A 144,179-nucleotide genomic window follows, 5' to 3' on the forward strand; every position below is an offset into this window, starting at 1 on the left:
TATCAATGTCAATATCTGTACAATGTTACCACTGGGGAAAACCAGGTAAAGAGTACATGGGATTACCCTGTGTCATTTCTTACACGTGCAGGTGTATCGACAATTAGATAACAATTGAAAGTTCAATTAATAAAAGCAAGATGGTGACCCATTTGGTGGGAAATAGAAATAGAATGTGTGACAATGTGCTTACTTTATCAAGAGGAATAAAGAAGCACAGCCAGGCAAATTAAGAAGTCACACACACAAGCCTCCACCATCATTAGAATCTCTAAGCTCACAGAAGTAGAGGCGACAAAAGCCATAGCTGGTAGGAGGGGGATGCTTTCCATTTACTCCTTGATTTGCACTGAAACTAGCTGGACAAGACTAAAACTTGAGTGACCTTATTCACAGTATGAATAGTTCCGCACCCAAATGGTTTACTTAAGGGCATCTCAGTCCCTTCCCTTCCCTTGCCAAAAAAAAATTTCAACAATAACCATCCTGGAAGCTATTCTTTTTGTTAGCTGATGCCTCAATTTTTACAAGATTTACGTCTTAGGTTTGGCCTTATGATAATGTATATGAATTCACTTGATTTCATGGAAAATATTGTCTCTTATAGGACATTCAAAGAGTTAATATAATTTACATATAAAGATACCTTATAGACAAACAATTAAAAGATGAACACAGGTAAGTACTCATGGTGTGGAATGACAAGGTTTCAGCTTCTACTCAAAGTACTTCAAATATCTTTGAGTCTTGGAGAGAACAATTTTCCTAGGCAGTTTAAGGACCCAGGCCCTAATCAAAGTGTTCTCTGGCACAAAATAAGAATATTCACGTCTTCCTTTCTTGAAACTTATGCAAATGTATAATTGCATAAAGGAAGGAATGAGGTAAGAGCTACCAATCTTTGAAAACCTAGTAGACACCAGCTGCCTTAAACAGGGTCTTATATACTCCTTGCCTGAAGCCTGTAATGTAAGTATTACTTTCCCTGTGTAGCCTAAATAAACCCTTCCACCTACTGTAAGTGGGAAGCAGAGTTTATATTTCCTCTTTTCTTAGTTCCAGCTTACTGATGTATAAAGTCCCACTGGCTTTAGCATCTTTTTCAGATGCTGGTTTTATAAGCACTCCAACAAAAAGTGTCAGAGATTCCCAGGGAATGAGTAGTATTCCCAATCAAGTTTTCTGCATTTTTACTCATGTCACTTTCAGCCATCTTATCTTGATATGGAGCTGTTTACTTTGCTGGGTAGACATTGTGGACTTGACTGGTGAACCCTGGCGATGCTTCCAAATCAGAGGTTGTAAGCTGTGCATACTGGCTGCTCCAGAAATTGGCCCCAACCCTGCCCTGTTGGTGCTTTCACTCGATGAAAGGCTGAAATTTTGTTTTGCTGCCGACTTGTGGCTTTTGATGCCACAGTCAAGAAAAACTTGCCTGCACCATCAGAGGTTCCTCCTGCCTCATGTCCTGGTTCAACACCCCTCCCTAGCTGCCTGCATGAAGAGCAGGGTTCCCTTCTCTCTAGTCTTCCTGTTCACGTCCTGCCCTGGAAATGACCATGTCTCAGGATGACTATCAGGTTATCCATTACCTTTGTCAGCCAGGCGATGTTGACGTTAGGTGATGTTGACCATGGCCCTGTGGGATAATCCCCCAGATGTGCTACACCGCAAATATTTGGGATCGTCTATTTGGTTTGGGGTTACACGAGTTACTTACTTTTCAATTTAACTTGACATAGACTTGGCGAGGAGATGCCTGAAGCACAGATTCCTGAGTTGAGAAATATTTTACTTTGTTTTCCTGGTTTTAAAAATCACACCACTTCCCTCTGCTTTCATTTTCGTCTGAGCAACGATAACAGTTTAGTAAATCCACAAGCACGTTTAAGCAACACTGTTGTTATGTTGAAGCTGAAAATAAGATTGTTTTATTCAGGGTCAGATCCTGTTGAACACAAATCTCCTCATTAATTCTTTGCTTTGGAATCACAGGGAACCTTGTTATACAGCCCTGGACATATCTATATGGTTATTATTGAGTACTAACAATAAGTCCATACTTATTTATTTATTGAATAATAGTTTCTGTTTTCCCTGATCCAGTTCACCAATATTAAAAGATAATGGTGACATACTTATATTTCACTGGATTTGATTTGCTAGATTATTTGTCCCTCAGGAAATATTATAATTGTTAAAATGATTATTTTCCAAATAACCAAATGCAAACGTCTCAGGATTATTTAGTTGGAGGCATGGAACTGAGAGTGATTATTTGGAGAAAATCTACTTGTAATACAGCTTCCAAGTGCATTATGCCACTTGCTCTAAGTGAACATGGGTAAATTGATTTGCAAGTAAAATATTTAACAGAATTAATATTAGTGCCATTTTATGTTGACTTGTAAAATAAAATTCCAGTGTTGTTTCAGAGACCATTCTTTTTTTTTTTTTGCGGTACGTGGGCCTCTCACTGTTGTGGCCTCTCCCGTTGCGGAGCACAGGCTCCAGACGTGCAGGCTCAGCGGCCATGGCTCACAGGCCCAGCCGCTCTGCGGCATGTGGGATCTTCCCAGACCGGGGCACGAACCCGTGTCCCCTGCATGGGCAGGCGGACTCCCAACCACTGCGCCACCAGGGAAGCCCCAGAGACCATTCTGAATCCTAAAATTACTTATATATCTTGTCAGTTAATGATGAAGAAGAATTATGGCAATTGGCTAAAAAAATGTAAACTTGTTAATGGCAGTGTCCTATAATTTAATCTTAATTTCTAGAAAGAGCATGTATAACTTTTAGCAAGATCATTCTTGCATAAAGTAAAAATATTAGAATATATCTTCATTTTATGTACTTTATATATACTTGCCCATGTTTTGTTCATGTTTTTCTTTTTGACCCTTTTATGTTGGCATCTGAGAATAAATGTCTTGAATTTGCAAAAGTACAATTTTAACAGTTGTCCAGTTTACATGAGCCAGTTTCACACAGTAACACAGACTTCTTGATATTGGGATTAGAAGACTGAAACATACCTTGGAAAACTGCACATGTGCACGTTTATCTCTAGTTGCCTGGTTTGCTTCTCATGGGGATTTTTACAATTAGAATCCAGGATCTATTCTCATGTCATATAGAACTTTGTTTCAGTAAATGCTCCAAAAAGAATACAAAAACCCAAAGGTGGACCTCTGAGTAGATATTTCCATTTGTATTTAATTTGTGGAGGTGTGCTGAGATTAGTAAGTTATTTGGATTTCTAAGGAAAGACACAGACTCAAGTCAAGCCCTATAAGAAAATAAGCTTATTTTATGCCAGTTTTGTAATCTAAAAGCATATGACAGCATTATAAATTCGATACAATTGACTTTTAAAAACATGTATATTAAGACACCAAAAGAGGGCATAATAGATTATGCAGAGTTAAAAAAAAAACTTGTACTAAGGATCCAGCCTTAAAAACAAATTATTTTTAATACTTTACCTATTCCTTTTATGTGTCTGACTTTGCATTCCATCTAGATGTAACCATTTTCTTGAATTTCATGTTAATCATTCCTTTGTTTTCTTTATAGTACTATTCCCATCTCTATATATATTCCTAAATAATAAATTCCTTGAATGTTCCTGCTTTGAACTGCATGTAAATGGAATCTACTGCATGTATTCCTGTGTGACTTATTTTTCTCAACATTATGCTCTAGAGATTTCTCCACAGTGATACATGTAGCTCCAGTTAATTTATTAGTTAATTTATTTTTACTGCTTTGGAATATTCTACAACAAAAGATATTTTGCAATTGATTTGTCAGTTCTGCTACTGACAGGCATTCCAATTATTTACCTCCTTTTGTTATTATGAACTGTGAACGTTCTTACATACCTCTGGGTTCACGTGAGCAATATTTTCTCCAGTGGAATGTTTACTCATATGTTTGCTCACCTTTATAAGGTAATCCCATACTGTATTTCAAAGTGTTTATACCAATTTACATTCATACACATATGTGTTCTCATTCTTCTACATCTGCACCAACACTTGATATTATCAGACTTTAATTTTTGCCAATCTGGTAACAGTGAAAGAGATTTAAATTGTGGACTTCATTTCCATTTTCCTGATTCATGCTGTGGTTGAGTCTTATTTTATATATTGTGGGCCATTCAGCTTCCACTTCTGTAAGTACCTACTCATGTCCTTTTTTTTGACTAATTTTTCCATTATATCTTCTTTTTAACTATATAAATAACTCTTTGTTGCTGTAGAATAGAACAATTACACCTTTGTATATTGATTTTGTGTAAAGCAATTTTGCCAAGTTCTCTTATTAAATGTAATAATTTACCTGTAGATTTCTCGAGACTTGTGTAGATAATCATATTTTCTAAAAATAACAATTTGGTTTCTTTTATTCATTTTATCTTTAACTTGTATTTATCTATTTTGCTATATTTATTTATTTTTGTCTTCATCTTAAGTCAAATAGTTGTAACTTTTCATTCAGTCAACAAATATTCAGTCATAGCTTAGCACATGCCAGCAAACAAAACCACGAAAAGCCCAGAGTGTATGGAGCTATATTTAGCAAAGGCGAAGATAGAAAAGAGCTAATCAGCATAATAAATAACTAAGTTATGTAGTATTGTAATACTGTTAGGTGTCATGGGGGGAAATAGTACAAAGAAAGGTGGGTAAGGTCTGGAGAGGTGTTGCAACTTTCAATTAGGTGATCAATCAGGTAGATATCTGGAAGTCAAGGTGACATCTGGGGAAGAAGTTACAAGGAGGAGGCAACAGTATTTTCAGCTGGGAACATGATGTTCAGACACACCACAGAAGCAAGGCAGCTTGTGTGGAATGAGTGAGGCCAGGGCCATGAGAGAGGAGGTCGGGGGCTGATAGAGGCTGGATGATTCAAGGCCTGGGGTAATTCGGGGACTTGGGTTTCCAAAGAGTATAATGGGGCATGGTTAGAAAGTCTAACAGAGGAGTACCATGGCCTGTCTTAAGCTTTAAAAAGACCACAGGTATATTTGCTGCTACGTTTGGAAGAGACAGCATGGGTGGAACGAGGATGCAGGCAGGGCCAGAAACAACCACAACACTCCAGGTAAGAGATGGCCATGGCTCCAAAAAGATGGTAGTAAGTGGTCCAGCTCATGTTATTTTTTAGAGTCACACAGTTAATGAGCTTTCCTGATAGAATGTCAGATACAAGAGGCAGAGGAAGAGTTTACCAAACAACTGGAAGAATAAAGCTGCCAAATGGTGAAGATGGGAGCAAGTTTCAGGTTTGAAAGGAGCATCAGGGGTTTGGTTTCAGAGCATCACTTTTGAGATGCCTATTAGACATCATTTATGGTGCCTACTGAAGGTTCTCTAAGTTCTTCTCCTCCTCCTAATACACAGATAGGGCATTCCAGGTGCCACAGACTGTTAAACTCTTCAAGCGGTTCAGTCATTTACTACTCAGGACACCTCTCAGCAGATCAGCTGTCCTGTGGGGATGCTTTGAGTCCCGGTCAGCAAGTCCTCACATCCTGTCACGTGATCATTCACTAACACATCTCAGACTTTCCAACTGAAGTCGCTTTCCTTTTGCCTCATGTACAGAGGCAGAATGTCCTTTACTGAGAGTCTGCTGGTGACAAGCTCAATTTTGACCTGTCTGAATATATCTTTATTTTTCCCTACTTCTTGAAAGATACGGAAATTTAGATCGACAATTATGTTCTATCAGCACTTTGAAGGTATTAATCACTCTGCCTTATGGCTTCTGTTCTTATGTTGAGAAATCATTATCAGCCTGGATGCTAGTTCTTTGTCTTCCCTCCTTGGCTGTTTTGCAGTTTCACAACAATAAGTATGAATTTTATTTATGTTGATTGCAACTCATTAGGCTTCCTCCATGTAACACTTGCTACATCACAAAAATTCTGGAAAACTTTCAGCCATTGTCATTATCTTTTTTTTTTTTTTTTTGTGGTACGCGGGCCTCTCACTGTGGTGGCCTCTCCCGTCATGGAGCACAGGCTCCAGATGCGCAGGCTCAGCGGCCATGGCTGCTAAATCCCTTTTGTGTTCATGTTATTTCAACAATTATGCCAAACAGTAATTTATAAAAGGCTAACATCATTTGTAGTCTCCTAAGTGTGTCACGAAAGCGACATACTCTTGTCAAGAAATTTTTCCCCATGGCACACGCGGCACAGCCCAATTAGGCCTATTCCTTCACGGCTCCGAGCCCCTCGGGGTAGAGCGTTATAAGCTAGCACGGCTTTATTCATCACACTGCTCTGTGTACATTTATGGTGCCAACTAAACGTTAAATAATAATTATGGTGATTTTAATGTCTTCCTCAGAAGCATCCGCCATGGGTCACTGTGGCAGATGCTCTGGCGACCATTTCATTTTACCACAGTTTCGTGTACTTTGAGCAGCCTAGAAATTGTCTAGGCTGATAATAATCTACATGTGTTTTACTTAACGCTGGCATATATTTTTAAAATTGGTAGAGCGCCATTCATGAGACTTGATGGGCTCTTAGTAAGTTTTTTATGATGCTGCCAACACGGTCCACCCTCCTTTTGTGCTCCTTTGTGGTCCTTGAGTTGACACACACACTCATACACATGTGCACACACATACTTTATATCTGTGTTATGTAATTTAGTTATTTGATGAAATCTAAAACATAAAGACATTATGAACTTATTTCAGAATGCTACATGACCTTGAGCACCCAAATCACAAGTGCACAGGAGTAATAAACAGATAAGCAAGTAAGTAAAGAAACTAATAAGGAAGAAGGGCTAGGGCATCCTTACTGTAGAATTTCACGTGCCAACTGGTAAATGTGGAGACTACAGCAGAGCTGCAAAGTTAACATTTTTTCAAACATCAAAATAAAATTTGGATCAGACAAGAAGCATCAATGGATGGCAAATCTAGGGGGAAATGTTGTTGAGGAGCATCAGGTATCTCCCTGCAACATTCTTCTTTGTTTCACAACGAGGTAACGAGGCACTGGAGAAACTGGACACCACCTCGGTTGAGTGCTCACAGCTGTCAACACTGGTGAGGGACAGATAGAGGCCACATGCCTCCAGGGGTGACACTCTGAGAAGGACACCAGCACCTCTGTGGTGTTCTGGCTGAGAACCTGCATCCTGAATCCAGTCCTGAGGAAACGTCACACATGACAGGAAGAATGTTGTGTTTAAAAAGGGGGGAGGGGCACCGTATTAAAAAAGTTCAAGGTCATTAAAAAAATTGGCAGAGGAAATTCTTGGATGACAGAGGACTGAAGCCACCTAAATGCAGTACCTGACTTGTGATTGGATCCTGTCCTGGAGGGACAGCTTAAAGGACATTATTGGGTCAATTTCAAAAACCTGGAGTAGATTAGATAAAAGGGTTGTATCAGTGTTAGTCTCCTGGAATGGATAACTACTGTGGTGATGGAAGATTTCCCTCTTATTAAAACACATGTCAGGATTTAAGGGTAAAAATAATATTCTTTGCAAAATTCATTAATCCATTTTCTGTATCCTTTCATACATAAAAATTACTATATATAATTCATTTTCTTCACTATTAGACATTTTATGTCCAATTTACAAAACCCCAGTTGAGTAAATATTTGCCTCTTGAGAAATGGAGAAAATATTTCCATGTAAAGGCCTGTGGAAAAAAACATTTCCTCACTTCCTTTTCCTAAAAGTGCTGCTGCTAGGGCTGTAAAAATGCTTTAACATAAGCAGATTTTTACAATATATCTGTATTTTGCTCCTTTTCTCCATTTTATTTTTCTCACGTTGTGGTTTGGAGCAGAGGCTGTACCTGCCAACACCCCAGGGCACTGTGGGGACCTGGAATTTCTGATCATGAGGATGCTCAGGTCTCAGACCAATGGTGGGTCAGGAGAGCACAGTGTGTGAAGGGATGTTATGTGCACGTGCAGAACGCCAGAGCCCTGACAAAGCATGCAGATCCGCCTCTGCCTTCCTATTCAACTTTCCATCCCGCGCCCTTGCCAAGGGTTCCTGTCTCTGACCTCTGGCTTTCTCTGTTCCCCAGCATCCTGGTGACGTCATCCAGCGTGTGTAACACAGGCCAGGCCTTCAAGAGTCATGCAAACCCAATTAAATGATGTCATGCCCTGGCATCTCCCATCCAGTGCCCCGTGGTTTCCGGCTACGCAGCCGCCGTTTCACTGCACACGGATGGACCTGGGCCTCCGGTTTCTAAAGCGCCTTCTTCCTGAGTAGTTTAACTGAAAGACGGTGGATGCCGGTGCATCAGAAGCTCCTTTCCTCGTTGTTCATCCGCATGAAATCTCCCAGTCATCTGCAAAAGGAATGCTGAGGGGCTTTGTTGGGCTAAAACACTGGAGAGGGAAGAAGATGACAACTGGGTTTCAAAAGAGACAGATGAAACTTTCCTAAGATGAAAAACTTCTGAGAGTATCCACAGGTGGCTGGTGTGCCGAGGAGGTCCCAGCAGCTATAGCCACAGCGATTCGTGCACTAGTGCAGACAGAGCTCTTGATTTCATGCTTTAAAATAAAATGACCCAAGTGCAATTATTAAAGCTTATGAATTTATTTGTTCTGGGTCAGTAACCCTTTACTGGCTGCAGGGGCTTTTTACATAAGCACCATGAGGATTAGAGCTGTCTTTTTAAAACCCTTTGATTCTTTTCTGGGGGCAGGAAGAAAGCACCAGACAAACGGCTTCTTTTAATCATTGCATCCTGTTAAGAACCACTTGCTAGCTAATTTTTAAAGAATTAGCTTAATTTTGCAGAAGAAGTAGCACCAAAGCAATAGAGCACATATCCTCAGCACTTAACACCAGTGAGTTGATATTTTTTAAAGTGACATCCTGGAGGCTTATCTACTTGTGGTGGAAAGACAAGTGGTTTTGGGAAACTCTCATGGCTTTCTCCTCTGTTGGCTAAAGTACAAAAAACCAAGGTAGAAAGAAAGAAGGAAAAGTTTAAAAAATATATATCTAAAATTTTATTTGTGCACAGATGAAAAGTTGTCTTGATATATTTCTTCAGAAACTTTTATTACTTAAAAATATTTAGAAACTCAGGTGCTAAAAATAAGTTTTTTCCTAGAATAAATTTTTGATTTGAGAAGTTTGGTGAATTTATCAATTTAAAAGAGGTATTGAGGGAAAGTCTTTTCTTATGTGAGATCCTGAGAACCCATGTCTTAGGTTCAGAAGCATACCTCTTAGTTATTAATAGGCTTTAATTTCCCTTTCTTGCTGCCTTTTGTAAATGTAGGTGTACTCGTTAAAATGCACAACTGGAGAGTGTCTCTCAGCTAAATTTAGACTCTTCACTGTATGCAGGTGGGGCTGTACTTTGTCGAGTCTGTTGTCATTTTTCTCTTAAAATTTGTGTTGATACAATTTCAAATCAATTCTTGAGACCACATTTATTTAAGGGCTTGTCTAATCTTGCTTTACAATCAGATGTGAGAAACTAAATAATAAGCAATATTTAAGCATGCGAATATGACTGTTTTTATGCTCCTGTAAAACACAGAACAAAACCACAAATGAGAAATCTTTTGAGAATGAAATCTGAGTATCTTTTATGCAGAAGAATCTCAAGGAGCATTTCAGCTGAGGGTATGATCACAGGGACCTCCAGAGTCTCTCTCTGGGGTTATCCTTGGATACGCTTTTCCACACACACTCTTTCCCGTTCTCCATTGAAAAGCAATGTGGAGCATCTATCCTATGCTACCCGCCCTGCTAGTTACTGGGATAGAGACAGGAATGCCAACAGCCCCTGCCTTCAGGGGGCTCCCAAGCTGTGGGAGAGGCGAGATGGCCATCGGATGGCTAAACCTGTGCATAGAGGCTGGAGCCGCTGGGTAGGTCAGGACGTCAGGCTGTGCTGCGTTTGCTGGGAAAAAAAAAATATATATATATATATGTATATATATATATATCTCCCTTCCAGTCTCTGGGGACTTTACTCACATCCCGACCTCCTTAACCTTGTGCTTTATCAGTGAGTGGACCTGTTCCACAAGCTTCTAATCCTGATGAAACATAGAGTGTTAGTGCCTTGAATATTATAACCATTCCTTTGCATTACGGATTTTGGTAACTGAGAGGAAAAGTAGTTAAAATCCCATAGGCTGTTTCAAAAGACAGACTGTTTTTTTTTTTTTTCTTTTCTCTTTTTAGGTTCTTTTCCCATATAGGCCATTACAGAGTATTGAGTAGAGTTCTCTGTGCTCTACAGTAGGTTCTTATTAGTTATCTATTTTATATATAGTAGTGTGTATATGTCAATCCCAATCTCCCAATTTATCCCTCCCCCCCCTCACCCCCATAAATTTGTTTTCTACATCTGTGACTATTCTTCCATTTCATATAACTGATTCACTCTGCTGTACACCTGAAACTAACACAACATTGTAAATCACCTCTACTCCAATAAAAACTTTTTTAAAAAGCAAAAGACAGACTTTTCTCCTCAACTCCAGAATGCAGATATCCAAGAGGTGATTGGTAATTTCAGCCAGGAAGAGAACTCAAGAAAGTTTATTGAAACTTTTGACCATGTACCATAAAACACCGTAACAAGAAGCCTGTAAAATTGTGCTGTTTCTAAGGTTCTAATGGGGAAAATCTTGCAGTTAAATAAAAGGACTGCTTTTCTCTTTTCCTTGATCTGGGGTGTTAGACACACATGACCCTAATACTTCCTTTTCATTAGGATGAAGCTGACATACTTGTTTATGGGTAAAAATGACCCTGTGAAGAATTCTTATGTCATACCCCACAGATTCAGTGTCTTAGTCAGACTTGACAGTCTTACCAGAAAGTCCACAGTGAAGAACTAGGAGCCTAGAGCAATGCTTCCAGGATGTGCCTGGTCCTTGGAACCACCTAGAATGCTTGTTAGAAATACATGTAACTGGACCCCACTCTAGACCTATTACATCCAAATAGCCAAGGAAGGGGCCAGTGAAACGGTGTTTTTAAGACTTTTACTTTGGAGATAATTGTAGATTCACATGAAGTTCCAAGAAATAGTACAGAGTTATCCTGTATACCATTCACCCAGGTTCCCCCAGTGAAAACATCTTGTATAATTACGTACAGTATCACAACTGGGCTATATTCACAAATTGTGTGTGTGTGTGTGTATGTGTGTGCATGTGTACACGCATTTGATTCTATGCAGTTTCATCACATCACATGTGCAGATCTGTGTAACCACCAGTCAAGGTACAGAACTGTTCCATAACCACAAGGCTCTCTCCCGCTACCCTTTAATAGCTACATTCACCTCTCCCCACTCACCATGTCCCTAAACCCTGCAATCACTAACCTGCTCCCCACCTCTATAATTTTGTCATTTCAAGAATGTTCTATGGGACTTCCCTGGTGGCGCAGTGGTTGAGAGTCTGCCTGCCGATGCAGGGGACACGAGTTCGTGCCCCAGTCTGGTAAGATCCCACATGCCGCAGAGTGGCTGGGCCCATGAGCCATGGCCGCTGAGCCTGTGGGTCCGGAGCCTGTGCTCCACAATGGGAGAGGCCACAGCAGAGAGAGGCCCGCGTACCGCAAAAAAAAAAAACAAAAAAAAAAAACACAAGAATGTTCTATGAATGAAATCATACATTGTGTAATCTTTTGGGATTTCCTTTTTTCACTCAGCATAATTCTCTTGAACTTCATTTAAGTCATTGCATGCATGAATAGTATATTCCTTTTTATTGTTGAGTAGGATTCCATGGTGTGAATGGACCACTGTTTGTTTAACCATTCTCCTGTTGAAGGACATCTGTGTTGTTTCCAGTTTGCTATAAATAAAACTGCTATGAACCCTTTGTGTTTTTATGTATTATTATTATTATATTTCAGCCATTCTGATAAGTATGTAGTGATATCTCATTTTGGTTTTAACTTGAATTTCCTTAATGTCTAATGTTATACTGAACATCTTCTCATGTGCTTATTTGTCATCTGCATTCCTTCTTCTGTGAAATGTCTGTTCACGTTTTGTGCCCATGTTCTAAATTAGAGTGTTTGTTTACTGTTGAGTTTTGAGAGTTCTTTATATATTCTAGAGAGGGACCATTGTCCGATTTGTGGTTTGAAATATTTTTTTACTAGTCAGTCGTATGTCTTTTAATACTCTTAACAAGATTATTTGCAGAGCAAAAGTTTTAATTTTGATCAGGTACGACATTAATTTTTTTCTTTTACAGCATATGCTTTAGGTGTCAGGGCTAACAGCTCTTCGTGTAGCATTGGGTCCTAAAGATTTTTTTGCTCCTTTGAAAGTTTTATAGTTTTCCATTTTACATTTCAGTTCACGATCCATTTCAAATTCATTTTTGTATAAGATGTGAGGTTCAAGTTGAAGTTTATTATTATTTTTTCCTCTGGAGGTCCAATTGTTCCAGTACCAGTTATTGACAAGACTAACCTTCCTTTACTGCTTTTGTACTCTGGTAGAAAATCAGTTGGGCGTATTCGTCTGGATCTATTTCTGGTTTCTTTATTCTGTTTCATCGATCCCTGTGTCTACCTCCCATCTTGATTGCTGTAGCTGTTTACTAAGTCTTAAAATTGGGTAGATTGATTCCGCCCACATTTCTTTTGCAAAATTTGCCTTTCCATATATTTTATTTCTTTGTTAACTTTTTATTGAGGTATAGTTGATGTACGATATAAGTTTCAGGTATACAGCATAGTGATTCACAGTTTTTAAAGGTTATATTCCATTTATAGTTATTGTAAAATACTGGCTATATTCCCTGTGTTGTACTAACTGTCCTTGTAGCTTATTTATTTTATGCATAGTAGTGACCCCAAAGAGAAAACATGTGAAAATGTTTGTATATATATACATACACACAAAACAATTAAATTAAAAACAATAAGATCAAAGTGAATTAAGATTGTAAAGAGATGAAAGTTATGATGGGGAAAAAATAGAAAATAAAGGTAGATGTAGGTCTCATAAAACAAGGGCATTTAGTGAAATGAAGAATGTGTTTATAGTGTCCCTTTCTAAATCTATGAAAAGGAAAAACAAAACAAAACCCTTCACCATTCCTGGTTGTGAGTATTTGCTTAGAGTGGGTGGGTTGTGAGTATTTGCTTGAAGTGGGTGGGTTGAGAGAAGCTCTCGCTGGGAGCCAGCAGCTTCTGTGTAGCTGGTCGGGAAAGTTTGCCCAATATCTTTTGAGCACATCAACACACACAAGAAAACAAACAAGCAAATAAACAAACAAACATGAATAAATAAATAATCAAATAAATGTACATTTTAAAAAGGGACCCTCTTTAAATGCCACATTCTATTCTGACTGCACCATTTCCTTTAGAAAGACACTTTATTTAAATAAAGTCTAAAGTGTATAGGACTCTTGGTCGGCTTCCACTTCTTTTTCTAGTTTGACATGTCGATATCCTTCTACGTGAACACCCTTGTAACCGACAGGCTTCTTGTCCTAAAGTGTGCTTTCTCTTTTCTTGCCAGCATTAGTGAGAGTTCCCTCTGGATTCAGGAGTGCCCTTCATTCTTATTTTACTGTCAAATTCCTACTGTTTTTCAAGACCTAGATCAAAATCTTCTATTTGGCACACAGCTCTCTTCCTCTTTGGAATTCTGATTTTAGTTCTGTGGTATGTGCATTTGCAGTCTACTTGGATCTGCTGTGTCATATGCCCCAACCAGGGGGTAATCCCATGGAGGGCCTCACACATTTCCTGGAAGCCATGTATTTAGTGGAAAAGTGCTTAGTCAACATTTGTTCTTCATAACAGTGATAGTGATTATGATAATCAGCTCTTCTCTTCATTATCATTCATTGTTGTTTTCTGGCTCTACCAGTCCCCAAAAACGTTTTCATGGGGTTGCAAATGGTGCTTTTAGCATCATGGCTTCCAAGTTTTGAGTAAAGAGATAGCACATTCTTTTCTTAAGCACACAATAAACTTCCCTCTGGGAGGTTTAGAAGACTAGAGAGGGGAAAGCAGTGCTGCTTTACTATAATTTTTATCACACCATAACACGTCACCAGAAAACAGTAAACCAACCAGTAAGTTGGCTGTGGACAGTTCTTGTCAATTAAGCTGGCCTATGGCAGGAGATAAGGTGCTTGCTCTTACTTGACAATTTTAGATAATTTAAAAAAATGCAAACTTAGTGCCTTCAGTGTCTCTCTTTCTCTCTCTCTCCCTGTTTTTATTGGCTTTTACTTTCCTGAATTGATACACACTACACTAGGGTAATAAGAAATCCTAGAAGGCAGTGAGTGACCACAGTTCCCAAGGAATCTCTGATTTCAACCCCAGTTGGAAGCTGCCTAATTATATTTCGGAACCTGGTTAATAGAACTAATCAAGAGAACTCAGAAGGTGGGCACAGCTCATTAATCTGGTTGTGTTCACTTTTTAATGTTTTGAGCCCTGGAGTGTTAGCTATTTTTGTGTATTCTTGAGTAAGTAAATGAAGAGAGGTGAGAAGATCAGTTTTTCTGAAGCTTACAAGGAATTTGATTTACAATGAGATCTTTTAGTGAGTGACAGTATTATAGAAACTCTTCCTTGGATTAATTCAGGTCCTCTGAGAAGCAAATGTCAAGAGAGCATCACATCTGCAGGAGATTTATATGGGAGTGTCTGTGAAGGGCAGGGGGAAGGGGCCGGAGGAGGTGAGGAGAGCTTCAGATGATGATGCAGCTCTGACATCTCTCGGAGGGGAAGGAGGAAGAAAAGTGGGTAGAAGGGCTTCAGACACAGCACAGTTCATGAAAGGCTCAGTGGCCTCTGTGAATCCCTGAGCAGAGGTCAAGCACCAGAGGAGAGGGAGCCCATAGTGGCAGAAATGCCCTTGTGTTGGTGCCTGGCCCTGTTCATTGTCTGGGGGTGGCCTTGACACAGTCACCACGGCAAATATGAGGGTGCAACAGCTGGAGGTAACGGTCAACTGTGTTCCTAATCTTCCATCAACTTTCGCTCAGGGGGTGCCCCCTTCTTGTGCGCGGATTCACTTCTCATGCGTGTCTGGGGAGCATCTCTCACTGTCCCTGTGAGCTGTTCTTCCTGAAGGGACACTTAGAAGAGGGGGGCTCATGCGACAAACTGCCCCTTGTTTGGGGGTAGCTCCTTGTCCTCAGGCCCCCCCACTGTCCCTTCTCATGTCCCCCCACCCCACCAAGCTGGCGCTTCTGTGGTCTTGGAGGCTGTATTCGTTTCCTGTGACTGCTATAACAAAGCACCACAAACATCAGAAATTCCCTCGGGTTGTGGAGGCCAGAAATCCAAAATCAGCAGGTCTCCAAACCACCCGTTTCTTCAGACACTCCTGATACCATATGTGTCACTTCAGGTCCTTCAAGAAGCAGATTTCAGAACAGAACTAGACATGCGTAGTAGTTTCCTAGGGTTGCCATAACAGAGTACAAAAACCTTGTGGCTTAAACAACAGAAATGTATCATTTCGCAGCTCTGGAGGCCAAAAGTCCAAGATCAAGGTGTCAGCAGGTTAGTTCTTTCTGAGCATCTGTTCCAGTCCTATATCTTTGACTTTTAGATGACCATCTCTTCCCTGTGTCTCTTTATATTAACTTCCCTCTGTGCGTATTTATCTCCAAATTTCCTATTTTTATAGGGACACCAGTCATACTGAATTAGGGTCACCCTAAAGACCACATTTTAACTTGGTTACCTCTGTTGAGGTCCTGGGGGTTGAATGTCAACCCATAGATTGAAGGAAAGAATTCAGCCAATAACAATATGCAAGAAGGTATTGGGGAAATTCCTGTGAAGGACAGAGAGGGAGGGACAGTGAGAATAGCCAAGGGGTACCTTCAAAATGTGGTGAAGGTCTGGGACTCTCCAGGGACACAGGGGAAGACAGCGTTGGTAGGAAGAGCTTCAGACTGCCAGGCGGTTGACAGGAAGTCTTGGCCAGGCCTTGGGGTGGGTCCCTGAGCAGATGTCATGTCCTGTTATTAGCAGATGCCCCCAAATAATCCATCCCTCCTTGAGGACCCTGTCTTCCTTGACCAGCCTTTCAGGTTTTTAGGACTCTGGGTTCAATAGATTGTACCTTCCACATATGGAGAACATAATGTTTAAACCACAGCTGATTAAATATTTGGGAAGTTGGTAGAAGAGAGAATTAGAAGCAATGACCAAGGACCCCGGGTTTGGATGCAGACTCACACAGACTAGGTGACAGTTACCAAAGAGGAGCCCTGGGTGACAGAGGGGAGAGGTGAATGGTGCCTGCACAACAAAACAGCCCAGCCTGCTGGCCTGGTCTTCATGGGAGCAGGTGTTTGGGTTTTCCAGGACCTGCTTTTATCAGATGGCTTAATATGTGCTTTTTGATAGAATGGACACAAAGCATATCAGAGAAATGTATTTATTCCCTCGCAGGAGTTTAAGGTAACTCTTCTCTGGGAGAAGAAAGCACAGTAATGAAAGCCTCTTTCTCTTCACCATCGATCATTCTGAGATGAGTTGACATGGCAACACCTGAGAGTTTCTGTCTTCAGCCCTTGGACACCCAGGGACTCCAGAGCCTTGGGCATCCTCGAAAATGTGTCAGCTTGTTTTCTGCTCCCTCACCCCTGGGTCACACGTCGTCGTGCGAGACTTCTCCTCTCCTGTCTTTCTTTTTGAGAAGACGAGACAAAGTTTTGAAAGCTTCCTCTAAACCATATGATTGGGTATGTTTTCAAAAGCATGACCTTATTTATTACGGAAGCTCTGTTATTCTTCCTTTACATTTCTATACATTCCTCAGGAGCACGGGTCTTTTTTTTTTTTTTTTTTGAAATTTTGAATGCAAAGGATCACAGATTTGTTTCCCAAAGACCCCTTCACGGTTCCCTCTTATCTGCTCTGTCCTTTCCCAGCCGACACCACCCCCAAGGGGGGGAAAAACTGGCTTCCTTCTCCCTTTAATCCTTGCCCTCCCTTTCAAGCATTTGCTACTCTTTACGCCAAAACTGAAGTGTAGAAGCCCGGTGTTGTCATGGCAGTCTTGTTGTGGGCCTTTGCTGGGTTTGAGTTTTAAACTTTGAAAAAGATCGAATGGCCTCAAAGAAGCTGGAGGGAGACAGCAAGAAAGAGAAAGAGGAGGAAAATAAAACAGGGCATCAGCCTAAGAAGGGGAGAGAGCAGGGAAAAGCAGGGCAAAACCCTGAAAATGCATTCACGGTGACATCACTGCCTTTCCCACAGAGGCCATTGACTTGGGAGGCCCAGCGTCCATTCACCGTCCTAAAGCCGGCTCTCCAGGGCCGGGGAGGCATCTCACTCTTCCTGAATGCCTTTTTTGTTGGGAAACAGTGGACTGTTTCTGAAGGCCTGCATAAATGCCTGAGTAATTCACTGCAGTTGCCAGGAAGTCTGAGGCACTTGTGAGCTAACAATGGGGAACTTTATCTCCCGCCCCGTGCTGGAAGTTCCAGCTGTAGGTCCGAATTCTAATAAGGGCTTTGCTCCTGCCTCTGAGGTTATGGTAATATTTTATCCATCTTTTTTCATTAAGACACAGTCATGGCTGCTATTGAGCACTGGAGGCCAGTCCTGAGGAATGAGGTGTATTGGGGCGGGAGGAAGATGAATAAAAATAAGAGGAAGGAAGAAAGAAAATAGCTTCTCGATTAGCTTGATGGCTTTGCTACTTAATATGAAACTCTAAACTGACCTAGAGAAGATAAAAATTTCACTCTGACCCAGGAATCCCTGAACCAGGGAGATTACTTTGGGGGAATTTTTCATGTTTCAATTACTGTCTCTCTTGTCTCCTTCGTAGCAGAATCATCAGCAGCTGAGGCTGGGGATGTGCTCAGAATTTGCGTTAGGTTTCTCTTCACTTTCATATTTGCAGGCAAATGACTATTGCTTACCAATTTCGTATTCCATATATCCCAATACAACAGTGCCCCCTCATCTGTGCTTTCGCCTTCTAAGTTTTCAGGTACCTGCTGTTAACCACAGTCCAAAAATATTAAATAGAAAATTCCAGAAATAGACGGTTTTAAATTGCGTGCCACCTTTCTGAGTAGTGGGATGAAATCTCCCGCTGTCCCGCTTGGTCCGTCCGGGATGTGAATCATCCCTTTGTTCAGCATGTCCTGCCTGTTGGTCACTTAGTTAGTAGCTCGGTCATCAGATCAGCTCACAGTGCTGGTGTTCAAGCGACCCTAGTTTTACTGAATTATGGCCCCAAAGCACAATAAGAGTGATGTGGCAATTCGGGTCCACCAACGCCTTAACGCGTTTCCTTTCAGTGAAAATGTGAAAGTTCTCGAATTAATAAAGAAAGGAAAAAAATCATATGCTGAGGTTGCTAAGATCTACAGTAAGAATGAATCCTCTATCTGTGAAATTGTGAAGAAGGAAAAAGAAATTCATGCTAGTTGTGCTGTTACACCTCACACTGCAAAATATTAAGGCCACTGTGTGATAAGTGCTCAGTTAAGATGCAAAAGACATATTCTGAGACAGAGAGAGACCACATTTACATAACTTTTATTACAGTGTAGTGTTATAATCATTCTATTTTATTATTGTTATTGTCTTAATCTCTTAATGTGGCTAATTTATAAATGAAACTTTATCATGGATATGTACGTACAAGAAAAAAACTAGTACATGTAGGGTTTGGAATTGTCCGTGGTTTCAGACATCCACTGGGGGGCTTGGAACAGATCCCCTGTGGATAAAGGGGGATTACTGCACTTTCTTTAAAGAATGGTTCTTAGCTGGGTGAAAACTTCAAGTTATTATTAACTCCCTGCCTTGTAGATTCTGAAGACACACCCACAAAAGTGCCATTGAAGGAGGTCACGGTCATTCATCTGCTGGAAGACCCTAGAAGGACATTTTCTAGTGACTAGTTACAGTGAGGACAGATATTTTAAAGAACTTACTCTGTGCCAGGTGCTTTCATGCTTATTCCCTTGGTTAATCTCCATCACCACGCTGGGATAAGTAGAATTATACTATTTTGAATTCATACAAACTAACAGTTACAAATGCATGGCTACATTAGCAGAGCTCCATTTCTTCCATTACTAAAGTCGACATTCAGGTTTCTTATGTTTGTATATTCTTGTTGGGAGAAGCTGCCCCTTTCCACACCACCATGGCAACAACATCCACTGAGGAAAACGCACAAAGAAGTGCACTCTCAAATTTGAAATCCTTCCCATGAGACAAAGAAGAATGGAAAATCTGGACTGCACTGATACAAAATCATTGTAAGAAAATAGAAAATATGAATCAACACATGTAAGCAGAAGAAAATTCTCTAAAAAATTAACCATGAAGCAGGAGAACATAGCAACTGAAACTGAATTAAACGTACTCAAACAAGTGTTTGAAGGTATGAAGGAAGCGTCTTAGACCAAAAATTTAAAAATGAAAAATAGAACTAGGGAACATAACAAAAAAATATTAGAGATAATGGAACTCAGAGAAGGAATAGAAGAAAATAACACAATCACATAAAGAAATAGAGGCTAAATTATAAGGTGCTCAAAGATGAGTAGATTCAACTAAAAATTTAATAAAGATCAGTAAAAAAAAAAAATTAAGGGAGATAACCAAGAGAATAAAATTAAGATACAGAAGGAAATAAAAGGGTGAGAGAGAAAATGGCTGATAAGTTAAAGAAGATGCAAGCACGTGTGTTGTTCAGTTTAACTTTTAATTTGGCCAGCCTATGGTGCCTGGTTACTTAATCAAACACTAATCCAGGTGTTGCTGTGAAAATACTTTGTAGACGTGGTTAACATCTGCAGTCAATTAACTGTATTTAAATATTTTTTGTTGCCGTACAACATGAGGAATATAGCCAATATTTTGTAGTAACTGTAAATGGAAAGTAACCTTTAAAAATTGTATTGAAAATACAGTCCATTAACTTTAAGAAAGGAGATTATTCTGGATCCGGTGGGTGGGCCTCATTCCATCAGTGGAAGGCCTTCAGTGCAAAAACCGAGGTTTCCCAGAAAAGAAGAAATTCTGCCTCAAGACTGCAGCATCCACTTCTACCTGCGCTCCTACCCTGTTGATGGGCCCTACAAGTCTTAGACTCTCCAGTCCCACAATGGCATGAGCCATATTCTCAAAATAAATCTACGTGTGTGTATTATACTGATTCTGTTCCTCTGGAGGAGAATATAAATACATACATATGGGAGAAGCTGGTGCTGGCAATTTCGCTAAAGTTGACCCTCGTATAGATAGAAAGTTATCCAGTCAGTTTCCACAGAGTAAGTAGAAAAACAAGTGGGTACAGCAGAAAACAACATTTATAAAGTCAAAAGGCAAATAAACTGGGAAAAAATACAGATGAAGGATTATATACCTAATATGCAATATCCTATATATATTGGAAGAAAAAGTCAAAAAATCTTAAAGAAATGTGGATACAAGTCGTTCAAGAATAGAAAAATTGACAAAAGATATGAAAACAACATTTATTTATATGCAAAATGTATTCAATTTACTCATAATAAGAAAAACATAAATTAAAACTACACTGAGATATCATTTCTCACCCATCTATACGGACAAAATTTAAGAGTTTGACAATTTACTCTGTTGACAAGGTTGTCTGAAAACATTCATCACTGGTGGGAATTCAAATGGTTTCTATGGAGGGGAATTTGACAATATCTAACACAACTACATACGTATTTATTCTTCAACCTAGAAATCCCACTTCTAGAAATTTACCCTAAAGATATATATCTCCAATAATACATCACAAAATAAACCTTTCTGAGATTACCTTTGTGTAGTTTTGAGATCTGAAAGCATCTTAATATTCTAAATATCAAAAATAAAATTGATGCAAGAAAAGGGGGGAAATGGAACTGAAAGCAAACTGAAACAAATGAATACAACCGTATTTAAAATGAATAGCAAAACCACACTGAGAGGGAAGGAGGAAACTTTGAAGTAACTTATGAACAGTGTTGACTACACATCCTCAGCCTTGGGGCAGGGGGGGTGGGTGGGACGGGGAAATAACTGCTGACAAATCCTCAACTCAACTCTTGATTCAGTACCTGTATTTTGCATCTAGTTGTGGCATGGGTGAGTCGATGCTGAAACTGTATTAGATCTCTTATAGGACTGAGCAAATAAGTAAATGGAAAGATGTTGGAAACCAGGCTTCTTATTGTAAAAGAATGAAGATATATATATAATGTATAATGTGTATATATAGTATATATACACACTATATATTACACATTAATATTATAATTTATTATAATAATATTACATGTTGATATAAAACATTATATGAGGGCTTCCCTGGTGGCGCAGTGGTTGAGAGTCCGCCTGCCGATGCAGGGGACACGGGTTCGTGCCCCGGTCCAGGAAGATCCCACGTGCCGCGGAGCGGCTGGGCCCGTGAGCCATGGCCGCTGAGCCTACGCGTCCGGAGCCTGTGCTCCGCAACAGGAGAGGCCACAACAGTGAAAGGACTGCGTACCGCAAAAAAAAAAAAAAAAAAAACGAAAACATTATATGAGCCTGTGTATGTATTATATACACATAATACACGTGCGATGTATTACATATAATACTTGTATACACATATGAATTAATTTGGATTCAGTTGGAGTGAATTTGGTTGCAATTTGAAAAACTGGTATAAACTCAAGATTTCTAAGATAAGAATATGTAAATGCATGCATATGTGTTATACATGTATACGTACATATGTATGTGTATTGTGTGTGTTTTTATGTATCCCCCCCATACCTCTGTCTGCTGAAAGGGTGTAGAAGCATAGACACCCCAGAAGCAATGAGCACACTTGGAATGCAGATCTTGGTGTCTAGTTCCATTTTCCTTTGAAGGGAACCAAAGCTTCCCAGAGAAATGGCTGATTCCAATGCCAGGTCAAGGAAGGTACAAGATGAGCCTGGGATACTTTGTTAGCTCAGAAAGTAAAGATTCAAAAAGTGATGGACCACTTATGGAAAGGACACAGAAACCAGTATGCAAGAACTTTCTCTGCTCAAGCTGCACAGTTTGAGTGCCAGAATAATTGAGGAGGGCACTGAGTTATAAATCCTGAAAAAAAGAAAAAGAAATCCATGAGCCTAGGTTGATAATAGATAGAGAAATAAGTAAATGATCTCAAAGAATGTTTCTAGGGCTTCCAGAAGATGAAGACAATGCAACCAGGGACCGAGTTTGTTTGGGTATCTTGCTGCTATGGGAGGGGCAGAGGCACATACCTCCCTTGATTTACTGGTTCAGAAAACAGTAGTTTAAAAATACCTGAGAATTTCAGTTGAATACAAATCCCCAAAGTGTGTGTGAGGCATTTCACTGTGCACAGGGATTTTGTGTGTTACATCTTTTTGATCTTCCCAACCCGCACTAAAAGGTGGAGATTGTTACCTTCCCATTTCAGACCTGGGACTGGAGGCTTGGATGGAGGGGTTACACTGTTGCAAGACCACTCACCATCTAATTTGTAGGAGCCTGAAAGTGACTCCAAATCTATGAGAATGGTCAAAATGTTAATAATATAGAAGGGGAAATGTGTAAATATATTGCTTTTGTATTTTACCATGCAACTTTATCAGGTATTTGGAATGTCTCTTCATTTACTTCTTAGGACTTACTGATGGAAACACAAAGTTTTTTCTTTTTTCTTTTTGTTGTACGCAGGCCTCTCACAGCTGTGGCCTCTCCCGTTGTGGAGCACAGGCTCCGGATGCACAGGCTCAGCGGCCATGGCTCATGGGCCCAGCCACTCCGCGGCATGTGGGATCTTCCCGGACCGGGGCACGAACCCATGTCCCCTGCATCGGCAGGCGGACTCTCAACCACTGCACCACCAGGGAAGCCCAGAAACACAAAGTTTTAAATGTGGTCTCTCTTCCAAATTTACATCTGGCAATATGTGCTCACTGCACCCCTGCATCCTGGGAAGAGAAAGAGCAGGGATGGTGTGCCTTCCTGTGTGTGTGTGTGTGTATGTGTGTGTGTGTGTAGATGTATAATTGCCTTTTCACTCATACTAAGTGTTTGGGATGAGCTTGGACAGCTTGTTTCCTTTCCGTCCACAAACAGGAACAGAACACACCCCTCTCTGGACGCAGCCCTCTGGCATTGTGTAATGACCTTGCTGCTAGAGGAATCCAGCACAATTTAGAAATTCTCTGAAGGCTGAAAATGACCTGAAACTACTGAGTGAAGTTCATTTCCTGGGAACAGAGCAGCTCTGCCAGTCTCTCTACCTGCTACCTTAAGAAGGACACTGTTCCCATAACCGACTGATCCTGACTCACGTTTGAACTGAAAGCCTCGATGAGTTAATTTATGTTTTAGAATGTTGGGATTCTGGAGGTGAAATTTCTCATCCTCTATTTTCTAAAATATTGGAACAGATAATCTGTTCCAACAGAGCTTCTTGTCTCCACGTACCTGGAATGTCACTGGGGTACATGGAAAACGGTCTCTTTAGAGGATCCGCTATGATGCTGAAGAGTAGGGAGGTTCTAACAAAGACAGGTGCCTTCTTCCCTCTGGGTGCAGTTATATCTCTGTACAGCAGGAAAAAGCTCTTTCAAGATGATTGTAAACTGATCAAGAATTATCTTCTTTAATAGCTAAATCAACTTCAGAAATCCACGTAATTGAGGAACTACTCGCACCGCAGCTCTTCAAACTCCCTAAAGAATTTTAAAGAAGATTGTCACTGTTTGAAACTAAAGATGGGTTAAACTTCGACATCCCTTCAAAATGAAAAGAATTAACTGACTCATTTCTCTCATAAAAATAGAAAGGCAACGAATAATGACCAAACTAGAGGAAAATTTTTATTTTTCCCTCCATCAATTACCCTGTAATGCCCCCTCTACCTACCACGTGTTGAGCCTTTAACTGGTGAGTATATGAAAATGGCACATGGGTGTTCATGGCATGTGGTCAGGGATTCAGCCAAAGCATTGTCAGACCCAAGATCAATGAGTTTCTGTTCCTAAATTGGACACTTACCTAACAGAGCTAAATGATTTTTAATTTTGAAACCTCAGCTGTGTGTATAGAATGACATATGTGAAGTTTCACACATTTTGTGCCATGCATTCACACCAGTGTAAATCTCTTAATTCCCCAGTATTTCTGTTATTGTTAATTTTTGTTGTAAGTCTAATGAAGATTATCACAAATTCTTATCTTGGAGAATGCTCACACCAATGTGAACATATTTATGTTCATTAACTCTACAGCAAGGGGGAAAGGTCTTCAGAATAGAATGGAAAAAAAAAGTTTACAAACTCTGCCAAGAAACACAAATCTTGTGTTTCTTGTGGAAGGACATATTAAGGGAAAAAAACCCTAAAATTTAGTGGTTTGTGTCCAAAAGGTAATAACAGCTCTTGTTGCCTGGCTGCTTTGTCCATTTCTCCACCGCCCCACCCCGCCAATATCCTAAAGCCTTGCCTCCTGTTATCAATGTTCCTTTCTACTTCCTTTCTCCATCTGTTTTCAAGATTTCATAACTTTCTAGTTCTATTTTTTTAAATAGCTTAAATGATTTTTCTCTTTGTTGTTTATCTTTCTGCCTTTGAATCTAGTCATAGAAACTGAGTTCTTCATAATATTCCTGATAGTCGTAAACAGGTCCAGCATATTCAATTCCGTCTTCCGGAAAAAATCTTTTTCTATCTATCTATCTATCTATCTATCTATCTATCATCTATTTAGCTATCTATCTATCTACCTACCTACCTACCTTTCTATCTATCTGGCCTATTTCAGATGAAAATGGGTATTAGTAGTAAAATGGCCAATCGACTGTCCAGGAGACTGGGGTGTCATAAAGTGAAAATCTTGTCTGTGGGGGTTGATGGAGACAGCCTCTATAAGTGGGGTTACAGAATGGAGAAAGTATGAAATATAGAAATAGAGGGAAACCACACGTTATTCTGATTGGCATAAATTTACATGAATGCAGGCCCTAAACATTTGCTATTTTATGATCTTCCAGTAGTCAGAACCTCAGAGGAATTTTAGCACATTAGGAAACATATTTTTGTCAGTTCTGGAAGTGGCATTGTCAGGGCACAAAACCATGTGGGGCACAGAACTGAACCACTTGGCCATGGCCTCAGGGACCCCATGGTGCACTGAGCTGGAGTTTACAACATGTCATGATCTGATCTTAGTCACATGTCCATCTATTCACCAAATAAGATTTCTCAGCAGCAACTCCTGATAGAAGGCTTGGAAAAGGTGACAGATTTTTGAGATGTTTTGAAAAAAGAAAAGACAATGCTTGATAATTTATTGGATGTGGAAAAGAGGGAAGGGGGTGTTGAGGATGACTTATCACTTAGATAAATGGGCGTGATGAAGCCACACTGAGATGGACTATGGCAGGTCAGAGGATATAAAGAGTTTTGCTTTGAGTTTGACAAGTGTGAGATGTTGGCGGGATTTCTAGGCAGAGGATTCTAGAAGGCTTTTAGATATATAGAGCTGGAACTCTACACAAAAAAATAGCATTTGTGAGCAAATAAATAGTAATTGAAGTCAAAAGAGTGCATGCATCTCCAAAAGTGAGTAAAGAAAAAGCTCAGGGACTTCTCTGGTGGTCCAGTGGTGAAGAATCTACCTTCCAACGCACGGGATGCGGATTCTATCCTTGGTCGGGTAACTAAGAGCCCACACGCCATGGAGCAACTAATCCCATGTGCCGTAACTACTGAGCTCAAGCGCCTCAACTGGAGAGGCCACGTGCCACAAATTACAGAGCCCACACACTCTGGAGCCTGCGCATCACAACTAGAGAAGAGAAAACCCGCATGCCACAAATAGAAGCCCAGGCACCACAACGAAAGATCCCACATGCTGCAACAAATATCCCACGTGCTGCAACTAAGACCTGACACAGCCAATAAATAAATTAATTAATTACTTAAATATTTTTTTAAAAAAGGAAAAGCTCAGATGCAACCCTACCCCGCATCCCCAAGACTATGTAATAAATGGATGGTGAGAGAAAAGCCTGTAGATTAAGATGTAGCTATAAAAGTAGAGGAAAACAGGGTCTTCAGGAAGACCAGGGACATAACAATACAGGAATATCCTAAGAATACAGGAATGCCCAACAGTGCAAAATGTTTCAGAGGAAACAATTCTTCAAGGTCTGGAAAGGATCCATTTAAGAACTCAGGTGTCATTGGTGATCTTGTCATGGGCCCCTTCAGTGGGGGAAGAAACCCAAGGATCAGGGATCATGGGTGCCGACACTGGCTGATATTAAAACACACAGTTCTGTTCTGGACAAGGGAGCCCTGAGGGGCTGTTATTCTCCAATCTAGCATTTATTAGCCCGAAATTCCCCAGGCTGCTCTAAAAACAACTGAAGCTCATTGTTCACTCACTAAAACAAGTTCCTGCAGGTTGAATTTTAACTTCTCGTGTAGATCTTTTCCTCTCCCATATCCTTTATAAACTTTCCTTTCCACTTCATTTGCATATTGTTTTGTATCATTCTGCTCCATCTCACCTTCTTTTTCCAACCAAACTCAGCTTTACTAACCCAAACTGGCATCTGGTCCCTTGCTCTCGATGACTTCATTAAAAAAGAAAGAAACCTCTCAATGAATGCCACTCTGGAAGTCTAGGAACAGGGATGAGTATCTTTGACTCACTCTTGACCCCTTCTCCCCTACTCTTTCGATCCACCGTGAGCCAGCCTTTTGCTCTGTGATGGTATGGAGGGCTCTTCAGCATGTACAAGCATGGGTTTCTCTAAAATTCAGCCATTCAGTACTTGCCAAGAGTCTCTTTTGATATGACTATAGGAAAGGGAAACACAGAAGTTCAGGCATCCATTTCCTACCCACTTCTAAGCTCCAAGCTCCAGGCTCCATGCTGGGTCCCATGGTCCTACCCTTTCAACTCCAGAAATCTCTTGCTGGCAGGTTTCCTCATGACTCTCCAGCATTTCCTGTTTCCCTCAACAGGAAACACTGTGAAGGGGCTGTCCTCTGGTTCTTTCAGAGCTTCTGCTTCCCTCCAGAATAAGGAAATGCTATTATGCATATAGTTGGAAATTGAACAAAAGAAAAGGAGCCCAATCAAACAATAATTCCCCAGCATACATGCCTCCCCCCACCACACACAGCGTACTTTGGGGTTTCAAACACACTCAGACAGTCAGGACTACTTGGCCTAAAGTGGGTCTAATTTTCCAAAAGATAGAATGATGCAAGAATATAGGCCGTGTGGGAACCATGCTCTGTAACTGGGCTCAGTGATTTTGGGCAAGTCATTTAAACTCCCTGAAGGGCGGATACCTCCTACAGTAAATGGGGATAATATCTTACCAGCTGTTTCACGGATTAAGTGAGACAACTCATGATAAAAGTTTAGCACAGTGGCTGGCACACAGCAAAATACTCATCATCTGAAATGGTAATTATCCATTATCCTACTTTTCCTATTGAAAATAAGGATGCTTTAAGAGTATGAGAGGGTCCATCCTGAGTATAAAAGTGTCATTTGAAGCAGCTCTATAGAGAAAACTGTAGAGAACAGAGTCCTCCTTGAACTGTGGGTCTACAGGGTACCCAGGCACCGGCACACTGGGGAATGCAAAGGATCGTATCAATAGCAGTTTGATTCAAGTCAGTTTATTTTTAGTGCCTTCAATGTAGAGGGAGCTGCCACTCTGGTCAAATTGAGGTAAAGGTTTTTCCCTCTCTGCACTTATCCAAATATGAGAGACACTGGACTGTTTCTTTGCAGCACAGACACTGGGATTCTAAGTTGCATTTTCAACTTTCATTTGGAGGTTAGGGTTTGTGTAGGCAGAGCCTCAAAGCTCCTCAAATGAGTGAAAAAAACTAGGCAAACAGCTTAGAACGGGGAGAAGTGTATGTTCGTTCGTCTAGCATCTGTGACCATGACACGAATCCTAGGTCCAGACCCAAGGAACGTGCATCAGTCACTTCAGAGAGGCAGGTGCATGCCCTCATCCCGCATGAAGCCCCCCGCAGCCCCGAGACATTCCCCACGTGAGCCTAGTATCGCAGGGGCCGCTGCAGCCACGCACTGTATCTTCAGCTGCATTCACACCCTCCACATCCCGGGAGCAAGGACAGCTGATGTGAAGCAAGAACTCTGGTGTCTCTGTGGAGGATGAAGGGCAGTTGATACGTACAGAATAAAAACAGCCAGGCGCCGGCCCGTTTACTTAGGCAACTGGAAGCCCTTCCGACCTGGTTGACATTTCATGCTAATAATGATAAACAGGAATGGAAGTTGTGACAATTCCCCACCGTTTTCTGTTTTGCCCTCCCTCTTTGCCTCCACTTTTAAAGCTCTAAACAACAGTCAGACGTAATATGCAGACTTGGGGTTCACCGGGGTGATATGCACAAGGGACTTTATAGGTGAAGCTCGCGGACGCTGCAAAACACTCCGTCAAATGGACCCTGAACATGAAACCAAAGTGACCCGTGGGTGAGAGAAACACAAAACAGAATGAGAGAGTAATGTTTCTCAGCACCACTCCGAGGACTCTTCGGGAAGGCTGGGAAACATAGTGCAGGAAAGGGAAGCAGGAAGGTGTTTCCGGCGAGAGCAGGCACGGAGCTATAGAGTAAAGAAGGGAGGAATAGGACCTGGCGGCGGCGGCAGGCCAGGAGAAGGGGCGCATCCCGAGTGCTGGAACATCTGCTTCCCATGCTCAGAGCCCTGGGGGCCGCGGTGGGGGCACCGCTGGGCATCTGAGTTTTGAGTCTTTCATTCGTTTCCAGCTCATCTCTCAGGTCTTCTTCAGCCACAGAACTCGATGTTAAACCCATGTGCTTTATTGTCTCTCTGGGAAGGATAATTACTATCTACTAAGTTGCACTGTCACTTTAAAATAATGTGATGATTTCAAGTGAAGTCACCAACTTAGAAAATCAAATGCGACAATTTGATAACCTTATTTTAAGGAGTGTGGAGGTAATATGAACAAAGGGCCTTATTTTTTGTGAATTCAAGACTCCTTTTCCTTACATTCCTCTACCAGCTGTCCAGGCACGCTGCGTACAATATGTGTATGTGTTTCCAAGTGTGCATTAATTTTGCATATTTGATTCATCAATATATGTATATCATTTATTTTTATTTTATTTGTTTTTTTTGCGGTACGCGGGCCTCTCACTGCTGTGGCCTCTCCCGCCATGGAGCACAGGCTCCGGACGCGCAGGCTCAGTGGCCATGGCTCACGGGCCCAGCCACTCCGTGGCACGTGGGATCTTCCCGGGCCGGGGCACAAACCGGTGTCCCCTGCATCGGCAGGCGGACTCTCAACCACTGCGCCACCAGGGAAGCCCCATATGTATATCATTTATACATACATGCGTTCATAATCTGCAAATTCAGTTGGCTGTATGTAAAAAATATGTACAGTAAGCTCTAACTGGAAAATGAGATAGTAAATAGACAAACCCTATCTTCATCCAAATTCTTTCCATCTCACTGTTACGCCCCAGCACCATCCTCTCCCTTTGCACCACTGCAGGCGCCTCCTGACCACTTCCTCTCCTTCCATCCTGCCCTCCTCCTACCTGGTCTCCACGTGGAGCTAGAGAAGTCTTTTAAAAGGTGGCAGATCATGATACTCCCAGGCTTTAAATCCTCTCATGAAAGGAAACCTATGAGTTAAAAAAGATCTAAGTGAAACATCAACCAGTTAAAATATATGAACCTTATGTGAATCCTATTCAAACAAACTAAAATAAAAATTATATACACATCAACTTTTAAACAGGGACACACTAGTTGATAATATTTATTTGATGCTCTTAAGGAATTATTCTTCAATGTTCAGGTATGATACGTGCTGACGTATTTGTGGGAGAAATGCAATGATACCTGGAGGTTGCATTAAAATCTGGTCGGGATGGGAAGACTGGGCGGGGCTTGGAGATAAGGATGGTGTGAATTTTTCACTGTTGAAGGTGGTGATGCCCGTCCGAGATGCATGATGCTCTTCTCTACACTTTTGAATATGTTTAAAATTATGCTTAAAATCATCCATATTCTTCAAACAAAAAATAGGTAAATAAAGCCCTCCATGATTTACCACTGCACTTTGGATACAAATCCAAGTCAGTTGCTTGGCCTGACTTGGCTCTGCCCACTTCTCCATCCCTACCTGCAGGCTCTCCAGGACCCCATAGCCCACCATCTTGGCTTCTTCGGGCCTCTCCAACAGAAGACAGTGTATCTTTTCTTGGCCCAGGGCCTTTGTACTTGCCCTTCCCTCAGCCTGGAACATGGGCTCTCCAGCTCTCCACGTGGCTGGGTTCTTCATATCACTCTGGCCTCCAGTCAAATATCCCTGTCATTCCCCTGGCCACCCACTCAAACGTGCTCTTACAAGGTCTCTCATCGCCCTGCCTCATCTCCTTCCTATGCATCGCTTTTACTTATTTTCTTGTTTATTACAGTCTTCCTTCACCAGACTATAGCTTGTTGAAGGCTGAGACCTTCTTGTTCACTCTTCCTCCCCAGGCCTAGAATAGAGCCTGGTGCATGGCAGACATTCAGTAAACACTCACTGAATGAATAAATACATGTTATAATTTCCAGTGACAAAGCAAAATCTATTCCTGTGTGTGCTAGACCTTTCTTTTTTCTCTCTTTCCAATATTAGATTAATAGGGACAGAAAGAAATGCCAATTATTTCCGCATTCTCTTTCTCTCTCTCTCATTGAAAATTACAAGAGGAGGAATAGATAGGAGAGAACCGAATATGCACTGTTACCCTAAGGACAGGGTCCTGTTAGTGGCAATCCTGCTGAAAGGAGAGAAGTGGATAATAATGATCACAAAACCCAAAAGAGCCTCCACGTCTGTAGTTCTCAGGGGTTCTGGTCAGGGATGCCCGTATCCTGCTGTGGTCTGCAAGCCCTCCCGGCCAACCTGCCTCAGCTGCTTCCCTGCTTTCCTCCTTTCCTGAGCCTCTCTTCAAGGAGCTGGTATAACCATGATCCAAACCCTCCACTCCAGTTGCAGATAAACTAGTAACTTGTTAGGGGATTATCCCTTGAATAACGAAAATGGGCATTTTTCTTTTAAAGGCAAAAATATTTTACTGTTTTCTCTTATTTTCCATCACCCTCTACTGCAGCCCCTGCCCCCTGTGTCCCTTCCCCAGGTCCTCTTTGTATAAATACAGGGTCATATCAAAGACGTCATTTCGATGTTCTACCAAATACCTTTAAAAATAAACCATATGTGTTCCTTCAATTTTATAGCTTGTTAGTCCAAAGCATAGGGCACATTCTGCCTAAGGGGACAGGGTCATGGAAGTCATGGGGTTAAACTCATTTTTAATTTGTCCACAGATGGATGCTCCCAGTTGTTCCTTTATCTGGGAAGCGTACATCCATAGGACTGCAATAACAAATATTCAGGAAGCTGCATTCACTGTGAAATTTAACAAAGGGAATTAGCCACAGTGTGTGAACAGTAACTTTAAATAGCAGGGGCAACAAAGAACACTGTAGCTGATAAAAGAAAACTGGTAATTACAATATTAGTGCCCTTGCCACATTTTGCTATATTAAAAGGTTGCTTACAATTCCACCCTTTGTTTTGCCTATCAAAATAGAGCAAAATAAAATATAATTGAGACAAATTGATTTTCTGGATAATTTTTACAAAATGGCCCAGTCAGTGTAAAATACTCTCTCCCATAATACAAGTTTTAATTGTAAAAATTAATCTTAAAATATTTTTTAAATTTTTAAAAATATTTTGATAGAGACTCTTTCACCATGCCAGCCTCAAGGAGGAAGGGTAACAAATCTCATTTTTCTGAGTCTTCATCCAGGAAGAATGGACTATGGCTTTTCTCTTTAATATTTAATCTAAACTCTATTAATTTTTTTTAAAGAATAAAAGATTCTGTGTCTAATTGTGCTCACCTCCAGGACTGCTCTAAAGCGTGGCTTATGTGATATAAGGCCTGCATAAAAGGCTGTATTATCTTGAGCTTTCATTATTGTCATTTTAGTTCAGCCATATTTTTCTTTTTAAGCTTTAAAAAGCATTGATCTGAAACAAGCCCTCGCAGTGAAACTCTCTCACTGTGTAAGAATACGAGAGGGAACGCTTCGAAACAGCAGGGCTTCTGTTCCCCCGAGACTCATATCCAGGAGCCAGAGCTGCCATCATTCCTCCTTCAGCACCCAGCTGATGCGAAAGTAGGAAGAGTGGCCCAAGAATATTTTCCCATAGTTAACAGCTTTCAGAATAAGATGTGCCGAGTCTTTCTCACAGAGCCCCGTGATGCTCCCTTCTGCTCACCTGATGAACTGCTTTCAGTTCTGAGCTAAACGTTTTAAGAAGGCCAAGAAGAGCTGTGTGAACATTCCAAGAAGGGTGACCAGTATCTTAATGGAATGAAAATCAATAAGCTGTGAGTGCCTAGAAAATGAATCACTTCAGGGAGACATGGTGGATCTTCACTCTTTAGATGGCTGGTCAAGTGGAAGAAGAGGTAGACTGACGTTGTGAGATTCTAGAAGGGTAGAACTAAGGTCAGCGGCTGGAAATTGCATGACGAAATTTTGTAGCTCAATATAAGAACTTTCTTATCATTGGTTAGTTCTATCCAAAAACTTAAAGAGATTTTCTTGCCAAGCAGGGAGCTCTTGGTTCCTGGCAGGGCTCCCAAGACATGGATTGACGGCGTTGTCTTGTATGCTACTGCACCAGTCCTGGCGTGGGGTCAACCTCAACACTAGATGGCCATGTGGCAGAGGCTGCTACCCAGCCACCACAGTCCAGCCCCTGCCGTCCACAGTAAAAACTTATCACTGAGAAACAGCTGCCCAGCTGGGGACTACAATTCTCAGCCTCCTTTGTGTATAGTTGGGGTCTTGTGACTAGTTTTGACAGACCATTGGAATGTGAGCAGAAGTGATGTTTGTCATTTCTATGCCACAGTAGTTAGGAAGCCAGTAAGTCTTCTTCATCCTTTCTTTCTCCAGCTGCTGCTTGGAGGCTAAAGACTCCAAGGCCCTAGTGAAGGATTCAGGGTCAGGGAAGGAGCCTGGGACCTTGAAGCTGCCCACAGACCAACAACTCACCTGCTGAACTGATACATAGGCCAGTGTTAAGCCAGCGAAATTTGGGGGGATATTTATTTTTTACAACAGCTGGTCTGTCCCTACCTAATATATCCGCTAAGTTTTCTTCCGATGTAAAGAGTTGGTTGATTCTAAGTCAATGTGGGTTATTCTGGAATGTATAGACTATACAGGAATTCTAGAAATTTCTTTTTTCAGACAATCATTTCCCCTAAGACAAGTGGCTATGAATCTATTTCATTCCAACCCTAGTTAAGAACCCCTGCCCTGGGCAGTTTCAGCCAGACTCTCTCAAGCCGTCAGGGGGAAGATGTGACTCAGCAGGTGAGCCATTCCTTTCTACTTGCCTTTGGGTCATTTTTTAGGGTAGCATATAGTCCTTGGGCAATGCTGGAGACACTCAATCCCAAATTATTTCTGCTGGTGAAAGATGGAGGCCACAGCACCAAAAGTGACCCTAAATAGAACTAAGAAGGTAATTGCACTATTGGGCTAGAGCTAGGTACATTGGCCAGAAGCCAGAAGCCAGCTCATTTGAACAATGACTCAGAATATTTGCCTCTTCAGACTTGCCAAGGCCCCCAAAGGCCTGGTCTGTGACACTGGATTTCTTCTGTGCACACATCACTCTTTTACTTCCCCTTGAAAGTGTATGTAATTTCCATGTAACTGTGCAGGCTAGAAGCATGCTTAGGACTAAAATAGCACCGATTGTGAAAGAGCGTAAGCTTGGTGAAACACTCCCGTCATTATACTATGCTCTGTGGCCATTAAAGTATTGAAGTTGTTTGGGTTGAAAATAGGGGACATCTTTTGTAGGGCAAGGCCCTGAGACAACAAGAGGTTAATCCTTTGTCAGTGGCCATGTCAATCTATGGCAAAACCAGGTTCAGAAGCCGACGTGTTTATTTCCCTTGGCTGCACTCAGCTGGACACTGAGAATGTTATTACTAAAAGATCAAACCTTCATCTCAAGCCAAATTCCTACAGAGGGCGGGGAAGGGCGGACAACCAGCTTGTGTTTCTGTTGTGCGCTTGGGCTCATCCACACATACGTACAGATCCACGTTTACAACAGGCCTGTTAGATGTCTGCATTCAGAGTAGCATACGCACCTATATACCATTATGCAAACACCGGGAAGGGCAGGAGTGTTTTTTTCCCCCAAGGTATTATCGAGGGTTCTAGTTTTCCTTGGTGTCCTAAGTCTGCTAGGGAAGAATCTGCCTGCTCCAGAAATTGATGCTGTCTGTCAAGGACACAAAGAATTTGTGTCTTTCTCTTGGGGGTTTCTGTCACATTGGCAGGCAGTAATGGGTCAATACTGTCAATATGGTTTTGAGTTTACATTCTGCTTTTCTTTGACTAAAAAGATGGGTATAACGTATAACTAAGGCTTAGGAAGTGGCGTCAGAGCTTTTCCCCTTAGAGAAGGTGTGAGCCGAGGCCAGCAGCCGGAGGGGCTGAACCATGGACTGCTGAGGTCTTTTCACCTGCTAACATGCTGTGACGCTGTGCCTCCAAACCGGGCTTCCTCTGCTCTGACCATACGCTCTGAAATTTGGAATGAGTGCAGTTTAAAGACTCCCTGTGTTCAGTGCTGCCTGACTCTTGGGGGAACCCAGAGATTCAGAGCTCAGGGCCCAGGGTGACCCAGTTGTGGCTAAATTATTGAGTTCAAAGTCGTTCCCTGCTGTGTGAGCATCCCTTTGGTCTGTCACTTAGAAACATACCTCCACCTTCCCTGGGAGCCGCCCTGTGGAACTGGCAGACCATGTCCACTCCCTGGGTTCTTGGCCTCCTGGGGCCCTGTCTGGCTGCCCTGTGCGAGGCTCCTTGTTCAAGATGGAGCCTGGAACCTTCCCGGGTACATCGCTCTCCACTACACATAAAGATGATACGGAGTTGGCTTTGCTGTGTGTAAAGGTGCGACAACAGCTGTGGGGCAGTTAATTTCTCCGAGGTCTGGTGACCTTCAGAACGTGTGCACACCCATAACCCTGGCTCCCCCTAGTGGCCGGTGGCACCCCATCCAGAATTTTGCTTCCTAACTTCATGAAGGGTGCGTGAGAAGATCTCTAACCAACCTCTTTTCTCCAGAACCCCACAGTCCAGGGGCCCTGGGAATGCCTTACACACACTGGCATCCTATATCCCAACATCACAAAGCACCAGGGGCTTCCTGGGAGCTCTGGTGCCTTGGAGAAAATGCCTCTTACTTCTCTGCTTAGGTGAAATTTCCTGCCAGGGAACGCACCATGGTCTCTTGCTTTCTGGGCTATAGCTGGTGTTTCTTGGCTCGACGGGATGTCTGGACGCTGCAGGTAAAGAGCAGACACCTCACGTGCCAGGACCGGAACCAGCACCTAGACCTTCCCCAGCTCTGGTCTTTGACGTCTTGGTTTGAATCTTCCATCAATGTCAGGGAACACAGTTTAACCCCCATAGTTCTCCAACCATGCTAAGAAACACCGCCAGCAGAAGCAACGACAATAATCCCCAAACTGAACAAGGAATATCCTGGCACCTGAGCTACCTGACTTTTGCTGAGAATTAGAAATGACTTATTTTCACTTCTTCTCTTGAATTCCATTGCTCTTTTCAAAGACATGGAGATGTGCTCTCATTCATGAAGACACGAGGTACGGAACCTTCGCTAGGTTAGGGGGACTGAGAGGTAGGGGGAAGCACAGGGTGGATAATGTTTGCTCTCGTGCAGTCTGTCTGGGCTCAGCAAGTCACTGGAACGCCATCCCTCAGGGCCTTCATCTGCATGATGTGCCTATGGCTGAGAGCATCTCTGGGGATTCACTGAAGTAATACTTGGAAACTGCTTGGAACAGTCAGTGCCTGACACTCCATGAACGTTAGCTGTTATTATTAGGATTAGGGCAGCACCAAAAACGTACACTTCCCTGAGCTTTTGTTTGGGCAAATGTGTGCCTCAAGAGTGTGCCAAAGTCAAACTAATTTAGTTTTAGAAATATAGAAAAAGACATTGCTGTTTGCTGAGATCTTACTCCCCAAGTATCAGCTTGTGGTGTATGTTTACAGCTGATGCAACTGTTGGAAATAAGAGGCTTTGGAGAATTGGATGCCTTCAGAATGGAGTCATGGGATGTACTTTATTTGTAGGTGGATGGTTAAATTCTGACCCGAGTTATCTTGGGACGGCTTTTAAGTGGCTTGTGTGAGACTCATTTCGGGCTCAAGCCCAGTTCCTAGAGGACAGGTGTCCACCCGAGAATGTTGGCACTGGTCTCGGAAACTTCTGTGGGGAGACAAGCCCGCAGATAAGTCCAAGGGCCCTAAAGGTGTCTCAGCCCAGGGAAGAACCTCTGGGCAGTGGTCTCAGACATAAAAGCAAAGGAGACCAGCTATTAGTCGTTGGGTGGAAAAAACAGACATTGATGGTTTCGGAAACTTGCCAACCTCCGCCGTTTCATCAACATTAGATACATCAACAAGGGAATCTATGCTCTCAGTAGAAACTGTGACACTGCATTTGGTGCTGTGATGACATAATACTGAACATTCATCCATCTGAAACCAGGCTCTTGAATCGTGGGCTCCCACGTGGCCGGGTTGTGATGGTTCAGTAGCACGGGGTCATCGGCCTTCCTGAGTCACCCGCCCCAGGGCCAGTGAGGGGTGTGTCTCTTTCCTTTGCTGTGCCGACCTCCTCTTCTTTTCTCGCACCTGCTTCACTTCTGAATGCTGAGATTACATGTTTTTCCCACGGCATCCATATACCCACTTGCATTTTTCAAGGGGACTAATTGTAAAGAGAAGTCAGACTTGGAGGAAATTGTTACTAAATTTATCTGCAGGAAAAATGCATCTTGTCTATTTGATATGAGATGGAACCGTACTGTTTCCTAAGTGATCCACCTTTTGTAAAAGAAAGGAAATCACGAGGAAGAATGAGAACATTTCCAGTGACTTTTCCCTTTGCCCTGCTCCCATCCCTGACATTGACGTGAACTCTGATGCATTTAAGATAAAGCTAGTTTTGGGGGGAGGTGTGTTGGACTCCAGATTTCAGTGAGCAACCTCCACCCACAAGTGACTGGGTTCTGTGATGTAATAAGAGAAGGCTCTCGACAAAGACTTCAGAGTTGACCTCTCTCCCCACATGTAACTAATCCAGGTGAACTTGGCCTCTATACCCTCTGCCCCTCCCCTTGCCCTCGCGTCCCCTTCTATCCTGTCTTCATGCCGGCTGCACAGGGGAGGCCTTGAGGACACTTCCTCTCCTTTTGGGACGCTGCGACACTGGGTTCCTGTACGGCCGGGCGCGGGCTGACCGTCAATTGCGGCACTGCTCAGGCGCTTTTGTCTCCCAAATATGGCACTGTGGCAGCTGAAACACCTTATGAAAATAGCATTAAAATGTGTAATGTACCAGAAATAAACAGAGAGAGAGACAGCCAGGAAGCTGTGCTAATCACTGCTTTGATGTAGCATGAATTACTGTATTTTTAAGGGTCTCAGGTTTCGGACTGCTTGTTTTGACTCAGCTGCCACTGCTCCAGTGTAGGGCTGGACCCAGTTTTCCACCTCTTCTCCCTCCGTGATGACAGCTGTTGTCCCTTGACTCACACGAAAACGATTTCTCCACCCTTCCCCTGCCTCCCGGCCCTTTCCTGGCAGGACTCCCTGTAAAGTCTCCACCTCCCCTCCCTGGGGGTGGCAGAGGCCGAGCACGGCCGCCTGGCAGGGGTCCAGGCTCTCCCAAGGTCCTGTGTCATCTGCCAGCCGGTCGGGCACTCCGAGACAACGTCCTATTTTTAATCTCGGGTCCCCTGGTGCTCTCTTAGCTGGTCGGCCGAGTCGGGAAATGGAGTTTGGCTCGACTTGTGTCACTGGGAGCTGTGGAGGACTAAAGCCTTTGCTGAGTGGAGCTCTCAGGACGAAAGCATCGTATGGTCCAGTTTTGGGGGTCAGGACATTCCTGCTTTGCCTGCACGGGTGATGGTCCACTTAAAAAACGTCCCAATGCTGACTTGCCACGCCGGAGTCTAAGAGAACTTGGGTTTGATAAGGGCTCAGTGCCTTCCTTGGTCTCAGGATCATATGGACGCCACAGGGCACAGGTAAACACCAGAGGCTGTCCCCACTTTAGAGCTGTCCAGTGACCCCCTTTCAGACAGGACCTCTGGGCAGTCCTGCAAGTTACGTTAAGGATCTGGGCTCAGTCCCCGCTCTGCTCCTGGATCCAGGAGCGCCCTCTTGTGGTGGGAAGAGCTCTGGACAGAGTTTTTTCTTTTCCTAATTTTTTTTTTTGAAAGAACTCCATTATTAACATTTTCTCTGCCTTTTCCACTAATCCCTAGAGTGAAAAACGTTATCTGTTAGTTTGAAGATAAGCAGCGTAGAGAGAGAGAAGTTAGAGGTAGTTTTATCATGATTATCAACATCTTTGTGTAAAAACCCCAGTCAGGCCACATTCATCCTCTCAAACCTGGACTTTGAAAAACATTTTTTAATGGTGTCTTGGCCTTCAGGATTCTACCCCCTCATCCTTATTTACTTATCTGTCTTAAAATTAAACTAAATTTTCTTTAAAACATTTTGTTTCTTTTTTGATCCCTGCTTTGTTCAAAGAGTGTTCAGAGCTGCCCTCTGGATATAGTTGGAAGGCTGAGCCTTTCATGAGCTACCCGTTCCTGCCTCTCTTTGGGGACATCTTACTCTACTTTGCTAAGCCCTTTGGTGACGTGGCCCTCCCCTCCCCTCCGGCCACCAGCTGGTGTCTCCCCTTCTCCATCCCTCCAGCTCTGCTTCTGTGGGAGATGTCAGGATCCCCCTCTCTGATCCGGTCCTTCTCTCCCCTGCCCACCTCTGTCCATCTTCACCAGAAGGTCATCCTGCCTGAGCCCTTCCTCTCAGGAAGGGCACTTCCTCTTCTTCCATCCACTGGTGCTTGCAATTTGTGCTAATTTGCACTTTGTGTCTTTTTCTAAACAATTCCTATCCATTTCCCCAAGTATATTAGGGGACCAACCATGTGCCTTTTCCTCCCTGGAGGGATGGAGGGGTGGTGGGGTGGTGGGGTGGAGGGATGGAGGGGTGAGGGAGGCAGTGGTAACCATGGTCACCATGAATCGGTCTGGACCTCTCACTGCTCGCCAGGCTCTGGCCGTGCTCCTTAGAGGTACATCAGTTCACTGCATTCTCACAAGAACCTCCCGAGGTCAGTGTCATTACAATGGTCCCTATCACACAACAGGAGTCACAGATGCTCAGAGAGCCTGGGACCTTTGTCTTGGTCCCAAGCAAGGACAGGATGGAGCCAGGACTGTGATCCTAGACACAGATTGTCTTCTGACTACAGCCAGTCAGTGTCACTGCCTTGACAAAGACCCTGTGACAGAAGTTCCTTAATGGTCATATCTGCAAACCAATAAAAGGCTAAAGTCTCTGTTTTCAAACATGAATATAGTGAAGTATTCAGAAAAGTAAAGTTTATTTTATTTTAAATACTGCCTATTACTGAACGTAGGAGAAGATGTATGGGAAATGCAAGCTAACATCTATCTCGCTGATGTTCTTTTTCTGAGAAAGTGGTCATTGCAAATCAGTTAGGATGCGGTTGCCTGCAGGTTACAGAGAACCCAGCCAAACCGGTTCCAGCAGGAAGGGGGTGGTGTGACCCTCGGACTTGTCTTCCTTCTGTGGATGGTTTTATTCTTGGGCTGGTGGTGAGCTAAGATTTAGCAGTTCTGAGACCCATTTCGGGGCAGACAATGTTCAGAGGAGCAGAGAGTTGCTTGCAGAAGCTCTTCCGGAAGAAGAACTCTTCTGGGAAGAACATTCTCAGGGTTCCCCAGTTGCCTTTGTCTCAATATTCCACCTATGAACTCTGCCGTGGTCAGGCCAGCCTGGCCCACTGCTGGAGCGGGGCTGAGGTCACTTCCCGGAGGAACACAACACAGAATATCACTGGGATTCCATGAGGAAGGGGGAGAGGAAGGTGCAGTCCCAGGACGAGCCTCCTGGCAGGACATGCTAGGACCTTTAGGGATGAATTTACTCTTGGGTGACCTGTGCCCCTCTTATGAATCAGTACCTCACATCAGGGGGATGACTGGTGTTGGGGAAATGAGTCTGATATCACGGTAGAAAGCCCAGCTAACATCAACTCTTTTCTGTATTTTTTTGGACTCCTGGCTGTATTTTTAGCGTTCTGCCTGAGTCATTAATTCACCGTGCACTTGCTGAGACCCACCCTCCGTCTGGCCCTGTTCCAGGGGCCAGAGACATGGTGGTGAGCCAGCCTGGCATGGTTCGTCTTCGTGAGGGGAAAGTTCAGTAAACAGATTAACAAAAGGGATCACTTTGAATAATGGAAGTGCCACGTAGAAAACCAGATGGGATGTTGGAATCTGGAGCAAGGGAAGAACTGGCAACATAGTTTGCAGGGCCTGCTGTGTCCAAAAAAGCAAGGCAGGGCCCTTGTTCAGAAACTGGGATGGATTTCAAGATGACCAGGTAAAGCATTAAGCTGAGCACAGGACCCTCTGAGCCTGGGGCCCCTGCACCGGGGCTGGCCCCTCACCCATGACTCCAGCCCTGGGCAGGGAACTGCTTTGGGTAGGGTGATCAGGGAAGGCTTCACTGAGGAGGTGACATTGGGATTGGATTCCGGTGAGAGCTGGGGTAAAACATTCTGGCAATGGTCCTGCTGGGATTTGCAGCTTGGCTTTTCAAAGATGCAACAAGAAGAGGCCACCAGGGGAAAGCTGCACAAAGTGATGTCAAAGGGCAGGATGAAGGAGGTCAAAGGGCAGGATGAAGGAGGTCAAAGGGCAGGATGAGGATGTAGGTACTCAGATGGTGTAGGCTGGCGGGGACGCTGCTCCACTAACGACCTTCCAAGCTTCATGATCTCACACGTGTGGATTTTGGCCTCTGCCAATGAAGAAACTTTGTAAGACAAGACATGCCTGGTTGGAGTTTTGCTCCAAGAAGTTCACTCTGGTGTCCGGGTACGAAGAAAGAAGATCACAGTTAAGAGGTTCTTCCAGTTACCCAGGAAAAAGATAAGCCAGGATAAAACAAACCTAGGAAGAATCTTTATACAGACCGACAAATAAATGGTTATGTACATGGGACTATATTTATTATATTTATTCAAATATTATATCTTGGGATGTGCATGGACTTCGCATACCTGCACTCGTTATTACGCTAAGGTTATATACTTACAGGTATGTGAAGTACAATATTACACAGCTGTGTTTAGTTAAAAATCTGAAAATACCCTAATACCCTATTTCTACATCAGGAGAATTCAACTCTAATTATGTCCTCCTTACTCTTCCCAGCGTGATCCTGCGTTGCGTGGACATTGATACAACTTCAGTTCCAGCCTCTCCTACCCTCTCGCGCTGTGGTCCAAAACAGCAAACAGCTTGTGACTCATCACACAGTTCAGGACTTGCCCTCGCCCTGGCAAGGCTGCTTTGCTGGACCCTCTGCCTGGAAAGACCTCTCTGTGCCTTTCTGCAACCCATCACTAAGGCTTCCACCTGCAACCAGAGCTACGGTGTGTTTTTCTCCTAGAGAGACTGCGAGGTCCAGGTTGACAGGGACTGTCTGTGTGTGTGAGGGCATCTGCAAAAGGTGTCTGCCATTGCCTGGGCCCTCCACGCATTTTGTGGAATGAAGCAACAGGAGTGGCCGGAGGTAACAGGAAGGAGTGTGGGTTTTCACCCCCTTGTCCCAGGTTCAGCTCCCACCTCGGCAGTTTACTAGCTGTTTGATCGTAATCTCTCTGAGTCTCAGGCTTGCCACCTGTATGGGGAGATGACAGTAGTTCCTGCCTTGTGTTGGTTTGCCAGGGCTGCCGTAACAAAGTACCACGGACGGGGGCTTAAACGATGGGAATTTACTTTCAGAGTTTTGGAGCCTGGCCGTGGGAGATCGAGGTGTGGGCAAGATTGGTTCCCTCTGAGGCCTCTCTCCTTCGCTTGCATTTGATCATCCTCTCTCCCTGTGTCCGCAAATAGTCTTTCCTCTGCAAGAGTCTGTGTCGTACGTAATCTCCTTTTCTTTTAAGTGTGACAGTGAGATTGGATTAGGGTCCACTCAGTGATCTCACTTAACCTTAATGACCTCTGCAAAGACACGGTCTTCAAACACAGTCACACTGGGGGCTAAGGCTTCAACATGGATTTGAGGGACCACAGTTCAGCTCAGAACACTACCTTCTCGACTTATTACTCACCTTGCACGTGGCCATGAGTGACATGTCCTCAGTCCCATCTACACGCAAGGCGATGGATTTAAAAAGACATCTGATCGTGTGAGCTAAGAAGTGTTTCACTCTCTTATATGAGCAGAGTTTAAGCTGAGAGAGGAATAAACACGGAGGGTCTGCAGTGGCTCCTGATTGAAACATTGAGGTTGGCGGAGCTCAGGCAAACCTCCACCATCTACACCACGTTTCCTCACAGCCTTTCATCCCATGCCAACGCGTTTGTTAACCATTCCATGCGGATATGTCTTGTCCTCTCAGATGACGTGCTCGTGGTGGCCTGCGGCAACACTTATCCTTGCGTGTGTCCCTCTGGCTGGCATTATGTTGAAGAGACTTTTACTGATCAAGTTCAGTAGTCAGCACTCATGACTTCCCTCTGTGCTGGGTTGCGGGGGGAGGGGAGGAAGGGGAGGGGGAAGTGAGTGTCCAGAGCAGATTCCCTTTGCCGCCTTCAAATGCAGCAGGGGAGCCACTGCAGCTTCCTGACCAGATGGAGCTAACTCAGGCCACCCCACCCTAGGGGAGCCCATGGGGGTTCTCCCCTGTAGGAATAACTCTCCCTACCTCTTTCCTAGTGCTCAGTGACAGTTTCAGAGACAGTTGCACATGTCACCCGGCACAGTGTTTGTCTCACAGCAGATGTGACATGATAAACGACAGTTGGGGGTGTAAATGATCATTTGGGGTGTTTTCCTCTTACACCTATTCCGCCCACAGAAGAGCCTCTTGTTAGTTTCTATCTTACTGCCTAGTCCTGTGTTTGGCGTCTACCATCACTTAATACACTTCGTGCGTTAAATACATCACTTAACCCATGTCCACTATTGTTTTGTCTTTAGATTCAGTACCAGTAGAAAATCTGCACCTTTTGTGAGTTTTAAGTGTTCTCTTACAGGCAGAGAAACACGTATAAGGCCCCCTCCTCCTGGGTGGCCTCACTTCTTCCTGGCAGGTGGCCTGGGTTTCTCCCCTCTCATCCTCCAGCCGGGCACACTTGTGCAGTAGAAGATGTGCAAACACCCAGTGTCCCTAGTGCTTTCCACCTGAGGCTGGGACGAGAAACTGGAAGGGTCCTTTGGGCGTGGGGAGAAAAAGCCTTTCTTTGTTTTCTTCCCGATATCATCTCTCCCTCCCACAGTGAGGATGAGTTGAAATGATTTCAGTTACAAAAGAACTTCATGGAAGAATTTAAATATTGGTTACGCCTGTAAGTTGAATTCAATTTACTCTTCTATAAAGAGTATTTGAAATTGATCACCTTCTTGAGAAATGAAGAGGGATTCTTCAGTCAACAAAGATTTATTGAGCTCTGATGTGCCAGACACTGGGGAACCCAAAACACAACAGAAAAAGGAAATCCCTGCCTTCATGGAGCTTAGACTAGGGGAGAGAGACAACAAACAAATAAAACACCTAGTACACCCGATGGTGGTTAAGTGTTGGGCGGGGATGAGGTGGTGGGATGGGGTGCAGGTAGTCGATATAATTAATAGCCTGGTTCCTGGGGGCCTCCCCGAGGTGTCCCTTGAGCAGAGAGGGAGGTCGTGGAAGGATCCAGCTTCCAGAATATTTCTGGGGAGAGACCCCAAGGCAGCAGGAGATAGAGGTGAGAGCAAGCACGGCTGTTGACACAGGGTCAGGAGACCCTGGTGGCTGCAGCTTCCAGAAGCATGTGCAGTGGAGGCTTGGAGGGACCAAGTGCAGAGAGTTCTGGTGGCCACCTGAGTGAACGCGGAAGGGCCTGGAATGAGTGGAGCAGAAGAGGTGGGAGGCTGACCAGTCCCTGGAGTGATCACTGACTTCTCTGTGGGAGGACACGTTGCAGGAGGGAGGTGAAGGCAGCACAGGAAGCAAGCTGTGGACTCGGTCCACGTTCATGGGAAAGAAAGCCTGTCGGAACCAGCTTTGCTTCTGCTTAGAGAGCGGGGTGGCGTGTCAGAGACCCCGTCAGTATGAGGCTTTCACTCTGGAATCTGAATGCAGCTGCTCCTCCAGGGGAGCGAGGACTCCCAGCCTAGTTTCTCCTGGAAAGGAATCTCATTGACAAAAAGCATGAAATCTAAAACAGTCAGTGTGGGTACGTGGGTTTGCCATAGCTGTCTTCTCATCAAAACACTCCAGAATGTTACTCTCAATTACATTTGCCAACTCTGTGGACGGGGAGCTCACTCACACTTGTAAATTGCTTCACCTTCTGGATTAGACCACATGGGTTTGTCTACATCTGGAGAGAATTACATGAAATGTGTTTCTTTTTCTTTTTTAAAAATTTTAATAACATTTTCTTTTCTTTTTCTTTTATACTTTGTGATTTTGGGTTTCTTTTCTTTTTACTTTTTATTTTATATTGGAGTATGGTTGATTAACAATGTTGTGTTAGTTTCAGGTGTACAGCAAAGTGATTCACTTATACATGTATCTATATTTTTCAAATTCTTTTCCCATGTAGGTTGTTACAGAATATTGAGCAGCATTCCCTGTGCTATACAGTAGGTCCTTGTTGGTTATCCATTTTATATACAGCAGTGTGTACATGTCAATCCCAAACTCCCTAACTATCACCGTCCCTTCCCCTTCTCCACCCCCATAACCATAAGTTCGTTCTCTAAGTCTGTGAGTCTGTTTCTGTTTTGTAAATAACTTAATTTGTATCAATGTTTTTTTAGATTCCTCATATAAGCGGTATCATATAATATTTGTCTTTCCAGTATGACAATTTTTAGGTCCATCCATGTTGCTGCAAATGGCATAATTTCATTCTTTTGAATGGCTGAGTAATATTCTATTGTATGTATGTATATACATGAAATATATTGGGCTGGCCAAAAAGTTCATTCGGGGTCTTCCATAAGATGTTATGGAGAAACTCGAACGAACTTTTTGGCCAACCCAATGTTTCTCTTATTTGCAGGTCAAGAAGTTTGCAGGCTGCAAGGTAAATTATTCTCTGAGCCTTTTCAGTCTGAGCTTCTAACTGTAAAATGTCATTTTTGTTTATCAGTTTCGTGCCTGATCAGAAAACCTTCTGTCTTCTAGGATTCCCCCTGCTCCTTTTATTAAATTATCTCTTATTAGGAACTAGATACCTTCTTGTGATGAGAAAAAATGAATTCAGGATCTGTTACTAGGGCAATGGGTATGAGAAGTATGTAGTATGCCCAGATCGCAGAACTGTAGAAAGATGCAGAATTTCTTTCTTTCTTTCTTTTTTTTTTGCTGTACGCGGGCCTCTCACTGCTGTGGCCTCTCCCGTTGTGGAGCACAGGCTCCGGACGCGCAGGCTCAGCGGCCATGGCTCACGGGCCCAGCCGCTCCGCGGCATGTGGGATCCTCCCGGACCGGGGCACGAACCCGTGTCCCCTGCATCGGCAGGCGGACTCCCAACCACCACGCCACCAGGGAAGCCCCAGAATTTCTTTAATTTCATTTATTGCTCCAATAGGAGGAGATAAAACTGTCTTCTGAAGACGCAGAGGAGAGAGCAGGGTTCTTCTCACTCTTTTCCTTATCTCTGTCTCTGCTGTCTCCCTTCTTTCCCTTTTCTCATTTGGAGCCAATTTTCCTGTACAAAAACTGTAGATGAACATTTCCTGCTGAAAGGAATCCTGAGACGTTGCTGGGCCTCATGGACCCCCTCCCCCAAATACATAGAGACTTTTTAATGGTGTAGCAGTAGGATATCTTGTCAAATTTCCTCACTTCACTTCAGCTATCATTTGAGTATCTGCCTTACATCTGTCCACAAACCAGCCATTCCCCCAAGATGAGGACCACCCTTTATTCCTTTCCTTATCTACTGAAGGTCCCTGTTTCATATCCTGTACATAGTGAGCCCTAAGTGGATATCTGTGAATTGTATTTGAACCCACTCTCCAAATCCAGGACCCAGGAAATGGTGCTCAGTCACCATGAGGGCAGAATCTCACCTCCTCCAGTACCTACCCTGGGGTTTTGAATGTAGCAGGTAATTCCTAGCCATCCGACTACATTACAAAAGTAAAATTGCCTTGTCTCAGAGTTAAACCTCCATTTAAGATGTGTGAAGGCTACGTGAGGGTCTGTAATTAACTGGAAATGCGGAAGTATACAAGAACTCAATTTCCTTTTTAACCTTCATTTTAAAATTTTGAGAGCCTTTTGAATCTTGGTATTTTGTGAGTTCTCATTGAGGGGCTTGTCTGGATACGGTGGTGAGTCCTCCCACAGCTGATCTAGGTGCAGTATTTTATTTTTATTTAATTTTTATTTTATATTAGGGTGTAGTTGATTTACAATGTTGTGTTAGTTTCAGGTACACAGCAAAGTGATTCAGTTATACATACAGCCATTCTTTTTCAGAGTCTTCTCCCATGGAGGTTATTACAGAATATTGAGTAGAGTTCCCTGGGCTATACAGTAGGTCCTTATTGATTATCTATTTTATATATAGTGGTGTGTATATGCTAATCCCAAACTCCTAGTTTATCCTCTCCCCACCCTTCCCCTTTGGTACCATTAGTTTGTTTTCAAAGTCTGTGGGTCTGTTTCTGTTTTGTAAATAAGTTCATTTGTATCATCTTTTTAGATTCCAAATATAAGTGATATTATATGATATTTGTCTTTGATTTACTTTCACTTAGTATAGTAATCTCTAGGTCTATCCATGTTGTTTCAAATGGCATTATTTCATTCTTTTTTATGGCTAATATTCCACTGTGTATATGTACCACATCTTCTTTATCCGTTCATCAGTCGATGGGCATTTAGGTTGCTTCCATGTCTTGGCTATTTTAAACAGTGCTGCTATGAACATGGGCGGGGGGTGCATGCATTTTTTCAAATAGGTGCAATAATTTCTTAACTACTGACTAAAATCCCTCGTTACTGATGAATTTAAAGTGACAGTGATTTGTGTTAGCAAAAGATGAATTGTTAAACAGAGTGTGTTGAAAACATAACATCGTAGGGATGCATACAATTTAGAAAGAGTCAGTGATGAGTTATTTTGTGTTTGGTTGGAAGTTGAAAGGGGGATTTAGACTCATGTAAAGTTCCCAAGGCACCCATTAATAGCCTATTTCATGTCCCTGATTCTTGCAAAGTAAAGATATTATGCTACAGAGTCTCTTAAAATTAAGGCAATATGGGTGAAAAAATATCACATTTGATTTATACATTCTTTAGTTTTTCCATGAAGTCTGGTTCTTAAGCTTGGAGATTTTCTGTTATTTTCTTGTTTGCATTGGTGTCTAGAGAGACATTTGCCTACATTATAACTTATGAGAATGTTACTTTTCCCCCCTAGGCCAGAAAACAAACCAAATGGTCAGATATTCTTGGTTTTCTGCCTCAAAAAATTCCTGGTTAAGGTCTGTTGCTCAGACCTTACTCACAATTTATTACACCAAAGAAAGACACACTTGGGGAAAATGATCCCGGGGGCCTCTCTTACCCATGTCTGCTTTAGCATTCTGGGCTCAGGACCTGAAAGACCTGCTCAACACAGAGACTACATGGCTCTTTTCTTTCCTTCCTTCAATCTCCTTTCTTCTAAATCCTTTCTCTTTTTCTCTTGGTTTTTCTATTTCTCTGTTGAGAATTGGCCCTCTTCTCACTTCTTTCTCACCTCAGGCAACTCTGTCTCATTTGTCCCATTGTAAGAAAATCCCAAGTGTAGAACAAAACCCCAAGTCCATTTCCCAGCCTCATTCTTTTGTACATCCCGGTAGAACGACTTTTCTCAGAAATTCCACTTCTCTTCCATTCTGGAAACTGCAAGTTGCTCACTGATCATGGCTATGTTTTTTTATTTGAGTTGAGGGAATCATAATCCCAAAGCCATCATCCAAGTGGAGGGTTATGCATTTTTGATTGATTCTTTAAGTTTTTTGTCAAATTCCCCTTTTTTGTGTTCAAAACTGCCCTCCTTCTATGACTAATTCAAAATGGCCAAAATCGGTTATGACAGAAACAAGGTTAACATGAACTGAAGCAGTCAGACTAAATATTGGGGGAAACACATTTTTTTTCTTAAATCTCAAGTTAATGAACAGACATTATTACTGACTATCCTATTTTGTTTGTGCTTTTGGTGTCAAAGATGCAGATTCACATCTGAGTTCTTAGTTCAGCTGTTTAGGCTCCTATAACAAAGCACGGTAGACTGTATGGCTTACAAACAAGAAACTTATTCTCATGGTTCTGGAACCTGGAAGTCCAAGATCAGGGAGCCACCTGGTGGGTTCTGGTGAGGACCCTATTCCAGGTTGTAGACAGCTATCTTCTCCTTGTGTCCTCACATGGTGAAAGGAGAGCTTTTCCAAGGACACTAGTTCCATTCATGGGGGTTCCATGCTCATGACTCAAACACCTCCCAAAAGTCCACCTCCCATTACCATCACCTTGGGGTTAAGATTTCAACATATGAATTTGAGGACGATGTAAAGATTCAGTCCATTGCAGAAGATGAACTCATTAAACATCTAATATATGTTAGACAGTTAAAGGTAAAGTATTAGTTCTATCTCATAGTCCAGACCTGGTACTGAGTAGGAGAGGAAACTGGACAAGCCATGACGTAAAGTGCTTGTAGGAAGCTCAGAACTAAAGAACCAAAATGTGTTTGTCTTTGGAAAATGGTGGTTTAATAAAATAATAACAGCTGTGACTACTATTATGACAACAACTATTACTACTACTCTACTACAACTACTCTTCCTATTACTTCTACTGCTATTGTTGCTATTACTATATCACTACTATGACAACTATTACTACTATTACTACTATTGCTACTACTACTATCACCATCACCATTTAAATTTACTAGCTACCTATACATTGGACACTTTATAAAAATTTTTTTCTAACCCTCACAGGGACCCTTCAAGACAGATATTATACTCATTTTACAGAAGAGTAAACACTCAGAGAGTTGGGTGATACACCCAGCTAATAAGTTGCTGGGCTGAAATTTGAACTGAGATATTTCTAGCTCCAAAGCTTCCTTCATTCCAATACACATTAGTGCAATCTAAGTCTAATAGAAAGCAGATGAGGTCATTCACGTGTGTGTGTTAGGGGGTGCGGGGAAGGGTCAGTGGGGTGGGGAGCTGCAGAGGGGAAGAACCAAGGGAGAGAAGGTGGGCCTGTGAATGGGTCCAGTAGAGCCCTGATGACAGCAGAGGAAGGATTATCCAGGCAGGTACTTCTACTCTGGACCTTAGAGGCTGAGAGGGATTTCTGATATAACTTCAGACCTGATTTAAAATGTTCACTTACTTGGATGAAGACTTAGGACAAGTGCTTATCAAAAATATGGATACTGTGAGTCCAGCATGAATATACTGGCTATCAGAATCAGGACTTCCAAACAGCTAAACAAATTTAGAAATTGCTCTGAATCTAAAAAGATCAATGTAAAATTGTATCCTTAAGTAAAAAAAAAAACAACTGCAAAAAACAAACAAACAAACAAAAAAACCAAAAAGACAAACCACACACACAGAGAAAAGACATAGTTAAATAGCAGGACGGGTAAAAGAGCATTAAAGGTTTTGCCTGCCCTGACCTTGATGTAGACCATCCATGAAAGTGAGGTTGCCTAACAGAGTTACGCTGCGTTCACTTGCATTAATAGATGTAGAGAGTGAAGAACAGCGTTTCATAGGACATTATAGGGCTAAGAACATTCAGAACCAAGTTTCTATTTGATCAGGGCACTAAAGATGAGGATGCACAGGACTGGTTGTGATAACTGGACTTGGAGAAGACTAAGTGGGGAGATGACAGCTGCCCTGAAATACTTAAAGGACCACCACATGGAAGATGGATTAGAAGCATTCTGAGAGTACCAGAGGTCAGGACTGGTATCAGTGGGGAACATTATAGAGAATTGATTTCAATTCATTCTAGGGAAGAAGGATGTTCTCACAATTAAAGCTGTCCATGACTGAATGGGCTGCCTCATACAGTAGTAATGAGACTGTGGCCTTCTTGAGAAAATTTAATTACCAGGAAGTTCTCAAGTGCTCAATTTTATTTTTAATTCCCTTTTAAGAAATTAAAAATAATCTTGAACTATGTTGCCAATATATTATTATATGATAATATCTTTCCTACATTGTATGATCAAATTTTATGTTACCTTTGCGTTATTTTTTTTTTTTTCTTAAAGACATCGGCAAGTTGGTTTTGTTGATTTATGCATAATTGTGTTTGGTGTTTGCCACGGAGAGATGCTGACATTTAGGTGAGTTTACATCTTGAAAAAAACTGGAGTCACTGCTAAGTGCTTCTTTCTGTTGACAAAAGCTGATATCAAGATTGGAAATGATGCAAACTTTCTAACATATATCAGCCTACTGTACTGAAATTGTTGACATATCTTTCTATCACTAGACTGCAAGTTTCATGAGAATAGTGGTTTTGTCTTGTCCTTTATATTCTCACACATCGGGCCATAGTAATCATTCAATTAAGTTTTTTTAAAATAAATGAATAAATGATTTACCAGAATGTTCAAACAGAATCTAAATACATGAATTAATGAGTGAATGAATGAATGAACGTAAATTGACTTATATATCAGGCCAAAGTTTGGTTGCAGACTAAAGGGCATTTTCACTTCCAAGATTGTATAATTCTGTCCTCAGAATTCATTCTATACGCTTTAATGTGGAGAGAATTTCAAGTAAAATAGAGATGTCTGTGGAAGGGTTGAAAGAATGAAGAATGAGAAGAAATAGCAGTGGAAAAGCTTTGGGGAAGATGTGAACAGTGAACTGGGCCAGATAAATGTAGAATTTGAATTGGCAGAGAACATTTTGGGTACAAATAGCGTAAGTGGATTGCATGGAATTAGGAAGGTGAAGGATACATTTCCTTAAGGAGCTATGATTTCCAGAGCAATCCACTCCACGTCACATGATATGGTAATTGAAGTCCTGGATTATGGGGTTCATGGGGTGGGGTTGAAGGTAGAGGAGAGAATCTGACAGATGTTTTCAGGGTTGCTAAGGGTATTAGAAACTAGAGCATCATTTTTGAAAAGTGAGCAATTTCTCTTCATGTGCCTTGAATTATCAATAAAAGTAGTAGTTTGGTTTGCAAAGTGGAAAACTACATAATTAAAACAAGCAGATATATGTGAAGTTGTCTGCTCTGACTTAGAATTGTGTGCTGATCACTAAATCACAAATAAGCCTTTCTCCTCCCCCTGACTTACCCCCACCTTGACGCTTCCTGAGAACAAGAATGATTGTGAATGTCCTAAATTTTTAGGATCATGGGATGCTAATGATAGGAGGGAGTTTAGAAAATATTTTGTCCACTTTTCTTAGGAACCAGAGGATGGCTCAGAGTTCATGGTTAGTTGGAGGTGAAGGCAAGGCTCACGCCTGAGCCTCTTGATTCTTCTCACAAAGCTTTGTTCACATCTGTGAGACTGCTGCCCTCACCCCGAAGTCAGCAGGTAAAATAGTAAGTGGATCTAAGTCTTCCAAAAATCTGTGTGGCATATGTGTATGAGAGAGGGCTGAACAAAGAGAGATGCATGGGCATACAGACACTACAGCACAGAAGGCCACAGAAGCCCTGGTGGGGAGGGTGGGAGGGGGCTCCAGGAAGGACAGGGAGTTGTCAACAGGGCCGAGGACTGCAGTGATTCATCCTGACAACCAACCTCTAAGGTGGATTTGATCCCATTTAAATGCATGGGAATGCAGGGCAGAGAGGTTGAGTCACATGACCAGGGCCCTGCAGCTGTGAAGTGGCAGAGCTCCAATCCAAACTACAGGCTCCATCTCTGTGTCCACATCACCGCATGCTGGTGATGCAGGGTGTGTGTGGGGGGGTGTGCTTGTGTGCCTACATGGTTGTTATGGGTGGAATTGTTTCCCCCCGCAAATATGTAAGTTGAAGCTCTAACCCCAAATACCTCAGAATGTGATCTTATTTGGAGACAGGGTCTCTATAGGGGTAAGCAAGTTAAAATGTGAGGTCTTTAGTGTGGGCCCTAATCCAATATAACCGGTGTCCCACAAAGAGGAAATTTGGAGAAAGCCATGAAAACATGAAGATGGCCATCTACAAACCAAGGAGAGAGGCCTGGAACACATCCTTCCTCACAGCCTCAGAAGCAATCGACCCTGTGGAAACCTTGATTTTGGTTCTGGTCTCTAGATGTGTGAGACAATAGATTTCTGTTGTTTAAATGCCCCGTCAGTGGTACTTGTTACAGCAGCTCTAGGCACTAATACAGATGCGTTCTGGTGTCCTTTTATTGGCCTTCTCTATTGGAAAACATTTGTCTCAGTTCAACATAAAGATAACTAATATGAAGCTTTATTTTCTTTTAGAGTAGTTATATATACATACATATATATAAATATATGAACATAATTGTTCCATTTTAACCATTGTTTTATTGGGGTATAGTTGCTTTACAATGTTGTGTTAGTTTCTGCTGTATAATGAAGTGAATCAGCTATACATATACATATATGCCCTCCTTCTTGGACTTCCCTCCCACTCACCCCCATCCCACCCATCTAGGTCACCACAGAGCACTGAGCTGAGCTCCCTGTGCTATACAGAAGGTTCCCACTATTTTAAGTGTACCATCTGTGGTATTGACTACATTCACAGTGTTGGGCAACCATCACCACTCTGTTTCCAAAACTTTCTCATCACCCCAAAGAAAAACTCTAATGTAGGACTTTCTTACTCCATCTGTGAAGTTTAGATATGTTTAACATATCTATTTCTGCGCATCTCTGATGGTGATTATGAGACATAGGCTTGCACCTAACAGAAATGCCATCATTGTTAGCTGGGCAACTAGAATCAATGACACGTAGAGGAAGACGCTCTCTCTTGGTTCTTGTAGGCTCTCATCCTCTGCCCTCACCCCACCCCTTATCTCACACTTGCCCCACTGTCTCCGGGCTTCCCGCATGTTCTCAGATCATGCTTTGGTCTCCAGGCCTTTCCCTCTGCCTGGAAGTGTCTCCCAGACAGCACACTGCACGTGCCCTCAGCACATCTGGTCTCTACACACACCACCTTCTCAGAGATGCTTTCCTGACCAGTCATCTGAAACATCACTGTTTCATGCGGTTCTCAGTCTTTGCAGAGTAACGTGATGGCTAGAAATGCCTGGGGCCCCTCACCTGGGCCCCGTGAGCTTCCCACAGACGTCTCCCCTTTCCAAACTAGTGTGATGACTGGACCAACTCTTGTGCTTCTTACTATGATTGCAAGATGCCCTTCAGCAATAGTCATCAGGAATTTTGAACAAAAGAAATTTATTACTTATGGGACCTGGAGCGTAAAAGGCACACCAGGAAGCACACAGCAATGTGTGTGTGTGCGTGTGTGTGTGTGTGTGTGTGTGTGTGTGTGTGTGTGTGAGAGAGAGAGAGAGAGAGAGAGAGAGAGAGAGAACTAGCACAGGCCTGGGGTTCTGCTTTTATGAAGGTTGAGAGTGATGTCTAGGGTTTCCTTGGCTCACTCTTTATTGGCGGATTTAAAACATAAGAGTGGAAATTTAAAATTCGGGAAGAGAGAAAGAAACAAAAGAACAAGCGGCCCAAATGTCCAGTTACCTGAATTAACGAGCATCTCTAAAACGAAGGAGACTCATGGGGGTGGGGCATCCAGGCTCTTTACCTAGTGATGCGGCTGGCAGTGTGCTTAATCCAGACAGCCTTCGTTGAAGAGGATGCCCCTTTGAAGTGGATGCCTCAGCATTCAAAGCTTAAGTCGGGCACGTGCTTTACGAAAAGAAAAGCCAACTGTCAGGGCTCAAACTACAATCAAATCTCACTCAGACCCTGATTTTTTTAAATAATATTTATCACTACCTGACATCATGTTCTCTATTTGTCATCTATCTCTCTCACTGAAGTGAGGCGGGTACTTTGTTTACTGCTATACATCTCGCCTCTAGAGCAGTGCCTTGGCCATTATAGTCATTCAGTAAATATTTGTGGATTAAATGCATGCATTTATCCATTTATTCCTACATTCAATACATTCCTAAGACACCCATCCTTTACCTGCCGGGGCCACAATCAGGCGCACACTCAGGGGAGGGAGAATCACGGCTGGCTTTTTCCCATCACTCTCCCAGGTCCCCATCAGACCCTGACTCCCAATGTCCATGTACATGGGCTCTGTTCATTGGGAGCCACCTTACCCTAAGGATGGTCCCTTTGGGTGTCATTTCTTTGAAGATGACTCAAGTTTTGGGGCTGCCTGTCCTCGCCCAGCTCTAGAGGGAGGGTGCCCCCTCCCCTCTCTCCCTGCAGCACCATCTCCTCACTCAGGGGATCCAGGCAGTTCCCCGCCTGCCTCAGCTTTGGTTAGTCCCGTGGTACCCAAGTGCCTGAGATGTACGACAGGTTCTCTAATGGGCTTCCTGAGGATCCCTGCATGAGGTTTAAAGGGGTGGAAGTTCCTCCTAAAGACATTCTCACTCTCCAATCCCTTTGATCCAACTTTAAGCCCCCAGCCCTGCCTCTTATAAAGCCTTGGAGAGAGAATAAGGTGTAGGAAATTTTTTCTCTTTAGGAAGAGGATCATTCCTTAGGATGGTTTGTACCCTCTCTTCAGCAGCTGTCTGCACTGAACACTCTGGTTTTAGCTTTTGGACCTCAGAGGAAACTAAGATGATGGGAAAACTCCCCTTTACTCCCTCGTTTACAGTCTAAGGAGAATCCAAACCCTCCCCTCCTCTATTTCCTCGTTGGATACTACCCCCTTCACTGTGCACACCTACCCATCTGCTGTCTATGCTGAAGTTGTAACCTTGAGTCACTTGGTTGCATATCCTCAGCGATTTCACCTCCTTTTCTACACTCTTGTCTATCCAACCGTCTCCCTTATCCAATCTGACTGGGCGCTGAGCACAGCTGCAGGGATCATACCGCCTGGAAGCCGGGTCCTCACCTGGTCAACTCGGGGTTGTAGTCCCCATGGTACTATTTATTTTATGCTATTCCATTTCATAGCTGTTTTATTATCCCCAGGAGCCATATTAAATCTTCAGTGAGTTCTTCAAACCACCTGTCACACACTCACTCCTTCCGCCTCAGCATCTGATCAAGGCTATCCAGATCCTTTGTGGAGCTCCCCAACCTTCAAGAATCAGGAAAATGTGCCAGAGCAGGCATTAAAATGTAGTGCAGCTCTATTTACAATAGCCAGGACATGGAACCAACCTAAATGTCCATCAACAGAGGAATGGATAAAGAAGATGTGGCACATATGCACAATGGAATATTACTCAGCCATAAAAAGAAACGAAATTGAGTTATTTGTAGTGAGGTGGATGGACTAGAGTCAGTCATACAGAGTGAAGTAACTCAGAAAGAGAAAAACAAATACCGTATGCTAACACATATATATGGAATCTAAAAAACAAACAAAAAAATGGTCATGAAGAATCTAGGGGCAAGATGGGAATAAAGATGCAGACCTACTAGATAATGGACTTGAGGATACAGGGAGGGGGAAGGGTAACATGGGACAACGTGAGAGAGTGGCATGGACTGATATACACTACCAAATGTAAAATAGATAGCTAGTGGGAAGCAGCTGCATAGCATAGGGAGATCAGCTTGGTGCTTTGTGACCACCTAAAGGGGTGGGATAGGGAGGGTGGGAGGGAGACACAAGAGGGAGGAGATATGGGGACATATGTATATGTATAATTGATTCACTTTGTTATAAAGCAGAAACTAACACACCATTGTAAAGCAGTTATACTCCAATAAAGATGTAAAAAAAAAAAAAAAGAAACCTGGAACATGCTGTAGGGAGATCAGGCCTGGCTTCGTGGGTGTGTGACACGTGCAGTAGGGCACACCACCCCTCCCTTGATCCCCCCCCAACTATTCAGAAGGGCGCCACACCCGGTGTAAGGCTCTGCTGCTGCTGTCTGAAAGTCTTCACAGTTTTGTCTTTGAACTTGTGTTTGGTGCGTGAGCAGAGGAGGTACATGCGATATGTGTGTCCTCCGTACCTCACTGCTACATTTGCATATTGCATTTGTAATGCGCTGTAAGAATTACTATGGTCCCACTAAGTGTGGTGGGGTTCAGAGAGACCCAGAGTAAGTACAAGCTCAGCCTGTGAAGTCTATGAGTGTGTAAGGGGCACCGGCAGCCCCCCAAGGCCATGCTTTCCTTTTCAGCCAGGGCTTGCAAACAAAAAGAAAGCAATGGCATTTTAAGAAAAAGAACAGCCAAGGAAACGTGACACATTCCTTCCTAGTAGTGTTACTTTCCTGTGTTAACCAACCAGTTCAGCTGCAGATAATAGCACAGAAGGAAAAGAAGAGGGAATCCATAGTTCCTTTTCCTTTCCATCCTTCCTTATTCACCAAGTGCGAAGAATGTGGGTAGAAAGTGCACATAGTAAGAAGTGAATTAAATACAGTTGAGTTCATTTTGTGCAGCATTTCCTCTTCTCTGGTAAGAACAAAGTACATACGTAGGTACATGCTATGAAATATAAATATGCACTTTTGATGATTCTATCTAAAACTTAAATGAGTTTATACTCTCCATTAAAACTGACCTTGCGTGATATAAAGATAAATGGTAAAGTCTGTGTTAATAATTAAAACATATATAAGTTTACTTATAATGTCATTAAGCTCAAGCAAAATAAACATCATGGCTGTTCCAGAGAGGTCACTGAGGAAAGGACAGGAGTTTCTGTTTTAGTACGTTTCACAGAATTTTTTCCAGCCTTCTGAACTAGCGGTTGCTCATTTCCACTTTGTACTGAGTCTATCACCAATTGTGTAGCCTGTTTCTGAGAAAATACTGACTGCTCCCCGGGATGCAAAATTGACTGGCTACATCTTACGTCCACATTCACTCCCTCTGTCACCTGGTCAGCAGGCATTTCGTCCATAAGCTATTTGGTCCATGACAAAGGTCCTTGATATTTGGTCCTGTCCAAAACCACTTGGCATGGGCCTAATATGCTCATGGGCATTTGGACAGGACCAAATATACTGCAAGACTCTACCTTGCTCTAAAACACCTAGAGAGGGTGCAGCTGTTAGACAGAGGGTGGTGCCAAAGCCCAGCAGTGCCACGTGAAGAGGACCCTAAGGTAGGGCAGGGCGCCTGGAGTTAAGATCCAGTCTGTTTCTAGTTGGCTTGATTCTTGGGACTTTGGCCTTGCCCTTGAGGAATTTTTCCACCTGTAAATTGAGATTAGATTATGTAGATCGCTGTCAATTCTAAGATAGCTAATTTTAGATTTCTGTGAGTAGCTGACACATGAAACATTGGTTAAGTACCTCTTCACCCCAAAGCCACTGTAAACAGACAGAAAATCTGGGTAAATGTAGTATACACACCATGCAAATGGGGCTGTCAGTGAAGTTCCCTTTTGTAGCCCTAGAACAAAATTTCTACCCAAACTCCTCCCATGTGGAATATCTCAAGTTTCCCTTGTCCATCACTGCCTTTCTGAAATGTTGGTGGGGCACGGGGCAGGGATGATACCCAATTATTTTGTTTTACTCACAGAGTATCTAAATTATTATGTCAGAAGTCTTTAACACACACACACACACACACACACACACACACACACACACATAACGTCTCAGATGTCAGCAATGCTTCAGTCATTTTGTCTCATGACAGATGCATCCCAAACAGAGCTCTTCTGTCTTCTTTCAAGAGGTCTAATCTTCAGGTAGGGGGATGGATTTCTCTACAACCCTACAGCTTTGAGAGATGTGGACAATCCTAATAGTACCTAAGTGGAAAATCTCTCACAGCCAGGGTGGCCCTGAGCTACTCTCTTAGTCTTGACCCTGGGAGGGTCCTGCCCAGTTGCCTCTGAACTGTTTTCATTCTCAGTCCCTAGAGTGTACTTGCTGCCTTAGAAACAGAGATCAATATTTATGCTTTACACAAGTTTCCATTTAGTGGTTTTTAGCACACCCATAAATTAATAGATAAACTTGTTAAAAACTCAAGAAAAAAAATAGTTTATTGATGTAAATTGTTCCTCAGCTGGAAGTCCAGACAAAATAATCGCACAGTTTTACTTGTTGACAGTTGCATTTCCTTAAATCAATTATTTCCATGATTTTTCTGCAAAAGCAGCTTACCGTGACTCTTGGTTTGTTAGAGAACCAGTTAATTGTTTTCTATCCGATTACTAATCTTACTGGCTTTGCTTTCTTCTAAAATACTGTACAATCTTCTGAAATAGGAATATTAACTGACCTCCAATTGAAAAGAAACCTTCTTCTGCATTCCATCTTCTTAGTTGAACAGTGCGTTTTGAATGCAGTAAAAGAAATGAAAGACACACTGCTTCCTATTCATTTAGGCAAACACAAAATGGATTAAAAAAACCTAACACCCAATGGGAGGTCATTCCTGTGTCTGCCATTCTCATGGTAAATGCTAAGAAAACACAGAGGAAGAAACTGTGATATGAAAATCAACAAGGTAGGGTGGGGACGTTTAGCTATCGGTTATAAAATACCCTAAGATGGTTTTCAGTCTTACCTGCAGATTCACAGAGGCAAGATGAGAGGGGGGAAAGGATGAGCCCTTCTGTAACCCCACTGCTGTCTAGTTTTGGAATTACAGTAAGTGCCCTACATATGAACGAGTTCTGTCCTGAGAGCGTGTTCATAAGTCCATTTTGTTCACAAGTCCAACAACGTTAGCCTAGGTACCAACTAACACAATCAGCTATATAGTACTGTACTATAATAGGTTTATAATACTTTTCACACAAATAATACATAAAAACACACACAAAATAAAGAAAACATTTTTAATCTTATAGTACAGTACCTTGAAAAGTACAGTAGTACCAACTACAACACCTCTGCTTTTATGCTTGGTTCCGGACATCCTGGGCTTGAAAATAAAGATACTGTACTACTGTACTCTATACAGCACTGTACAGTAAAGTACACAAAAGCACAGCCACTTGTAGAGAATGCACACATGTGACAATGTACACTGGAAACATGAACTAACTTACGTGATTGGACATGTGAACGCATGTTTGCATCTTCGGAAGTACGCAACTTGAAGGGTCATATGTAGGGGGCTTACTATAATGATGCCTCAGGCCCACAAAGAACAGAGTAGCCCACTTTATTCCCAGGAAAACTACTTCCTGATGAACTCTATCTCATTGTCAATTAAATGTTTCTAATGTTAACCTCAGATAGTCTTCCTTCTATGTCCCAGAAGGCTTCTCCTATCCATTTCGAGCTCTGATGGACTATGGTGCTGTCGGCAGAGCTACCGAATGGCCTTGCTTGGTCTACTCCAGCCATGTTAGTTTTGCTTATCCTTCTTTTTAAGTTTCCTAGATGCCCCAAGAAAAGTGTTGCTTTGAGGCGATGCACAGTTTTCCTTTTTCTTTCTTTCTTTTTCTTTCTTTCTTTCTTTCTTTCTTTCTTTCTTTCTTTCTTTCTTTCTTTCTTTCTTTCTTTCTTTCTTTCTTTCTTTCTTTCTTTCTTTCTTTCTTTCTTTCTTTCTCTCTCTCTCTTTCCCTCCCTTCCTCCCTCCCTCCCTCTCTCTCTCTCTCTCTCTCTCTCTCTCTCTCTCTTTCTTTCTTCCTTCATCTTTGGAATGAGTTTAGAATTAGTGTTTCTTTGAGCAAGTAGGGGCTTCTGCTGAGAGAGACAAGGGCCCCCTGCATGTGTGGTTAATGTAGATATTTTTATTCCCGCCACCTGAAAGGGACTCTGGTGATACAGAAGCAAGAAAATAGGAGAGCTTTCTTTTCCTTGAGCAGAAGTTACACACAGTAATCTGACTTTGTGCCATAAAACAAACTATAAATTTTCCAGGTAAGAGGTGAAAGGAGGCAATCATGTCAATATCCTGCAACTCACCTGTACCCTGCCTTTCACCCTCCATTTGAACGTGTGTACATTTTGTACTTTCTGCCGTTATCTTTTCTTTTCTGATACTCAGCCTGTCTCCCCCTGATGAATGGTCATAATAAGGAGAGATAACACAGGGATACTTTAGCTCATAAACTGTTACTGGGAAAGATTGGTTATGATGCTGAAAGATTGGTTAAGATGCAGGAAATTATTTACTTGGTTTATGAAAACTTTGCTGTGATTGAATCATTTGGCAGAATAACTATGCATTGTATTTGAATATAAGTAAATAAATGTCCACATTACTAAGGATTTTAGTCCTTAAAGTTAATGCCAACATCTTCTTCTCATCTATTTCTTGACTTTGAAAACTATTTTTATAGGGTTTTTCAGTATTGAAAGTGTTGAAGATACCCTGTGTCTAAGATGAGGTGAGAGAAAAGAGGGTTTGAGCATTCAGCACTAATTTTTTTAAAGGAAACATGACTAATTTCTACTCATGTATCCCTGATAATATTGAAATGATGCTTACCAGGAATTCCCTCGTGGTCCAGAGGTTAGGGTTCCATGCTTTCACTGCCAGGGGTCCGGGTTCCATCCCTGGTCTGGGAACTAAGATCCCACAAGCCTTGCAGTTGTCAACAAACAAACAAAAAGATGCTTACCAACAGAACTATTTGCAAAGGCAATTTACATATATGCAATTCTGTTTCTGTGAATAGAGCAAAGGCAGTGGATATTAAAAGTTGTCTTCTCACACTCTGAGGAATGCTGTGATCCTCTCCTAATCTTTTATTATCTGTAATTTTTCAGCCACTTAACAACAAACTGATAACAGGGGCTGATGTTGAGAAACACTTCTGTCTTCTTACAGTGTACTTTGCCCAGAGAATAACCTTTGCATGAGGGGAACACCAACACATATAGAAATAAGACTAATTAGAATTAGTTCAGACTACGAAAATTTTCCAGGGTTACCAAGAGTATGTTTGGGTCCTGCTGAAGGAAATGATTCAGCTTTTGTACTGATCGGAGACCAGGCAGCCTGGCACTATTGGATCTCTGTAATTCACAGAGCTGTGATGCCATAATTGCAGGTGTATGCCAGGGCTTGGGCACCTTTGCTTTTCTCCTCCATTCAGCATGCTTGAACTCTTCACAGTTTCTGTTGAGAATTCATATATTTATCTCTCAGAAGAATGGAATGTGTGCATTCTTTCTTCTGAAACTTTTCTGATTTTCATATTTTAAGGTATTCAACTAAATGTAAATTTTCTGGTGCTTTACCTCCTGCCTTAATAAGAGATGTTTTTCCATGGGGAAAAAATAAAGTAGACTTGCTACCTAGACTCTAATGAAAGACTTGTGACATTAAGAAATGTGAAATACCACATAGATTCTTTTGAAAAAAGATCTTTTAAAAGTTTTACAGTTACGAATGAATAGCTTTTTATGTTCCTCTTATATGTTTCCCTCTCTTCATAGAACTAACTCTGTTTTGAAATTTGTGTGTATTCTTCACATCCATATTTTCATGCTTTAATTAGTATATGGTTAGTTATCATATAGTGTTATTTTGCATATTTAAATATTTACAATGCTTCATGTGTTGAAGGTATTAACATTCAGGAAATGAAGATGCTTGTTGAAACTATAAAAAACTGGGTAATTTATAATTTGTTAGTTGTATTTCCCTGCTATAGCCATTAGCTATTTTTCCAAAGGCTGCAATCTATCGACATCTACCATTCTTAAAAGAAATTCTGTGGCTTTAGATATATGCTGTCCAATATGTTATCGATGGATATTAACCAAATGTGGCCGATGAGCACCTGAAATGCGGCTCGTCCAAAATGAGATGTGCTGTCAGTGTAAAATACACCCGATTTTTAAAATTCAGTATAAAGAAATAACGTAAAATATATCAATAACTTCTATTGATTCCATGTTGAAATAAAAAACGTCTTTCACATATTGGATTAAATAACATACATTATTGAAGTTAATTTTACTATTTTTTACTTTTTAATGTGGCTCCTAAAATTTCAAAATTACACTTGGGTCTCACATTTCAGTTGGGCACTGCTTCTTAAGACATTCCTAGAAACTTAAGCCCTTTCTCCTCCTCTGCCTTCCTCCCAGTGCACTGCGAGCTTTCTCTCCATCCAGGTGCCCATCGACTGAGCAGATCATTGTTATCACTGTGCTGTGAATGCAGGTATTTTGTGATGCTGATGGAGTTCCCGAGGCTGGACGTTCTCCCACCATCTCTCCATCACAGAAAATGGTCCCGTCTGTGACTGGCCGCCGTGGCCAGGATGAATAATACCGATCATGAAATCACCCTGTGTAACTTTACACTGGTCCTGTGATGAATGGTTGTTTACATTTATTAAAAGTCGGCATGCTCAGGGAATCCATGGGGTTTAATTCCACTAACATTTCATTTTACAATTATTACAATCTGTAGTTTTAATTAACAGTCTCCTGCACTGGCGTGTGGCCTCCTGGTCACGAGAGATTGCCTGGGCAGGGACAAAAGAAAGTTCTGTTGACTAATGGAATGTGCACAGTGAAACTATTGTTTCTAATTATAGGACACTGGAAAATAGTCACATATTGCTGTGCATTATGTTTACTAATAATCATCCTTATAGGTGTTCTTACAAAGAGACATCCTCTTGTAGGCAGTTTCTTTGCGTCTGGTTAACACCTTGGGGAAAAAGCTGAACTTTGTGTATAGATATTCTTCTTCAATGTTAAACCCATTCAGTCTTTAGTTTTGACTATTTGATATGCTGTTTCAAACACACGTTTTTCAAATTAGGTCCATTGTAAATAATGCATAGTATAGGTCCAATTCTGTACTTTCAATCTGTTTAACATCCATTGATTCTTACGACTTTTCTTTGAAGTTTTATGCTCATTTAACAACCTTTTGGGAGCTTTGTTCAGTGTTATGTGTGCTCATTTACTGAAAGCAATACACTTTGTAAAATGAGTTTAAACTTTTAAAATTCAACCAGCTTAATAAATGTAGAACTACATATTCTATTTATGTGGAGAGAAGATTAAACTACAAGAGACAAGTCCTGTAATAAAACTCATATCTTTTATGTCTTTAGTTGTATTCTAGCATTGAACAGAAACTTTAAAAAAGATAAAAGAGTGGCTAAACACAAAAGATTTTTTTTTCTTACTAAAATGAATGTGCAATTGCTGATACTCTCATGTAGAGATGATACTGTTCTCTTTTTGTGCCCCAGTTTCATCACATAAGTTCTAGATTTTCAAAAAGTTTGGGACTTAGGACTTTCACTTCTGACTCAGATGGGAGGCTTGTAGTAGACCACAATTTTCACTACAGTAGAAAAATCAAATAAAACACAAAATCCTCCACCTGAAGGTGTTTTAGAGTTTCTGCATCAACCAGGGCTTAAGAAGTTACTACCAGGAAATAAGCCTTTTAAAACCAGCATTTTACAACCACAGTTTTCCTTTGAGGTTTTTGCCGACTGTAGTGTCAGGGTTGTTTCTGAGAAACCAGGCTGCTGTGGCAGAAGGTAGAAAATAGGAAACAAAGAAACCAGCAGAGACTTTGACAATTTTATGATGTTTGAGAGAAAAATAAATAATAGAGATGTAAGGCTCCAGGAACCCACTATCACTAAAGGATCAGAGAGCCTGACACTTGGCCTGTTCTCCCCTGGACCAAAATCACAGCTAGTAAGGACTAAGAATTTTAGGACAACATCTCTAAAACCTGGAACAGAGTTTTCCACAGTCTTGCAGTTTCCAGAAAATAAAGATTAGCCATCAAGACCCATCAAAGAGGAACATCTGAGGCAAGAAGCATGACTGCAGATCACAGTGGGATCAGTCCATCAGGGAAATACGTGCATTTTAAATTTCTATGCTCCCCAAAACATAGCTTCAAAATATATAGGGCAAAAATTGATAGAACCAAGAGTCAAGATAGACATGGTCACTATCATAATAGAAATGTTATCATATCTCTTTCGAAGCAGCTTATGTATCTGACAAAAGATCAGTATGGATGTAGAAGTTCTGCTCAACATAATAAACAAACTACAAATGAACATAGATGTAACACTAAGCCTTCAAATGACAAAAAATTTCAAGAAAGGACATTTATCAAAACTGACCTATTATTGGGTCATAAAGCATGGTTTAACACTTTGGAGTATTGAAATCACTCAGAATAGTGGAATTAAGCTATAAATCAATAGTATAAAAATAATTAAATCCCCAATTAAAATCCTGAAATTAGACAATAAATTGCTAAATAAGTGATAGGCAAAATACTCAATGAAAATTTGAAAGCATTTTGAGAGGAATGCTAAAGAAAATAATACATATAATAATTTGTAGGATGCAGATAAGTTGGTACTGAAAAGGAATTTTTATATTCTTAAAGCATGTATCAGAAAAAAAGTCTGAATATTTAGGCTGTAAGTATCCACCTTCCAAAATTAAGAAAAGAACAGCAAATTACACCTGATTAAGATAGAAGGAAGAAAGTAATAATTAAAGAGCAAATATTAACAAAATTAAAAGTATAACTACAATAGAGAAAGTAAACAAACCACAAACCGAAACAATGTACTGGCCTTTGTTAAAAAGAAAAAAAATAAAAATAAAAAGAATAAATATACAATTTACCAGAGGCAGGAGTAAAACATGGTATGACACTATAAATACTTCAGATTTTATTTATTTATTTATTTTTAATTTTTTTGAGTTTTTAAAATCAGGACCAATTTTAAAGTCTTTATTGAATTTTTTACAATATTGCTTCTGCTTTACAATTTGTTTTGTTTTGTTTGTCCACAGGGCATGTGGGAGCTTAACTCACTGACCAGGGATCAAACCCTCACCCCCTGCATTGGAAGGTACGTCTTAACCACTGGACCACCAGGGAAGACCCCAGGTTTTCAAAATTGCTAAGAGGATGTAATAAAATTTATGTCAGTAAAGTTGAAAATTTAGATGAAATGAACAAATTCCTAGCAGACACAAATTACCAAGGCTAAAACAAGAACAAATTAAATTTTCATTTCAATAATTCTGTATGTACTAATTAAGTTGAATATGTGATTTAAAACTTCCCAGAAAGAAATCTTCAGGCCTAGTTGTATTTAAAATTGCACTGGAGTTTGTAGACATTGGAACAAGGTAAGAAAAGAAAAAGTCATAAGAATGGAACAGGTAAATTATTAGACTTAAAAAAATGAACTCAGTAAGGTTGCTGGATATGATGTCACTATACAAAATTCAATTTTGTACATATACCAGCAACACTGAAAATTTTTAAATGATGCTATTTGAAATGCCATTCAGAACATCAAATTAAAATTATATCTAATGAAATGTATGCAAGAGCTCTACACTGAAAATTTGAAATATTGTTGTGAGAAATTAAGAAGGAATTAAGGAATACAGAAGAATGAAGGACTGTGCCACATTCATGTGTCTGAAGATCCAATATTACTGTCAGTTCTATAGATAGGTCTGTAAATTCTGGCTTTCTCTTAAAAAAGTATGCAGCTCAGATGGAAGTCAATCCCACCTTCACCTATAAGTGGGCCACCAGGTAGCCAGTGAGAGGGCCAATATTTTCTCCAGAAAATCAACTTGCCTCTTCTGAAATGTCTGTACAAGCATTGGAGTTTGTGTCACAAAACACACAAGAAGGAGCAAAAGCACAGTTACCAACTTTCTGAATTTGAATACTATCAACTCCTGATTGAGGTGCTTTTAGGCTTGCCCACTCACCTTGATAAACTAAAAGGTAAGATCCTTTTTATGTCAACATCCATTTGTGGAACAGTATATGCTCTTTTAAGTAATAATAATGGCTACCACTTACTATAGTACTTATTATGCATCAGGCACTATTCTAAGTACCTTTAATATATCACTTCATTTAATCTTTCTCCGAACCTATGAGGTAGGGAAGAATACCATTGTCACTTCACAGGGAAGGAAGCTGAGGCACAGAGAGGTGCACCCACTAGTCATCTTGGCATCTCGGTGCTACATTCTGTATTCCTAACCATTATGCCTTGTTCTCCTTCTTTTTTTTTTTTTTTTTTGCGGTATGCAGGCCTCTCACTGTCGTGGCCTCTCTCATTGTGGAACACAGGCTCCAGATGCACAGGCTCAGCAGCCATGGCTCACGGGCCTAGCCGCTCTGTGGCATGTGGGATCTTCCCGGACCGGGGCACGAACCCATGTCCCCTGCATCAGCAGGTGGACTCTCAACGACTGCGCCACCAGGGAAGCCCTGTTCTCCTTCTTAATGGGAATTTTTAACATCCTGTACTTTAAACAAAAACAAACAAAGAGTGCTCTTCCTACGTTTTCCTCTAAGAGTTTTATAGTGTCTGGCCTTACATTTAGGTCTCTAATCCATTTTGGGTTTATTTTTGTGTATGGTGTTAGGGAGTGTTCTAAATTCATTCTTTTACCTGTAGCTGTCCAGTTTTCCTGGAAACTGTCTTTTCTACATTGTATATCCTTGCCTCCTTTGTCATAGATTAGTTGACCATAGGTGCATGGGTTTATCTCTGGACTTTATATCCTGTTCCATTGATCTGTATTTCTGTTTTTGTGCCAGTACCACATTGTCCTGATTACTGTACCTTTGTAGTATAGTCTGAAGTCAGGGAGTCTGATTCATCCAGCTCCGCTTTTTTCCCTCAAGACTGCTTTAGCTATTTGGGGTCTTTTGTGTCTCCATACAAATTTTAAGATTTTTTGCTCTAATTCTATAAAAAATGCCACTGGTAATTTGATAGCGATTGCATTGAATCTGTAGATTGCTTTGGGTAGTATAGTCATTTTCACAATATTGATTCTTCCAATCCAAGAACATGGTATATCTCTCCATCTGTTTGTGTTATCTTTGATTTCTTTCATCAGCATCTTACAGTTTTCTGAGTACAGGTCTTTTACCTCCTTAGGTAGGTTTATTCCTAGGTATTTTATTCTTTTTGTTGCATTTTCTTTCTTATCTTTCATTGTTGGTGTATAGGAATGCAAGAGATTTCTGTGCATTAATTTTGTATCCTGCAACATTAACAAATTCATTGATTAGCTCTAGTAGTTTTCTGGTTTCATCTTTAGGATTCTCTATGTATAGTATCATGTCATCTGCAAACAGTGACAGTTTCACTTCTTCCTTTCCAATTTTTATTCCTTTTATTTCTTTTTCTTCTCTGATTGCTGTGGCTAGGACTTCCAAAACTATGTTGAATAATAGTAGTGAGAGTGGACATCCTTCTCTTGTTCCTGATCTTAGAGGAAATGCTTTCAGTTTTTCACCATTGAGAATGACGTTTGCTGTGGGTTTGCCGTATATGGCGTTTATTATGTTGAGGTAGGTTCCTTCTATGCCCACTTCCTGGAGAGTTTTTATCATGAATGGGTGTTGAAATTTGTCAAAAGCTTTTTCTGCATCTACTGAGATGATCATATGGTTTTTATTCTTCAATTTGTTAATATGGTGTATCACATTGATGGAGTATAATGAAGAATCCTTGCATCCCTGGGATAAATCCCACTTGATCATGGTGTATCATCCTTTTAATGTGTTGTTGGATTCTGTTTGCTCATATTTTCTTGAGGATTTTTGCATCCATATTCATCAGTGATACTGGTCTGTAATTTTCTCTTTTTTGTAGTATCTTTGACTGGTTTTGGTATCAGGGTGATTGTGGCCTCATAGAATGAGTTTGGGAGTTTTCCTTCCTCTGCAATTTTTTGGAAGAGTTTGAGAAGGATGGGTGTTAGCTCTTCTCTAAATGTTTGATAGAATTCACCTGTGAAGCCATTTGGTCCTGGACTTTTGTTTGTTGGAAGATTTTTAATCATGGTTTCAATTTCATTGCTTGTGATTGGTCTGTTCGTATTTTCTATTTCTTCCTGGTTAGTCTTGGAAGCTTACACCTTTCTAAGAATTTGTCTATTTCTTCCAGGTTGTCCTTTTTATTGGCATAGACTTGCTTGTAGTAGTCTCTTATGATGCTTTGTATTTCTGCAGTGTCTGTTGTAACTTCTCCTTTTTCATTTCTAATTTTATTTATTTATTTTATTTTTGGTTGCGTTGGGTCTTTATTGCTGTGTGTGGGCTTTTCTCTGGTTGCGGCAAGTGGGGGCTACTCTTCACTGCGGTGTGCGGGCTTCTCATTATGGTGACTTCTCTTGTTGTGGAGCACGGGCTCTAGGCACATGGGCTTCAGTAGTTGTGGCTTGTGGGCTCAGTAGTTGTGGCATATGGGCTTAGTTGCTCCATGGCATGTCAGATGTTCCTGGACCAGGGCTTGAACCCATATCCCCTGCATTGGCAGGTGGATTCTTAACCACTGTGACACCAGAGAAGCCCTTTAATTTTATTGATTTGAGTCCTCTCCCTCCTTTTCTTGATGAGTCTGGCTAAAGGTTTATCAATTTGTTTATTTTCTCAAAGAAAAAGCTTTTAGTTTTATTGATCTTTGCTATTGTTTTCTTTGTTTCTATTTCTTTTATTTCTGCTCTGATCTTTATGATTTCTTTCCTTCTACTAACTCTGGGTTTTGTTTTTTCTTCTTTCTCTAGTTTCTTTAGGTGTAAGGTTAGATTGTTTATTTGAGATTTTTCTTGTTTCTTGAGGTAGGCTTGTATTGCTATAAACTTCCCTCAGAACTGCTTTTGCTGCATCCCATAGGTTTTGGATCATCATGTTTTCATTGTAATTTGTCTCTAGGTATTTTTTTATTTCCTCTTTGATTTCTTTAGGGAGCTCTTTGTTATTTAGTAATGTACTGTTTAGCCTCCATGTGTTTGTGTTGTGACATAAATCACAGCAAGATTTTTTTGATCCACCTCCTAGAGTAATGGAAATAAAAACAAAAATAAACAAATGGGACCTAATGAAACTTAAAAGCTTTTGCAAATCAAAGGAAACTACAAACAAGATGAAAAGGCAACCCTCAGAATGGGAGAAAATATTTGCAAATGAATCAATGGACAAAGGATTAATCTCCAAAATATATAAACAGCTCATGCAGCTCAATACTAAAAAAACAAAGAACCCAATCCAAAAATGGGCAGAGACCTAAATAGACATTCCTCCAAAGAAGACATACAGATGGCCAAGAAGCACATGAAAAGCTGCTCAACATCACTAATTATTAGAGAAATGCAAATCAAAACTACAATGAGGTATCACCACACACCAGTTAGAATGGGCATCATCAGAAAATCTACAAGCAACAAATGCTGGAGAGGGTGTGGAGAAAAAGGGAACCCTCTTGCACTGTTGGTGGGAATGTAAATTGATACAGCCACTGTGGAGAACAGTATGGAGGTTCCTTAAAAAACTAAAAATATAACTACCATATGACCCAGCAATCCAACTACTGGGCATATACCCTGAGAAAACCATAATTCAAAAAGACACATGCACCCCAATGTTCATTGCAGCACTATTTACAATAGCCAGGTCATGGAAGCAACCTAAATGCCCATTGACAGATGAATGGATAAAGAAGATGTGGCACATACATACAATGGAATAATACACAGCCATAAAAAGAAACGAAATGGATAAAGAAGATGTGGTACATATATACAATGGAATATTACTCGGACATAAAAAGGAATAAAATTGGGTCATGTGTAGAGACGTGGATGGATCTAGAGACTGTCATACAGAGTGAGGTAAGTCAGAGAGAGAAAAACAAATATTGTATGTTAACACATATATGTGGAACCTAGAAAAATGGTACAGATGAACTGGTCTGCAGGGCAGAAATAGAGACACAGGTACAGAGAACAAATGTATGGACACCAAGGGGGGAAAGTGGTGGTGGTGGGGGGTGGGATGAACTGGGAGATTGGGATTGACATGACTACACTAATATGTATAAAATAGATAACTAATGAGAACCTGCTGTATAAAAAAATAAGTAAAATTAAATTTAAAAAGCCAAACAAACAATAAAACCTTTTTCTATGTTTAAGGATTTTTGTTTTAGCATATTGGCTTAAGGAGTCTGCTTGATAGTAAGTGCCTCAAAAGCTGGATGAGTACTCAATGCCTCTCACATTTCATGATTATAAAACCACATCTTTAACAGGAACAGAATCTTAAATTTTAATTTGCTAAGTAGGACAGACAAGCATAAAGTCAACCCAAGTAGAGCGAAATTATTCAAACTTAAGTTCAATGCAAGAGCGACAAACGCACAGCCTTTCATCATGACATTTGAAACTAGACTTTGTTCTGCCGAAAGAGTGTTCAGTTTGATACAGCCAGAGCCTGGGGTGTGAAGCAGCTCCAATGGATGCACAGCCTTAAAACTTAGCCCCGTAGACTCTGTCTTTTCACATCTTTTCAGTCTGATGAAGGCTATAAAGACATTTTGGCTAATACTTAAAGTGATTAAAAAATAACATTTGGAAAATTTCCAATTGGATCTAGAAAGAACTGCACATTGTCTATGCTGTATTCTGTTTCTTCTGTGTTTTAGAGAAGAAGAGGAATGGCAGTCTGGTTGTGATAAAGGAAGCACAGGAGGAGGACAGAATGAGCGGTCATTGCAGCGAAGTTCAGGCAGTGCTAGGATGTGGTTTGAAGGCCAAAGGAAAAATTTTGAGCTTCTTAAAATTGAAACAATTATTTACCATTCATTGAGTACCTATCAAAAGTTTAAATGAGGGTTCATTAGGCTATTTAACTTTGACATTTTTATTTTCCTGTCTCAAAGAAAAGAAAAAAGGAAAGAAAAGATGTTGTAGAAGTTTAAAAGCAACGTAATAATTGGTACTTTACTATTTTGGTTTTAAAGTTAATCTAAAAACCTTATCTTTGCCCAAATTCCATTTCATTTTGTGTCATCATGAGATTAATAAAAAACAAATCCTTCTATCTCTTGACTTGGGATTATATTATACATACGGTAGTAATAACACTAATAATAATATTGAAAGCAGTGAGGTTATTGAGGGCTTGGTATATGCAGGTTAAGGGTTTTATATGTATTACTTATTTAATCTTCCCCAAGCTGGATAAGGTAAATAGTATTATGGATTGTGAAGATGGTAAGTAACACAGCTAATAAATGAGTTGTTTAGTTAAAGATCAGAAGCAGGGGGTCTGGCTGGGATCAATAATTGTAACAGACAGGAGTAGCTTCATTTAGATACCTTGTATCTGATGAATTCCATGACAAGAAAGGCTATGATTTTTATGTGGGTGATTTGAAGGCAAACTGTAAAAGTCTTCATTACAGGTAGAAGCACACACTGACATACTATGTTCAAGCTTCACAGAGGCTTCAGATAAGAAAAGCAATTTTACTTTAAGTCAAAGCTATTCTATGACAGAAGCTCAGAGAGTGTATTAAAGTGTTATAAAACCAAATGCTCTTATTTGAGATTGGCATTTGAAGATATTTCAAAAAATGCCTCTGAATTTTATTTTAAGTCTTGGTAATGATTGAGCATTAGTCATAAGAGTTCAAGTTAAACAATAAAGGATTCATTTTCTTTAGATTCACAGATTCAGACGAGGAGGTGGGCACTGGTTTATGCTGTCAAGGATCAAAGTTTGTCATCTGGTGGTGACTTAGAGGAGGTATAGGCACATGACACCAGTGTGAAGAGATAATAACCCCAGTGTTTTTCCAAGGCACCCCGTGTAAATCCACAGGTATCATCAGAGTGAGCAAAACTTGATTTGATGGGAGAAGGTGGGAAAAATTATTGCCATTGACAATGACACTGCCTCACAGTGACGTTGTAAGAATAAGTGAGGTAATGCCTGAAATACTTTGCACGGTTCCTAGCCCACTATGTTTTAGTGCTCCAAGAGGGTATTCGTATTAGTCTACTCTGGCTTAAAAACAATCAAACAAGAAACCCTGGAAGGGAAAGTGGGGATGCCCTGAAGACAAAGCAGTTCCTTTAGTCTTTTTCCAAGGACTGCCTAGTGGTGATTAGATGGGGAAGTGAAGGGGAAGAAGGGGCTGACCCTGAGATCAGAGTGCTGAGCGCCTGGGAGAAAAAAGTGCCTCTTCTCTCATTAGATTTGCATTTCATGTAACATCTTTCAACCAAGTCTGGATTCTTTCCTATTGCAGAAAGGAGTTAATTAAACAAACAAGAAAAATGGAATTTACTTTCTCTTGGAAGCATTTCAAGATTAACTTTAGACCCTATTTCAGTGATTTCCAAATTTTTGTCATGTCTCTCTCTCAGCCTCTCCAAATTTTCTAACACATTTTGTAGCTCTTCCTAACACAATATTGTGTAAAGATATATTTATATCAACATAATAACATTGAACATAAGTAAAACTGGAAAATAAAATAACATAAATGAATTTTGCTTCATCTCCAATCGTGAAATGTCAATATAGGTGCTCAGAAGAGCTACATGTCTTGACACCAATATCCCTAATTGAGAAGAATTTTACAAAGCAGCTTTCACTTGGAAACCTCTTAACTCTGTGACCTTAGGTAGTGCAGAACTATCCATGGTGCCCTTAAATTCAGTGATATTACATGGGTCATTCTTAATTGATAAGTTCTCCAGAGGGCACTCAGGAAAATGAAACATTTATATTTTGCACCCACATTCTAAGAATAATTTTAAAACAATATGAATAAACACTCAAACCTAGTTTAACTGTGACTTTTTTCAGCATGAGTTCTTAAAAATCATGAATGAATAATTTTATTCAATTATGAATTTGATCATATTTCTAAAGGATCGCAAAACATTAAAAAAGACACATTTTAAAATAACTTGTTCCAAGGGCATATGATATGAACTCAAACTTTAATGTATTGAGGAGAAATGAACTTATAGCATATAAAAGTTAACGTTAAAATACCAGAACTCATAAAAGTCATTAATGTCGTGATATTGTTGAACAACATTTTATGTGTATTTGATATGGTTTATTATATACTTCACAGAAAAATTGTCCCAATTTATAATATGCTTAATTGGTGAGAATTCTAGCACGGATAATAGGCTTGTGGAAGTTTCTGGAATATATAAAATGTGCTTGTTTGGAATTGTTTCATGTGATTTTATTTTAAATGGGAACATCCTTTTCTGATGTGCATTCTTCCATTGTATTTTCCACAGTTTGTTTCTTAGTAACGTATTTTAATATAGAGGATGTGCTGCTTGGCACCTGCTTCTACAAAATGAGATTTCATTCTGCTGCTTCTAAGTTTTACAATATGTCACCATGGTAATAACCTCATGGATCCCATGTCAAATAGTAACATTTTGATTTTCCTTGCATTAATTATCACTTGAAAGCTGATGAAATAAAAACTCACATGTTAAGGCAAGACAAGGCATAAATGTTTTCTCTGCCTGTTTGGGTCCCCTCCCTCCCCTCAAATATGCATTGTGCATCTGCATTTTGCGTTAACCAGACCTCCCCAATGACAGAAATACCGACTCAGCCATAGAGATCATTTTTTTCCTTCTGGTGTCAGCCGTATAACTCCTTAGAAGATAACACTCCTTTCTCAATCCTGTAAAGGGTCACCACTACTAGCCTTGTACCTGCAGACATCTTTGGTGAACTTTCTGTACAATGCCAATACATCACTTCCTTTAAAGACAACAATGGGTGCAGAGCAGACTGGTAAAACAACCTGGGGAGATACTGAGCCACACCTAAGGGAAGGTCTTAGCTTAAATACTTAATTATGACCTAATTAATGTTACTAGTTACATTCCTTGTATTCTGCCCCTTTTACAAGGTTATTGGTTCTTGCATTACCAATTGTGTGACTGAGCCTCAGATAAAATTAGTGATGATTAGGTGATTTGAAAGGATTGATGAAATATATCTCCTATAATATCAATGATTGTAATAGTGTGACTCTAGATTTGGGAAGAAGCCACAAGAGGGAACTGTTTCCTGGACCACAACAGACCAGTAAGACAGGTGGTCCACAGGCTTTTGGCTGCTGTTAACAGGGCCTAGTCCAGTAACAGCACTTGGAGTGACCTCTCGACAAAATCCTCCCCTGACCCGGGGATGAGCATTCCTAGCGCCTTGGGGCAAATGGGTCAGGAAATGCCTCCTAAACCTTGGTCAAAATTAAGCCTGAAAGGGAAGGGATTGCAAAATAAAGACTGTTGCCCACCATCCAGTTCTACATGAATCATATCATTAGCCACTGCAGTTGCTGACCTACAAGACACCCTGAATGGAATTCAGAACAAAGATAAGGATGAAGCCCTCTGTGCTCTGGGACAATGGGCAGAACCGGCCCTCAGAGAGTTAGATATTCTCAGGAGAAGCTTTTTATGAACCTGGATTCTTGCATCTTTCCATACTTAGAAAAGCACTAAAACCATTAACTAAGATGTCTCTTCCCTGTGGCTAGCAGCAACCTTCTACTGAGATGTGTGCTTGACTGCCTGTACCCCTTCACCAAAATCACATATATACTGGCCTCCCCTTAACCTCTTTGGAACAGTCCTCAGAGCCCTCTGAGAGACCGTCTCTAGGGTTATACTCCTCAGTTTGGCTCGAATAAAAATTTCCATGTCTTTCCTAGGGTGACTGTAATTTTCCGTCAACAAACACAAGTTTTAGAATTGGTGGATGCCTTTGTAATCTGTGTCCCATGTAGTTCTCCTTTTTCCTGATTCTACTTTGTTTCTGGTTTCCTATTTTTGTTTAAGATTTCTGCTTTGAATAGTTTAAAATGGTATCTGGCAGCAAGTTATTACACAGGCTGTGACCTACCTATGAAAATATCCATGAAAACATATGGGAGGAAAACACAGGATAGTACAGTACGGAAACTGCAACACAGAGTGTGGTGCCCGAATCTGGGAGGATTTCCTCCAACTTTAGGGCTGATGACACCTCACTGAGGGACACCATCCCTGACGGTGCAGCCCTACATTAGAGCTGAACATGAGACCATAGTCTTTCCTCTAAACATGCATCTAGCAGAAGACGCTTGTTAGAACCACCAGCAAACTAAGTGGCTGATGTTCGAAAATTAGCTAAGTAGGTGTTTTAAGTGAACCATCTCAGTGTTGCTTATAACAATGCTTCCATAGAGGTGTAAATATTTATTCCCATTTTGTGGATAAAAGAACCTGAGGCTTAGCATGGTTAAGTGACTTTCCAAGTTCTCAGAAATTGGGGGTGGGATGGAGTGGGAGGTAGGGGTGGCCTCAGGTCTCTGTTACTGTCCTGCCAGTGCCCTCAGGGGGGTGGCTTTTTGAGGCAGAGTCCTCCTTTCCTCAGAAAGAGAATTTACACTCAACGTCTATCCAGATGCCAAAATCAGAAGGATTCTTCCACTTTCCTGCAGCGTTTCCTGGTTTCTACTTTGAGAAACTTTGAGAAACTTTGAGATTTCTACTTTGGCCATTTGTGTCTATTTGCTCATTATGCACTGAAACATCAGCAGGAAAGTCGATCACTGCTTTCATTCAATGGCATCTCTATTTTTGTGTTTTCAATTTTTATACATTTTGCTTGATTACTGGAGTTTATCTTCGATAGATTACCCAGGAATGGCATATTTGTTGAACATTTCTGAACCCATGCATTTTTTTTTTTTTTTTTTGCGGTACGCGGGCCTCTCTCTGCTGTGGCCTCTCCCGTTGCGGAGCACATGCTCCGGACGCGCAGGCTCAGCGGCCATGGCTCACGGGCCCAGCCGCTCTGCGGCACGTGGGATCTTCCTGGACCGGGGCACGAACGCGTGTCCCCTGCATCGGCAGGGGAACTCTCAACCACTGCGCCACCAGGGAAGCCCCCCATGCATTTTTGAGGAAAAGGTTTCTGTTGCCTTTTCACTTGTATAATAACTGAATTAAAAAATTCCTATTTCGTGAACTTTCACTGACAAACCTCTGTCTGGCATGTCTTAAGATCTCTTCTTGCATTTCATCTTGTAAAAAAGTCTTTTCCATTTGGAGAGAAGCTTGTTTGTTTTTTTCTTGGGTGGTTGTAACACTTTATTTTCTTCATCCTTATAAATCATAAAATGTGCCAGAAAGGGACAAGATACAGCTTTCTTTTCATTTCAGGTAAATATTGAAACTTATCTCCATTTCTTTTGCATTTTTTTTCATCTCTGAAGCATTTTCTTTAGTAATTTATGTGATTATCGCTCTTGTCCAAGTTGCTCTGAATTAATTACTTCGGAACACTTCTTATCCGTAAATGGAATCTCCCTGCTTTTTTTTTTTTTCCTGAACTGTGAGAGAGCTTTACAAATTCTCTCATAACATCAGCTGGGTTTTCCAAAGTCTATTTTGCTCCTAACTGCCTTTTATTTGACCTGTAATTCACATTTTAGTTTCTTACCCTACCTATTTCCCTCTTCATCTTGGGTATCACTTCCTACTGTTTTCACATCTGGTTAGTCTTTGAGTGTAAACAAATTAAGTCTTAGCTTTCAATCACATTGTACTCATTTAAGTTGCTGCCAGAAGTAGGTCCTCAGACAAGGACTGGTGCGTAGGAAGTAGATTAGTGAGGTGATGGCTACCTGGTAGGGACGTGGGGAGGTGAGATGAGCAAGGGCAGGCAGTCCCGTGGGCGGTTGCCTCTGAGCTCACCCGAGGGACGAAGGAGCTGGGTCAGTCATCTAGAGGACAGCTCCCAGAAGTGATTAGTGCCCTGGCACTTAGGTCAGTCACAGGGGTGGTCAAATGCCCTCACCATCGGACTGAGGCTGGGGCAGGGGGATGCCCATGCTGCTGTGGAGCTGAGGCCAGTGTGCACTGAAACAGTAAGGCTGGGGAATGAGGATCTGCTGCAACCATCATAAGAAGGAAAACTCGCCAGCCAGCTGGGTCACAGGAGATTTCTCTGGAAATGCCTCCCCTTCAATTAAGTTTATTATGAAATTTAAATGGGGAGTTAGTGTTTAATGGGGACAGAGTTCAGTTTAGGAAGGTGAAAAATTTGGGAGATGGTGAGAGTTGCACAACAAGGGGAATGTACTTAGTGCCACTGAACTGTACAGTTAAATATGGTTAAAATAGTATGTTTTACATTATGTGACTTTTACCACAATTAAAAAAAACACATTAAAAGAAGTATCAGAAAGTACAATGAAATGTGATTATAACTATTTTATAAACTCTGGAGATAATGGGGTTCATTAAGATTTTGTGATTGACTCTTTTCTTGTTACTTTACAGCAAATGGACACATTCTATTTTTAAAAAGCATCGTATACACAGGGAACTCAGCTCTGTATTATGTAACAACCTAAATGGGAAAAGAATTTGAAAAATAATGGATACATATGTATGTAGAACTGAATTACTTTGCTGTACACCTGAAACTATCACAACATTGTGACTAGACTATACTGCAATATAAAATAAACTTTTTTAATTAAAAAAATAAAAAGCATCTTACATAAAGAAAAGTATACATTTCAGTGAATGTCATAAATTAAACACACCTGGGTAACTAGCATCCAGATAAGGAAACCAACCACCAACTTCATTCCAGAAACTTCCCTAACCTCCCTTCCAGACTGTACCCGCCCTCCCTCCGAGGGCAGCTAGCCCCATTCTTACCCCTACAGTAGTGTGTTTGACTTGTTACTTTATACCAATAGTTACACAGTGTGTACTCTTTAGTGTCTGGCTTCTTCCTGTGATGTTATGTTTTATTCATAAAGTTGCATGTAGTTGAATATTTTTTATTTCCAGTCCTACATAATGTTCCCATAAGTGTATGTAGCACAATTTCTTTACCTAGTCTATGGTTGACGGCTATTTGCATAGTTGCCAGTTATGACCTATTATGAGAAGTATTGCTGTGAAAATTCTACTTCATGGCTTTTGGTGAATGTATGCATGCATTTCTGTTGGATATAAAGACCTAGGAGTATAATTGCTGGGTTAGAGTGTAATTGTAAGTTTAGTTTACATAAAACTGCTAGACTTTTCCAGAGTGGTTGTGTCCCTTTACTCTCATAGAGCAGTGTATGAGAGTTCCAGTCACCCCACATCTTTGCCAACACTGATATTTACATCTGTTTATTTTAGCCATTCTGTTGGTTATGCACCCCTTTGGCATTGTGGCTTTAATTTGCATTTGCATGCTGACTGATGATGAAATAAAAATTCACATATTAAGGCAAGACAAGAAAAATGTAAACATAAAATTTTTCTTTGCCCGTTTAAGCCTCCTCCTTTCCCTCTAATGCGCATTGTGCATCTGCATTATGCATTAACCAGACCTCCCCATTGCAGAAATACCAGCTCAGCCAGAAAGGTCGATTTTTACCTTTCAGGCACCAACCATATGACTCCTTAGAAGATAACACTCCTTTCTCAATCTTGTAAGGGGTCACGATCACCCACCACTAGCCTTGTACTTGCAGACATCTTTGGTGGACTTTATGTCCAATGCCAATACATAATTTCCCTTAAAGATAGTGACTGGTGCAGAGCAGACTGGTCAGGCAACTGGGGGAGACACTGGGCCACACCTATTGGAAGTTCTTAGCTTAAATACTTACTTATGACCTTATTAGTGTTACTAGCTATATTACTTATATTCTGCCTCTTTTACAAGATTATTCGTTTTGCATTACCAATTGTGTGACTGAGCCTCATATAAAATTAATGATGATTAGGTGATTTGAAAGGATTGATGAAATATATCTCCTATAATATCAATGATTGTAATAGTGTGACTCTAGATTTGGGAAGAAGCCACAAGAGGGAACTGTTTCCTGGACCACAACAGACCAGTAAGACAGGTGGTCCACAGGCTTTTGGCTGCTGTTAACAGGGCCTAGTCCAGTAACAGCACTTGGAGTGACCTCTCAACAAAATCCTCCCCTGACCCGGGGATGAGCATTCCTAGCGCCTTGGGGCAAATGGGTCAGGAAATGCCTCCTAAACCTTGGTCAAAATTAAGCCTGAAAGGGAAGGGATTGCAAAATAAAGACTGTTGCCCACCATCCAGTTCTACATGAATCAAATCATTAGCCACTGCAGTTGCTGACCTACAAGACACCCTGAATGGAATTCAGAATAAAGATAAGGATGAAGCCCTCTGTGCTCTGGGACAATGGGCAGAACCGGCCCTCAGAGAGTTAGATATTCTCAGAAGCTTTTTATGAACCTGGATTCTTGCATCTTCCCATACTTACAAAAGCACTAAAACCATTAACTAAGATGTCTTCTCCTTGCACATAGCAGTAACCTTCTATCAAGATGTGTGCTTGATTGCCTGTACCCCTTCACCAAAATCACATATATGCTGGCCTCCCCTTAACCTCTTTGGAACAGTCCTCAGAGCTCTCTGAGAGACCGTCTCTAGAGTTATACTCCTCAGTTTGGCTTGAATAAAAATTTCCATTTCTTTCTTAGGTTGACTATTGATGAACTTTTTTTGTCAACACTGATAAATATGCCCACTTTTTCACTTGCTTATTGGACATTTGGATATTCTCTTTTGTGAAGAATGTGTTCAATACTTTTACTCATTTTTGTTCTATCTGGCTGCCTTTATTTTTGTTTAAATTGATTCGCAGGAGCTCCTTATGTATTTTAGATGCAAATCCTTTGTGATTTGCATCCTTTGTATTGTGAATGTGCCTTGCCTTTTCGCTCTCATAATGGTGTCTTTTGAAGAGCAGAGCTTCTTAATTTTAACATGAAACAATTTATCAACTTTTCTTCTATTGCTATTACTTGTGTACTGTTTAAAGAATCTTTTCCTAGTTCAACATCACAGAAAACTTCCTCTATAATTTCCCCTAAAAGCTTTATTATTTACCTCTCCCAAGGAGATCTGAAATCTACCAGGAATTGAGTTTTGTGGATGGTGTTCAAATCCATTTTTTCTCCTGTGCAGGTAGCCCATGGACCAGCACTGTTTGTTGGAGAGAACTTCCCTCACCTCACTGCCATACAGAAGTGCTTTGTTTTAATCAGACACCTGTGCATGGGTCTGTGCCCTTGATCAATTTGTCTATCCAGAACTTTCCAAATTAAAAATGAATTTCTTTTTGTTGTCCCTCCATTCATTGCACAAATACAAGCTAGTGGAGAGAGAGGAATTTTCTGTAACTGAGAAGAAATGGAATTGAATTTGAGGTCTGTTGGTGGTACTTTGAATATTCTGAGAAAATGGTAATATTTCAGTTTTGAGGAATGTTGCTAATTTTATCTCCTGAGAATCCAGTGACAAGGTCATAACTGACAAAAAAGAACAGGGACAGAGAGGTGTATCTGTATGTCTGTCTGCACATTTATTTTGGGAAGATAACTAGTATCGCCCGGGGGATGAGTATAGCTTGTCCTCAGATTACATCGACTTCTTCTCATAGACTCAGGCAATTAGGTGTTCTTATTCATCTAACTGATGGGTAGCAATGACCAAAAGAACATATGCTCTGGTTAAATTTTAGCAAATGTGTTCCAACCTTGATTACAGCAGGAAAGTCAAAAAACAGAACAGCCAGGTCCCATGTTTGCTGCAGGGGGGGAAAGAAGGTAGTGAAATCAAAAGATCTGAGTTGATTTCCTAACTATATATCATTTGGGGCATCCTAAGAGTCCATAAAATATTTTTACGGAGTGCTAAAAATTTTCTCCAAAATGTTCGTCTTAACTTTATGACCCTGGTGAAGGTGCTGCTGGTATCTGCTTCGTTTGACTAAAAACCTTGCAGAAATTATTGAGGAGAAAATTTGAAATTTCTCTATGAAGTTTAGAACATAGTACTCACTGAGAGTGTATACAATTCTAATGAGCCTACTTTACATGGTTTTAACATGGTATTTTAATAAATTAGTTATGTTTATTAAAAAAAAAACAAAGACATAGGATTTTTAGTCTACATCCTGTGGGCTGTTGCTTAGGTTTAATTAGATATGACATCTAGGATCATCTTGCGAACGCAATGAGCGTTTGGTAAAGCAGGAAGGTTAAGCTATTAGAGATATGATCATTATTTTTTATAGAAAGATATACCATGTCAGTGGGCTCTCTCTGTCTCTGTCTGTCTGTGGTATATATGTTGGATGTTTTCAATGGAGTTGGAAAAATGTGAAAGGATTCTCAGAGTGCAAAGGAGAATCTTTGTGTTCCCAGATTGAACTAAGGAACAGATGCCAGAAGCTGAATGAGGAACACAGGGCCGAACGGAAGAGGAAGGCTTTAAATCTTATTTTTAAATGAGGCACAACACAGAATGGGGCACTTGTTTTCCTTAAGAAAATCAGAGGCTGCAGCGCCAGGGCTGGGGTCAGCAAGGATCAGGGAGCTTCAGAGGAACTGGTGACCGGGGAGGGTCTTGGGGAGGGTCTTAGTGAGGGTCCTTAGCGTGGTTGGCAATCAGCGGTGCCCAGCTTCCCCTGACCTTCCTGATAAGGAAGATCTGGGGCCAGAAATAATTTTACAAAATCTCACCACAAGTGCTAACCAGCAGTGAGTGGATTTGTGGAATACTGTTTAGACATGAAAATACTTAGATGCTCCTTTTCTTAAGAAATTCTGTAGACCTTTCTCCCTCTTTCCCTTTGACATAGGAGAAAGGAAGTCATGAAAGCCGGCCTTGTACATTTCCAAGTCATCTTTCCAGGGGCAGCGCAGTGCACCTGGCTGTTGGGCGTGGCTACCAGGTGTCTCTCAGAGCTCAAGGGGTGGGGATGGGAGTAAAAGGGTCTCTCATGCTCCTTTTAACTCAAACGGGAGGGACGTAACTCAGTTCTCATTCAAGGACACAGTTAACAACCGAGAGATGATCTGGAAAGCTTGAGGCCGCCAAATCATGGCACCAGTTTCCTCATTTTATCCTTTTAGGGAGATTTTCTGAGCACGCATTTGCAATGGCTTTGTGTCAAGGTAAATCTGCTTTTGCCAGTGCCACTACCTGTACGTGCGCCTGCTTGTGTAGCTTTCAGCCAAGGCGCCTCCTGAACCCACACGTCCTTCGGGGTGAGGCCCTTCCGTCGTCCGCCCCTTTGGTGCGCGGCTGGCAGAGCCCGGCTTGCTCTCCGCAGCGCAGCGGACCATTGCCCTAGAGGAATCAGAGAACACAATTAGGAAAGCTCTAAATTGAGAAAGCCGGCTTTGACGGAGGGCCCGGAGCTGACTGAGCCCTTCCTGATGCGGCGCCCAGTCCCGTCCCACGGATGGGACACGGGGACTGCCTGCTCCCCCCTCAGAGGACCGGGTGCCAAACTGCCCGCCCGGTCTGGAGGTGCCTGCCAAGCCCTTGTCCCTGCAGAATAGGGATGTTTGTCTTTGGGAAACACTTGACGTTCTGCTGTGAGGGTTTCCAGGGCCTGAGAATTTCCAGTCCTGGGAAAGGAATAAACCCCAGTCCTTTTCTTTGCCAGCAAGCGCAGAGGCTGGCCACCCCCAGCGTAGCGAGGCTTTGTTTTTTTGCTCAGAGGTTGTCTTTGATCCAAGCCAATGGAACAAAAGCTGATTATCTTACCTTTAAATAGAGGGATTTCAAGAGAAACATTGAAGCCTCAGGGGGAGGGGAAGTGGGAGGCGGCCAGGACGGCCCTCCAAGCGTCCCAGGTGCCCAGCCAGGGAGGAAGCCAGGGAAAGAACAGGGGCGCACGGAAGCCCCTACTGCCAACACGAAGACACCCCCCAGAGCTTCTTGTAGTTATAGAAAAAATAGACTGCAATTAAACAAGCATATTAATTCATTTGTGAAGAGAAACCCCACTTTCTCAGCTAACCATTTAGGGGTCATGCATTTACAGTACCATCCAGTTAGGGGGGCTCCGCGTGATTTTTCTCCCCATCTTCAGAAGCCGACACTGACTGCTCCACTTTCTTTTAGGAAGGAACTTGACAGGTTCAGGATCTCAGCACATCAGAAGAATGCCTTGTCATCAAAAGTGGAGGCCTCCAAACTATTACCATACGACCCAGCAATCCCACTACTGGGCATATACCCTGAGAAAGCCATAATTCAAAAAGAGTCATGTACCACAATGTGCACTGCAGTACTATTTACAATAGCCAGGACCTGGTAGCAACCATGTTGATGTCCATCGACAGATGAATGGATAAAGAAGACGTGGCACATGTATAAAATGGAATATTACTCAGCCATAAAAAGAAACGAAATTGAGTTATTTGTAGTGAGGTGGATGGACCTAGAGTCCGTCATACAGAGTGAAGCAAGTCAGAAAGAGAAAAACAAATACCGTATGCTAACACATATACATGGAATCTAAGGAAAAAAAAAGGTCATGAAGAACGTAGGGGCAGGGCAGGAATAAAGACACAGATGTAGAGAATGGACTTGAGGACACGGGGAGGGGGAAGGGTAAGCTGGGATGAAGTGAGAGAGTAGCATGGACTTATATATACTACCAAATGTAAAACAGATAGCTAGTGGGAAGCAGTCACATAGCACATGGAGATGAGCTCGGTGCTTTGTGACCACCTAGAGGGGTGGGATAGGGAGGGTGGGAGGGAGGGAGATGCAAGAGGGAAGAAATATGGGGACATATGTATATATATAGCTGATTCACTTTGTTATAAAGCAGAAATGAACACACCATTGTAAAGCAATTATACTCCAAAAAAGATGTTAAAAAAAAAGTGGAGGCCCACTGATCCTGCGGACGGAAGCAGCAACCCCAGGGCATCTGTTCTGTTGTGATAGAAGTTACAGTTTCTCTTACTTCAATCTCGGACCTCATTGTATTGGTAGAACCTTTAAAAGAAAATTTTGTTTTGTGATATTGGAAAAGTCATTTCTTTTCACCTCAGGTTTTCTATCTGGCAAACACTTCTTACTTGCAAAGCTAGGAATATCTATCAAAATTTATTATGATCTCTGAATTCTAAAAAATGTGCTGATACACACATACAATTGGCTTCCACGTTATGACTGGAAATATGTAAATTTGTCCTATGTGTGTTTTAATACTAATAGTTATTCACCATTTATTAAGAATTATATTTTAGGCACAGTACTAACTCTTTTAAATATCATGTCCTTTCATTCTATAGCATTCCTAGGAGGCAGGTATTATAATCCTTATTTTATAGGTAAGAAAATTGAAGCCCTAAAATTTATATACCCTATTCCTGTCTATATAGTATGTGGTAGGTTGAATCTTGAGATTCAAAGCCTGAGATTCCAAAGCTTGCCCCCTTACTCACGATTCTGTACACACAGTGAAAATCCCTGTACCTCATTTGTAGCCAGTGTTTTCAGGGCTTTCTTCTGCAAGGGGTAGTCCATGATGACAGGCACAATTTTAAAAGCCTATAATATATTTTGTTTTTTTTCCTGCAACAAAGAACAAGATACATCTGTAGCTTGGTTCAAGAGTGAGATTCCTGCACATGTTTAACGGATCCAACCGGCCATGCAATTCACCTAAGCAAACAGGGAGGGGTGAAGGGTTTTTTTCTGTCCAAATGGTGGCACAGAACTGTTCTTCAAGGACTTCCCTGGTGGCGCAGTGGTTAAGAATCCACCTGCCAAGGCAGGAGACATGGGTTCGATCCCTGATCTGGGAGGATCCCACATGCCACAGAGCAACCAGGCCCGTGCAACTAGGCCTGTGCACCACAACTATTGAGCCTGCACTCTAGGGCCCACATGCCACAACTACTGAAGCCCGCGTACCTAGAGCTCTCACTCCGCAACAAGAGTAGCCCCTCCTCCCCGCAACGAAGACCATTAAACTTTTTACGATGCTTTGTTTATTTTATGAACCTGGCATTAAATTCAAATTACATCTTGAATGCTATTCACTCAGTTCACATCTCATTGTGGGAATATCTCATTATCCCAGCTCATATTTCTAATGCAGATGAATGACCCATGCTGAATGGCAAGTTAAAAAAGACACTGTTAGGGCTTCCCTGGCGGCGCAGTGGTTGAGAGTTCGCCTGCCGATGCAGGGGACACGGGTTCGTGCCCCGGTCTGGGAGGATTCCACATGCCACGGAGCGGCTGGGCCCGTGAGCCGTGGCCGTTGAGCCTGCGCATCCGGAGCCTGTGCCCCGCAACGGGAGAGGCCACAACAGTGAGAGGCCCGGGTACCACAAAAAAAAAGATACTGTTAGTTCTGTCACCCAAAAATATCCTGCGTCAAAGTTATTTTTGATCTTACTTCTCATTGCTGGGCAGTTTTGGAAAAGGACTTGAAAAATATTAATGTGTGTGTACATTTCCCAAAGTAATAAAATTGATAAAGAGTCTCTGTTCAGCCCCAAGCCATCATTTAATATCTCACTGTTGATTACTGACATTCCAGTTTCAGTGAAATTTGTACTGTGTCACACGGGGTATAAATGGTGTTTCAAGGTTCTGCCAGAAATTCTTGCAAATCCCGACTTGCACTGAATCTCCAGTTGGGTGGCCCATAATTCTCTTCTCCTTGTTTCTTTGCTGGTTGGTTATGCATTATCAAGGAGAAGTTAAATCTGTATGGAAGTAGGAAGCCTTTATTTGCCATTAACTTGAAAGGAAGTTCACTCCATTTTCTTCATCAGCAGGTAAGCATTTCACAGCCTTTTAAAAAGTGCAACGGCTATCTTCTCACTGGAAGGTCTCATGCAATTCTTAGAGGCCCTCCACACTCGAACAGAGGGTTTATTATGAGTTTTTTAATTGTCATCCTCTTATGTTTCACTCTGTATGATGTTAAGGTTTACATTCTCTAAGAATATAATGGTCTAGAAGATAAAAATGAAAGGTAGTATTTTAAAAAATAAGTGTAACTTTTAGTCTAAAGGGATTAAAATAATTTGGGTTTAAAAAGAAAGTTAAAAAATTAAAACTTATATTTTAATATTAGCATTAGTAGTGTCTTAATTTACCTGTACATTTGTTTCATTATATATCTCCATTATGCAATAAAACACCACTAAAATTCTTGGGACTATTCTATTCCACACTCAGCACACATTAATAATTTCATACCTCAAACTGCTTACTTCATAAATGCCAATAACCACATGAACTTTTGAATTAAAAGGATGTAGTTTTTAATGTTATATATCAAATTTTCACAAATGGCCTTTTAGGTTAAGTTCTGAAATGGCTCATACAAGAGTGAAGATTAGTCCTTTGCCTTACAGGTCCCAAAAGTCCATGGGGGGTGAGAAGCAAATGAAACCAGGAAGAAAACTATGCTGAATATGGGATAAGCTTAATAATTTATATTTTGAATGCTTGCAAATTTGAACCTTGGTTATAGCTCATCTTTGTATTCTTCTGTTCATTTCTTCATCCAACACCTATTTATGGATGCCTGTGAGGTGCCAAGAAGAGGTGTCAGTGCTGGTACCCAGAATTACCAACATGCAAGGTTAAGTGTGCAGCCCGCAGATGGCCAAGTCTGCCCAGAAATGCTGACCCAACTTCAAGGAGTTAGGGTTCAAATGAAAAGTTAGGGGGAGGAGTCCACAGAAAGTCACCCCCACATCTGACAACAACAGCAATTTGGGGGGTTTCCCAAAACACCCTCACATTCAATAATTTGCAGAAGAGACTCACAGGACTTACTGGAACCTGTTGTACCCATGGCTATATTTATTATAGGGATGGAAATGTTAAAATCAGCCAAATGAAGGGATACACGTGACAGCATCAGTGAGGTTCCAAATGCAAAGCTCTCCTTGCATGGACTTGTGACAATACACATGGAGTATTACCAACCAGGAAGACCACCTGAGCTTTGATGTCCAGGGTGTTCAATGGGGCTTCATTATGTGGGCATGATTGATTGACTGATTGATTGATTGACTGACTGGTTGCCCATATGTTTACACTCAGTCTCCAGCATCCTTCTTCCTTGGAGGTGGTCTGAGGGGCCAGCAAGAGCCACTTCATTAGTATAAAACATCAGATGTGGGCCAAGGGGTCTCCACAAATGACTAAGACACTGCTACCACTCAAGTAATTAGACAGGGTTAGAGGTTACTTCCAAGGGACTGGGTACTAAGACCTGGCCTTTCTTTGGGTCAAAGTCCTTCCCACCCAGCTGGAGAGACAGCAGTAAACAAATCAAAGTTCCAGCCCACATGGGGTGCCAACTCTGGGCTGAAGACACACAAAAAGTAAGTCAAATAGGAAAAATCTATCTTGCCTCTGGATATATCAATGGGTAAAGGGAAAAATAAAGCAAGGAGAAGAGGTAGAGAATATTGAGGTGGTGAATGGTGACATTTTAGATCCAAGACAGGCCTCATTGAGAAGATATCTAAACGGGTACCTGAAGGGAGTAAGGGCGAGAGCCAGGTGGACATCAGACACCAGGGGAAGGACCCTCCAGGCAGAGAGCACAGCCAGGCAAAAGTGTTGAGTCAGAAACGTGCCTGCGGCGTTCCAGAAGCAGCATGGCAGAAATAGGGGGAGCAAGAAGGAGGGTCTGGGAAACGAGGTCAGATGTGTGCAAGCAGACGTTGTGGGGTCTCATGTGCCAGTATGATTTGACCTTTGGTCCAAGTGATACAGGAAACCACCAGAGGACCTTAAGAAGTGTCACACGCCAAGATACATGCACCCCAATGTTCACTGCAGCACTGTTTACAATAACCAAGACATGGAAGCAACTTAAATGTCCATCGATAGAGGAATGGATAAAGAAGGTGTGGCACATATATACAATGGGATATTACTCAACCATAAAAAAGAATGAAATAATGCCATTTGCAACAACATGGATGGACCTAGAGATGATCATACTAAGTGAAGTAAGCCAGACAGAGAAAGACAAATATCATATGATATCACTTTATGTGGAATCTAAAAAATGCTACAGATAAACTTATTTACAAAACAGAAACAGACTCACAGACTTAGAAAACAAACTAATGGCTACCAAAGGGGAAAGGTTGGGGGGGATAAATTAGGAGTATGGGATTAACATACACTCACTACTATATATAAAATAGATAATCAACATGGACTTACTGTATAGCACAGGGAACTCTACTCAGTACTCTGTAATAACCTAAATGGGAAAAGAGTCTGAAAAAGAATAGATATATGTATATGTGTAACTGAATCACTTTGTTGTACACCTGAAGCTAACACAACTTTGTAAATCAAATCTACTCCAGTATAAAAAAGAAAAAAAAAAAAAGAAAAAAAAGTGACTCACTCCAAACTACAAAGGATCATGACCCCTTTGGCACTCTGCTGAAAATAAACTGACAGGGAGCCCTGGTGGACACAGGACCCCCGGGGATGCAGACATTGCAATCCCCAGACAAGGGATTCTGATGGCTTAGACTAAAGAGTAAGAAGGAGAGGAGGCAAAAACTGGCCAGATTCCAAATGCATGTTGAATATAAAACTGACACGGTTTTCTGATGCATAAGATCTGGGATATGAGAGAAAGAGAGGGGTCAAAGTTGGCTCCAAAATTTGCAGCTTGAGAACCTGGAAGAAAGAATTTCCATGTGCTGATTCCAAGGAATGGAGTGGAGAAGTGGCTTTGCAGGGGACAGCAAGGAGCTCTGTTCAGGGCTGGGTAGGTTGGAATGGGCATGTGGGGTAGGAGATGGTTGGAATTTAGGGGACTGGAAGGAAGTCCAGACTGGAGACATCCACATAAGGGAACATCGTGGAGGTGATATTTGAAGCCACAAGATGGGCAGAGATCAGCAAGGGAGTGAGGGTAGATCCAGGAGAGCCAGGTTCTGAACCCTGAGGCTCCCCATTTCCAGTTCAAGGAGAGGAGGAAAAGCTAGCAAAGAAGTCCAAGAAAGAGTAGCCAGAATGGTAGGGAGGATGCAGGTGGCTGTGGTGTCCTAAGAGCCAAGGGAAGAAGCTATTTGAAGGCACTCTGGTGCCCTCGACAAAGCACTGTGGTGGAGTGTTAATGGCTAAAGTCTGCTTGAGGTTGGTATTGCAGAGAGGAGAAATCAAAGACAAGTGATAGACCACTCTTCAAATAGCAGTCTGGCTGTAAGTGGAAGGAGAAAACAATACAGCAGCTGGAGATGTAGGAGTCAAGGGAGATTTCTGGAGATAGGAAAATAACAGCATTTTACATATTATGGAGAAGATTCAGTGGGAAGAGATGAATTGCTGGAGCAATGTCCTTGTGTAGGTGAGCCAGGATGAGAGCCAGTGCTTAGTGGAAGGGGTTACCCTTTGCTAAGAGCAAGGTGATTGCTCATCCACAAGAACAGGGGCAGAGACAGCGTACGTGTGGGTAGAAAATATAATCACAGCAAATACATATGGTGTGTGCTTTGTGCCAGGCACTATTTATGTGCTTTACATATATTAACTCCTTTAATTCTCAACTTCTACCGCAAAGTAGATGATACAATTATCGCTATTTTACAAATGAGAAGTTAGGTCCAGAGTGATTAAGTAATTAGATCAAGATGCCCCCATCTAGTGGCGGCAGGATTGAAGCAGGGAGTTTAGCTTGAGTCTGGACCCCTAAACCCACATAGCGTGACACCTGTGAAGAAAGGGTTGTCCGTGTAATAGTGGAGGCTGTGGAAGTCTTCCTCTAGTCAATTTTTTTCACTGAAATAAGAATTAAGATTATTGGATAAGAAGGAGGGTGTGAGTGCAGGTGAGTGAGGGTTGAGGAGAGACAGTAAGATATGAAATATTAATCTGGAAGAGTAGAAGAGGAAAAGGATAAGGAATATAATGTTATAGACAGACTTTATTAAGGGCCCACCTGAGGTTAGTGATTATGGATTTAAAATATTAGTCAGCATAGAGATACCAAATTTTTCTCCAGCCCTGTTTGATTGTAGATGTGCAGGTACAGTAGGGCACAAGTTGGGTTTAACCATGGTTTGGTTTAACCTATAGGAGAAAGGGATTGAGGGTGAATTCAAGCAAGTGATTAGAATAATTGCTTATGGAATTAAAGTTGAATAAGAAAGAAAAGATGCAAACCGGGTGAGAGGCAGAGGAAAGATAAAAATGGTGGATTGTGGGTGCTGGTTGGAAAAAATTAACATATCAGCTAGGCTTCCTCTAGTGTAGAGACTGATTTTAAAATGTGTTGGTGGGGGGAGAGTTGGGGAGCAATGTGCTTGATATTTAGAAGGTAGAATGATTGCTGTTGCTGTCGTGACAATATCTGGGATTCGGCAACGGGAGTGAGTTGGCTGGAGCGTAGTAATGAAGATCAACAGAGAAGAGGTCATAGAACTAAGAAGTTGGGCTGTTGAAAGGATCTTCCAGGTGAATATCAAAGTCACCAAGACTCAAGGCAGGAATAGTGTTCAGGGAATGAAGAGCCAGGAGTCCTTAAGGAAGAGGAGAGAGTTCCTGGGGTATGACAGATGCTGCCGCAGAAGTGGGTGGTGGTGTCACCTGATGACCCGAGATCCAAAGCTGGAACCTGGGGATCAGAAGTCTCCTTTTTCATCTTTTTGGTACAATAGACTTTTCCTATTTGACTTACCCATTGTGTGTCTCCAGCCCAAAGTTGGCACCCCATGTGGGCTGGGACTTTGATTTGTTTGCTGCTGTCTCTCCAGCTGGGTGGGAAGGACTTTGGCTCAAAGAAAGGCCAGGTCTTACTACGCAGTCCCTTGGACTGTTAAATGACGCATTTGCTTTAGATCACCTTACGATAGTTTCCAGCTCTAAAAAGGTCAAATCAAACCATGACAAACAAACAGCAAGCTCTCCAGGAGAGTCACATCTGGTGTTTCCCTTGAATTCTCTGTCGTTTATATTGCTAGGCAAGGGTAGATTATGTTTTCCTCACATGCTTCCTTTGGCCTTTAGATTAATATGATCATGTTGCTTCACTTCTGTCTCACTTTCTTGTTTTTATAAAAGAGTTCAAAATAATTACGAAGAGGTCCAGGAATGGAGAGCAAAGGGAACTTCCTCTGAGACTACACTGTTTAAGAAACTTTTGTATCTCCTTTAATCCTCTCAGTGAAAAAGATATTATAGATATTATTACCCCCATTTTACAGATGAAGTTACAGGAGCGAGGTTAGATGACTTTTGTGAGACCACAATGCTGGAAAACCATAGAGCATAGAATAAGTTTCAACTCTGGTCTCTGCAATAGAAAATGCTCTTTCTATTGTATTGTGCTGCTCTACCAAAACATGAGCTTTTGGACTGAAAGACCTGAGTTCCAAAGTTGGTATGGGTACCCCAGAAAGCTGTTTGATTTCCCCTTTAAATTCCAGTTTGGCCTTGTATTATGCAGGTAAGTGTTTTCCCATGATGACACTGTAGTTTGCAAACTGAAATCAGAGAATTTGGAACACCCATCACTGAGGTACACCTCCTTGTCATAAGAAAATACCTATTGCTCTAATTATCACTTTTGAGGCTTTTCCAAGTGGTAGGCTGTGAGCTCTTGCAAGTCATTGTACAGAAAATATTTTCTGAACTGACTCCCTGGGAGGGCAGTCGTTACCTCTTGTACCATGCCAGGATCTTTTGAAGCTCTCCTGCAGGAAACTTGAGAGTGATTCAATGAGCACATGCACACGGTATTTGCTGCAAAACTACAAAATTCCTCTGGGGGAATCTTGGGTGATAAGAAAACAACTTTGAATTTAAGCAACATAAATTGAGGGAGAAAGGCTGTTTATCACCCCACACTTTGGTTTGCTACAGCAGGGGAGAGCTTTAACTTTCCAGATTCTTCCCCATTAAGAAAATAGTTGAGGCTAATTTCATTCTTACACATAAACTACATGGCTGTTTAGTTCTGTCTTGGAGTTCTTGGATGAAGGTGGTGTTAGGAGCTTCTGGGGCAGTAAACAAGACTTCTTCTGACTGTTCTTGGTGGTACACATCCATAAAATGGTTTTGCAATGAGACTGGAGAGCCAAGGAAGACGATCTTAATGAGCTGTGCCCTAAAACTGCAGCTTCAGATGAAGTGTATCTTAGACCGTTATTTCTGGATTCCACTTGTAAGAGCTGGGCTCCGGTTTAAGCATTCTTAACATCCACGCTTGAACATACGGGCATTTTTATGGAGAGGAAGGCATCGTGAACTCTCAAGATACATAGACTTTATCAGAAATGCAAGTTAGGTACGATTTTGTCACGTCCAATTCTGAGTCACGTCATACCCAGAAGGGAGAATGTCTTCAAGTTCCAGAAACACCCGCTACGGCTCTTCATTTACCTGGCTTCTAGGGGGGTAGTATGCAGGCGCCTCAGAACACACACCCAATCAACACCATCGGAGCAGGAACAGAGAGGTGCACCCTCTGGTGAGTTCTGGAGACACCAGATTTAATCCGAAATCGAGTTCATTCCTCTGTACTGTCTCCTGTGCTCTCTGATTGCTAAATAAATCTTTGCAGGAGATTCATAATGGACCCTGACCAATCAGTTACCAATCCCCAGGAAGCATAGCTGTGTCTTCTCTACTAATCTTTCTTCCCCACCTCAGATAATGCATTTCACTGTAGCCCCTGGCACATGGTAAAGGTTTCATGTGAACTACTATTTTTTTTTTCATTTGGTGAATGTTTTTGGATCCCACTGTGTTCTACAGATTATACTACACACTGGAGAAACAGAGACAAAAGTCACGTGGACGCCTTTGAGGAGCTCATATCTTTATTTCTCCCTCAGCAGTACGCACAACATCTCATGCCTGGAAGACACATAAAACAATAAAAAGTGAAGAAATGTGTTAATTGCTATCACCCACTTCTACATGCCAGGTTGAGTCCAAGACTGCAGGTTTCTGGTACATCCCTGGAGACCTCCCCGTCCCACCTGAACAACTTGTTCAGAGCTGAAATAGTTTACCCCAGATTCAAATACAGTGTTCTTTCTTCTGTTGACATAGATGGTAGTCAAGCAACTGTGAGCTGTGGACGAACTATTAAACAAGGAACTATGGACCCCTATGCTGGGGCTTCTGAGTCATTCTGGTTTGTGGCTGTTTCTGTTTCTTCTTCTGTGCTTTCAGTACAAAACCTGACTTACTACTACTTCAGATTACTTTCCCCAGAGACAGCCAGTGCTGGATTTCCCATGAGAGCGCCATGCTGCAGGCTCTAATATCTCAGATGGACTAGAGCTTGCCTGCCCTTTCCTTCCGGTGTCCCTCTCCCCTCCCCAGAGACTTGGAACACCTGCACCTCATCTGTGTGGGCTCCAGGGCTCTGGTCCCTGTGTGGCATCTCAGTGCATTCCCTCTTCATGACAATGCTGTCTGTGAAGTGCCCCTCACCCACCCTGCCCCCCCCCCCCCCACCGTGCTCTGCTCTGCAGGGCTCCTGGCTACCTTTTCTTTTGCTTCCTAGTTGTCACTAAAATCAGGAGAATTCGCTTTTGGGCTTTAAAACAAATTCCACCTTTGCTTTCTGTTTGGAGCCAGGCCAAAGGAACAGTGCAGAATGCAGGGTGTGGAGGGAGGGCAACGTTGGTGTCTTGCTACTTGACACCTATATTCTCAGAAATTTTACTTCCCTAGTGAAAACCTTTTACCCCATGTGCCCCCTGAGCGGTGGAGCTGTCACGGAGTAGCTCTGCTCTAATTACATCCAATCACAACCAGGAGGAATTCTTACCAGGAGAATTTCCATGCAAGTGTGTTGGCTGGGAAAACTCCTTTGGATTTGGGTTTGAAAAGTACAGGTAACCTAGCTTTTTGCCATTGCATGGGTGATCCAGCAACCTGCGGCACCAACCTGACTTATTAGAACTGCAGCACCTCGAGCTTAGCCCAGACAGACTGCATCAGAATCTGCATGATAACAAGAGTCTATGCAGGTTGAATTTGACAAGCATTGGGCTGTCACTCACTAGTAGCTAGGTACAGACATAGCTACCTTTAGAGCTTCCAGAATATTTTCTAAAATATATGTTTACTCTGTGTGTGTGCTACTAACCCTTACTATAAACATAAATGTGCCGTGAAAACCCGTGAAATTTGCTAGCAAAAGTCCCACTGAGGAAGGTCTACATCTAAATATGGTAAATATCAAGTACACGTCTCATTAAAAATTGGCATCTCTCATAACTGCCCTGAGGAAATTCACTTCTAATAGCCACAAACAAGGTAACGTAGGTTGATTCTCTGTCTCTGCAAAGCCAGACTGACAGGAGATTCTTAGTTCTTCTCAAACGCTGCTTTAGGGGCATTGGTGGGACTTGCAGGAGATGGGAGACTCAGTAGAGCATCTCTTTGCAGCATCTGAAGAGGCGGTTTTAATAGGAACAGCAAATACTTTCCAAGTTACACTGGTAGTGCCCATGTGAGGCACCCCTGGCTAATGAACCTGACAGATTTCTGCACAAGGACAAAGTAGTTCATGTTTTTTGATCCTATAGGAAAACCCCCATGTTGCCTTTGCAGAAGAGGACACCAGAATGCAGATGCCTGGGTTCTGATGAATCTCTGAGCATCAGAAGGTCTTTAGTTGTGTCATCCGAGCTCAGGATCCCTCTCCCGGGTCTGTGCTTCATGGCTGGCAAGACACCGAGATGCTGGGAAACACTTGCCCCGACTTGATTAGCCTCTCTCCAGAAGATAAAACGCCGCGTGTTCGTCCTACGGCAGCACTGCCATCTGGAAGCAAGATTCATTAACCTCGGACCTCAATCAATGAGGCCACATTGACCTTGCAGCCAGGGGAAGGAAATGTCCTCTGCTTACCTAATATTCCCTACAGCTTCGAGCAAATAAACCATTCTTCATGGTTGGTCTTAACCCTTCTCTTAATGTTGTCCTGATTTATATAGAAGTTCCCCCATTTCCCCTTGAGGTGACTGTACTTTGGTGCTGTGTGAAATGATCCATGTCTATGCTGTTTCTAATCCATTTGTAAAACCATTTATAAACTGATTGGGGAGGAAAAGTGGTCTGTATACGCCTGGCAATAGTAATGATTGTGATGCTTATGAGTGATGAGAGATAAGTAGACATCACAGCAGGGCAAATGCTTTTGTTCCTTTCCTCAAATCCTCTCTGACCAATTGACATTTAAAAAGGAAAACTCCCCCTCCAGAGTCCATCTACTCTCTTATTTCCCCTCAGACGTAATCCCACTCTCTTTGTAGGGGTGAGAACATCGCAGAGGAGGGAGAAGGAAGAATGGCTCTGGTGAACTAGGGTTGTGTTGCTGAAATCTCATTGGAATAACTCAGAGAGAGTGATTTGGAAAGAGCGGGCGAGTTTCCGAAGCTCTAAGAGTGTAGGAGGATGGTTTAGTTTTCTCTGCCTGTAGCCCATAGTATATGACTTTTATTCCTACAACCAGTTAGCCAAAAATATGCCTTGTTCAAAGTAATGAGTTTTTTAAGTTATATTTTTACCAGAGTATTTTATATTTGTGTGTGAATATTTCACAAAATTTATAATCTTCCATAAATATTTTTTGCCAGTATGCATCAAACCAGATTGCATATACTCCTCACTAGGACTTCAGAGGAAACTATTTTTATTTTAAAAAATGTATTCCTAAGGCTCTAATGTATACACACACACACACACACACACACACACACACCACGTACTCACACACTACATGTACATACTGATATTTCTTAAACGTTTTAGCTATAAATAAAGCAAAATTCAGTGTTTTAGATTTTTATTCCATTACAGGCATTTCATATTTTCACATGGTGTGTCCATGCTTCCTCTTTTCAGGGAAACAGAAGTAAACTACTGAAAGCTGATGGCCATAGGGAATATTTCTCTCCACCTTGCAGCCTTGTTATACTTAACGAGGTCCTCCCTTTCTTTCCTTTCTCAAGGATAAGCTATTGAAAGCTCTTTCCTGTCTATTCCAACAATTAAACTCAGGTGCAGCAATGCCCTTATTTTTAGCTGTGTCATTGGCTCTCAGACTGACTAACGTAAATGAGCACCTACTCATTTCCTGGTCTATTCTGTTCATTATGTCTGTAACACTGCTCACAGCATCATCTTGTCTCACTGGGGAAAGAAACACGGGATGCATCTCCACAGATGGTGAGGTGAGAGATACGCCATGAGGAGTGCAAGGAAGTTGATGTTTACCGAGCACCTCTTATGCTCAGGGGATTTATGCAGTGAGATTTCAATGTTATTTATTTATTTATTAATTTTTTTGTGTGGTACGCGGGCCTCTCACCGCTGCGGCCTCTCCCGCCGTGGAGCACAGGCTCCGACGCGCAGACTCAGTGGCCATGGCTCAGGGGTCCAGCCGCTCTGCGGCATGTGGGATCTTCCCGGACCGGGGCACGAACCTGTGTCCCCTGCATCGGCAGGCGGACTCTCAACCACTGCGCCACCATGGAAGCCCTTATTTCATTTTTTGAATGTCATTATTATTATTTTTAAAATTAACACAATTTCATGGGGAAAAAAATCAAACAGTACAAAAGATATACAGTGAAATCTCACCCTCCTTGTCACTGTCAGTTCTTTTCCCCAGAGGAGAGTTGCTATTTTTTTATGTCTTTCCAGTGATAGTCCGTGATTGGCAAGCATATGTATGTATTAGTGTTGAGTGTGTGTGCATTTTCCCAGTTTTTAAACCTAACAAGTAACACACAATATACTTTTTTTCTGAGCCTAACTCATTTTATTTAATAATATCTTGGACATTGTTGTATGTTCAAATATAGAACCACTTCATTATTTCTGATGGCTACAGAATCCTCATGATTTACTGAACAAATTGCATCAGTTGAGATTGAAGAGAGAAGCAGAGCCATTCTAAGTGATCTAGAAGAATTAGACCTGGGGGCCAGTTAGGCAGCCTATGAAGTCTGTGGGCTCCATCAGTGGTGCTCAGTTGGAAGTCAGGAGGGCTGGCAGTTGGGCATAAAGTTTAGAGGGTGCATCAAGAACGATCGGGAAGCCATGAAGATAAAGTGAAGCCATGTCTTTCTCTCACCACTTCTGTCGTTGACCATTCAGGGGAACTGCAGGATAAGCTGGTGCCCTTTACCACAGAGCCAAACTCGCACTTGCCCAGGATGCACAGAGCCTGCCAGAGGCAAAGCAGCAGAAGCTGTAGGAGCTGCACCATGACAGCTGCCACGCCTGTAAGTGAGCAGCCTGCACATGTGCATGGCACCTGCCATACGCCAACCTTCACACTCAATATGGGCTGCACTTCTGCTCTGCTCACCTGACACTTTTCTCTTGGTAAGCCCCGATCCAGAAAATTTACGAGGAAGGGATTGGGAAAACTAGTTCCAGCTTAACTGGGCTCTGGACTCTAAGCTCTACACTAGCCCCACATTGATGGAAACTGAGGGTGTTTCTCATCTTTTAAGTCTGTAAGTGATTTTGTAATGAATAGCGCTATACTCGCATCTTTGTTCACTTTTGTAAGTACACCTAGAAAATTAATTTCTGAAAGTGGAATAGCTGGCCTGGATGTGTGAAGTTTTAAATTTTATTAGATATTGTTAAATTTCATTCCAAAGAGTTTGTACCAATTTACATTCCTGTCAATGATGTATGAGAATTTGGATTTCCCAACATCCTCATCAGCGGAATGTATTATCCTACTTTTTGATCTTTATCATTTCGATGGGTTAAAACAATGTCATTGTGATTTTAATTTGGATTTCTTTTTACTTGATATGTAGTTGAGCATCTTTTAATAATGTTAAACGCATTTGTATTTTTTTCTCTCTTATTGACTACTTTTAGCCATTTTCTATTGGACTCATTTTCTAGTTTTTTACATTGACTTATAAGAGCTTAATATATACTTTAAAATGTGTTTATTGTTTATATGGCAAACATATTCTACAATTTGCCTTTTGTATTTTCCATTTTGTCTATGCAAACATTTACTTTTATGCTACTACATTTACCATACTTTAACTATATGGAGTTTTGAGTTTCCTGCATTTAGAGCGAATTATCTCTTTTGTTTTTCACAAAAATTCTAAAAGATAGGTAATATGACTCCTATTATACCAATGATGAACCTGAGATTCATAGAAGTTAAGCAAATGGCATAAGTTCATACAGTAAGTTGTTGAATCCATCTGGGTCCCCAAAGGGAGCATATGGCACAGTCAAATTTGGTATTTGAGGGATGCTTAATAAAGAGACTATTGAGCATTCAAAAGTAAACGCTGAAGCTCATTCTACATTTAAAAAAAAAATTAGGATGCAGAAATTAGATGCTAGGATATGAGCATGATCTAGAGAAAAAGAAGGCTGAATGATACAATGCAGCCATACAAAATTAACTTCAGTTTCTGAAAACATCTCTTTTCTCTAGCTCTGGGACTTAGGTGCTGGGTGAATTTGTGCAAGGAGAACCACAAAGCAGGAAGACATTTTAGGATACTGTTGTATTAGTCCAATGAAATATAAAATACTGAGCCAGAAGCAATAGAGTCAAAATGAGATAGAGTCCAAGATCATTACAAAGAAACAATGTTCAGAGCTTAAAAACTAAGGAAAGTTTTAAAAGGAAGAGTGATATTATCTGAAACTTTAGGCTTTCATATTAGTGAACAATAGCACATTAAACAGAATTTGGGCATCCTGAGAGTATCCTCAGGAGCTGAAGGGAAGAAAGGTGAGTTTAGTTTATAAACTTTTAAAGTTGAGATAGTGGTGGCTCATTTTGGTAGAAGTAGGCTTCAGGCACTTGGAAATATGAACCTGGAGCTTTTGGGTTAGGAAAGACAGATTATATGAAGACACATTCTCTCCACAGAGCTGACAGTTAAAATCCTGTTAGTAAGATAAGTGAGACCTGAATTTAAGGAGTAAAAGAAAAGGTTGAGGAAACTCATTCGTTGGAGAAACATGCAAACATACCTCCCTGAGTGCTTGGTACTAAACCAAGCATTAGAAAGATCTACCTTTATAAATGGAGGGTAAGGAAGAGGATCCAGCACAGAGGTTAGCAAAAAACCAGAGAGGGACAGACACCACTGTGGTATCACTGCAACAGGCAAAGTGCAGGATGTCTCAAGATATTGGCCAATTTCATACAAGTTATCAAATCTGTGGGTATCGAGTTGTTTTTAGTATCCCTTTATCATTCTGTTTATGCCAATTGGGTCTGTAGTGATGGCCCCTCTTCCATGTCTGATATTGGTAAGTTGTGTCTTTTCTTTTTTCCTTTGTTAGTCTGGGTAGAGAGCTTACAATTTTATTGATCTTTTAAAAATAACTATTTTTGGTTTCATTAATTTTCTCTATTGTTTTCCTGTTTTGAATTTCATTGATTTCCATAATAAAATTTCATTATTTATTTTATTTTGCTTATTTTGAATTTACTTTGCTCTCCTTTTTTTTGGTTTCCTATGATGGGCATGCACATTATTGATTTTAGATTTTTTTTTCTTTTCTAATAGATGCATTCAATGCTATTAATGTCCCTCTAAGCCCTGTTCTTGTTTTATCCTACAAATACTGACATGATGAATTTTCATTTTAATTTATTTCAAAATAGCTTTTAATTTCTCTTGCATGCAGGGTGGTGTCAAGTGCTGAATCTGGAGTCATGACATAGGTGTGAATGTTGGCTCTGTAGCCCCCAACAGCCATACATCCCAAAACACCATCCCACCAGCACCACGGCAACACCCAGGGTGCTCACTGTGTGCCAGACACTGTGCTGCTGGCAATTCATACTTGCCCCAGACATATCTCACCCCGTCTCTTCACAGTAGATATAATTATCTTTACCCCAAAAAAAGAAGCTTGCCCAAGCACATAGCTAGTGGGAGGTGGAACTAGGAACTGAATGCATATCTGACTCTCTCTGGAGCAATAGATTCTTTTGTTCTTTGTTTGCTTTCCTGTAAAGTAGGGTTAATAACTGGGCTCCCATTTTGCAAAATGCATGAGCAGACATTCCACCTCTGAATCCTACCTCTTGTGTCTTCTCCAAGGATCTCAGTCTCTGGATCATCCTTATGTTCTTTGATCTTCATAACAAACAGCATTGAACCTCCCTTGATCACCACATCCCCTGGAACATCTGCTGCCCCTCTCTCTTCCTCTTCACAGCCAAAAATTTCAAAAGAGCTGTTTACATTTCTTGTTTCCTCTTCTCTTCCCAGTCTCAACCTAAGCCAGAGACTCTGGCTTTGCTTTCACAAAATCATTTGCCACAAATGATCTGTTGTAAAATTTCAATGGTGAGTCTTCAGTTCAATGGTCAGTCTTCATCGTTCATCTTATTCAACTCCCCAGGAGCTTTAGACACAATGGGATATTCTTTCCTATCTGTTACCCTCCTTTTCCTTGACATCGAAGCACAGCTGTTTCCTTCCTCCTCTCCTTTCCTGGCTTCTCCCCTCTGACCATCTATGGGTGGTACTCAGGTCCTCATGTCTTTCCTGTTTATATCTATTAGCTGGATGATCTCATCTACTCTTATGGTTTCAGTCACCGTCAATGCCCAGGAATCAGGAGGCCATGTACTTACCCTGCACTGCTTTTTCAAGCTTCAGGCTAGACCAGCAGATCACAAAGTTGCCTGCGTCTACTTGAATGCCTTTGCCAGACAAAATAGAATCCATCACTTTTCCCTGAAATCATTTCTCCACTAATGTCCTTTATATACATATATAAAGAGCAAAGGAGAGAATGACTTACATCTGTTTTTCTTTTTTTCCTGAGACTAAATCAAGGAAAATATCAACCTTAAGGTTGTAATCTGGCAATCATAATTTATAAAGCAGCAAGTTGATGGAGTAACAAAAAACATTTACTGAACTTGAACTTTGTTCTTCCAATGACTGTCTCATGGTTTAATAATAATAATATTACGTGCAATTCTAAAATTTTTCTTTCTAGAATTTGAACTTTCCTTATAACTACACAAATCAGAAAATTCAGGGCAAACCTGTCCTGAAAACATCTCAGGATTACCTTCGATTTTGGAAACACAAGCTGACTAGAGTTGTTGGCAATGGTTTTCTGGGATATTCATAAAGGAATTTTTGTTTGATGGTAACACCCTTACAAATGCGTTCTGTAGTTTAGAGACTTGAGTGTGAAAGGTGATACTAATGAGAAGGTCTAAATGTTAAAATGACTCTCTCAGAGTTTCATCTTTCTTTTCTACATAAATGTGAATTTTTAATATAATTGTTCTTTTTTGGAGAGAGGTTAACTGATCATTTCCAAATTTTTACTCATTCAAACCTCTTAGACTGGGATATCTTATGGTAACTGTGTTGATAAATGGGCATAACTTACCAACTTTCATTTAGAGTTAATAGTTTGTGTGAGACTAGCTCCAGATAAAATTGGAGAGAGAAGATTCTCTAGGTTAAGTACCCTTAGAAATACTGCCTGTTAGAAAACATATCAGAAATGTGTTCAGTAAAAACTTGTTGTCCTCCGCCGCCATTTAAAAAATGAACACTGTAGGACCAAGTGCATTCTCTCAATGCATCCATTTACTAGATTGGTTAATTATATTGATTTTTTTCCCCTACAAATTTCAATCAAAATAATATGTATTTTTAAAGCAGTACTTCATAGTTCTGGCACTGTTCTTAGAATCCAAAATCTTCCTTTTATCTCCTTGACATGTGTCAGCTATAGCTATATTAAAACTCTACATTTTAATCTTTCTGAATTCAATTCTCTTGATGAATTCCTTCTTCCTCCACACCTGGAGTTCTGACTTCAAAAGAAGCTTTTCATACACAAGAGAGATAAATGCCAGGAGAATTGAAGTAAGGATTGGGTCAAATAACACTGGAACCCTTTTCTTCCTGAATTTTGAGATGTGAAATGTGAACCCAAACTAAATGGTAAAGGAAGCCTACCTCTTATTCTATGCTCTATGTGCTCCTTGGGAAGAAATTGTATCTCTCAAAAAGAAGAGTTCATAAACTGTCTGACTTTGCCGTGATATCCAGCTCCTTCTAATATCCATCCTGTGAATGGATAACTCTGTAGATTAAATACTGTCTGCTGTAACAGACTGCTGGTTACATGCCAGGACGCTGCATGAAGAATAAAATCTGGGACTCTGAGTGTTCAGGAAGGGTAGATCTCTTTAGTGTCTGGGACTACTGGCCATTAGAGGGAAGCGTGAAGGAGAAACCTATTAGGGCAAACACATGAGAGCATCTTGGAGTCAGCCTGTGTTTTTCTCTGAAAGTGTGTGGCCTTTCCATGTGAGGACTCTACTGGTTAGAGCTTCCCTTTCAGATGTGGGACACGGACAGTACACAGACACATGCCTGGAAAAAAATGGGCATACACACATGGGAAAAACCCAAATTAAAAAAATAAAGCCTAGTGTTATTTTTTTTCTGCTAACATCACATAGTTCTTGAAATCTCGGGCTGCATCTTCAGACAGAGACTTCAGGCATCTCTGCAGTGGAGATGTTTGGCTTTAAGGAAAAGGAATGTCACCCTCTCATATGGGTTTAGCACAATGAAAAATATTTTTTCAGATTCTTGTAATTATAGAAGACTGCTGAGCAGCTGTTATCTAACCACATGAAGGGCAAAATACAAAGGAGTGGAGTACAGCTGAAGTCGGTTAGAATGAGGTGCGCCGAGAAGAATTTGCAGATGGGATATTCTCTCGTGTCTTGGACAGTCATGGAAATTTTGGTCTTACATTCCTTGATCCTACCAATGAGGATGTCTTATGGTAAAAATATAGCACAGCGGTCCTGAAGTATTTAGCAAAGGAAATTTTACCTGGTTAGCCAGGTGGGAAAGCCTCGTTCTTCCTGAGGCTCCCTCTGTACCAGAGTCTGAGGACTCATGCTGGCAGCCCAGGGTCAAGGGGAAACTGTCATTGCAGCAGAATGAGATACAGCACATAAAATGGAACTTTCTGAGTTTAATTCCACTAAAATGACAGTAAAATTTGGGGTCATTATAAAGAGTTATTGACAAAAATAAAGTACGAGTAAAGCTTCCACACACAACTGAATTGCCTTTTTTGGGGGTAAAGTGCAAAATTCATATTAAGCGGGCATCCTTCTAATTCACCTCATCATCCATTAAAATAAAAATATTCAACTTGCCTACCGCATGCCTGTTTCCAGGTAACGGGTAAGTAGGCAGGCTTTGAAGTCAGACAGGCCTGGACTCAAATTCTGCTCTTGAAATTAAGGAGCATTTGTAACCTCTCTGAGTTTATTCACTTATAAAAAGGATAAACTACCAACCTTACCTTTTTCACCTTTTGTCCCTCCTAAGGATTACAAGTGCTTCACAAATGGCCTAGACAATATTAAATGCTCAATAAATAAGATAGGTAGTGGGAAGCAGCCGCATAGCACAGGGAGATCAGCTTGGTGCTTTGTGACCACCTAGAGGGGTGGGATAGGGAGGGGGGGAGGGAGGGAGACGCAAGTGGGAAGAGATATGGGAACATATGTATATGTATAACTGATTCACTTTGTTATAAAGCAGAAACTAACGCACCATTGTAAAGCAATTATACTCCAATCAAGATGTAAAAAAAAAAAAAAAGAGCTAGTATCGCTGTTGTTTTTATTATCATTAGGGTAATGTGGTCACCAGTGAAGAGGTGTGAATGCCTTGAGTCTCACTGAAGCCGGGGTAGGCTCCCGCCAATTTTCTGCAGGATTAGGCTGCAATGTGCGATAGAGGTCAGGTTTTAAAGTGAGTCCTTCAGAGAAGAGATGAGAGAGGTTGAGAGGTCATTCCCCTCCAACCCACAGATGTCTTTGGTCCACTGCTCTTGGCTGGTATTTCTTTGTCTATTGTCTATTTTTATGTGTTTGTTTCATATTTCTTCTCTTAAAAATTCAGTTAATGTGGAACCTTTGAAAACTGAACTCTCGCAGCTGCTCTCTTTGCTTTAGATATTTGCAGTGAACCGGTGTTTGCAGCTAACAGTTCACGTGTGATGGCCTTGTGGGTGCCCAGCAGGTATGAAGAATGTCACAGGCTCCACAACCTCTGGTTTCTGGCACCATCAGTGGAGCACCCCTGGGTCAGGAAACAGAGTTATTTTCTTCAGAAAGGCCCTGCCAAAGCTGTTACTCCTTTGGCCAACACATTCTAGTGGAAAGTGTGAGGGATTTGAAGTCAAAAGCCTTCTATGGTCCTCAGCTTCCTTGTCTATAAAGATAAGGACATCTCGCAGGAAAGACAAAGTGTGAGTCTTTATGAGGGTGAAAGCACAAATGCTTGTTAGGAGAGACTAGCCCTGGGTGGCCGCTCTGAAACACGGAAAGGCTGGCCCTGATCAAGATGCAGAGGCGTTTGATTTGCATGGAGAAGACAGAAAGGTCTGAAGCTCAAGTCCAAGCCTAGAGAGTATGTGTCGACCAGAGACAGTCTTAGGATTGTTGAGGATATAATTTATTTTTTTTTACTACTCACAATTTAAGCTAAAATTTCTCCAAGTGTAGTCAAAGTGCCGCTCAGAAATATTTGTTAAAATGCACATTTCTGGGCTCCATCCCAAACCCACCACATGCGCATCTGCAGGGAATAGTACCAGGAACAAGTGTTTTAATGTGCTCCCCAGAGGATGCTTCAGAAATGCAAACTGTGAGCACAGCGGACCTTGGCTCACGGGATCTTACCTTCCTGAACCAGCTGACATGAGCCCCTGCTGTTCAGGCTTTGCTCCTCACCCTCCCAGCTGTGCATTCTTTCCTCTTCGTGTCTCTGAAATCATCATTTCCTTTAAACCATATTACGATGAATTTGGTTTTGGCTGTAACCAACTCACATTTGGATTATTGTAACGACTTTGTACCCATCTCCTTAGCTCCAGTTTTTCTCCCTTCTGGCTCATTTTACGCACTACCACCAGCTTGACTCAAATCACTGCCTTCATATCACACTCTTCAGTGATGGCTTTTTATTACTAATTTATAAACCCAAATGCTTGGCCTGGCATCTAAGGTCCTCTTCAATCTGACCTCAGTTTAGACTTTTTACACCTTTATCTGGTCTCTTATTCTGCACTAAACCAGGCTGTTTTTTTTTTTCTGTCTCTTTCTCTAATGTGACATTCAAATTCTATTCACTATTTGTACTGCCTCTCACCCCAACTAGAATTTAACCCTGTCCTTTCTCAGTGTAACAGAATCCTTAAATATCCAACTAATAACACCACAAACATCTCAGGCCACTTCAGTCAAAAAAAAAGTGCTGGGGCTTCCCTGGTGGTGCAGTGCTTGAGGGTCCACCTGCCGATGCAGAGGACGCAGGTTCGTGCCCCGTTCGGGGAAGATCCCACATGCCACAGAGCGGCTGGGCCCGTGAGCCATGGCCGCTGAGCCTGCGCATCTGGAGCCTGTGCTCCGCAATGGGAGAGGCCACAACAGTGAGAGGCCCGCGTACCGCAACAAAACAAAACAAAACAAAACAGAAAAAAGAGGCTGGCCCTGCTCTAACTGTCCCTGGATGTGCTCTGCGATGAACAGCTGGGTTGTTATGTGTCACAGAAGTCTCTCCCTGCCTAAACCGTAAACCCCTGGAGAACAGAAGCCTGTTCTGTGGTTGCATTTTCATCAAGAACTAGCTGGAATGGCTCGTGATGGGGCTTCATTCATTCCCTGAGCTCTTCTCCAGGACAGCAACATCCTTGCCCAAGGTTACACAGCTGTTTAGTAATAAATATAGTCTCCTGGCCCTCAGTCCAATGTACTTTCCTTTTACTTATTAGATGGCTCATATTAGAACTAAGGATTCTCATAATGCCATGTTAGGTGAGTCTGGAAGGTAGCTTTTGGTGATCCTGAGAAAATTCCCTTCAACTGTCCCTGGGCCAGCTAATTGCTCAGCATCTCCATACACAAAGAAGGCTGCTGGCCCATTCTGACTGCATCCACTCAGGTGGCAAGCACTGAGCACCAGGACGGGTTAAGCCCATGCCAGAGTCTATAGTGGGTACAGGATGAGTGGGATGTAGTTTACCCTCAAGGATCATCATGCTTGGTGGGGTAAGAAAAGATGAAAGTGGTAACTCCAGGCCGAGCTGGCTGTATCAGGCCCGGCTTACGCATCCATAACGGTCTCTTCACCAAGTGAGGAACTGCTGCTCATCTGATCAGGCAGAATCTTCCACGCAGGTGGTACCACGTCCAAGGGTGGGAAAGTCAGGGAGGTTCAGATTTTCTGTCCTTGCGCTTCCTGCTCTGGCCCTTCTGGTGGACAAACCCTTGGAGGCCTGGATGGCTGGACAGTCTCTCCATCAACCTCATCCTATATAATGGGGTGGGTGGTCTTTGCACCTCCCACCTTCCTCTGCTCACTTTCTCCACACTGCAGCCCAGAGATCGCGAGATTTAGGCTCTGGGTCCCGGGGAGAGGAAGATCGTGCTGGTCGTCCCCATGGCAAATGCTGGCAGCGGATCCGCCTGCAGCAACTGGCCTTGAATGATTACTGACACGATGATGCTTCTCCCCCATCGTGCTGGCTCTTGTTTACAGCTTCCTTGGCAGTCTTGGGATAGAGGTGATTATTGGGAGAATTTGAGAATTCCTCGTTTCTAGAAGGCTGGCTAGGTTCACCAACATTGTAGTCTAACCCCTATTAGCAGCTCCAGCTTCATGGAGAAATTACAATGAAAAAGAATCAATCCCTTCTGTGTTGTACGTATTTTATAGTTTACAAGGCACTTCCAGAGGCAGAAGAGTAAGAGGAAACTTATGAGCGTTTGCTGTAGAGAGGATTATTGTCCAAATATTATAAACATGATGCTTGTTAGTTTCCTTCATCAGTTTAAGGGCATTTGCTGCAACTATTTAAGAAAAAGAAAGTTAGAAAACAGCTAATAGTTTTGAAAGAGTCTGCAACTGAACCCCAAATGATTTTTTTTTTTAAGTAAGATTTGGACATTTTCATAAAAGTAAAGCCCTAGATTGTTTTCATCCAAATTTGTGTACCGCAAGCATGCCAGTGCCTCAGACAATTAAATGCGACAGTTATGGGTCACAGTTAAGGGTTTGGACCCTTTTCCCCTTTGTTTATTCTCAACGCAGATTGTTTGTAAACTTGCGTATGATGCAAGTTTAGGGGCCAAGTGCAGCAGAAGTGTCATCTTCCCTGTGACAGGAGCTGCCCATCCCCGGGGAGGGAGCTCTGGTTAACGGATGAAGATGTCAAGCTGTGCTCCACGCGTGTCAACAGCTGCATATTTATCAGCGTGCCATAGGCCCGCTCAGACTGAAAGACTTCACTGTTTATTCACAGCAAAGACACTTAATTAATGACTAGGCCTAATCAGGCTGTCTTATTATTTACAGTGATACCAGTGTGGCTTAGCTCAACTGATGTGCAAACAAACCAGCCTTGAGGAAGCTTTAATTAATAATTCTGAGCCAGGCCTTCTGAGAGGCCCCGTCACAGAGCTCTCGGGTGATTTACAACATCTCCTTTGCCACGTTCTCATGTCCCCTGCATGCAGATGAGTGACCACCCCAGCAGGTCTTCCTGTTTGCACCGCTCTGGGCCTTGTTGATTACAGAAACGTGCTTATCTTTGCAGAGGACTTAATGGAGATGGATGCCTCAAAGGGAAGAAGATTCCTGGTGTCTTTCTTGAATGTGCTGCCATTCAAAAGCATTTCCATTCACTTTAGCAAATCGAAAAAATTAATTTAGTTTAATTTTGCTCATTTGGGGTTCACAATCTAGTTGGGAATCAAATATGACAAGACAAGGTCAACCGTGCTCAGTGTTGATCTGGCGAGGTTGGATGCGAGAAAATCAGTTACAAACCTTTGCAACCCATTGGTCAGAGGATTCCTTATCTGGGTATAAAATAGGTTCCAAGCACTGGAAATAGAACAGGGAGGTATTTCTGGAGGCGGAGTCAAGAGATTTGACATGGGATTGGATGGGGGGGTGAAGGAGAAGATAAGATGTTGGCTGAAGAGGGTGTATCCTCATGCTTACTCAAAGTAGTTGCCATCTTTTTTTTCTCTTGAAATTTTAAAAAAATCCTGCTTTACTGTCTTCTTGCATCTAGTGTGGCTGAGGGCAGTTTGGTGTCATCAGGCATCTGTTCTTTTGTAAGTGTATGTATGTATGTATGTATCTATCTATCCATCTAATTTTCCTCTGGATACACTCAGATTTTTTAATTCTTCGTTGCTCTTAAATTTTACTGTGATATCCAAACGTGAGCTTTCCTTATCTATCCTGTTTGGAACTTGAGAAGACTTGAAATCTGAAATTTTATTTTTAATTCTGGGAGAAGCTTTTGTCACTATTCCTTCATCTACTTCTTTCCTTTCTTTCCTGTCCTTCTCAAGCCCCTATTATCTTGATTTGGAAAATCTATTTCACCCTCCATGTGTCTTAGCTTTTCTCTACAGTGTCTATTCTATTCTGTCCTACTGCATCCTGGGACAGTTCTCCACCTGAACTTCCAGCCCTCTATATCATTCTTGGTTCTAATCATCTACTACTGCCCCCATCAATGTGTTCTCTATCTCAATTATTATACTTTTTCATACCAATTATTTTCCCATATGGTCTCTTATCTCTGCTTTATAACACAACTGTCTTCCCTTACGCCTTTGGGTATGCTTATAATCTTATTTTAAATTCACCAGTGCCTGGTGTTTGCTTTGTGGTCTTTCCTTTATAATGGTTGCAAGAACTCAAATTTTGGCTTCTAAGTTCCACTCTTCTGGATGGAAGTCCATTCAAGGAATTCCAGACTCTCCAGGGCAAGGAAGCCCTACTTCAGAACTGGAACATTACTTTGCCTCACACTCTGCTCTTTCTTTCCCTCTCAGGCCTTGGATCCACCTTCTCCTTCAAACAGAGACAACTTTATAGAGTAGTTTTTGGCACTCGTATCAAAAGCTGCTGAAATCTGCTGGTCAATTTACACAGGACGGGAGGGTATATGATGGAATGGAGTTTCTTCACAAACAGTCCTGAAAGTACCCTAAATTTCTGGTCCATTATTGGCATACTTACCTCTTTGAAGTGTTTTAATATTTCCCTTTTTTTAAAAAAAATATCTGTGTATATTCTTTCAGGAAGACATATGAAAAAGACAGAGAAGTAAGTGCATTTTGAACTGAAATCCCAGAATTCCCACTTCAAATGTATTTTTCAAGTGTCAGTTGGACTTCTGGTTTTGAGACCTGTTAATCTATCTGACTGCATTAAAGGATAGATACAATCTCCTTTAAAATATAAATATATGAAAAACTAAATAAAGAAGTTAGGGTTACGCTGAATGTTTGTTGAGCTGATGTCCACTTTGTGGAATATGAGCAAATAAATATACTTCTGTCTAAAGCTTAAAACTGACAATTGTCAATATTAGTTGCTAATTATGTTGCGAGCCAACTTCCGGCAGATCTGCTGAGACCTTTTCCGCTTGTTCTTATTTGCTGAATGCAGCTCGTTTTGAGTAGCTGTGGTTCAGATTTGTTATCATTTCGGCACTTAATCTCTTCGTCTGCTCTCAAAAAGTAACCATTATTACTAATGATTAATATCATGTCAAAATTTATACAGGGAATTAGGCAGAGTTGGTTCACACTTTCTAGAAGCTTACAATTTTAAGGAAATTCTGACAGTGACACGAAGATATAGAGAAGTTACAGTTTTTATTTTTTAAGTGATGCAGTCCAGATTCTGGAATATTCATTTATTAATATGCAAGAGAGGTATGCATTTGCAGTAATTAACTCACAACTATCCAGGGCGTATTTCAGACCATTCAGCAGTTGCTAAGTGTCTTAATCAGTTGTAGAAACTATGGTTCTGTTACACAGTTACTATATCATACTTTTAAAAAGTTTCCTAGAATTATTGCACCCAACAGTTTCTGAAATTGAAGATAATTGGCATTAAGGTGGGCAGAATGATGCCGCTTCAGCCCCGCGAACTTCTGATTGCGAGTTGCTAAAAAACCCTACCATCTTCAGCTTTGGAAGCTCTATGCTTTCATTCTTCGTAGATTACAGGAAACTTTAAAACTTACTTTCTTGGTAGTCTTTGAGAAATTCCCTAGAGTGATACATTTTTCTCCTTTTAAGATGTGGTTCGCAAACTTTTCCCTTTGAAATCTGAAACTCAAGGTAGTTTTAAAAACTATAACGTAAATGCACCTGAGTCATTTGCATCTAAACCAGATTTCTCTCTGCACAGCTGAGCCACTTAGCATCCCCCTGAGTCTTCCGACACTGTGGGCTCTGGCAGTCTGGTGGCTAAATGTGCCTTGTTCTTTTCCTGGGCATTCATATGTCTAGTTCCCGCTGATGAAAATAATCTCTCTATTCCCCTTTAATATCCGAGCACTATTCCTCCAGGTCTCTGCCTAATTTTTCACCCCCTAGTAATCACTTTATGGAACCCACTTCCCAGCAGGTGGGGCCTTGTGTGATTATCCCTGAATTGTCCATCTTTCCTGAGAAGCTCTCTGCTCTGTAAGGAAACCCACTGAATCCTATTTTCCTTACCACCTATAACCCAATCCAGTGCCTGACACATAGTAGGAATTTAACAAATATATTTGTTGAATGTGAAATGGCATTTGTTAAATCTGAAACTCCAGGGGAATCGTATGCCATGACTTCAATATTTAAGTTCACTCTGAGAAAGTGAGGTTTTTTTCATTACCTCTTTTTTCTTTTCATTTTCCTCTCCTCCTGAGATAGTCCTATTTGTCTGATTATTAACTTTAATAAGGCAATAAAATTAACTTGCTCTGAAACTATATGCCCAATAGGTTAACCCAGAAGCTATGTAGAGAGTGAATCTAGAATTTGGTTATCATTTGACATCATTTTATCTTCAAAAGTCACTCACATGCACTGGATCTCCTTTGCATAGGTGATGCTGGCCACTGAGCAAATGAAGTTTGTGCTTAAAGAGCGTGAAAATATGCTTCTACCTGAAACTGGCATATAATCCTTCTCTTCACATCCCACTGGACAGTCTCATAGCCACCCCTGAGTTAAAAGGAGCGGTTAAGTTTAATTGTTCCACATGTCCAAGGAAGCAAGGAAAGCTAGAAATAGTGGTGAGCACTGAAGAAATCACACCAGCAGGACCAGGTACGTCCAGGCAGTGGAAGCTATCACAACCCACGTCAGGTTGACTGCTATGGAACAATGCCATCAATTGTGAGACATACGCTGGGGACGGAAGTCTTCAAATTTGATAAAGAAAAGTCTATCTTAGAGTGATGGAATACAGTATCTGAAAACTGTTTGCATTCCTTAACTGGAAAGTGTTCACATTGGAGAAAGTCAAAGGCCAAGTTCTTTAACCAGTTAAAACATTCCTAGTACTTGTAGAAAATAGCCTTCAAGGTACTTTACAACATTTTGAGGCGTTTAGTGATCTTGTTTTTAAAATCACGGATGCCTATGTTTCAATGTTCATTGCAAGTTAAAATCATTCACAGTTATTTGATTTGTTATGCAACTTAAGTTTTAGTTTCATTACTAACAAACACTTGAGCTGAATTTCCAAGTGTGCTAATAATTTATTAAATTGAATGTATGCTATTTAGTTTGTTAAAACTTATATTTGAAGCGTACACATTTATTTTAAGTTTTAAAATTTTGAACGTGATACACGTATTATATTTGCTGGTTTTACACAATTCCTTGGTGCACGTTGGTGAGGGTGCACCAGAGCCCACCATCCAAAAGTGCCTGGCATCTGTGGGAGATGTAGTGCCTTTCTCTGCATTTCTGTTTGAAGACTGAAATAACAGAAAGGAAGAAGAAAGAGTGTACGGCTATAGGCTTTCTAGCAATTGCATGATTACAAGAACTTCAAATATATTCACAGGTAAATACTTGGAAAAACTGTATTTCTGATCTCTTTAAAAATTGAGTTAAGGGGCTTCCCTGGTGGCGCAGTGGTTGAGCATCCGCCTGCCGATGCAGGGGACACGGGTTCGTGCCCCGGTCCGGGAAGATCCCACGTGCCGCGGAGCGGCTGGGCCCATGAGCCATGGCCGCTGAGCCTGCGCGTCCGGAGCCTGTGCTCTGCAATGGGAGAGGCCACAACAGTGAGAGGCCCGCGTACCGCAAAAAATAAATAAAAATTAAAAAAAAAAAATTGAGTTAATTGGCCAGTACAAAGTGATGTACTAGTGGTCTTCAGTGTGTTAAATGGTAACAAGTAGAACTTTTTTTTGTATATCTTGTTTTTATTTTTTCAATATTGAAAATAGTCACTTTGTTAAGATGACACATTTTGTAAAACTCCTTAAGCACTTGTATGAAAAGGCTGGGTTTAAAGGTCCTTGACCTTGCATGCATGCATTTTACAGGTTCCTTTAAAGAAAACCATGGACAGGCACAAACATCTGTGCCATCTTACATATTTTGGTTTGTTGTAAACAACAGTTTGAGTTTCTCTTAATGACCAAAATAATCAGACATTAAGCATATACTTTAGGTACTTTTCTTGGGAAAGCCCCTGTGCTATAATATTTTGAAGACTTCTGCATATTTGTACTAACAATGTGGATTTTTTGGCTATAGGATGATTTTTTAAATGTTTTACATGTTTGATCATGCATTACATTTATAAAGATGCCCGCTTAGCAGAATTTTGCTAAAAAGAATATTTATTATACTGATTATTTTTATCACTGTGAAATAAATTTGTTTTTTTTAAATACATAATGCATACTCATGTTAAAATACAGAAAAGTATATAAAGAAAGAAGCACCACTTGAGTATTTGCCACCTTGAAATAGCTACCATTACTATTTTGGCAAATACGTCCTCATACATCTCTTTTTTTTTTTTTTTTTTTTTTTTGCAGTTCGCGGGCCTCTCACCGTTGCGGCCTCTCCCATTGCGGAGCACAGGCTCCGGACGCGCAGGCTCAGCGGCCATGGCTCACGGGCCCAGCCACTCCGCGGCATGTGGGATCCTCCCGGACCGGGGCACGAACCCGTGTCCCCTGCATCGGCAGGCGGACCCTCAACCACTGCACCACCAGGGAAGCCCATTCTCACACACCTCTTTATGGGTATGTGCGTACGTGTTTAATTTTACAGCAACAGTACTGCATCATGTATGTTTCCTTGTCTTCTGCACCTTATTCTTGCTTTTGTTCCTCCCTCAGCTCCCTGCCCAGGCGGCCACTCCAGAGCAACCACGTGAACCCTTTGTCTTTGCTCCTTTGCTTCGTGCTCACAATCTCTCTCGTGCAAACGCACATCTGGGGTGCAGACTGGTGCCTCACCAAAATGAGGTGTATTACATGTCCTTCTCAGCATCTCACTTTTCTCACTAAATAATAATATCTTAAAAGAAATTTCTCCAATTAACTGGTAGAGGTTTGGTTATATTCATTTTAATAGCTGTGTAATACTTACGATATTTACTTAGAATTGTTTTGTTTCCATTTATTTATTTTTGCCTATATAGGCCTTGACAGGTGGATCGATGGCATTACTTCCTCTGGCTTTTAAGAGTCCTCTTCCCTCATTCTGTACATCACTCTTAAAATGAGGGAATCTTTATTTTATCAGAGTCTAACTACTGGTGAATTAAAAGGTCAGATTACTAAGGAAAAGGGAGTAACCCTCACAAGCAGACCCAGCAAACCTGTCTAATTGCAGACAGAGCTGGCATGGAAAATGCTATTAATGTCTAGGCTATTTCATAGGCCCCAGCCTTTTACACTCACTTCATATTTATTCTAACTCTTTCAGCTACTTTACCATGTAGTGAGATTAATACTTTTTTAATGAGAAGTTATATTTCCGGGTGAAGCATTAAAAGGTGAACAAAGTATACGGGTGATGGGTCATAAATGCTAACTTAGTGCAAAAGAGCACCCTCAACTTAGCTACGACTACGTTTACCCCCATATAATAAATCCGGCAGTAACTCTGAATCTCAGCAGTGACTCTGAATCTCAGCAGTAACCTCTCTTTTTTTAGTGCCTTTGCAAATTCAAGGCCTGAGGCTCATGGTTTTATGATCACAAAACTCTGTTTCTCATATTTTAACTATAGCAAAGGAGATGGATCTTTGGTTTCTACCAATTAACCACTTTTCTCTCTTCAATACATTCTGCCCCTTCTGCTTTCAGTGTGAGAAAGGGAAAGAGAGAGTAGAAATCTTTTTCCACAAAGAACTCAAGTAGACCTCCTTCCTTTAGCAGGACTGCTTTTCAGTGCCTTCTCTTCCAGGTGCCACGGAGACCCAACATTTGGGCACAAGGATAGCAACTGTGACTCATTATAACGTTCCCGAAGAAATGCTCAAGCCTTGGAAATCTTCTGGCAGGAATAAAGTGAAATTATTTTTCTCCTTTTTACTACTGAACCTGTGACAGCAACAGAAGCTGTATTTATAGACAGAGGTGATTTCCTTCTCTGGTCGGCTGCTTCCAAAATGCATGAGCGCTTCCCAAAATACACGCCTTTTGCAAATACTAGAAATTAGCATTTATGAAAGAGACAAATTGCACATTGAGTGTCAAGTCTACCAAACTATAAAATGCTAGAAAGGAAATTGCACTTAAGAAGGAAGAAAGCTTTTTTCACCTTGGGAGTGATTTCTCAGGAATTTTAGAAATTGGAAGCAATTCCTAAGAAAAGGAATGCCTAAATTAAAATGAATATGGAGTGAGCCAACGCATACCCGTACAAAAGCAAGAGAGACCTTTTACCTACCCTGCTCACACTGTCACTCCTGAAGTCCCCTCCCTCCCTCTAACTGTCCATGGCAGAGCAGTTATTATGGGTAGACTTGGGACCCCCGTCCACATAGGAGTTTTCAAACTTCCTCTTGGAAATCCAAGCAATTCTCTAAACAAATGGAACAACAGGGTTCTAACCATAGCAACCGTGTATGCAAAATGGACATAAGAGTCAAAGTCGAGGCAGAGATTGCAGAGTTATTTCTCCATGGAGAATTAGCTTAGATGTTTCTTCCAATCTAGGAACTATTAATTGACAGACTTTAGGAGGCAGGAAACCTTCAGGTCTAAATCAAGAGGACAAATAGAAAGGAAATTAGGTGATCATAATGGTTGTGTGAAGTTTCCTTTCTTTTTATGTGCTTCCCGCTGCACTTTGGCTTGTGTGACAGGGAGCTGCAGCCCCATACCCAGACGTCTGTACATTTCTTTAAGTTTACATTTGATTGAGTTTCTTTTCTTATGCAATATCGTTCAAAAATGGCAAGTTTACCTAAAATTATTTTCTCATCAGTAATAAATCAGAATGCCAACGTGTAAACCTTTGCTATTCATGCCCTTTCATTCTGTCTTAAAAAAAGTATTTTTGTTTGCATGACATTAATCTATGGGGAATTTTAAAAGGAAGCACTGAAAGATATAGGTGATACCTATTCTCCTCCACTTGCAAATCTGAAAATAACTTCTAAAAATCTAAAAGATACGTATTTACATCCAGCAGTGTGATATGCATTGATTTCTTAACACTTTCTTCATTCCCAAGGTACCACATCTTTTCTCTGATACACTGAAGAAGTCATTTTGCGAAAAGGACTCCTGAGGATGCTCTCCCTATGCATTACTTATTCGATGAAGAGCCCGGGGAGAGAAGGAGTAAATATGGCTCCCGGCGTGAGAACAGATGGCTTCGTTCGAGGCTGAACGTGTAACTCAACTAGTCAATCAAATCGCACTGCTGTCCTGAAAAAGTCCTGGGGATTCTAACATGTTAATCAAAAAATGTATGATCAAGACAGTCCACATGTGTGCCCTGCATTGCACTGTATGTTAGCCGTAAGTGGGCAGGGCAGTTTTTTTTTTTTCCTGTGTATTTACTAGTTTTTATTATGCATTTTTACTGCATCAATCATTCGGAAAGTATAATGGATAAAGTAAATTGATTTCATAGCTGAAGAGCATAAGTCATGTACACATATCCACTAGGCTTAAACAAAATGGTGAAAATAACAGTGGGGTTTGGAAGCAGGGGAAGATGATGATGGAATTTTCATCCACTCCGATCCATTGTGTACAAAAAGCAATTCATCTACTTACCCATTGCCACGTGGTTTGTCTGCTAATACCTTGGTATTTAAGGAAGAGTATTAGACGAGATCAAAAGAGAGAGAGTATAGATTACATTTTCTCCTGTTAGCATTGAGAAGCTCTTTGGGAAGCTTTCATAGAGGTGGGCGTTCAAACCAGGAGAGATCATGAGGTTCCATAAACTTACAGTCAGGGAATGTCTGCGTTTTCTCAAGCTTCCCATTTACTTGGCCAGGAGGTCTTGGCTTCAGTTCCTTTATTCATGTCGTGGAATCATAAAGCCAGCCCTGTCCAGTCCAAGGTTGTGTTAGGATGTACAAACACACACACATGCACACACACACACACACACACACACGCACACACACACAAACAGATATAGGACAACAATATATCTACATTACAATATTTTTAAACAATAAATCATCCTATAAATGTAAGTGATAATGACATCCTGCCAAGAAAACTCCTTAGAAGAGATAGGTTTGCAGTTTTGTTTTTTGGTTTTGAAATCTCAGTTTTCATCTTGATGCACCCACTCAGGGGATGAGACACGATGAAAGCCTTCTCTCTCTGTGTTCCTTGAGATTCTCAGTGTGTGCAGAGCCCACTCATTTCAAAACCCAACGGAGGACTCAGAAGAGAAATGAGAAATGTTTATGTACAGTTTCATGCATTTCAATTCATTATATGGCTTAGCACAGACCTGGCACATAAGCACGTAAAAGGAACAATGGAACAACTTCTAAACATCCCTGCTTCTGGCTTTGATATAATACATGTAAGGGCAGCAATAAAAACCACTTAGTTGAGTCCTAGGTTTTGATTTAATCCAAGACTTTAAACATCTTTTCTAAAGCTCATATAATTTATAGTCATATCATTTCTATGAGATAAGTATTACCTCCTTTGCATTTGAGAAGCCGAGGCGTGGGGAGACAGAGTGTGTCCACTACCTGAACTCCAGAGCAGGACAAGAGTGGCATCTGCTCGTCGTTGTGACTGGAGGGCAGTATGGGAACCTCTGAACAGTGTTATCACCTGAGTGGCTCTACTCATAATGCTCTTTAACCCGCTTGCTGTGGTCCCTGAGAAGTAGCCCCACTACCATTAAGCTCCCAGAGCAAACCAAATTAATGCCCCCATTAACATCTCTCTATTTCAATCTCAAAATTTAGAGAGAGAATAAGGCATTAATTTGCTCATTTTATTGAATTTGTCATACATGATTGGGAGCAGTGGTTGGAAGGACCTTGGGAAAGAGATTTGGAAGGTTGATTGGGTTTTTGGGAAAGTGCTTGCCTAGCAACTTGCTAAAAGCCGGGCAAATATATCTCGTTGATGTCTTATGCAATTAGGTACTTATTTTACTTTTTTTTTTTTTTTTTTTTTTTTGCGGTATGCAGGCCTCTCACTGTTGTGGCCTCTCTTGTTGCGGAGCACAGGCTCCAGACACGCAGGCTCAGTAGTTGTGGCTCACGGGCCCAGCCACTCTGCGGCATGTGGGATCCTCCCGGACCGGGGCACGAACCCGTGTCCCCTGCATTGGCAGGCGGACTCTCAACCACTGCGCCACCAGGGAAGCTCTATTTTACATTTTTGAAGCACAGGAATATATCAAAATAACGACTAGAAAGGCTTATGTAAAGCATAAGCTACCCTATCGCCTGTGAAAGTGGTAACTCTATCTTCAAGTACAGGGAGTGAGAAATCATTGGCTAATTTTCTACTCTTTGTTCTGCATCTTTCTGTGCACGTAGGAAGTGATGGAATCCTGTGCTGTTAGCAATGATAAGAATGATGTAAATATATGTACATAATTAAGGCTAAATCCTGTAATAAGAAAGATTCCATTTATTTTCACGAGCACATATTTCAAAACTTTTACTCAAGTCCTGAAAAAAAATCCAATTATCTGAATATAATTGTTAGACATTATTTGATAAACATGAGAGTAGTGTCTATGACTGCATCATTAGAAAAAAAAAAGCAACGTTTGTTTTCACCTGTTAAATTTTAGATTTTCAGCCAAATGAATTCTTTTCCAGCTCTTTCTGAAAAGACTTTAGAGAAAATGTCATATATTTATGTTAAAGGACCCCTGGAGATATGTCATTAGTCCAGTCATGCATATATTCAATGGAATCAAATCTGCTTACAGAGTTAATTTAAATGACAAGGCAAGAACTTCTGGGAAAGATGTCTGCTAAATTATATGTTTACAAACTCCTCTGGCTCTTCTCTTCAATCCACAAAAACAATGTCCTCAGAAAGTAATACAAAGAACTAAGAATAGAGCAAAATTCCTCTCTCGAACAGAAAACTTCAGAGCATACAATTTGGATGAAGTGGAAAACATTCTGGACACACAAGTGGTGACCACAGCATGTTCTAAAAAGCCTTATGGATCCCTGGCTAAGTGGGAGAGGTGTAGTAGATGGTGGGAGGGATGGGGGTACCTTGTGTTGAGGAATTTCCCTGAACACGTTTGCAGCAGAGATGGGAAAGAAAACAAATGCAGCCAAATAGTGTTTAGGACAAAAAAGGGCATGTAAGTACAGCCTCAAAGCACAGTCAGAGTAATCTTCCCTCTGACTTGTCTTCCCTAAGAAGAGGGGAAGGGTCTGCAGTAAACCTCCTTGCGCTTCACCGGTCTAATTTGTTTCACCATCATTAGCTTCCCATCTCAGAACAGGACAACCCATTGAAATGTGGGACTTTCTGGAAGAAGCCATCCTCCCACCTGGGAGCTGACCTATGAAGCAGAGGTTCTGATAATTCTGAGGAAAACCATGAAACAAAGCCTTTCCCACCCCAGCTGTCTCCAGGCTCTCAATGCTTTTCCAATCCCTTCAGGCAACCGCACAGCTGGACAGAAAACACACAACATCGGTGTCTGGTCCTCCAACAAGAGTTCAGAGGAAGACCCAAACGGTGCTTAGGGAAAATAGGAGGAGCTTCAAGAAGCCGTTACTTCTATTAAGCTTAGGCAAAGAGCAGGACCCACTGGAACTGCCCCATCAAAAATGGGTAAACAAAACTCAACACAGAAATAAAATGGTATGGTGTAGGTTAAAATATTCAACACTAAAAAGAAATAAATCAGTAAGATCTATCAGTGAGAGCTGAAGAAATGCTTTTCCCAGAAAACAGGAAAAACACTGATTTGCATCAGATTCTTAAAGAAATTAGATGCCAGCAGAATAATATTTTTAAAAGTCTGGCATAATTGAGTCAAGAAATTGTGCAGAAAATAACAACATTGTGGAATTAAAAATGAGTTAGAAATGGTAAATGGTGAAACCAACAGAAAACTAGATTGGTAAAGGGGATTCTCTTGACAAAAATCACACAAGATGCGGGCTTCCCTGGTGGTGCAGTGGTTGAGAGTCCGCCTGCCGATGCAGGGGACACGGGTTTGTGCCCCAGTCTGGGAAGATCCTACATGCCGCGGAGCGGCTGGGCCTGTGAGCCATGGCCGCTGAGCCTGCGCGTCCGGAGCCTGTGCTCTGCAACGGGAGAGGCCACAACAGTGAGAAGCCCGCGTACCGCAAAAAAAAAAAGAATCACACAAGATGCAAAGAAATGATGATCATTAGAAGAATATAGACAATAGAGATTCAAATACTGATACTTCCAGTGATCAAGAAGCAATCATCAAATCCAGTGATAAAACAAAAGCTATTCAAACATGTATTAGGAAAAAAAACATCTCCTGAAATAAAGGGACATGAACATTTGTCAAAGGAATTTGTCATGTTCCCGAAAAATGTGCTAAAATTCTTCAGTACAGAGAAGACATGCCCTGGTGAAGCTTTTGAACTTGAAGATTACAGAAAGAACCCCACAGACCACAAGGCAAAAGAGGCAAGTTGTTTACAAAGGTTAAAAAAACCCAAAATACTGATCATAAACTTCTCAACAAATTTAAATATTAGAAAAATAAGAGAAATATCTAAAAATTTAAAAAGAAAATAGATGTGACCTTATTTCCCCCCATCAATAATCTGAGTCACAGTAACTTGGATATTTTGACAATTAAAAACGAATATATAAAGATATACCTGGCAGAAAAAAATAAGCACTTTTGTAGTAGGCATAGTAGCCCAATCAGAGGGAGGAGGCATGTACGAGAGGTGAGAAAAGGATAAACAGCATGAAGTGCCTTGTGGAAGGAACTGATAACTCCTTCTGAGAGGATGGAAGCCAGAGGAGTGCGGGGCTGGGGCTGGGCATGGCGGGGGCAGGGACTGGGGCAGGGCTAGGCCGGGCTGGGGCTGTGCGGGGCAGGGGCAGGGGTGGTGGTGGTGGGAGCTCTTGACAATCTCTTCAGTTTCTGCAGCTATGTGTTCCCACCTCTCCTCCTTGACCCACAGCATTCCGAATTCCAGACCCAGCCCAGAGGGTCAGCTTTTCTGACTCGGATGGTCCCCTCCTTGGCTAGGGACTCCTTGAGTGACACCTTGGAGGCGGTGAAGCGACAGAGGAAATGAGAAGAAGGGAAATGCAGGCTCTCGTGGGTCCAGGACCAGATGTCTGGCGCAGACTGCAGTGAGGTACGTCTGTAAATAATTACCTAAAGAAGAAACAATTAAAACATCTTTGACTCCTGAGCATGATGAAATTCTCTCCCTCAGAAAAAGAAAGAACAAAAAGCAAACGACGCAAAAAATGAAAATACGACAGCAATAACAGATTATGTAGAAAATAATTTTTTTAAAGTTGGCAGTAAATGGAAAATCAAATATTAGTTGATCTAAGAAAGGATGGCTCTTTCACTTTTATAATTTTAATTAATAAAATTAACCTTAAAGTTATTTGTTCACTCCAATAAGTACTAAAGTAACATCCAATAAAATTCTGTATCTACTCCATGTTTTAAAAATATATGATACTTTTTAAAATGATAAAAGAAGAAGTCAATGATAACCCATAATTAAAACTGCATATCTGAACTGAAAGCCAGCGTGAGCAGCAATTTTAAAGCACTAACAGCATTCCCATTAAAGCCAGGAATAAGGGAAGTAAATAAGGAAATTAGACAAAAGCGCAAATTAAGAAGTGGAGATACCAGAACGTTGTAGGCTTCTTATTCTCTATTTGTAGATTGTGTAGCTGGAAAATAATAAATCAACTGACAAACTACCAGAAAGAGTAAGAGATTTCAGTAAGATAGAGAGTTAAAACATTAACATAGGGCTTCCCTGGTGGCGCAGTGGTTGAGGGTCCGCCTGCCGATGCAGGGGACTCGGGTTTGTGCCCCGGTCTGGGGGGATCCCGCATGCCGCGGGGTGGCTGGGCCTGTGAGCCATGGCCGCTGGACCTTGGTGTCTGGAACCTGTGTTCCGCAACGGGAGAGGCCACGGCAATGAGAGGCCCGCATACCACAAAAACAAAACAAAACAAAACAAAACAACATTAACATAAAAACCAAGAAAGCAGATTATCTTAGTCATCCAATTGCTGCAAATTTAGAACACTGATAGAACCAAATATAACTGAAGGGTTAGAAGAATGTGCACAAGTTTGCATTATCGGAGAGAGTAGATATTGGCACACTTTTCTGAAAAGATATTTGCCATCATGCATCAAAATTTAAAAGCGACATATCACCTGATGTAGAAGTCAAATTTCCAGTGATATTCTCCAAGGACAGTGCATAGGTATGCCCAAGTATCTGGGCATAGTTGTAACAATATTGTTTACAGTAGCAAAAAATAAAAATAAAAAATTAGTAAATAAATCATGGCATATATGCCATATATAGAAAATGGAACACCATGTAACATTAAAAATGGTGATGTAGGGACTTCCCTGGTGGTCCAGTGGTAAAGAATCCGCCTTCCAGTGCAGGGGATGCAGGTACGATCCCTGGGCAAGGAACTAAGATCCCACCTGCCACGGGGGGGGAGCTGAGCCCGTGCGCCACAACTACTGATCTCCTGCGCCTCAACTAGAGAGCCTGCGTGCCGCAAACTAGAGCCCATGTGCTCTGGAGCCTGCATGCCACAGCTAGAGAGAGAAAACCTGCAGGTCACATGCCTGGACGAAGACGCCGCATGCTGCAGCTAAGACCCGACACAGCCATAAATAAATAAATAAATCTTAAAAAAACAACAAAGAAAATGGTGATGTTGACATACGGGTATTAACTTAAAGAATGTCTCTGATGTGTATCGAAAAGCAAAGCACATTTGAGAACAGCACAAGTAGGATGACTGTTTTGTAGACTTGCTGTGTTCCATGAGCACCACCAGTGTATTCATCAGGCCTCTATCTGGAAGTTGCGAACAAGAAACAGTGTTTTTCTCTGAATTATGGGAATTCGGGTGAATTTTACCTTCGTTTTATGTTATATTTTTTAGATTGCTTCCTTCTTTGCTTTCTGCTGCCCCCTCCTTCTCTCCCATGTTTTCTCCTTCTTCTGCTATTAGTTTGTGTCAAATTTAGTAAAGAAAAAAGTTATATTCATATTGGAAGATAACTGAATCAGACTATGGTTTTCAAGAATATTCAAGATCTTAAGATACTTTTAAAACCCTTTAAAAAGTGTGTGTGGAGATACCCATGCCTACATATCTGGAACAGTATGTGAGAAACTCAGCTATTAGCCAAGAGTTTTAAATCAATAAGAGACATACATTTAGAAGCCACATGATTTTGGGGGATTTATTCTCCAAAGATAATTACACTTTTGTCGTCCTCTATTGTACAACTTGTCTCTTTAATGATATTTTCAATTGCCCCATCAAGCCTGGATGAAATATTATCACTGAGGGCAGTTGACTACGTCCTATTATTCCCATGGCAGCAAGCTTTGTTACCATAAAATTAAGAGTGAGAATTTAAAGTTTTGCAGTCGCCAGTGAGGTTTCCAGCTTTTAATTTCAGCCCCCTCCTTTGGAAAATCCTGTGCTGTTGTGAGTTTCATAACTACTGCCTTTTGGGGAAAGGTTAGTCCAGACTCTTAACATGAAAAGCGTTTTTGCTCTTTCCCTGTGGCCCAGAGCAGTGGTTCTCACGCTTGAGGGTGCACCAGATTCTCCTGTAGGGCCGTTAAAACATGCATTGCTGTGCTCCACCCACAGTTGCTGTTACAGGAGGTCCAGGGTGGGTTCTGAAATTCTGCATTTCTCAAGAGTTCCCACGTGGCTGATCTGCTGGTCCAGAGACCACACTGGGAGAACTAGGACATGGTAACCTTATTTACAAACCTTTGTTTCCCACCTTTTTCATTGCAAACCTACAAACCTACTAATGATGCTCTTGAGGATATATTAAGAGGGCTGAGACAGCAAGCCTGGGATGTTTTTGGAAGGAGGCAACGTGAGTTCATTTCCATCATACTTTCACAGAGTTCTGAAAATGAGTGTGACTGTAAATGGATTATACTTAACCCAAATCTTGGCAGGACTAATGCAAATCGGACAGCTGGAGTAAAAGAAATTTGCTAGACTCTACCTATTGTCTTTATTCCCTTCCTAATTGCCTTTTGTGAGAATCTGTATTTGTGGTGAGACCCTTGGGTCCGTCCTTATAGGTACTTATTTTGCCCTTTGAAGTGGGAGCAGTTGTATACTCACTACTATGTATAAAATAGATAATCAACAAGGACCTACCGTATAGCACAGGGAACTCTAGTCAATATTCTGCAATAACCTATATGGGAAAAAAATCTGAAAAAAATGGATATATGTGTAACTGAATCACTTTGTTGTACACCTGAAACTAACACAACAATGTAAATCAGCAATAATCCTATATAAAATAAAAACTAAATTAAATTTTAAAAAGAAAGTATAGATAGCAAGAAGGAGAGAAAATATAGATATTTTTAAAGGAGCTGGGCTAAAAACCAATGTTTCCAGTGAGCTTCGAGGTCTGAAACAATATTATTCTAATATGTAACGAAGGGAAGTAATTTCTGCAGGGGCTACTGATGGAGAGCCCAAATCATCTCACCTTTAATTCCTGAATTTGTGGGTTTGCTAAATGAGCCTGGGCACTTCCATCTTCTAAAAATGTGCCTGATAGGAGATGTCTCCTTCCCCAGGCTTCATTTCTGACAGCAGTCCATTAAAAGGATTATACATCCTCATTAGGAGATATTCATGTTCATTGTGAATGATATTCCAAGTTAGAACAGGAAGTTTTTGAATTCTGTTTACTTTGGTCACTTACTCTTATTTTCTTATCACCGAATTTTATTTTTGTGTTTTCAAGAATGTTTCACTTTCTCATTAAGACTCTAGTCCCACCTTTTGGAGGAGTGAAAGTTGAAGAGGGGAAGATTTTGTTTCAAAACAAAGGAATATTGTTAGAAGACGGGAGCATGGTCTTAAGTGGGAATGAGCTTCCAGGGAGGTGGTAAGTTCTGTTTCTGGAGTTTTCCCAGCATAGGTTCAACAAGAACAACAATGACACTTCTGCTGTGGAACAGGCTCCATCGCTAGTGGTTTCCAGTGATGATTTCATGATTCACTAATCTTGTGGTTTCTGCCTTTGGGCATGTTCTTTTGCTTGTTAGAGTAATTAATCCCTGACATGAAAGCATAACAAACATTTAAGGGAGAAAATACTATTTTTTCACATGTGTGAACGTACTGCCACCCTCCTCTCTCCTGTCCCCCTCACTCACATCATTTGTTGTACTGGAAATATGGGCAGTGGCACATGGCCTGAAATAACTCCAGATTCAAGAGAACAAGATCGAACTTTCAGTGCCCAAGATTTATGCATCAAAAATGTCTAGGTCCCAAAACATGTTTTATGAGAGTTAAAATGGAAGATACAGTCCCTCTGCCTCAGGTGGCAAACAGGCCATATGTCTGTGAGATTTACCTCTGCACAGGTATTTCTGGTACTCGACAAGCCTCAGAAATCGGAGCAATCTCTCCAGGATGGCAGCCCTGCCTCAGCCCAGCCACAGTTACAATCCTCACTTGTAGTTGCAGGGGGAATTCCAGCGTAACTGAGTGTAGAAAAAGATACAGGACAAAAAGGAGCCAAGTTATACATGTTCATCACATAATTTTTCAACCGTCATACATCTTCTTAAGCAACAAAGATGGAGATTTACCTCAAAAGGTCTGGCAGCTGTGTACACAGGATCTATGTTGACTAAGGTCCCAAGGCCCCCAAGCCAGCCTGTTTCATACAATATTCATGGAGCCCATGGGTGGGTATAGAGATAGAAGCAAGAGAGCTTTCAGATTCAAAAATTTCAGTGACTTTAATTTGGTTACCAACTCCCAGTCCACTCCTGCTTTCTCTCTTCTTTTAAAGAGTCTCTGGTTTTAGTCACTTTTACTTTCTGGTTCCCTGTTTCATATTATTCATCCAAGGTATATCAACAAAGATTAATCCATACTAGGCTATTATGATGTTGACCGTATAATATAACATTTTGTTAAATTGACCGAACCACCTATATCTGCAGGGTGGAAAAAGCAAACACGTGGGAAAGGAGTGATTCACTTTCACATGCACTTTGCGAAGGTTTATTTTAGAGGACCTGGGAGAGAAAGGGCAGTTGTCACCTAGTACAAGGATTTCTGTAGGAAGGTCTTTCACAGGATACGATGTCTTTCTTTCGAGCTGATTAATAAGTTTTTTTTGTTTGTTTCTGGACATCAACTGCCCTAGCACACAAGGACACTACTATTTGTCAAGCAAGATGCCTCTACACATGATTTTCAAATAAAAATTACCGTTTTCAAAGGGTGTTTTCTTTAGAAATCACATTCTACTCTGGAAGTGGGGTTAAATCAATATCTTTGTTACCTGTTGCTGAAAGCAGGTCCATATGCGGGTATCTCAAGGGGGGAATCTGGGCTATTTCTAAACACACGTGTTTTTCTATTATGACAATAAAGAAGTCCTGATTCCAGCACACTCATTTAACTGTTGAGTTCAAAACACCACAAGTGATAGTTTTTCCATTTCATTCTTTTCTCCTGACTCCGTTACTCAGTCTAAGGAAATATTTCCATTTCAGTTATAACTGCAAATCAATTAAGAGGTTCTAGTGGTTGATTAAATCAATCAAAGTAGCAAGTGTTTAAATGGAGTGTCTTCTGGGTGAATCTTTATTATTTTACTGGTTCAACAGATCTCAGCCCTCTTAGGGGTATTAGAAACCTGATACCATCTTTTCTTTAGAGAGTTATACTGTAGCTGGGGAGACCAAATATAAACACACTGAAGCTAATTAAAAATGCTAGATTTAAATAGAAATCTTCAATAAAACATGAGGTGTCACGTGGTAGTATATGATTAATGTTTAATTGAATAGTGAGGCTGACTCTACAGCTTCAGTGTGAGTAGTCTTGCAGAGATAAATGTCACCCTGATAATTGCTAGAGTTGATCTGATGGATCATACTGGCTGAGCTGTGCCTACTTCCCTCAACTCCCTCACTTATCTTACCCCACATCAGGTACCCTCTCAAAATATCATGTTCAGTCATTGAATTCTACTGCCTGGGACAGACCAAGGCCAGTCTCTGTATGAGCAGCTGATGTGTTCCAGTGTTCAGGAAGAAGAAGGACCATGTGAGTCATAATGGACCAGGAAGGAGTCAGGAAGGAGGGATGACTTGGATCTTCAGCTCAATTTCTTAAGGATGGTGAAATTTGAAAGAGTGGAGTGGAGGCTTAAAACTGTTTGAACAGCAAGGTAGAGAGGAAAGTGCAAGAAACACTCAGGGCAGATTAGTCAGAAAGGACAAAGATGTTGGAAAGGAAGGTATCAGCTTATTAAGACAGTGACTTGGGAGTCATCTGCCTGGAAGTGATGACTGATGTTGCAGGAACAAATTAGATCAACACCGAAGAGAAGGTGAAGAGACAAGCCATGAGGCCTAGAGCTTGAGAGGAAGAGGAGAAAGAGAAGGGCATCTGTGTATTCAAGGATGAAGCCCTTTTTGCTGAAAGAGATATCAAGGGGATTGAAAATTGGCGATGGTTTGGCCCAAATGCTATAAAAATCAATACTTTTCATTAACAGAGTGCCTTGAAATTTGATTTGATCTCATTTGCAGACAGTATCACTTATAAAGAGACATTTATGCTTCTAAGTTCAGATACGGAACCTAGCATTAATCAAATATATTAGCTCCTTTTAATTTGTCTTTGTTACATTTATGCTTGAGCCAGTGAGACCGTTTGGGGATATCTATCTCTATAAAAATCTATATATTGAGAGAATGAGAGAGAGATGTTGTATGGTTAAAAAAAAAAAAGAGTCCTTTTTGGCAATTAAGTGAATGGTTGATGCCCTTAATATTCTGAGAGCAAACACAGCTATCATTATGAATCACTGTAGCTGATGAGTCTAATTCTTTTTCATGCCATGATAGCAGATGCTCACATTTGAATCTTCCACAGACAGATCGGTCTTTGTCATCTCCTCATACATATTCCAGCATCTGTACTGGAGTTTTGATGTGCTGTCCTGGCTTGAGGTAGCAGCATCACTTTTGTGAACTAGCAAAGCAGCTGCCCAGGAAACCAGAATAAAACAGTCAAGAAATTGCTGTTCTTCGCAAAATCGACCGTGACCTGTGAGTCTGAAGACTTGGGTGTGGACGGCATCTACTTGGCTAATCCTGGCTTTCTGGAGGGGTTTCCTCCGTAGAAATTTAACACTGGTCTAAATGTTGTATATAGCCTTAAAATGAAAGTACCAGTAGTGCCAAGGGAAAAAACCTTTCCATTGTAGGTCACTGAGGATGCTTATATTTCGTGGTTTGAGGGGAAACCACAACACACACACATGTCACAAACATGCATGCCTTGTTCCTGATTATAGCACTACATGAGAATGTTTTGCTAAAATGTGGCAGAAACTGCATTAGAAAAGAAATCATTTGAGTATTTGTATTTCTGTGAGAACACTGCTACTTCTATTAACCTGGATCCTTGAAGGGAAGGGAATTTTGGTATTCTTGTTTTCCCTACCAGGATAGGTGCTCAACAAAGGTCCCATGGCTACTGGTATGAGTTTCTTAGGGCTACCTTAACAACATGCCACAGACCAGGTGGCTCAGACAACAGACGTGAATTCTCTAGCAGTTTGGACGATTGGTTCCTTCTGAGGTCTTTGAAAGACAGTCTGTCCCAGGCCTCCCCCCAGACTCCTGGTAGTTTGCTGGTGATCTTTGGCATTCCTTGGCTTTTACTGCTTTACTCAGATCTCTACCTTTCTCTTAACACGGCATTTTCCCTGTGTGCATGTCTGTGTCCAAATTTCTCCTTTTTATAAGGGCATCACTATTGGAGTAGGGGCCCACCCAACTCCAATATGACCCTTCTTAACTAACTATATCTGCAATCACCCTGTTTCCAAATACTGTCACGTTCTGAGGAACTGGTGGCTGGTTAGAACTTCAACATGTAAATTTGGGGAGGGCCACAATTCACTCTCTCCTCTAGTCTCCCCCAATCTATGTCCTTCTCACATGCAAAATACATTCACCCCATCCCAGCATCCCCAAGTGTTTCCAAAGATGGCTGTGCCGTCTCTTCCATTCCACATATGTTTTTGCAATTTGACCTCATAATTTCCACATTGAGAGATAGACTCTTTTTACCTCCTTTGATTCTAGACTGCTCCTGGACTGTTCTCATCAACAGAATGTGGTGGGAATGATGTTATATAAGTTCTGAGGCTGGGCTCTGTGAGATCTAGAACTTCTACCTTTAACTCTTGGAATGTCTTTCCCTGGGACCCAGCCACCATGTTTGGATGAAGCTCAAGCTGCCACGTGGAAAAGCTCTGATGGAAAAACTCTCAGCCCCCAACCCCTACTGTACTGAGCCAGTGGTCTGTACCACTGCCAGCTGTGTGAGTGAGGACCTTCTGGAAACTTCTGTCATCCCAGTACTCACTATGACGCCACTAAAGCAGAAAAACTCTGGTCATACAAAGAATTGTAACTTATAATAAATTATGGTTAAGGTGTTTTGTTAAACGGCAATAGAAAAATTGAAACAGAACATAGTATTAGAAGTGGGATTCTTCAGTAACAAAAACCTAAAAGAGATGGCAATGGCTCTTGTGAAGGGTATCGGGAAGACTGGTAGTGCAAACTGGAAAGGCAGGGAACAAACTGCTCTTCAAGCTTGGAAGGGTGGTGACATGTGACCTGCAGTGGAAGAACACTTGACAAACTGGAGCACAGAAGATAGAACGTGTACCTGGTGAACCTACGGATCTAGCAAAGGAGAGTTCCAGGCAGGATGCTGAAAGTGCCGGTGGGCTTCTTTTAGTTCTCAATCATAAAGGGTGGGGAGAGAGATGGATTTGAAAAGGAACTCTTTGCTTTTTTAAGCCAAATTCTAAAGAAGTATTCCAACTTCAGCATTGCTAAGTTGAAAAATTAAACTGTTTCTTACTTCTAGCCTGTCCATTGGGCAAATATTTCTCAAGGTGAAAGGTGACTCAGGCAAATATCAAAGACAGATGTTGCCATGAACACAAGGCCACGGGGTTAAAGTCACATCCGGTGTGTGGGAGCAGAACGCTTTGTTAAGATCTCAGAGTTTTAAGAGGTGCTTGTTACTCCTTCTCAGCTGGACAGAATTTCTTCTAAAAATCTTAATGGCATTTTTCCATAGCTCCCCGACTCAGAGCCCAGGCAGAGAGAAGCCTGTCTCAAAGACAAACGTGAGCATGACGTTTGTGCAATGGACTGGATTAATGGTCTTATACACTGGCATCCCACCAAGTTGTTTAGGAAGCTGTGTCATTTTTGGCCAAAAGTACAAAACAGAAAGAGGACTCTTTTTTTTTTTTCCCCTAATACTCTGTGGGTAGGCAGCAAGCTAATGTGTCATAAGCATAGATCATTTTTTATAGAAAAGGAAGGAAGAGTCAGATGGGGGAGCCCACAGTCCAAAGAGAGAAGCCAAATGCTGAGTGGCTCTCCTTCCTGTGAGGAGGTCTAGGTCGTCCTCAATGAGCAAAGGAATTTGAGGACGTGCGTGGCTGGGTTTCAGAATCACTGTGTACGTGCTTCCCATTTCCCCTCTTTGATTTGAAGTGTTGACTGCAGTCATTCGATGCCTGTTTCTCCATGTATATTCTATCTTGTCTGTGACTTTTTTCTTAATTCAAGTGTCTCCCTACCTGAGGAGCCTCATGGCAGAAGCCTTATGAGCCCCTGTGTCTAACTCAGAAGATTAGATCCTGGTCATTGTGTTAGTGCCTGATGCCATAATGGGATGAGAATTATGGGCTCTTGGGAGGGAAAGGTGTATTTTGCATGTCAGAGAATATAAGTAATTCATGGCCAGAGGGCAGTTTCTGGTAGATTACAGATGGCTGTGAATTCTTGCTACTCGTCCAATTGAGAAACAGGGTCTATTTTCCTCCCCTTGAATTCCTCCCTTTGAATCAGCCTTTTGTCTGGATTTAGCCAAGAGAGTGAGTGGAGGGATGAGATATGACATTCACAGCTGGGCCTTCATCTGAAGCTTCAAGCTTAGCTCCTCTTGAAACCCTCTCCTGGGATCCGGCAGTGTTGTCAAGAGGTCCAAGCTGGGTAAGTGGAGAGAGGAAGAGGTTCTTGCCCTGCAGTCTCCCCTCCAAGGTGACACGTGGGAGTGAAGCCACCTGACTGCAATTCTGTAATCCTGGCCAGTGTCTCATGGAGCAAAAGAAGTGCCAGGCAGAGCCCTGTCTAAATACCTGATGTACAGAATCGTGAACAGATGAAATGGTTGTCATTTTAAGCCACAAAATTTTGAGAGTAGTTTGTTACTCAGCAACAAATAAATCAAACAGCCACTGAGAGGAGACGGTATCCAGTGGCTTTGTTCGTGCCTTTGTCGCTGCCCTTAGCCAGTGATAAAGTTTCTGAAATTTCAGCTACATTAAATGTGACTGCATGTACATCTTAAATATGCTTAATTAAAATAGAAGGGACATGTTATTGTAATTGCACTTGAATTATTTGGCATGTATTTATTGAACTATCAAAAGCTGATCAATTGCCCCAATATTTTATTTTGGTTCTACTGAATCTGTATTTCTAACTAGAACTGTTAATCTAACTATTGCATTTAACTACAATCGTATCTGATGAAAATAAACAGATAGAAGCAATCTTAGGATGATGTATCCAGAGTGAAGAACTAAGCCTCATGTCATAGGAGCCCTCTGACCTTCACTGTCATCACACCCTTTCGTTTTTCATTGTTTTTATTTATCATCCTATTTTTTTAAATTTCTGGAACGCAGTGTGTACTGTGTACTGTGGACGAAAGTTTTGAAAAGAACTGTAAAGCACAAAGAGAAAAAAGGAACACTTTAAATGAAGACAAATTTAAAACCCCAAACGCTCTGAACTTTCAAATAGTTTTCCCTCATTTAAAATCCATAAGCTGTAAATGAGGGGCCACCTGAGACAGCAGGATCTTATTTGGGTGTTTTGCTGATCACAGGCTTGCTTTTTCTTTTCATGTTACCTGACTTTCTTTTAGGGAGCTGTGAGCTATACCCACAGTTATTACCAAAATTGATTTTGAGTCTGCATCTAAGCATTGTCCACTACTTCTCTAAGGAAGGTGGAATATGTATTTATCAAAATGTCCTGGATGAGTAAATCTGAGTAAAAGCTGGGAATAACAATGCTGACATATTTGTATTTTTAAGCAAAAGAATCATCCTTTCACTTCAAAATTTCTTTCCTCCATTCTCATCTGTAAGGAAAGTCCCCTTGTAAAGTCCAGTCCTTCCATGAAGGAAACAGGTGTTATAAGTAATGGATGTCTCAGAAGGTTGTCTGAAAAGACAGGTACATCTGTATGGGACAATTGGTGTGCTGTTGGAATTTCTATAGATAATGATATTACACAGACTCCTAAAATGTCAGACATAAAATAATAAACAGGACTCTGCATGTGGTTGTTCTTTCTAATCTAATAGAGCCATCTATGGATCAACTCTCTATTTCTCTGGATTCTGTCAGAACGATGCCCTTTAATCAGCAGCCTCTTTACTTCACAAAATACTGCACAGGCAAGCATTTTTTCCTCTCCACAGCATTAATTAAATTACATAAAACTGGCAGCGTTTAAATTCTGGCATCTGTATTGTCTCACTTAATTACACCCCTGGACTCCTTTCAAAATTCTTTCATTTGCTACAGGGACATCTATTGGCGAAAGAGGGAGAAATCAGATACAAGTGATCAAATGCAATTTGGGATTTCTACCCGGCTCCATGCCCACCTTGAGGAAGGCTTTCCTTCAGTCTGTCTGTCTGCAGCATTCCCACCTGGTGCTGAGCAGCAGAGGGAAAATGTCACAATGACAGACACTCATTGGGAATTAAGGAAACTTCATAAGTAAAACACTATTCAACATTCTTTCAACTTTTTTTAAAGCCCATACAAGAAGACCTTAGAGTGGAATGCAGTTTACCATGCCCAATTTCAGCAATCTGTGTATGCCAGATAAGAGCTTCCTTAAAGCTGGGACATGGGAGCATCTTCAGAAATCTTGCCATGAGCATGCTCCTCGGAGGATGTTGTAAACCCAGGTCAGCAGAGGTGAGCTCTGCCTTCACGTCCTGGACGGGGTGGGGTCGCATGGACAGGACATCCTAAAGGCGGAAGAACCTGAGGCCCAGCTCTAGCTGCCAGATAAAGAGCTACTGCCAGAAAAAGGCAAAGATAAACGAAGTCCACAAGTTTATTCTTGGCGAGTTCTTTCTCCGTTTTGTTAAACTGATTTGTCCAAAAATCAAGTTAGTTTCTCTTCTCCATCTACTTATCCTATTTACTTTTTTAATGTTAATGAATGGCTATCATCCCAGCCAGAAGTCTGAGATCATCTTTGATCTCTTTCCCCATCCCCTATATCCAGTCCCTAATTTCAGCATCTACTACTTCCTTACACGTCTTCCCTTTTTACTCTCAACTGCCTCTTCGGTGGTTTGGACAATTATGCTCAGCTAGGCTGGGTCTTTTCTACATCAGGGGAATCCCTTGACTCTTTCCTACATCCTGAACCTGCCGCAAGGATCTTTTCTAAAGTGTGAATCTTGCATGGTTACTCCTCAATGGCTCCAAATTGCCGAATCCAAACTGCTTAGCATAGAAATTGAGACCCTCCATGGTCCGGATCTTGATTCCCTCATCAACCTCATTTCTCTCTCTATTAAATTGTTCACTGTTGTTGAACCACTGAAATGGGATCTATAGACTGAAGCTTGAAAAAGGATACTTTCACTGAGAAAACACAGTGCTAAATTTGTTGGATTTTTTTTGGTAGGGAAACACTGAAGAGAGAAAAATCTTAAATTTGATTAAGAAACACGTGTTACTAGTTAAAATATACATTTGGTGTTTTTTGAACTAAAATAAACACATTTAGCAATTTAAAAAATACTGATCAAACAGCTAAAACGTTTATCCATCTTTGTTTCATTTGTTCAGCAAATATGTAAAAATGTCAGTGATATAACATACAATGCATCAGACATTGGTCCATGAAGATGGGACACAGCTATAGCCTCCCATGAGCTCACAGTCTAGAGCAGGAAAAAAACAAGGAAAAATATGTGATACATCGTAGCAAGTGCTATAAAAAAGCACCTGGCTTAAACAACTCATATTAGTTAGGTCTTTTTATATTGCAGATAGTAGAAAAGTCAGACCAATCTCATTTGAGCCAAAAAAGAAAAAAAAAGAGAGAGAAATTTATTGTCGTGCATAAGGGAAAATTAGAGGAGCAGCATATATTCAGCTGCAGTTTGATCCAGGTGCTCCAGTAGGTAATGTTGCCAGGTTCCTCTTTCTTTCTCTCACCTCCAAATATGTCTGTTTTGGCTTTCTCATACATTGGTTATCCCCACATGGTAACAAAGATTGACATTAGAAATTCCAGGCTTGAATTTTACCAATCAACTTTATAAAGACAAGCAAGCCAACAAACAAAACTTCTTTCCTAATAATTCTATAAAATGGCCCCAGATAATTTCAAGTTCTTGGGGCACACATCCACTCTTGATCCAAACACGTGACTATGAGAATGAAAAGTACTAGTTGATCAATATTATCTCCTTAATCTTGATGTCCGAGCACAGGGTAAGCTTCATCCAGACAATACAGGCTGAAAGTAAGAGAACAGTGTTTCGCCAAGAAAAAAATTACCAAAAGAAGGAGGAAGAGCTGTTGTTGGACAGGAAGGAAACAAGATATACTTGTTTTAGTGCTTGAGCCGAATCTTGAAAGATGAGTAGCATTTAGCCAAGTAGAAGAGTTGATGAAAGCCATTCCAGACAAAGGTCGCAGATATGTAAAAAAAAGAGCTGTCAGAAAACATGGTGCTTTCAGATACCTTTTAAAATTATTTCAGTATGGGAGGATGGGTGTGGTATATGGCAAGTTGAAAGACCAGAGATGTTGATTCAAGACATAAGGAGCTGTAAAGTACTTTAAAGTTTAATAATCTTGTGGGAAAGACTAAGCATGCCAGAAATATGAATACTTTAAAACCCAAGGAATATTTGGGGAAGATTCTGTTCAGCTATGTTCTGAAGAATTATGAGCCATGAATCTACATGTTCTGAATCCAGTTGTGATCACACTGGCTGCAGTCAAATGGAAAAGAGATGGGTTTCTGACCTAAAGACAACGTTGGAGGATTCCTCTGCCCCAGGGGTTAGTCACCTGTCAGATCTGTCAGATCAGTACTCTGCAGGGAGAACCAACCAGTAAGCAGTAGATGGAGTAGTAGGAAAAAAGGGACAGTAGTTAAATTATTTAATGTCAGAAACTAGAGTCAGGGTGACAATAATATAGTTCATGAAGCTGTGCCTTAAACTACCATTCCGTTCTCCCAGTGATATTTTAGTTTTCATGAGACTACATGACCTTCTTGTTTGGTTTAGCTGTGCACATGAAGTTGTTGTTTTCCCTCGTGAATCTTTACAGTGAACCCCTACTCCTGTGGTCATCCTGGAAGAACATTATGTCTTGCCACCTAAAGAAACTCAAATAATTCAAGAACCTGGCTCATGTCAACCTAGGGTGCTCATGTTAACATGAAGACATAGGAAAAATTCTGAAGCACAGTATTGAGAAAATACATGTTAACTTTGTGTTTTTCAATTCATTAAACAAAAGAGTATATCTTAAAAATGAGAGCAGGAGGAAGGGAAGGTAAACCAAATATTTAATTTCTTCCACTTATATGGCAAGCTTTTCTTCCACTCTCATTATAACAGAAGCCCTTATTTTCCGGCTCTTCGCTTGCTAACAGCAAGACATTTTCTTAACTAAATGATGCTTTTGAAATCATGGCTGCATATCCCGGACTTCAGCCTTCTTGATGTTTGGGTTTGCTGCTATAATGTCGAAACAGAAATACATACAGCACCTAGTCTGAAAATGCCTATAAATGAAACATGGGCAAGTCACAACCTCTACAGGGTGTTCAAATTCTTATTTGTGTTACAAAATGATCTGTTTCAGTATATATTTCAGATCTGAAGCTTGTAATATTTTATTTGCCTTTAACTATGGAAAAGTTAACAATTCTGACATGAAATCGGTGGGTGAAAAAAGTCCTTGGAATTAATTTACATAATTCACTATTGGGGATGCATTTTACGGAGAACCATGTTAGTTGCAAGTATAAAAACATCACTGCCATTATTAATCACCCCAAATAATTGCTCTTATAAAAATGTAATTTCAGCACACAAAAAAATCGAATATATTTTCTTCCCTTGATCTATAAAATAGACATCCAGAAATGGCACAGCTGAGACACCAAGGGTGAATTTCATAGACAATTCAACTTTGGGGCACATACTGGATTTCTAATTGTACAGCTTCTCTCCCGGCAGGTTATTATGATTAGGTTGAAACATTTACATTTATTATCTGAAAGAGATAATTAGATATTTCTACTGCAAAATAATTTACATTAATGGACCGTAACTTTCAATATGTAGCTTTAAACTGCACATTTAAATAATATAATATCTGTGTCCCTTAATTTTACTGTAATTGACTCCATGTGAAGGCTTTATTTTTTTCTTTTCAAAAACAAAATCAGCTAAAACAATATATTAAACGCTCTAGTTTATTAGTTTGAAATTTTAAAGTAGGTAACCTAGCAAACTTGTTCAGAATTTTACTAAAGTCTTAATATGTAAAATGAAAATGACTTTGAAGGAAAAGCAAAAACTCTATAGCCTTGGCTAAAGATATAAGGATTACATGTGGAATATACTTGTGTTTGGGGAGACGTATGTAAGGCATGGTGGGATTTTTTGTTTTGTTTGGTCATTTCTGTGCATAATCCCAAATACTCATTAACTGCCAATTGGAAACAAAGTTTGCCTTAATTATACACTTAAGCTTGTTCTCTGTCTAGGGTTTGGTCAACAATACTTTCTTTGAAGAAAGATCTGTTTGTAATTGTGCATTGAAAATTTCATCCATTCATTCCTTCAATGACTATCAGATCCAGTTCAATGGATTGGGATGGGTTCATGGGATAGAGGAAAGCCCTAAAGAACTCAGTTTAGAAGATATATCTACCTGGAATCCACCTATAGATGAGCTTTGCTCTAGCGGATTAGTATCTCCAATGATACAAGAACAAAATTGACTACCTGAAATACAAACAGTATGCTCTCAGCTGGGGAGCATCCATTTGGTCTGAATAATTCTTTAATTAGATATGGAAAGTGAGTGTCTCTATACTCAGATGATATCAGCTAAGTTGGCGTGATTTAATTATTATTTTTATGCTTTAAAAATAATAATACAGGAAATATCAAGAGATTCCAAATTCTCATGAGTTTAGATGGACAGTGATATATACATGCAGGCAAGGGCCTTCAGAAACCTGTATAAAAATACTTCAGGTTTTGGAGTTAGGAGTCATGACTTCTAGTTAGTCTAATACAAAAAATGATCTTTCTGAGTTACTTCTCAAAAATTCAGTTCCTTGTTGATAATTGTGTGGTGTTATTGGTGATATTAAACAAATATTATATATTACTATTTATATATAAGAATAAGCACCATGGAAATGCTTATATATTAACACTAAGAATGCAAAAAAAATAGTCAAATAGTCATAATAGATGATCCCCACAAAGGGTCTTTAGGGGATGTTCAGAATAAGATGCTAATCACCCAAATCTGCAGCTTTTCCCAGAGATATGTTCTTTGTAGCTTCTTTCCTAATTATGCTTTTTACTAAGTAATATAAACATTCCGTGAGCAAACTTGTTTATACTACTAATTAGTCACATCTGGAATAAAATGTTTGCAAAGATAAGAATCAACACACAACTCTCTGAATTATGAGTATGTTTTTTTTTCTTTTTGCAATTAGTAGATCTAAAAAATGTGGTTTGCTTCTACAGCCTATTACATTCATGTTATTAGTGCATTAATGTGTACAATTTAAAACAAGAGGCCATTTTTTTCATATTCTAAAAAGAATCCAAATAAAGATTCAACATCTAATGATACTTTTTGTTTTGTTTATTTGTAGCACTCAAAAATATCTGCAAAGACCCAATCCACTAGCCGCCTTTCAGGTCTCTGTGTTAAAAGGTTTCTTCAGCAATGTGAATAGAAAGCAGCTTTAAAGACATACCTGAAATTTCCGTGTCATCTGCCTTTTAGACTGAGCTAGAATAATGAATCGACTATTATTTGTTGAATAATTATGACTTTGGGCTCTTTCCTGCAGGCAGCATCCGAGCAGCTATTACTGAAGCATCATTATCAGATAAGGAGATCAATGAAATGGTTAAGTCGGCTTTATTTTCACACATGTTTCTTCTCCATATACAAAAAAACATAGTCAAGTGTTTTTAATTCAAATGTCCTTCAATTAGTCTAGTCCCGGAGAATCATTCTTCAACATGAAAGCCGAGGTCTGGCATTCCAAATACAAGAAGTAAATTGAATTGCATTGCATTAGTCATAAAAGCCACCATGACAATACTGTGATTGTCACTAGTACAGTTTCCTAGGTTTGGATGAGTTTTAATATATTAATGTGAGAAGTGTGTGACTTCTAATACGACCTTGAATGAGTAAACCTTCAAAGTACTTTTACTGCATGCTGGCATGCCAGACAAAGTTCCAGGCTCCGGGGATACAGGGAGCCCTGGTCCCTTGGAATAGTGTTGATCTTTATTATCTTTATTATCTGTGAAACAGATAATAAAAAGTAAAAAGGGACCGTATCAGAAGGTGAAAAAAAGTAATATGAAGAAAATAAAAAGAATGTGATAGAGAGAGATTAGAGAGTTTGGGGTTAATTTGGTTTAGAAGTCAGGCCCTGAGAAGATCTCGAGGGGATTTCAGGAAGAGGGGAACCCCAGTTTTGTAGCCTGGGGGCAGACACAAGCTGGGTATTTCTAAGGAGAGGGACCACTCAGAGTGGTTGCTTCCTCCAAATGAGGAAGGGGAGCTTGGAAGGACATGAGGTCAGGAAAGTGAGATTTGTAGGCTAGGATCAGAAGTTTGGATTTCACAAAACACTGAATACAGGTCTGTACATTGACTTGTATTTTCCACAAGTTCTCGTGTGTGTTTAAATTGTTTAGATTTTTTTGTGGAGTTATTTTTATGTCCCAAGATGATAATTCTCTCTGTATTGCTGAAGAATATGACAAAAACTAAGTATTTCTCAATATTTTTGCTTTAACAAAAAATTGTAACATATTAAATCATTCGAATTAGAGAAAAAATACAGATACATATGAAATCTAATAGTAAATATCTGTATGAAGAATTACAAAATTAATAACTTCCTGGTTAGTTAACATATAATTGATTTCAATAAATTATTCTTATTTTTAAGTACTATTGGCCATTGATAAGAAGAACAGTCATTAAATAAATAAATATCAAGTTCTACAATTAGAATATCAAGAAAATAATGGTTGTTAGGGGATGTGGAGAAGCAGCAGTGAGATTTATAGAACAAGGACTTAAAACCTGAATTCAAAAAACATGAAATGATGTTCAACCTCACTGGTAATTAGAGAAATAAAATCAAACCACAGTGATAAAACATTTTGTAAGCACATTTGAAAAAGTTAAAAACTACTTGCAGTGGGAACTTTGACTCATTGCTCATGAGAATATATATTGTATAAGTATGTTGAAGAACAATATGGCATATCTAGTAAAGTTTAAGAAATGTACTCTCCAACTGAGTTGCTCTACTCATAGCTATATGGGTTGAACCTAGAGAGACAGTGGCAGCAAGTTGGAAACAACATAAGTATTCACCGACAGGAAGATGCATAAAAAAAGGTGTATTCATGCCATGGAACACGATAGAGCAGTGAAAATAAACGATCTAACACTACATATATCAACAGAGATGACTCACAAACAAACATTAAAGGGATAAACATAATTTCAGAAGAATACATATGGTGTGATACAAGTTATAGAAAGCTTTAAAATATACAAAATAATAATGCATATTGCTTAGGGATATACACAAGTGACATAATACAAGGAAGTTGTAACCATATTTGTCTGTCACAGAAAAAAATTACAATTTCTGGTTTTGAACATTAACTTCTGTCAATTTGTCAATGACTATCAAATTGATCTTCTTTGCATGTTCATGTTCAACAGAGACTAACATGACTCTCTGTTACTTGAGACTTGCTCATTTATCTTCATTAATAGCTGATCAAAGAATACTTCTAAACTTTAATTTCAAAAAGTTTCTTTCACGTGAAGTAAGAGACAAAGCAAAAGTTCTTTAGCGTAATGATAAGTTTGATAGAGATTCATAAAACCTCCATTATACAATAAATTCCAGGAATTAAAATATTGTCCAATACTTTATTTCTTCAAATGTTTCTGTAAAAAAAAAAAAATCACACTAAAGAACTTTACCACACTATAGAAAACAGTATGGAGATTCCTTAAAAAATCAAAAATAAAACTACCAGATGATCCCACAATTCCACTTGTGGGTAGTTATCCCAAGAAAACAAAGACAGTAATTCAAAAGATATATGCACCCCATGTTCATTACAGCATTGTTTACAGTAGCCAAGATATGGAAACCAAAGTATCCACTGATGGATGAATATACAAAGAAGATATTATAGATATGTCTATGTCTATGTATTGATATATGTATATGCATTGATTTATGTATATGTATTGATATATGTGTATGTATATGTATTGATATATGTATATGTACATGTATGGATATATGTATATGTATACATATAATGGAATACTATTTAGCCATAATAAAGATTGTCTCTTTGAGACAATATAGATGGAAGCTCAGGGCATTTTGCTAACTGAAATAAATCAGAAGAAAGACAAAAGTCATATGGTCTCACTTATTTGTAGAATCTTAAAACAAAACAAAAACATAAAAATAAAAAAAGTGACAAAGCTTATAGATAGAGAATGTATTGGTGGTTTCAGAGGTTAGGGTTTGTGGGGTGGGTGGAATGGGTAAAGAGGGTCAAAAGGTATACATTTCCAATTATAAGACAAATAAGTCATGAGGTGTAGTGTGCAACATGGTGACTATAGTTAATAACACTGTATTCCATATTTGAAAGGAGCTAAGAGAGAATCATAAAGTCCTCATCACAGGAAGACAAGAATGTGTAACTGTGTATGGTGATGAATGTTAACTAGACTTATTGTGGGGATCATTTCATAATCTATACAAATAACGAGTCATTATGTTGTATACTTGAAATTAATATAATGTTAATGTCAATAATATCTCCATAAAAAAGAAAATTTATTATAAATTACTATTTTTTGTTAAAATTTTGAACTTTTTTCTCCAAAAATAAGAGAAAATGACAGAATGAAAGCAAACATTGAATTGTTGATCTTTTTTTATTATGTAATTGAATACATAGAAAACACAAGGGAATCAACTTAAATATGATAAACATAATTCAGAAAGACTTCTCAGAACAACATTAATATACAAAATTGACTAACTTCCTTTATGTACAAATAGACAATTATGATATATAATGGAAGAATCCCATTTTAACTATAACAAAAATGATAATAGACTTAGGGATAAATTTATCAGGAACATGCAAAATATTTTTGAAGAAAACTTAAAACACTAATAGGAATCATCTAACTGGAGACTTGAACAGATGGAAAACCCATACCATATTCTTGGGTTGGAACACACAACTCATCATCCTAAAGATGTGGATTTGATAGCTTTAATATGATCTAAATAAAGATACCTGTAGGAACCTGACATTTATTTAGAAAAATAAATATGCAAGAATGGCATGGAAAAACCTGAAAAAAAAAAGTAGAGAGCTGGCTTTATCAGTTATTAGAATCTATAATAAAAGCTTCAGTAATTAAAACTGTGAGATACTAGCACATGAATAGACATAAAAATCAGTATAAGAGTATAGATAATCGAGAAATAGACCCCAAAACACATGACCACATAATAAATAGGGTATTTCAAAAAAAAAAAAAAAAGAAAGAAAGCAAACATTGACATTATTTTATTTAATTCTTTTTATGAGTGTCTATTTCTTTGTGGAAAGCATAAGGGTATTCGAGTACTACCTTTTAAAATTTTTATGGCCATGTATGACCAGTATTTTTGGTCATCCCTTCTGACATTCTTCTTCAAAATTTGATTTCTTTGTTATGTAATGTCCATTTTATTGTATTTTATTGTGGTCACAATTAATTGCTTCTTCTGTAATTTTAGTGTACTGATTATTAAGAAACATTTAAAACACGTGTGTCACTGTACTTTGTTCCAGACTGATACTACTCAAAATTATAAAAGTATTTCATGCATTAACTAAAGTTTGTACTTGCCAAACAAAAATATTACTGCTCACACTTTGTATTGTTTCACTGTTATACATTTTAAATGCAGTGAAAATTAAAAGTGGTGACAGAATTAAAAGATTGGAGTAATTCAAGTTCTATCACTTCATTTTTTTCACAAGCACTGTGTTATCATTTCTACTTCAGATCTACTGTTTAAACACAAGTATATGTATTACCACAGGATTTGGAGACATGAACTGTGCCCAAAGCAAGCTTATATGATCCCCAAACTTTGCAATCTCACTCTCCAAACAGACACATGTAGCTGAGTTCTCTGAAATAACTATCATGTGGAATACAACTTACATTAAGGATAAGTAATTTAAAAATGCTCCTTTGAAGCTTACATATAGGTTATTAAATCTTAACCGTAATAAAATTTAGACCAACAATTTTTTAAAGGATTAATTATTTTACGACTGAAATGGTTTAGAATCGTAGGCTTTTTGTTATTATATAAAGTAAACTGGGGGTGGGGGTATGATGGGTGAAAGTGGTCAAAGAGTGTAAACTTCCAGTTATAAAGTAAATAAGTCCTGAGGATCCAATGTACAACATGGTAACTATAATTAACACTGTTGTATTGTATACTTGAAAGTTGCCAAGAGATTAGATCTTAAGTGTTCTTAACACACACACACACACACACACACACACACACACACAGACACACACAGGTAACTATGTGAGGTGATTAATGGAGGTGTTAACTAACCTCATTGTGGTTATAATTTCACAATATGGAGATACATTATTCACTACGTTATACAACTTAAACATGCACAATCCTGTATGCCAATTATATCTAACTAAAGCAGGAAAAATTTAAAAATAAAAAAGCAGATTGGCTTTGGGGGGTTGCTATTATTTGAAAATTTGACACAGAAAATGTCCCCATTTACTACCCAAACTTGAGGAAGACCTCCTTCTTAGCACAGCATTGATTGATCTGTGAACTTGCCTTGTTCTTTTTCATTGTTTCTTAAATCCTTCTTTTTCCTAATCTTGATTTCAAGCCAATCCCATTCTCTCAAAGTCTACTTTTAATCCCTTTTCTCTGCTAAAAACTTTCTGAACACAAAAATGGGAGCAGGTTTTCCCACTCTGGACCACCTAAAATATTTCCTCTGTATACTACACTGTATACTTTATGGCTTACTAAAATTACCTTCAATTTTTTTTTTTTTTTTTTTTGCGGTACGCGGGCCTCTCACTGCTGTGGCCTCTCCCGCTGCGGAGCACAGGCTCCGGACGCGCAGGCCCAGCGGCCATGGCCCACGGGCCCAGCCGCTCCGCGGCACGCGGGATCCTCCCGGACTGGGGCACGAACCCGTGTCCCCTGCATTGGCAGGCGGACTCTCAACCACTGCGCTACCAGGGAAGCCCACCTTCAATTTTTTTAATAAACTTTTCATCTTAAGTAATCATATTGGAAAGTTGTAAGTACTATCACTATATTTCCCACATGAATTTTGATATCCCAACTGAGTCATTAAAAGACAGGAGTGAGGAAAGAAAAAACTTAATTTATGTAGCCATTATATTTGTGAAGAATAAGGTACATTTTAGTGTGCCAAATGTCACTCTGGAAAAGACTTAGAATGCAGAGTACGTGCCCTACCTGAAGAGAACCTGATGCTTGATATCTGGCTGCAGCAAGAGTCAAACACTTTAACCAACCATCTCACCATCAGCTCATCAGGTGGTATTGATTCAGGTCATTCTTAGACCTAAACTTGAAAACTACATTCTCAGGGGAATTGTTATTTTGCATTGAACATAAAAGTCTAAGGACTTTAGGATATACCTCACTGGATCAAACAGAATCTGGATTTATTAGGCAAAGACATGGTTCAAGCCTCTTTATGTTAGTAAACAAATATTAGAATTAAGTGATGCATGAGAAACTTCTTTATGCAATAAAATTCGTTAAGTCTGTAGCCAGGTTAACTAAGAAAAAAAAGAAAGAGGACACTTATTACTGTTATCAGAAATGAAAGAGGAGACATTACTACAGATCCTACGGACATTACAAAGATAATCAAGAGATTCTATGAACGACTCTATGCCAAGAAATCTGATAACTAGATGGAACGGACCAATTCCTTGAAAGATATAATCTGACA

This window comes from Grampus griseus (genome assembly GCF_964374135.1).
Source record: "Grampus griseus genome assembly, chromosome: 13".
Lineage (NCBI taxonomy): Eukaryota > Metazoa > Chordata > Mammalia > Artiodactyla > Delphinidae > Grampus > Grampus griseus.